We start from the raw sequence: 144,179 nt of genomic DNA on the forward strand, positions 1-144,179 counted from the left end.
TTTTTTAAAAATATTTTTTCAACCCATATATGTCAAAGTTGCACATTTTAAAGCTGTAATTACAATACCGTGATATTTTGGTTTGAGGTTATCATACGTCAGAATATCATACCGGCACATGCCTAGTGACAATAAACACAACTTGAAGCACACAGAAGGTTCAGCTGACGCTTTGCAATATTTCAAAGTTACCCCAAAAATATAATTTGAGACCATTTGAAGCGCAGAGAAGAAATACAAAAATAATACACTTCAAACTATTACTACAGTAACTATTCAAAGTAAAACAAACTAAAACTTAAAATCAAATTAATGAAAAAAAAAATGTCCCCCCCCCTTTTTTTTTTAACTAATAGGTTCAGATACAAACAAAACAAACAAAAAACAACAACAATGGAGGCGATGTTTTTTTTTAAAAGTCGGAATTAACGCATTGGATTTTTGTTCCATCCGGATACTTTACACCGCACACCGTGAGCGAACCGGATGTTGACATCAAGCTCACATGTTCGAGCGTTCTTAATTTTTAACGAGTAAAAAAAATAAGCAAAACGACCAAGATAGGCCAAAATGTCCGCGTCATTGATTAGGAGAGGACTGGAGCTGCTAAGCAACGACATTAAAAGTAAGTGTTGAGGCTACAGGCTATAGCAGACGAACGTTTTTCAGCCAAAGTTCGTAAAAAGGGTAGCGCGTTACTTCGGGTGACCATATTTTGATTTTCATAAAAGGGGACACTCGGCCCGGCTTCGAGATACATAAATGATATTAGAAGTTCACTCAAAGATGCCGTGTCACTCTAATATATTTCAAGTTTGCCACTTTGCCTCCTCCGTATGCATAGGAAATCATATTTTATAACAAAATAATAGCTATATAACCAAAGACACCAATTCAAATTATAAAAGATTACTCAACAGGTTTTGCTATTCTTAAAATAACGTTAAAAAAAATGCCTCATCTGTATTAGCGAATCATCCTTGAACAAAGTAATAGTTATCTTTTCAATTCTTACTGTACAAATAAATAATCTGAAGCAATGTTATAAATAATACCTTTTCTGTTCAAAGTCCAGCTTTAATAAATAGTTCTTTTCAGTGGAAAAAATGTAAATCAACCAATAGTCTTACAACAGTGGTCGGGAACCTTTTTGGCTGAGAGAATCATGAACACCTCATTTTTAAAAATGTAATTCAGTGAGAGCCATACAATATGTTGAAAACTAAAAATACAAGTAATGTGTGTATTTTCTCTCATTTCAACACTTTTAAAGTACAAGGGTTTGGGTTAGTCTCCGAATTATTTTTAATAACATTGTTATGCTGTTGCTAATCAATGATGAGTATTTCCTACCATTATTGCGACTTCTGGTGCTGCATGGTTTTGCTGATTGCTCTGTCGTCTGGTTGATACCTGGTGGGGTTAAGCTTCATGCAGGGGTTGAGAAACTTATGCAAGGAGCACCATCAGTGCACACCGAAACAAGTTTATCCATCGGTAGAATTTTTTCTTTACCGAACTCAGTGAAGGACTTGAATAAATCCTCTCCTCTTGTTGTCCCTTTCATAGTCAAAACCTTGCAATCACGCTGAATTGGGATAAATGGCTTACGTCTGTTGACTCATCCAAAGCGAGAGAAAAAAACGGTGCTGTATTTATGTACTTCACTTGCGTTGCCTGATTTTGATTTGACATCATGATGGTCTTTGTCCAAAAAGTTGACAAAAACTCTTCACAAAGGCAAATTCCTCTTTCAGTTCCCGCTGAAAAGTACGACACACCTCGTCTTTTTTCTTTTTCCCATCTTCTCAAAAGGGTTTCTAAAATTAGCTGACAAATGCAGAAAACTCAACTAAAAACGAGGGAAGTTTACTTCACGCTCATGCGTACATCGGCCGCTATTTTCGACAGCAAAATACAGCGACCCCACTTGAACAGTGTCTCTGCCTCATCTGCATTTCCAATGCGATTGATAGATAAATGAAAATATAGACACGACATTTACCGTATTGGCCCGAATATAAGACGGCCCTGATTAGAAGACGACCCCCTCTTTTTCAAGAGTCAAGTTTGAAAAAAGACTTTTTGAACACCAAATTAATTTTTATACTGAAAATAATTACAGTACATCTGAAACAAATGATTATAACAATATATTTGAGAGAAAAAGCATGTTATTTTGCCACATTCTTAATATCTGAACACTTAAATATGTAAACTAAAGTGCAATCACATTCGTAAATGAATGGCTTCTGGTTTTTGAAATGTAAATAAACCATCTACTGTGATAAGACAACAAAGTTGCAATAGCTGCATTAACCATCAAAGTGAGGTCTAACTGTGACTGTAGTCTTGAAACAAATCTGAATAAGGAAAAACACTGCAATAAAATAATGCAAACTGGTTAAACTTGAGAGTGGCTGAGATCTGTCATTACAGAACATTACTCCTCAAGTTCAGCATTCGCTTCAATGATATTTGGCGCCATCTTGCGTCGTGAATGGGTATAATGTCTAGACCCCGAATATAAGATGACTCCCACTTTTTCAGTCTTTATTTCAATGCAAAAAAACGCCATTTTATATTTGGGCCAATACGGAATGTTTGCCACCTTCCCACTAAAATCACTGCGAAAGTCGCCGGTTGTAGTATACGGACTACGTGTCTCATGAACACCCTGGGCTCACGCAGCCAATGGCATGGGATTTGGGGGGGGGGGCTCCAACGTAGCACATCTAGGTTGTTATTTGATGATATCTAGTGCGAACTGTGCGAGTGCTGTCGGAGCATTAAAAAAGTTAACATATGCCGCAAAAGTCACGTCTGCTCATTACTGCACAACACCAGCATATGACTGGTGACTGTCGCAGTTTCACGCAATGCGCAAAGGAGTATAATGAAACTTTTTTTTTTTTTTTCTTAATAGTAGGAGATTTGTCTGCAAGCCAGATGCAGCCGTCAAAAGAGCCAGATCTGGCTTGCGAGCCATAGGTTCCTGACCCCTGCCTTACAACAATACTAATTTAACATACAAAAAATGTCATTTTAGTCCTTAGTTTTCTCCTTCATCCTTGTTTTATTCTCCTCCATGCTTTTCTTCTTCCTTGTCTGCCCATGCATACTTTGCTGTAGAGCTAAAGTTTCCCAGCAGTTTTTGGTTGCCCAACAAATAAGTATGAAAGCCTTTGCAAGAAGTGTCTTTGAAATTGTATTGCACCGACCGAGACGGTAATGGGGAATTTTTGCAGTTCATCTGTGAAGATGCACTTGCACAATGGAACACTGCTCTAAATTCTGTCAGGGAGCCATAACTGGGCAGGCTCTCTGGGAACGCGCCACAGGCAGCACAGTACCGTAGTATTCTGTGCAAAGTGTCAGTCAATTTGAACACACGCTAATTGGTCACGCGAAATGTAATGAAAACCGGACATTTTCATGAATTTATAAAACCCCGCCAGACGCCCCAGACAGGATGTAAAAAGTGGACATGTCCAGGCATTGGTCACGCTAGCATTCCTCATATTCGATAAACGCTTCGTGTCTAAACTGCATTAATTGCAAAGATGGAGAAACAAAGGGGTTACCCTTAAAATTGCTGAAACATTGCTAATGTTCTCGATTATGGTCGAGAATGGTGTCTGAGGAAGTGGGAAAGCTGAGGGCTTTGGTGCCAACTTGAGTGATATAAGTGCTGTTTCCTGCCAGGTGAAAATAAGGCTAAGAAGAAGGTGACGACGCCCAGCTCCGCTGCAGCGATGGCGATGGTGAGCACCAACCGCCAGGGCGTCACCCGCCAGGTCAAACGGTTGCAGGGTCGACTCGGGCAATCCAAGAGCAAAGCAACGGTCAAGGACAAGCGAGTCAAATGTGCCCTCGGTCAGTATTATCCAATCCATGAATATACGGCTAGGCAATTTATATTTAAAATATAATCCTAATGTTTGCTTCTCACAGAAATTAAAATTTTGATCTGAACTCATTCAGTGACTAAGTTCATACTACAGGTCTTAATGCACAAGTCCGATTTTTTGTCATATCTGCTTTTTTGGCGTGCCCGTTTAGACTGCCTTTGTCCATTGAGACCTTTAAGTACTACGCATGCGCACTAATTCGCAGTCCAACACGCGCTGAGCAAGACGACCCGCATGCGCAGAAGCATCAAAACAAAAGACCACACATGCTGGCTGTCATCCATCATTCCAGGGATATCATATTTTTCTTTTTAAAAAGAGGACACAAATAACAGACATAAATAATCCCAGTTTAGGCTTATATTCAAAGTGTATGGATCGATAGCATGCACGCACTGTCCGTGCATGTCTCACACACATACGGGCAGTTTGCCCCGACTCTCGGCCGTGTAAGCGATGTTGAAATATTGCTTATATGGAGCAGACGGAAAACCGATCATTCTCAGGCTTATCCTCAACCCATTTTTATTTTTTTAATGACTGTTGTCAAGTCCGACCCTTCTGAGAAAGCCGTGTTCAAGGCAAGCTAGGCGCTGATAATGCACAGCTGCACCGCTACCGTAGCGTCTCTCTCGCTTTTTGATGGCGTAATTGCTGCATGAATTCCGATTTGCGAGACTAGTCAGTACAGACCGCCGCAACAGTCTGGAAAAACGTGGCCCAGATCGGATTTGAGCCACATACCAAAGTGACCCAGATCGGATTTGAAATGGTCCAGTTCTATGCGACTTGTCACGTTCAGACCGTCAAGTTAATGCCTCACTCGAAGCGGAAAAACATGAAAAAATCAGATTCGTGCATTAAGACCTGTAGTATGAACGTAGCCTAAGACAAATAAATCAATCAATTTGAATCCAAAGCTTTCATGCCAAAGAGAAGTCGGCACGCCAGTGATGCTTTATTTCCCCCAAAGGCTCAGGTGGAGTAGGGTCTGATGTGGCTCCACATGGTCGAGAATATTTTAGTGCTGCTCAAAAGCCAGGAGATGGCAGCGATTCATCATATTAGCCTATTTGTGCAAAAACCTTTTCATTTTTGACCTGGGATGTCCCCGACCCGATCACTAATCAGAAATCAAGTCCGATCACATCATTTTCCAAGTGTCAGAATCGAGTAAAAAATACTATGTTTTATAAAAATGTACATACAGTTATGACATACCCAACTTATGTGATTCTGACTTTACGACGCTGGAGTCTCGTCTGCCTTTTTGTCTCTATTCTGTTCTGAGCAGGTAGTACTTCCACATGCGAGTAAGAGCGCACACAAAGAAGTACATATTTGGACACATGAGGAAGAGCGCAGCTGAGTGAGTGGGGGGGGGGGATAAAGCCTGCGCGCACATTTGTTGCTTGTGAAGCATCCACAGAGGCAACACCTTTTGGACTCTTTATTGTGTATTTTCAATTGTGGTCAAATACTTGGGGCGAGTTTATGTGATTATTTTTGATGATGTGCGGACGCTAACTGATATGTACATGCTAATCGTTTGTGTGGATTGTTATTGCTGTATCCGCAGCTAGTTTTAAACACACATTTGAATTGCTGTTATTGAAGATGAAACGATTTAATTTTTTTTTTTAGTTTCATTTTGCAAGTTTGATGTCATGAGCAGCTGAATGAAGTCAGCAAACCACACAGACACCTGACATTGTCATTTCGGAGCTTAACTCGCTGCCTAGCAAGGACTTAGTTCAAAAGTCTTGGCGAGGACATTACAATGACCTATAATACATGTTTTGGTACAATTATTTTGAGATTTTGAGGGTATTTAGGTGTATTTAAAGGGTCAATTCCGATTTACATGGAAATTCGGGTTAGGTCGGGGACTACCTGTATTTATTTTTGAAATATTAACTCAGTCAAATAGGATTGGATGTGTATCGCCGTCAATGGCAGTGAAACATGACCAGTCTTCCCAATGGAATGGGTTTGATGTCTTGATCCTCTGTTGTTTTGTGTTATGATTTCTTCCCTACTATTTTGATATACCCTGACTTTGCTTTTAATCAGTGTTTTTGTTTACTTTATTTTCATCTCTTGTATGTTCAGTTGTAGAGTTTCATGGAAGGGACTTTCAAATAAAATCTATTATTATTGATAGATCTTTGCGTGTGGCACTTCATCAACATTTTGTTCAAACATTATTTCATTTATTGGTTCTAATTTCATATTTATTTTTGGGTTTGCGTGACTTATTCTAGAGGAGTTCAAGAAGAAAAAGGGAGAAAGTCAGATGAAGGTCAACCTCAAATACTTCATGAGAACTAGCATCAAGGCGACAGATTCGGACACGAAGAAAGTGAGATGTCCTTTTTGATAATAATATTTTGTATAGGTTTTCCATCTGCTTAGATATTCTAATAACAGAAAATGCATGCATGCATAAAGGAATGACCAGGTACTCTTTCCCACTTCAGATCCAGAACTACAATACAGGAAGACAGTCCCGCGATCGTCCCAAGAACCTTGTTGCTCAAAAGCCCAAAGAGACCAAGTCGGTGTTCACGGAGGAGGAGTTTCAGCAGTTTCAGAAGGAATATTTTGGCAGGACCGTGGAACTGAACAAAAATAATTCCTCCCAAAAACACTGAACTCTCAGAATGAAAACATATGATTTGGGACCCCAAATTGTTCAGTTAACGTTAACTCACCTGTATTAAAATTTATTATTCGTTGGCATTCAAAGCGATTTAGTCCGCTATTAATTTGCCAACATGCAAGATGTGGATATATTAGAATTTTTGTTAGTCTGCTCCATTGTGATATCACAATCGTTTTGAAATTCAGATTTGTTCATTAACAAGCACATTCTCAGAAACAGGCAGGTAACTTAACATTTACGTTGTTGTTTAACTTGATAGTTTTATTCATGGGTGGGCATCATGGATAGAAGAAGTCATCAAAATGTTAATGTTCTATCGTACACGTCCCTTTTGATGCTTGTAAAAAATGCCTTGTAGTAGCAGCAATCGGACACCAGGGCGTGGTGTAGTCAAGCTCCACTTGTCACGCTCCTTACCTCCCCTGACTCCGCCTAAAACAAGAATTTCTGGTTTATTCCAAGTATTATTTTAATTCAGTGGACACATATTTGTGGTATTCACTAACGCAGAAACAGAAATTATTCCATTTATTGGACACAAGTGTCCAAATTCGTCGTCTTGGGTCATCGAAGACGCTCTTAGTGCTTAGAAGCACTTGGCACTATTTTGTTTACTATCCGGATCTAATAGAGTTCGCTAATTATTCGCACACATTCCTTTCGGTATGTCAAGTGGGTGAGGAAATTTATCATTATGAAGCAGACAAAGCAATAAAGTACCATGTATGCACACGTACATGTGTTGTTAATAACGTAAAATGAACTACTTTTTACATTTTGGAGCTACACCTCGCTATGATGTGGTTTCTTTTAAGTTTCAACCAATGTTGACGTTTTATACTTGACCTACATTTAATGTATACACTTCACATATGACCTATCATTGGAACGTACAATGCGTCTTTAACCAATGAAAACACTGCAACAGTTGAAATACGCCTGTTTTGTCGTCCAGTACAGCCCGGCGGTAAAGCTAAGACGGGTGTGACCGGGAAGACAAACTAGCACCGCTCGCTCGCGCTGAAATTCTTTAAACATACACACATGGCGGAGGGATATGCTTCATGGTGCTTCGGTGATATATAAGCTGCTCCTACACTTCTAACACACAAGTCTGCGTCCTCTTCTTCGTGTTGCACTTTGTTGTTGTTGCCGTTGGCAGCTAGCTATCAAACATCAACATGGCAGTTTAAAGGCAGGTGGCGGCAACTCTCGCAGCGGCATCAAACGGGCAGGGCATCGGCGAAGTGCACTGGCAATTTCTGGCAAAATGGCGTAAGTAAATATTTTTTTCCTTGGCTTTGAGTGACGCTCTTGTCGTTTGAGGAAACAAACGACGGTTTTAAAATCCATCAAAACTGAAAATAACGCATTCTATGCCTTTTTTTTTTTTTTTTAAATTCAATTGGCTTGTACCATTTGGGGAGTTGTAGGAAGTCGCGCCGAGGCGATCGAATTATAATCTGTAAACTGCTTCGTATGCCTAGTGTGTTCACATAAATGTAGCTTGTCAGACATGGCAGCCAAACGAACTGTCTGCCGTCGTCGAACTCTGCTTTTATTTCGACGCCTATTTTCGTGTTTGTATACATTAAACACTTGACAACGTGGCGTTGTCAAAATGGCGTGCAAGCCGTTGGCGCTCCCGCGGAGTACTTGACAGGAAAATGGCGGGCTGAACAGTTCCGGGGGGCGTGGTCACCGGGTGTTCTACATGACCAAATTAGGAAATGTACTCCGGGGAACGTGGGCGGGCTCTTACTCTTGACGTCACGTGGTTGTAGAATTGGCCCTGGATTGGCTAAAATTAACCTCCCATCCCCCACCGTTATTCTGAGAACGTTTCAACTACACTCTCCAGACGTGAAACATGAAAGTTACAATTTTTTAAAAAATATTTAGCTAATTTATGTCGGTAGTGGGGGGGAGGGGGGCAGTTTTTTTTCAAAATTAGATGTTTTCAGATGTTGGGATTCTTCATTCATCCAGCAACTCAACCTCCATTAACATAAATGCAAAGAGGCACTTTGATGAAGTTAGTTTTACATGTGAAATAAATGGCACAATATGGGAACATATTAAGATGTTACGTGGTAGGTAATACTTATTTATTGGTTTGATTTACACTTCAGAAATAGGTGTACAATTTCAAAAAGTGGTAGCTGTAATGACGACAGCGATAGTCGCCGCTAATGTTGTTGTTGTTGTTGTTAGGGTTGTATGCTCGGTGCTTCACACACTAGTGCTTGTTTAAATATATAAGACGGTGAGTTGTATTTTCATTGGAAAAAATGTCTCTATTATAAAAAGTAATCTCAGTAAACCTCCTACTGTAGATACAACGGTGAGTTGTAGGAGTGATGTATGACATTTTTCATTTCAAAATGTCTCTATTACAAAAAGTAATCTCAATAACCATCCTACTGTAGATACAAAATATATTACATGTTCATTTATTCATAGAATTTAAAATTTAGCAATATTAACTTGGCATTTAAGTGGATAAAGTATTACATTGGAGGAGGACTGAAATGACGGTGGCATGCAAGCAAGAAAACAAAAATATTTAAACTTTGCATAAATGTGATTGTTTGTGCATATTTTTTTCCACAAGACAACCCCAATCACGCTTGAGGGCAGTTTTACTTACAAAATATGAACATTTTTGTGAGAATGTTGCAAAATAAGACAAATTTGTCTTGGCGAACAATTCGAGCAAACTATTTGTGTGTTGTTGGGTTTTGAGCATGATTTGTATAGAAGTATTAAAAAGAAAATGTTTTCTACTTGTTAAGACTGGCCATTTTTTATGTATCTCTACAGGTCTCTCTTGGCAATTCCCCTCAGCTTTGCTGCAGCCGACAGCAGTACGAAACGTCTCGATTTACAAACACCTGTCCACACTATTTTACCCTACCTATCACTGACCACACGCAGCAGCCATGATGCTCGCATTGGAGGCCGTGGAGGCCCTGTGCTCAGGTGAGTGGCACCGTAGATTAAAACGTCTTTACATCGAAATGCAGAGTCGACATCTCTAAACGATGCATACACAAACACCCCCACCCCTTCCAAAAGTGGAAAACAATGAGGGTGTTTTTGCCTTTTCCCTGCAATTTTACAGACCCAACCAAAACGGTAACTCAAATCAGAAGTGATTTATGTTTGAGCATTTTCTGTACTTTTAGACTTTAAGTTCTGTAAACATCATGCTCTTTGTGGTCTTTAAATTAAATGTTATTTTTCCACTTGATTAATTAGGAAAAATAACATTAACCGACTATTAAAACTGTTGTTAGTGGCAACTTTAAGTGAAACACTTGACTATTCCACAGGGCCCTCGTTTCTGATGGCTGACCCAATGGGGCCCCTTCTGGACCAAGATGAAGAGGAAGCGCTTTCACCCTCCTCCTCGCTCAGTGGCGAGGTCCCTGCTTCGCCCCCGCTCTCCCTATCCTTGTCCCCTTATCACACCTTTCTGCCGCCCTCCTCCCCACCTTCTGGTCACCCCTCCACCTCCTCCTTCCTGGAAGCAAAGGCAGTCTCCGACGGGAGTCCTCTGCCCTGGCTGACGGCTGGCGGCCTGCTACACGACCATGTGGGAATGGACCACGCCCAAGGTGAGCTTGGAATGTTAAAGATGGCTTGAGGTAAAAAAAATGAATGTAGCATTTTTTGCCTTCTTGCATTTTTTTTTCTCAAGTTTTGAATAACAAACATTCAATGGGTATATTTTTGAGTCATGAATAAAACCTAATGGATGTTAAAAAGCAGTCCGAACATAATTAATATTATATATTGGATTTTGCTTTTTAGTGCATCAGTGTTGTTAATCCTCCTTTAAAAAAGTAATTAGTTAAAAATTACCTCTCGCAAAATGTAATTTAGTAACTCAATTACCTCAATGTTAGACTAATTAGTTACTTGGCAAAGTAACTGGTTTTACTTTTCATTTTTTACACGTTAATACTTAATACATGATCCATTCTGTAACGTCTTTCACATCAAATATGTTTATATTAATTGAACTGTTTTTATAACATAGGTCACACTGTGAAGTTCGTTGTGAATCAACCGTTAAAGTTGTTAAAATTGCTCCTGTTATTGCATTAGGTCCCTTCTGTCTACTTTAGACATGAGAAAGTTTTAAAACTGTTTCATCATTTAAAGATAGATTCAAGTCAAGATTTTGCTGAATTAGGAGTGTTTTAGATAAAAAAGTTACTTAGGTTTGCTGCAACAGAGCCTTCCTGAGAAGTGTGCTTTAAAATGGTGGTAGTTTACTAACGCCGCCGAGTCAATCATTTCGCATCTAGTTCTATATACATGTGATAGCTACTGTAGCATCATGTGGGCATAGTTTGTAGGCTGTTGGTGTCTGCTGCAGTCTGGTATAATTGGAGCCACCTAGCATCGTGTTTGCAACGGCGTCACAACTCCCTTTCCCCCCCGCCCCACTCCCGCTCTGCTTTCTGCTTGTCTCTTAGACATTTCTCACGTCATTCAACCAACTTAGTAACGCATGGTAACACATGCCTTTACATCCTCAGTAACGGTAACTGTGTTGCAAAGCTGAGAAAAGTAATGAATTAGATTACTCACTACTGGGGAAAAAAACGCCGTTAGTAACGCTGCTATACTCTTAACGCGGTTATTAACAACACTGGTATCAAAAACATAAATGTCCTCATGTAAATTGTAGGAGTTCTAAACCGCATTGAAGGTTATGAAATTTTACAAGGCATCACATTAGAAAGGTTTTTTCCATACTTGACTGTTCAGATCTTGACTGGTTTTATGTTTGTGAAAAGTAGCGCATGATCCAAAACGTTTGTCATTATTGAATGAAAATAATCAAAATGTATAGTATAATGTTTAAAGATGGTGTTTTTCTGTTTGGATTTAAGTTTTTGGGATATCAAGTTGTATGTAAAGATTTTTGATTTTATAACCTGATTCTCTGTTGAGCTGTTTAAATAGAGTAGGTTTTGAAATTCCAATCAGGCCTCCTGACATGAGGAAGGCATAAGCAACATGGCTTAAACAGTCTGCTCAGACCAGCAAATCCAGTTTTAACTGACTCTCACACTGATTTTGAAACTTAATTGGATGTGAGCGGCTGCTGTAGTAGAAACGGAATGTGAGTCATTAGCTTCCTGGAGACTGGCTGACGTAATTTTCCATACTTGCTGAACCATTAATAACAATGATCAAAAATCACGAATGTTGATGCACGGAGCTATGAAGTGTGTTTAAGCGGCCATACATACCACACTAATTCTCTGCTAGCACCAGGGCATGTGGTGTTTAGTGCGTGAACATAGCTATGACGCAGTAGTTGAGTGAGTCTTCCTTTCGCTATGACATTTCCGCTAGCGACCCGGGCCCCTAATCCTGGCGGATAGCCATGTTTAACAAAAGCAATGTCGTGTCTCCAGACGACGCCTTCGCGGGCATGGACTGGATGTCGGAGAAGATCGATCTCGGCGACTTTGACCTAGAGTCGCTCATTGGCTCCTGCTCGTCGGACGAGTCCCCCGCCTCACCTGAGGAGCTCCTGGCGTGCCTCCACTCCCACGTGGATCTGGATCCAGAGCCTTTCCAGGCTGCTCCCACTGAAGAAGAGCCAGAGCCCCTCGCCAGCTCTGTGGAAGTGGTCATGAAGTCTGAACCCTGCTCTCCAGCTCCGCCTCCCTCACCGGGGTTCTCTGAGAGTGAGACCGACACAAAGTCACCCCTCACCGCCATTATTGAACCCCTGCCAGAGGTCTCTCTGGAGACCCCGACTTCGCCGCCCAGCGATTGTGACAGCGACTCTGGCATTGAGTCGTCCGCTGGCTCCCCCCGCGCCAAACCATATGCCAGGCCCGATGCTTTGTCCACATCTTTCTCCCAGTCCCTGAAAGCCAAGGTTAAGTCGTCATCTGGTGCGCCCAAGTTGGTTGAGAAGAAGCTGAAGAAGATGGAGCAGAACAAGACGGCGGCCACACGCTACCGTCAGAAGAAGCGTGTTGAGCAGGAGCAGCTAACCGTGGAACGTGAGGCGCTGGAGACCAGGAACAGAGAGTTGGCCGAGCGAGCAGATGCCATCAGCCGTGAAATCCAGTACCTCAAAGATCTGATGGAGGAGGTCCGCAAGCACCATCGCGGAAAGATGAACACCGCAGGGGCCAAATGATACGACTGGGAGGTGGTCAGGCGAAGCATCTGTACATGCTGATGTCTCCCAGTCTGTTGTCGGATCCCTATTTATGTTACAAAACGTTGGGGCTTTCAGGATGAATTTCAGGATGAGACGAGAGATGGAGGGTTGGCCTCATCCTGAAATTCTACTCAAAAGCCCATTACGCCGAATTTGTTGCAAGTCGAGAAATGAAGATAATCCCGGAGTAGAACCCAGAAATTTGTCTAGTCGTGATAGCAACCTTCCTCTGGTCCAGAAAAGGGCCTCAAGTGCATTTGACAATTCTTATGGCTCGCGTGTGTGTACATACATTTTAGCTTCGAAACGCAATTTAGGTGGTCTTATAGTTTTAATTTAAAAAGATGTGTTCATGGCCTCGTTAGTCTCTGCATTTACTCTTTGTACAAATGCTTTCAGATGACTTTTCATGCTTTATTCTCTTTTTCTAATAAACTTCCTTTCTCAAATCTGAGTATTGTCTTGATGCTGTTATTTTTGTGTCTGAGTGTACCTGTGATGTCTTGGACGTCAAAAGCTAAACCTCCCAAGTAGGTTCTTTTGGATTGACAGAGGGAACCGGAGAAAATGCAGACACTAGGAAAAACCTCGTTAACTGCTAAATACAGACACTACTAAATAAATCCACAAAGGTGGGTCAGAGACTGATTTGAACCCACCAGTCACCTTTCTGCCAAATTCCACATAATTGACCATACAATCCTCCACAACAAAACTGTTGCTAGTAAGAAATGCTTGTTTTGTGAATGATCAGTACCTGAATTTTAAAATGCACCTCATGTTGAAATACCCACATTTTTACATTCTCACATAGCCTAATCCTGTCGTTGAACAGCACCCAATATGTGAATAAAATATCAATATTTCAAAATACAGTATAATCCAAATGTCAATTTTTATTTACCAGTTGAAACCACTCAAAGTCCAAACAATCTGCATGTCTGTCGAGTCATGAAAGTTAAAAAAAAAAAATGTAATTCCCACATAACTTGTCTTCCTTGACAATGACTGATTCAGATCTTTCCAAACTGAAAATGTACTATTCACAACAATTTGGGAACAATTTTCAAATTAAAAAGATTTTTCCAGTCACTATTTGTTGACCTGTTCTAACCAAGTATCAAAGTCTGATTTTTACCATTCACATGCTGTTTCTAAGAACATTCATTTATTAATTTTGTATGTTTCTACAACAGCTCTAAATCTTTTATTTTTCTAATTGTCAAGGCATTGCAGTCCACTTATTCCAATCCTCAAACTTAACACCTAGAGGGCAAAGCCAAGTAAAGAACCAAGTGATTAGTTTAGCTCTTTTGAAATGTAAAAAAAAAGTTATCACCAACACTTAAAGATAATTAAAAGTTTTTTTTCTTTTAATGGTCAGATATTTGCAGATTTTTCTGTCAAATATCAAAATCAGTAATAACCAAGGGCGTAGGTTTGCATAGGCTTTGCATAGGGACATAACTAACTTTTCAGGATGCCCAAATTGTCCCCTCCAACTTTTAGCAACCTTATTTGCATAATAGAGGTTGATTAAAAAAGGATGTGGCAAAACCACTGCGGTATATCTTTAAAAAATTAGCTGGATACAAGTATTCTATAACCAAGTTTTTATTTCATGCGGACAATATTAAGCCGATATGAGTTTTAATTTGCTAAAATTACTTGTCAAAACAACTTTTTAATTTAGTAATTTAGATGGTCTTCCCATATGTTGTAAGGATAGAATTAACTCTACCGTTATTAAGGGAATTACAGTACTTTCATTATGTTCAGACTTACATTGACCCCTTTTCACTTGCTGAATGTGCCAGTCCCATTTTTCCCCCTCAAACGTACGTTTGATTGGCTGATGACTTGATCACACACACGCACCCCCCCCCCCCCCCCCCACACACACACACATAGTAAATCACAGCCCTGACACAAATACAATAATGCAGCCTCCTCCGCCTCCTTTGAAGATAAGGAATATTGGAGTTTTAAGTTTTTTTCCCCCACCAGCAGCAGCCACTGTAAGCAATGTAAAAAGACATCAATGTTGTGGAGGTGGGGAACACACCACTAATTTTGCTACCGAAAGTCCGACCTGCATCAGAGTTAGTATAACATTAATCTGTGAATATCTCGAACTCGAGTAGGAAGCTGCTTTTAGAGAAATATTCTGGTGTATGTGTTTTCTACTGTTACGTTAATTAAACTGTGATAAATGTAGTGAATCGAGGTTTACCCCCCATCTTCCCGATTTTCATTTTTATTTTATTAATGCAGTTAAAGCAGCTCAAAGAAACTTTCATTTTTTGTTGCGTTGGGCTGTGCTTGTGGACTAAAGCAGTTATGTTTTGCCTGAAGGACGGCTCCATTTTTAGTTATTTTTGTTATTCCCTGACTAAGGCATTTTTTCAGTTATATTTAAATTCCTTTATTTCAATGTTGAGTTGTCTTAAATGTTTATTTCGTGCTATATTTCTTGCTTCCTGAATAATTAAGAGATTATTAACAAGTTTCTATATTTATTGTGTATGTTAATATCATTTATGTTCAAATATTGCTTTTTAAATTTGCTAATAAAATCCAGACATTGATTGTGGAAGTTTTCAAAATGTTTTAGTAGTTTTTACCTGAACCAATACACATGCACTGCAAAAACACACCTTATTAAAACTAGTTAAATTCCCTTGTTTTTTAGTATAAATCCAGAAGAAATAAGTGAAATGACCTGCCAGTGCTTCAACTGAATTTCACTCACTTAGATTTCTTGAACTAAGAAAAATAACTAGCGGAAAATACTTATTTGATGCAAAAAATACTGCATAATTTAAAAAAAAAAAAAAAAAAAGCTTGTCAGAAATGTTCTTAATTCAAAAATAGGTATCGTTCAAAACATTATTTGAAAGCAGATTTTTCTGGATTTTGGTGAAAAATGACCAACTTTCAGATGTATGGGTTTAATAAGAACAAATAGTAATAGTAATATTTAAGTGAAATAATCTGACATATTAATTAAGGGTGTAACGGTACATGTACAGTATTTGTATTGAACCATTTCGGCACGGGGTGCTCGGTTTGGAACGGAGGCGTACCGAACGAGTTTCTGACGTAATGTAACCCTTACTTTTCGAGGCTGTGAGTCGATCGGGTTACAGTTTCTTTGTGTAGATTAGATTTACTCCATTTTCTCCACTATAATGAGGACCAGCATGGTAGGGCAGTATATAACCCAGAAACTTCAACAGCGCGACAACGTGGCTGCCGTGAGAACGCAGTGAAACGCGGGCGTTTAAAGTCAATCAGCCAATGTACAGCAGTCCCAGAAGCTGCGCAACACGACGCACGCGTAAAGAACGGCAGAGTTTATTATTTGACACGAGACGCGACCCTCCTGCGTCAATACTACTACCGGTAGCTAGGATTGGGCCGGAAGTCGTGTAAAAATACGGTGGATCCGGTCAATTTTCAAACTAATATGCAATCGTAACCCACTTTTTGAGTCCATCAGATCTCTTGAGTGGTAGATCGGGGCACAGTTGACTTCTTTGTTGATTTACTGCGGTCTTTTCTGCTATAATAATAACCAACATGGCCCCGTGTTCAATACAAAACCCTCCTACCACAACAAAATAAGTAGGAACTAATACTCACATAGGAACTAAATTTATACAACATAAAATATACAATATAAATGACTACTACATCACATTTGTAAAATATAAACACATACTACAGTAAATAATAAACCTGTAATTAAATAATAAGAATACACAGATCCTGCTTACACAATTAAATTTATTAATTTCTGTGTGGCGCTTTAACTTGAGAAAATCCAATAAAACTTTTGAAAACTGTTCATAAGAAAAAGATTCATTGAGGCATTTCATTTGTAAAATACATGTTAAAATCTTTGTCATTGGGACAGCTTTTCTCCTTAGCACAGGACTTCTTTTTTCTTCTTTCTTTCAGAAAGAAAGCTGACCAATATGTGGCGTCTGAAAGGCAAATTGTTGTTGGATTATTATGTTTAAATACCCGCTACCTTTTGAGCAGAATTCTAGCTTTGTATAGGCTAATGTTCCGATTGTTGAAAGCACAAAAGTGTAATAAACAACTAGCACATTTATATTCTGCATTTTGTTTTCTTACTGTACGTACTGGACCGAGATTTTTGTGTACCGTTAGACACTTAATATTAATCTGTTAACTAGTATTTGACTCTCAAAACAAGATGGAGAAAATTATTCGACCAGATTTAAGAAATGTTATCAGATTAAGACGTTATAAATTTGCAGTGTGAAAGTTCGTATAACTCAATACAGATTTATTTTGCATTTGTCATATAGCGTATCAATTAATTACATTCATATTCGTGAGAAATATAGCCCTGACCCCCTTTCACCCAATCTGTTTGGTTTTATTAATCTCCCATCCCCAGGAAAAGTGTACATGCAAGTTATGCTGTTATATCGTCACTACCAATATTGAGACCAAACCAACACCCTTGGGAACAACGCCCCAAAAATTCCATATCCATATGGCCCTAAATAAAATGTAATGAATAAATCAAGATATCAGCGAGTTTCATTAAATGTCTACATTCTTTTAGAAAATGGGACTTCACTAGTATTTGCCTTGCCTGCCCTTGAAACTGGGTGGTCACAAGTTTACAAATGTGGATGGCACCTGACGAACACATGCTTGCTTCACGAGTTAAACAAATGTCACCAACATGTCCTCGTGTCCTACTTGATGTCCTTCTTTAGTGCTTAAGTTAATTATCCTGGCAGCCCGCCTGCTCCTCAGCTGACATTCAGCACAGATTAGCGTCTTAGGCCTCTGTATGACCACAAGGTGAGGCAAAGAAGTATATGGATAGCCAACGATTGATTGTGCAATTGAGTGGGATGCATAATTTTCATCATAGATAGTTACTTAGAAAATATAATCCATGAAATCATCTTTTATGATTTGTAGTTTTTGTCTTCGTCAAAGACGACGATAACGAAAATATTTCGTGACGACGAGCTAAAAACGTGTCTTGAGAGACAAACATAAAGAGGCGGATGCCAGCTTTCGCCTGGCAAGACGAGAACGAGATGAAAATTCGCCATAGTTCCGTCATAAGTTGGCAATGTGTGACATTTTGTTATCGCCTGTGTAGTTGGCACGATCGTAGCAGTGTTTGGTCGTGTCACTCATGTCACGTGCTTATACCCCACGCCCCCGCCCACACGCTTACCCACCGGTCCTCTCCAGGCTCCAGATTTGCCTTTTGTGAAACATATCTCAGGGGCTGCTTGGTAAGTTTTGTGTTATCTTTGCTAGATATGCCATGTTGCTTTAGCCTTTAACAGTCTGCGCTGAGTGACCAACATACACAAAATGTAACTTGTAACGTTAGCATAGCGTTGCCGTTTGCATTTAGAATGGTGCGTGTTGTCTTAAACGCTTGGAAAACTTTTTTCATACAGTTCGTGGTGTCCAGGTGAGTTTAACTAATTGGAAATAATGTACAGTTTTCCTGGTGAGTGTATATTATCATCACAAAGATGGTGATGTCCTTGTAGCCTCTACAATTATGTGCTTGTCTGTCAATGTTAGGGTGACCAAACATCGTCTTTTGTCCGGACAAGTCCAGTTTTCAAGTCCTCTCCGTAGCGTCCAGCCCGGTTTTATAAATTCATGAAAATGTCCTGTTTTCATGATTTTTCACGGGACCAATTTGAAGAGAATCCTGCCGCTGGGGGGCAGCACCTGCCTGCGTTGACGTGGCTCCTAAAAGTAAGGGGAGAAGTTGTTATTCTTGTTTTGTGTTGGCAGCTTACCCCTTGTATCATGGGGCATTACCACCATCTAATGGGTTGAAGGTTTGGCAAGAGATCAGGCAGTTACAGACTATTATAAGGAGTAGTTCTAAGAGACGTTTATACTGTTGTAATTTATAAAAATGTTTAGTTGGCACATAGCCTACTGTGTGTGTGTATTGACTGGACTACATTTCCATGAGTCTACATTATACTATTTTGTTTTTAAATCATTAATATTATTGTTTTTGCATTTTTATGGTTTGATTATTTTTAGAAAGAATAAAGCCTGTTGAGTAACCTGTAACCTGTTGAATAAAAAAAATATTTCCATATAGTATAACATTTATACTATAACTTATACTATATATATATATTTTTTTATAAAACTGAATTTTTCTATCCAGACGGAGGAGGCACACTTTAAATATACAGTGCCCTCCATAATTATAATAATTGGCACCCCTGAAAAAGATGTGTTTTTTAGCTTCTAATATTTTTTTTAATTCAAATAATATGGGACCTTAATGGAAAAAAAGAGAAAAATCCAACCTTCAATACAAGTGCATTCATTCAGTCGGGAAAAAATCCCACATAAAGAAAAAAATATTTGACATCAAATAATGTGTGTCACAATTATTAGCACCCCTGGTGTTAATACTTTGTACAACCCCCTTTTGCCAACAAAACAAGGTCTGGGGACTGAGATGGCCATGGGAGGAGCTTGATTTTGTGTCTGGTGAACCATTTCTGTTTAGATTTGGCCATATGTTTAGGGTCATTGTTTTGCTGAAAGACCCAGTGACGACCCATCTTCAGCTTTCGGGCAGAGGGCAACAGATTTTGATTTAAAATGTCCTGGTATTTCAAAGCATTCATGATGCCATGCACCCTAACAAGGTTCCCAGGGCCTTTGGAAGCGAAACAGCCCCACAGCATCACTGACCCACCCCCATACTTCACAGTGGGTATGAGGTGCTTTTTAGCATGCACATCTTTCGTGGCACACCAGACCCACTTAGTGTTTGTTGCCAAAAAGCTCAATCTTGGTCTCATCTCACCAAAGCACACGGTCCCAGATGAAGCCTGGGACCGTGTGTATTTTTGTGTGTTATTTGACATTATTTGATGTCAAGTAATTTTTTCTTTATGTGGGATTTTTTCCCCACTGAATGAATGCACTTGTATTGAAGGTTGGATTTTTTTCTTTTTTTTTTCCATTAAGGTCCCATATTATTTGAATAAAAAATATTAGAAGCTAAAAAACACATCTTTTTCAGGGGTGCCAATAATTATGGAGGGCACTGTATTAAAGTGATATAGGTATCTTTGAGTGAACTTCGAGTAAAATTCAAGTATCTCGAGGCCGGGCTGAGTGTCCTCTTTTTTGGAAATCAATATATGGTCATTGAAAATTGTTGGAAACCTTTATTTATTCATGGAGTAAAACTTATTAAGTTTACAGACGAAAACGTTTTGTTGTCGACTTAAACTAGACGAAATTAGTTTTCAATCAGTTTTCAATGACTAAAACTAGACGAAGATGAACACAATTTGAAATGACTAAAATATTACTATAAGACTAATAAGTATTTTCGTCCGAAAGACTAAGACAAAAATTAAAAGGGCTGCCAAAAGCAACACTGACTTAATCTGATCTTTTTTTTGGAAAAAGAAATCTTCCAGAATACTTAATTATAAATTCATAATTTACCTTAAATAAAATGTTAATAATAATTAAAAAAAAAAAAAAAAAAAAAAAAGCACAATATGATAATCGTTTCAGCACCTATCAGTTGAAATGGATTAGACATCCATTGCTGTCAATACTGGTCCTTATCAAAATATTAGCATATTGTGATAAAGTTCATTATTTTCTGTAATGTACTGATAAACATTAGACTTTCATATATTTTAGATTCATTACACACAACTGAAGTAGTTCAAGCCTTTTATTGTTTTAACATTGATGATTTTGGCAAAAAAGTCAAGAAAAAACAAAAATCCCGATCACAAAAAATTAGCATAGCATAAAAAGGGACTCTAAAGAAGCTACTAACCTAATTATCTGAATCTAGAATTAACTCAAAACCCCGCGAAAGGTTCTTGAGGCTTTTAAAAACTCAGCCTGGTTCATTACTCAAAACCGCAATCATGGACAAGACTGCCGACCTGACTGCTGTCCAAAAGGCCATCATTGACACCCTGAAGCAAGAGGCTAAGACACAGAAAGAAATTTCTAGGGGAATAGGCTGTTCCCAGAGTGCTGTATCAAGGCACTTCAGTGGGAAGTCTGTGGGAAGGAAAGTGTGGCAGGAAACGCTGTACAACCAGAAGAGGTGATCGCACCCTGAGAAAGATTGTGGAGAAGGGCCGATTCCAGACCTTCAGGGGACCTGCAGAAACAGTAGACTGAGTCTGGAGTAGAAACATCCAGAGCCAGCATGCACAAGCGTGTGCTGGAAATGGGCTACAGGTGCCGCATTCCCCAGGTCAAGCCACTTTTGAACCTGAAACAGCGACACAAGCGCCTGACCTGGGCTACAGAGAAGCAGCACTGGACTGTTGCTCAGTGGTCCTAAGTACTTTTTTCAGATGAAAACAAATTTAGCATGTCATTCGGAAATCAAGGTGCCAGAGTTTGGAGGAAGACTGGGGAAAAGGAAATGCCAAAAAACATGAAGTCCAGTGTCACGTACCCACAGTCAATGATGGTCTGGGGTGCCATGTCCCTGCTGGTGTTGGTTTTATCAAGGGCAGGGTCAATGCAGCTAGCGATCAGGACATTTTGGAGCACTTCATGCTTCCATCTGTTGAAAAGATTTATGGAGATGAAGATTTCATTTTTCAGCATGACCTTGCACCTGCTAACAGTGCCAAAACCACTGGTAAATGGTTTAGTGACCATGGCATTACTGTGCTCAATTGCACTGCCAACTCTCCTGACCTGAACCCCATAGAGAATCTGTGGGATATTGTGAAGAGGAAGTTGAGAGACAGCAGACCCAACACTGTGGATGAGCTTAAGGCCGCTATCGAAGCATCCTGGGCCTCCATAACACCTCAAAAGTGCCACAGGCTGATTGCCTATATGCCAAGCTGCACTGAAGCAGTCATTTCTGCAAAAGGATTCCCGACCAAGTATTGAGTGCATAGCAGATATAATTAATTGAAGGTTGACTTTTTTTGTATTGGTTGGATGAAATATGCTAATTTTTTGAGATAGGGATTTTTGTTTTTTCTTGACTTTTTTTTTTTTTTTTGCCAAAATCATCAATATAATTAACAATAAAAGTCTTGAACTACTTCAGTTGTGTGTAATAAATCTTAAATATGTGAAAGTCTAATGTTTATCAGTACATTACAGAAAATAATGAACTTCATCACAATATGCTAATTTTTTGAGAAGGACTAGTAGGTGTTTGCAATATCAATTTCGCTCTTTTACTACTACGACAAACTGACCTGGGCTGGCGGTGAATGAGTTAAGCTACTATTAGTCCCATTTTTTGTTAATCCTTGATGCAGCCTGACCACTGTCCCTGAAAAGGTGAAAAGAAAAAGCCATTTTCTCTTCCACGTTTTCCTCATAGGTGTCCTGTCCTGGTGCTATAATTATATTTGATAAAACAGCATAACCTAGTGGCCACGAGCGTAAATTACGTCAAAGTGACATTGCTTCAAAATCTTTCATTCTCATTCTTGTTGCTGGATGCTGCAATAATCCATGTGAAAACAATAACATACTTACCAATGTAAGATTTTGGAGGTCCCCTCTTAGTTCTTCATAAAAATGCGTTTTAACCTAAATTTTAAATGCATTTGTACATTTTCTGGTGGCATTTTTATTTTAATCAAAATAAAACCTCTGAACTTTGAGAATAAAATTCAAATGTTTTTTTTTTAATTTTGAGTTTTATCATGCAAAACTTCTCTAAAAAGGCAACCAAGGAAAGCACAAGGTAAAAATACGATGAATAGTCTTGCAATGTCACTAAAACTTTCACGCCTCATCACAAATTAAAAAAAAAAAAAAGAGCATTGTGAACATTTTAAAATTTATTATATCATTGCCATAGAGCTTTATTTGTTGTTGATGGTTAGCATACATCCAGTCATGTGACTAAACACATGAGTTAAGTTCATTCCCAAATGCTTGATTTTCTTGACGTTTTTTTTTTGACCCATCACCAAAAGTCCATGTTTTTTTTTTTTTTTTTTTAAGAAAAAATTGTTTTGTTTTACCCCCATGCCTCTTATTTTTTGGTTGGGGGTGTGGAGTGGTGGTCGACTGCCTCCACCGAGTTCTCCTCTTGGAACACCAAGCCACTGGACCGCACGCACACACATGCACACACTCCTCCAAAATCAACGGGACAAAAAATATCTAAAAAAATAAAACTATGTAAGTTTGTACAATCAGTGCAGGGACAGAGGGGTTCACGTGTTCTACTCTTGTCAAAATAAAATACTGTTCACACTTGTTTTTGCATGTGCTTTCAACATAAAGCTGTCATTATTTGGATCTTTTCATTGGACATCAACAAACAGTAGCCCCTTTCAAACTAACTCTTGCAAAAATCAACCCATCGGATTTTCACACCGCCGAACTGATTGCGATTTGGCTGATACTGTACTACCTCAAAAGGTTAAATCCGTGTGAAATGGTTTGTTAACGGATGCCAGGAAGACTTCCATCGCAGAAGCTGTAAATTTATGGGTGTGCATTACAGTGTGAAAGGGGCTAATAGGTGTGTGTTGTGTCAATGCTACCACACTTTGGCTTGAACACATTTTACTTAACACAAAAATGATGGAGAAGGACACATTTCAAACATTTTTTTTTAACAAAAATTAAGCAAAAACATTAACAACAACCCTGTTAGAAACCTAATATTTATAATGACTTGTGTTACACAATGACAACACATCAGTAAGGTGCATTCATACTGTTAAAATGCTTCAGAAAACAACACAAAACACAAGCACTCAGTGATGACCAATCTCAGGTAGAGACACAGGAAATGTCATACTTAACACAAAAAACAATCACAAAAAAGCCTCAGTGATTGGTTAAACCAACTTAATGTCCTTGGAGGATGTAAAATGTGTGAGTGGACGTCGATCCTAACAGTAGGCTGAGACGCACGCAAGAAACACATGCGACGCCTCAAAAGATATTAAATATCAAGCTGCCAAAATTTAAATAGAAAACACACAAACACGCACGCAGTCTTTTTCATCTTAAGGGAACATTTCATCAAATCTCAAAACAAGACAGAAAGTGCAACAACGACAAAAAATATACATGATTGTGTGGAATTTCCTCCCATGCAAAGCCCTCTGCTCCCTGGCCTTTTCTCCCAACTTCACCTGGCTGGTCGCCATGGAGACCGACCCCACGCCGCCTTATTTTGTGGTAAAAATATGATTGTGTCTTTAAAAGGTGACCGTAAGGATAGAGAGAATGGTCATTTACAGGCACACAAACATGCACACAGACACACAACCTATTCCAGTAACCTCCTCCCCCCACTTTCACGCTCTATAGCAATTTTCTTTGTACACTTTGTTTTGCCTCACATTTATTTTGGATGTGATTCCGCTGTCCGCCACTAGATTGCAGCACACTATTGTGTAATGACTGAAATTAAATTTGTCCAAAGAAGAAGAATGAAAAGAAGTACTTCCCTGGTTTTTGCTTTAGATTATTCATTCATTTATCTTCTGAACTGCTTATCCTCACGAGGGTTGCGGGGTTGCTGGAGTCTATCCCAGCTAACAACGGGCAGGAGGACGGGTACACTCTCAAATGGTTGCCAGCCAGACATGGAGACAGACAATCATTTGCGCACACACACCTACGGACAATTTGGGAGTGTTTAACCAGCCTATCATGCCGGTTCAAACATCACACAGGGAGCTCATAGCCGGGACCAACAATCTCAGAACTGTGAGGGGGATGTACTAACAGCTTTTTCCACGAGACCGCATGATTTAGATTGTTAAACTAGACAATCATCTTCAAGGGATCCACGGATAAAAGACTTGTACTTCTTAAAAGATAAACATCATTATGAGTTAAAATAATTTGATATTGAAACCCCTCTTGATGTTTTTGGTTTTATACAATTTGTAAAATTAGTTTAACTAGTAGGACGTCAGTGTTGTTTACGTCACATGGTCACGCTGCTGGGCTTCCAGAGATGCCTCTCATGACATAAACATGTCATGTTTTCAACCCTTTCAATTTGAAACCGAGAGGAACATTAATGAGCATGACAGCACTGATTATATTTCACAAAACGAGCAGCAAAAGCAAAGTGAACAGGTAAGATGGGATGAGATTAGAGTAGGGGGAAAGAAAACGGTGTTCTGCTAAAATGTGCTACACCGGCAAAACATCTACAAGAGGCAAATTTGACACCCAAAGTACTACAAAGCCCTTTCAGCTTTGACATCTCGCCGTATAGAAGGAATTGCAGTAACCCGGTAATATTCGTCGAGTGACAGTGAGAATCTACGTCATCATCCCGAGTGTCCATTGTAGGTATAAAAACACAGTGCCCTCCGTAGGTCAAAACGTGTACTAAATATTACAGATTTTTAAATCAATGGCAACATTTTATAGTAAAAGAGAACAGTTGTGGCTTATTAGAGCCTACAAGTCTTTAAGTTCGATGTTCCCTTTAAGAATCACTTTTTACACCACGGCTGTAGCAACATTTTATAATGGTCATACATGGGTAAGAATATTGATGTAGATTCTCAAATAAATTAGTTTGAGAAAAATGTGCTTGATGGTCATCTATGTTCAAAACTTTGGGGAAATTAACAGAGGGATCAATACACTGCGGGGGATCACTGTATCCGATCTCATTGATATGGTCCAAAAATTCCTATTTTTGACAAAATTTGTTATATTTTTATATCTGCCTTTGAAGTATATAAAGTGACGGATGGAACAATTCAATGCTTTTTCACGACACAGCAGAAGGAGCAATAAAACTGCCGAAAAAAATCGATTGCCATTCCTACAATGAAAGAATGAAAAATTTAAAGAAAAAGAAAAGTCCGGCATAAATGACCTTCATGTGAAATATGGTTTCTTAAAGAATTCAAATATGCACATCGCCAATTTTTAAAATTGCGATAACGGAGAAAATAATGTTTAAACAAAATGACACCACTTGTGAGCACAGCCATTGTGTGTGTGCATATAGCACTTAAACACTGATATATTCGAAACAGTTAAAAAATTGGCAAGAAAATAGGCACCTTTGTTATCATTTCTGTACCTGTTCAATCTGTCTCCAATAGACACACATACTACAGTGGGTAGCCAATACGTTATGACAGGACAATCTGAAAAACTGGTACCTCGACATTCGATCCTTTCGACATCCAACGTAAAATTTGACTCGTTATTTGTCTCAAAATATGACAACATGCTCGAAATATGACAATTTACGACAATGTCGCAATTTCATTCTTTTCCCACAATACGGCAGCACAGCTGATTTTCTTGCAAAAGAAATCAACATGAGTTCAAGAATGTTAGTGCACGTGGAGAAAAAAAATGAAAAAAGGTGACAGTTACTATTGAAATTAAGATAGAAATGATTGAAAAATATGAGCATGGTGTGCATGTCAATGAACTGGCTTGGTATATGTCTACGATCTCGAAAGTCCTCCTCCAACTTCCATTCGCCAGTCTTTATAAGTTGACAATTATTATTATCATGACATCAGCAGGGAAGTTGCCAGCTTCGTCAGGTTTTTAATCATTTATTTCAGAATTTGTGCAACACTACTGTCCGCCGTAGCCGACACCAACAACATTAAAAGAGAAAATAAAAACTTCTCTCTTCCGCACCTATCTCACTCTCGAGTCAGCCACATGGTTCAGCATGCAAAACACAACCGCCAAATCAGAACCCGATTTGTTACACTATTACTATTATCGTTCGTATTGTGATTTGTATTTATAATTTACTTGTTCTGCTATGTGTAATTGATTTGTAATCAGACCAGGTATTTAGCAAAGGGTTTTGGGGTGTGGAACAAATTAATGTAATATATGTATTATAATGTATTGTTATGGGAAAATCCTGTCCCATTTTGACTTAGAAAGCAGGTCCTGGAACAAATTAAATTCGTATGTAGAGGTACCACTGTACTTGTATTTGATTGGCTAAAGTAGTGCTGTTATTTAAAAAAATTCTGACAACAGCTATTTTGCCTACTTACTGGAGATATGGGCTACTATTGATGTTTTCTATTACACATCATACAAATGAAATTCGGTTTTTATTTCGAATTGGTAAAGTGATTATTTCCACTGAGATGCATTTGATCAAAACCTTGTCTTGCACTTTTACTAACTAATTTAACTGTAAGTCTTTACAAAATGAAAACAGTGGTGACTGGATGAAAATGTGAAATGGTTGACCATGTGGAGCTTTTTAAAAAAGGCAAAGAGTGATTGAGAGCAAGGACCAATTGATTTTGATGTTTGCGCAACATTTGCGCTCCATTAGCATCACTTGATTCTTGCAACCCCATTTCCACTTTGAGCGTCTCATCGATTTCCTGTTTGTCAGCCGGAAAAAAAAAAAAAAAAAAAAAAATCAAGCTAGAGATCTTAGCCACACCCACAAAGGATTTAAAACTCTCTACATAACCTTTCACAAATAAAAAATATAAAAAAAATAAAAACAAGAGCCAAGTTGCCTCAATTCATTCTCATCAGAGGTTTTTGCTGCAGTGAAAGTAGATTAAGAATGATTTTGGAAACTATGCTGCAAGGCTAATGTTTTTTTTTTCCAAGCAAGTTTTCTAATGTATTTAAGCTAACTTAATGTGGTGTTAATTAGTGGATATGAATGTGATTTAAATTATTTAAAATTTTGATGAATACATAAATAAAACCTTTCATTTACTTTTAACAGAGTAGTAATTAAAAAATACATATTAGATTTCAGGTGGATGAACGATTTAATTCTACTTGATTTTGAATTGAGAAAATAAAAGTTCATGATCGCAACAGTATACTTTAATTTCACTTGTTAATTAAATAAACATTACAGATTTAGTTACTGTGAGCTATTTTGTAATTAATATGAAACCATTGAATTTTTAGATTTAATATTTTGCTTTAATATTTTATCAAAATGTATTTTTTATCTGACTAAAAAGTGCTACTAAGGCAAATTTTAGATATTTAAAAAAAAAAAAAAAAAAATCATTTTAACCCTTTAATGCCTGCAAAATGAAGCAATTGTCAAAGAATCACACAATTTGGAAAATAAGGTCTTAATGAAACCTTTTTTTCAAATTTGTAAAAAAGAAAAAAAAATATGTGTAGTAAATGCTCTAATATTTATAACCCTTGCTAAATCCTGTTTTTTTTTCTCATGGAACTTGCAGATGCATGAGTTGACTTGCATCCATTTTTTTTGTTTTTTTTTTGAGGAAAGATATTTCAAAATTCTGAATTAGTCTGAAAATCATGAAATTCTAAGTGTATCAAACGTGATACATTTGGCAAGAATGGGGTTAATCTTACATTTAAAACTGGGATGCTAAATTTACAATTTAAAAAATTGAATTTATTATTTTAATTGATAAAATCTACACGTTAAATTAAATTAAGATAAATAAAATTCCCATAATTCAAATTAATCGACTGACTCAGTTCTTTGATGGGAACATTTTCTCAGAATTAGCTGTCATACTTCCTTCCCAAGTTAAATACCGACATAATGACATCACAATGTCAGCCTGCTGAAAACTCAAGGAGATGAGGCCGTACGAGGCCATGAGGGTCATTTTGTTAACGCCCAAAGCTTTGGAGGTCTGATTTATGGCTGTGACTGCATTTCCACTGAAACTGTGTTGCTCATTATCTCATCAATGTCATACTTTCCCAACAATTACGGCTGAATACAGACAAAAGTTTTGGGTTGCAATGGTAAGCACACTTTCAGTCACCATGATAACTAACCTCTCCTTTTACCTGTTGTCATAGTAACTCAACACATACCTCCTGTTATCTATCATTATCGTGGTTAACTAATCACATTTCTGTCAGCGCTCTAAATGAATTTTTTCAGGCAGTAAATTAAAAAAATATATTCTTTTTTTTTTATTTTTTTTTTTACTTGTCCGTGGCAGTTTGCCCTCTTGCAGCATCTCACCCGAAAATCATTTTTAGAAAAATAAAATGAAAGGATTTCTCTCTCTCTGTACATATATGTAAAATAAATATAAATCAAAATGTAAATAAACAATTTAAACTACCTAGTCATCAATCGGAATGAGGGCTAAACAATTAGGAAAAATATTCTAATTGCCTTTATTTTTATACAAACAAATATTTGGAATCTGATTTAGTGTTATTTTTCTGGGGCAGGGAAGTGGGGAATTATTTTCTAAACAAAGAAATAAATTATTCAACAGTATGACCGACACAAAACTGGATACAGCCCACGTAAGAAGCAGATATTTCTGTAGGCCAGGCCTAAATGTTATGATGAATATAAAGAATAACTACCATAATTTTCGGACTATAAACCGCACCTGACTATAAGCCGCCACCTACCAAATTTGACACGAAAACGGCATTTGTTCATAGATAGGCCGCACTGGACTATAAGCCGAGGCTGTCCTCACTGTATTATGCGATATTTATACCAAAAGATATGAATCGCTAACACTATATTTTACAGCAGCATCATAAGACTGTTATAAGACCAAATGAACCACCACGAAGCTTTGAACCATTGTCTGCCAAGCTTCATTGCTTCAAGAAACGTCATTTGGCCATCACTGCTGCTTTGGGGGAGACAGTCAACCTCTACTGCCACCTGCTGTCAACTCTGTTGTGGTCCAACATGGCTCCTAGCATGCATTGCAGCGCTACAGATGTAAATAACAACATAACATTTATGATCTGCACGAATTTATTTCTTTATTTACTGTTCTAGTTGTTTCTTTAATTGTTAGTTATGGTACTTATTAACACTTTATTTGACAGTGGTGTAATAAGCCTGTCATAAGACCATCATAATTATGACGTGACACTAAGCCTGTTGCAATATGCAATAATTCCATTTATCGCACGATAAATAAAAATGAAGGCAGTAATTTTTCCCCTTCTATTTATCGCCTCGCGTTCACGTGCGTGCGCGCGTGCGTGCGGCAGACATGCCGTTTAAAGTTCGGATTCCTTGTTACCAACTGCGCAAAATGCATCTTCGTCCCAGGTCCGGCAAAAACTAGCGGCGCACCGGTGTTGTTGACGTGTGGGCGCTCCCGTCAGGAGTGACATTTCACGCGGGGCGGCTATTTTGCGGCACAACGCCGGATATTTACAACGAAGTCCGCCAAAACATTGTTACCGACTTGGCAGCTACGAACAACCTCGCTTTGACAATGAACAGCTGAATGAATATTGAGTGTCAGATTAAGAGCGCTGTGCTTCAAACTCGTCCTGTTTATGAAAGTCGATTGTTATATGCTGGTGTTGTGTAGTAATGAGCAGACGTGACTTCAGCGACTTTTTTAATGCGCGCACACACTAGATATCATGAACTAGATGTGCTACGTCCCATGCCATTGGCCACGTGAACCCAGAGTGATTATGGGACAAGTTGTCCATATACTACATTGATGAATTCTAAACTGTCATGACTGAATGGAAGTTAAGAAGGCCAAATCAACCCATACCAGTGACTATAGATAATGTTGCAAATATTGTTAATTCAGTACGTGACACAGATGGATTTGGACCACAAATAGGATGTCTTGCTCATGTAGTAAACCTAGCTGCTAAGAGAGCTGTAGCAATCAATAGTGTGCCCCACCTCACTTTACAAACAGTAAAGATTGTTCTCAGTACTTTTATACAATTTTTTTTTCAGATCAGTAAGAAGCACATAAATATTATGCACTAAAATGCATGTTTGTATGATGGCAATTTAATTTTTGCTCGTTAGCAAAAAAAAAAAAAACGAAACAAAAAAAATATATTTTTTCACAACATTAAATGTATTGTATCAAATGGAAAATCATGTCCCCTGTATCAAAAATCGTACCGAACCGTGACTTAACTGTATCGTTGCCTCCCTATGGAACACCATTGCAGAAGCTCTGAGAGGAAAAGTTTTCATTTGCCGATATGCTTAAGTTATTAACTGCAATTGTATATTTTTTTTCTTGAAAAACACATTTATTCTGTGTTTCTGCGCGGTATTAATATTGTTGTCTTATACTTAAGAGACATGGTCTTTTGTTTTTAGTTGTGATTTCTTAAAAAGTATTTTTGAATTTAAGAGTAAATATTTATCGCTTCTAAATGGGTGTACTTGATCTACTAATATATACTATATTCTGACTGTGTTATTGTAAATTGGTTTTTAAAAAAATGGGGGGGAGTGCAATAATATCGCATACCACAATAATTTATGAGATAGATTATCGCACACTAAAATTTGTTATCGCGACAGGACTACATGACACTGCCATGAGCATGAATGAATACTTATGACAGATGTCATTTTGTGTCATCCGGCAAATTATCTCACTTTTGAATGGATGTAAAGATCCCAGCTGGACATAAATGGTGTTAGTGTCATTATAAGATGCAGGAAACAAGATGAGGAAAAAAAGTAGCGGCTTATAGTCCGAAAATTACGGTATGCTGATTTTACTTAGGAATTCTAATAAAAAAGTATTCCATCACAGTAGCACATTTGAGTGGTGGATTGAACTTCAAGCCTTGTAAACATGTAGCATAATGATGTTTTTACCAGTATCAGAGTTCACGTGGATGTGGAGGGCCCCGTAACTTCTTCCCTTGAGCTCCCGATTGACTAGCTACGACTTTGGACCGACCCATTGATGCTGCTGTTGGTCTTCCAGGGGCTAGGATTAGTAGCTCAACTGATGAACAAGAACTATTGCAAATTGCAATACACATTGACCATTGACATCTATGTTGCGGTAATTGCTTTAATTCTGCACTAATCGTCTCGGCATTGGAACTTGTCTTCCGCAGCTACTGACTTTGCGAGATATGCTCTTTGCCCCTGATCCTTCCATGTATGGTCATCACCGCTTCCTTACTCGGCGTCCACTTTAAGCATTTTACAAAGCGGAGGAAAATCGAAACTACTCGGTAGAACTGGCATGCTCCGTTGGGTAGGACTTTTAATCTGGACAACTTTCAAGTTGCCATTGGCGATGCTGCGAGTGGACAGCTCAAACACTGTATTTCGTACAATAAATCACTAATTATGTTAACGTCTAATGTTTTATTACTTTGCCTGTGAGATATTATTAGCTGGCCCGGGCAATCAGGAAGCAGTTAATTTCTAGCTCTGTCGTGCTGTCCTGCCTTCTGTCCGATTAACCATTATTCTATCCTTGCCATGGGGGTTTTGCCACAAAGTGTATCTGTGCTTATATCTTTGTGTACATCCGACAGTGTGTGATATTGACTGTCTATGTGTTTTTCAGTATTATGTCATTCAGTGTGTTTCGTGTGTCCATCTTTGTGCATTTTGTCCTGTGACTAACAAGATATACAACTTGAACTTGAGTGACTAACGTAGCTTTAAGGAGCCGTGACCTGACTTGAACCAAACAAATACAAGCATGCACACACACACGCACAAAACTGCCCACTCATCTTCCTGTTATATACTTTTTGTTTCCAAGGAGACAAGAGTCTAACCAACTGCACATGCTCACACCTGCAATTCAGATGGAGGAAATAAAGCAACGGAATCACTGTAGAACTCCCTATAAGACGCAGGCCCACACACTCAAGACTTTGACTGATTGGACACCCTGACACATAATTTACATATGGAAAGACAAAATCACAGCAAAACTTCCCTTTGAATCACAAGCACACACCCAATACCGTTGTATTGGCACAAACACACAAGTTCACACATCTATCTCTCTACCTGCACGCTCACACACAGAAAGGTGCACGTGGGTTGAGTGTGTGTCAGTGTCTTCATTCAGCAGGGTGTGTGTGGGAAATCTCCAAAGGTGACAAGAAGACAACTTAAATACGTCATACACACCCAGAAAAAGGGCTGCGGTGATAGGTCGCGGCAGGAAATGAGCACTCGCGTAAATCCAGTGGTTGCATCCAGTCTGTACGACGATCTTAGCGCTTGTCTCAACGCTGTCCGGCGTAGGGGTTTTCCAGGAGGTAGCGGTATCGTGGGTAGTGGTCCAGCATGTACTTGGGGGCGTACATGATCTCCTTGGGGTCCACAGGCGGGTACTCCTGCAGCGAGCCGTCAAACCAGCCGCCGGTTCGGATCAGCTGGCGGATGTAACCCAGGTCGCGTTTGTCCTCGTAGTCGCCCCAGCGCGGGAAATCACCGTTCTGGGCCGACACCAGCTTATAGAGGATGCCCTCAGGTGAGAAGCACCAGGAGCAGTGCCAACCGGCGAAGTGAAAAGGGCTGCCCAATGACCACTGCACCAGGATGTGGCCCGTGTCATTCTCGTACTTGCGGAAGCCCGCCATGGTGTAGTACTCGCGTCGTCGCAGCTTGATGCCGTCGCCATCGTAGACGGCACGCAGCATGCCCATCGTGCAGCCCGATACCACCTCCAGGGAGCCAAGCTGCTTCCAGAAGAAGCCGTACAGAGACTGCGCAAAAACACACATGGTTGACCTTTTAAACGAAAAAGTCAAGACATCAAGAAATGTTTATTATACAAAAAATAAGGGTGATTTTCTTTCAAATAATAATAACCATGATTTTGGAATGTGAAGAAAATAATGAATGACTGTTTTTCCTAAAAATGTATTCAAGTTTGAACAAGACTCTTTAAAAATCTTTCCTGAAAAACTCCTCTGCCATGCCAAGTCCTGTCATCACCATCTCCACAAATCTAAGAAAAATGAATCTCTGCAATCCACTTATCAATATCATGTCAGAACCATGAATATGGGACTTTTAAATATCAGGAGCCTTACTTATCAAAGAGTGGGTAAGAATCTCACTAAAGGTTTTAGCAAGCACAAAATCTGATGTACGACGTGATGCAGCTATCAATCCGTGCATACGCACTCTATACAGCAGTCGGACACAGTCCTACTCAGAAAAGCACTTGGGAATCCCAATCTCTCCACACCCAATTAAACCATGTATGGTCAATACAAAGAACCACGCCCACCCACATTTACGTAGAATGTTGAACCTATTTGTTTCTGATTGTTATACATGCTACACGCAAGGATCTACTATTTAATAGTGTTTTGCAATAACACTGCTATAAACACAAGGATAATTTAAAGTGGCGAGGCGAACCTATAGACAATTTTCTGAGGTACTTGTGCATTTCTGCTCGCGACTTCCGTTTTACACTTTCTCCATCCAAAACAACAGTGGAGCTGGAGTCACACAGTCTGTGAGACATGGAGAGGGAAGAGCGGGAGTGGGATAGAGGGAGTTGTGACACCGTTGCAAACGCGATGCTAGGCTAGGTGGCTCCAATAATGTCTGACTGTAGCCGACAAACTACGCCCACATGATGCTACGCCAGATATCACATGAATATGAACTAGATGCGAAATGACAGACTTGCCGGCGTTGGTAAACAGCCACCATCTTAAAGCAGTAGACTTCTCAGAAAGGCTCTGTTGTAGAGAACCTTCCTAGTGAACCTAAGTAACGTTTATCTAAAATACTCAATCGGCAAAATCTTGACATGAATCTATCTTTAAATGATGAAACAGTTTTAAAACTTTCACATGTCGAAAGTAGACAGAAGGAAACTAATGCAATAACGAGAGCAATTTTAACAACTTTAACGGTTGATTCACAACATTAAATGACTTCCAAACATAGCAAAGGTTACTATTTGGTTATCGCAATATCCACAATACCCCTGTGTCTAGTTAAGTTTAGGGTAAAGAATTGAGCTAGGGCGACTGTCCCAAAAACCCTTTGAACTTCACATAGTGTGACCTATTTTTTATTTTTTTTGAATGGAAAAAAAACATGAAAAATAAAACCAGTTACTTTGCCAAAATAACTAATTACTCTTACATTCAGGTAATGGAGTTACTACCTCAATTACTTTTTGGGAGAAGTAATTTGTAACTGTAATTAATTACTTTTTTAAAGGAAGATTAACAACACTGATAGCCATGTAGAAACAGAGTTTTGACACTCTCCGATCTCGCATCGGGTGGTCACGTGGTTCACGTTGGCCTGAATAGTTCGAAGCAAAAGCAGCACTGTAATGGTTTTCGATGGAAATGACCGCGGTAATTGCAACATTTATGGTCGTCAAAGCGATGTTTGGAACTATTGGAAACGCCATTACTCGAAGTACCCGAAAGTAAAATCATATAATGGATCCCTACGGGAGTGTCGCAACTCTCTTTCTAGAGTACATGGCTCTGACCACACCTAAATATACAGTATATTATCGATGATTGTCACCGTTTTGCTAGGTGTAAATCATAGTATTGATAAAAGCAATGTGAATGAAAAATTTCTCAGAGAATGAGATAGAGTGGCCCAGCTAAGCACAGCAGGGTTCTCACAGAGTTCATCCTGCAATTAAATATTTATAGGAATACCTGTTGGAGAGTTCCCTCTGGCTAGTGCCAGTTACCAGGGAGGCCAAAGTGGTCAAATGCTGGTTTTATTAGACTTGACAACAATATTTGATCCACAAAATAAAATATTTAAAACAGACTTCAAGGTATTCCTTTTTTTGGTCACATTTCTTTCCACGACTTCCACACCCCCTCTGCCATTCGCCTTTTAATCGGGCTGGGAGCGACTTTGCTCGGCCTCGTTGCCGTTAGAACTCGGCCCACTCGCCTGGCTCTCGACTGATTCTACTTGTTGCACAAGAAAACAGCGCGTCTTATTTTTACTGCGTAGTAGAGATTGTGATAGTCTTGTAAAGAGCTTTTCTAGTTTTGACGAGAACGTTTTTTGAACTGTTAAGGTCCACACAAACATACTACACGGTTGCTTTTATTTCTAATGCCCCTTTCCCACTGAAACTAGTGGGTCAACGCGTGTTTTTTCCAAGCCGATGCAACCCACTAGCAATCGGCATTTGGCACCTTTCCTATTGACAAAAAAAAGCCGTGTCTTTTTTTATTTCACCCGTCTAACCCCCCACCCCTCCTCAGCCATGCGTAAGGTTACGTGACGTCACCCAGCTAAAATGCGCATCGACAATTCATTCAGATCAAGGAAGTAAACAATTCAGAGCAACATGGAAGCTTCCTTTCCGTTTGTGTTCTCCGTTTTCATGCTTTTTACTGCCCTCAAAATGATCGAAATGCAGCAAAGGATCAACACTGCTTGTGCTGAGGCAACGTAGGCGACGTGAATTCTTCTTCTTCTACTAGCTTTGTTATGAGCATCGACGTAACTACGGTTTTGGGGCGTGTTAAATGGGAGGCGACGTTGTTATGACGCATCACGTAAGAGCCTACGTCACCACGTAGATTAGGGTGTTGACTGTTGACCCGGGGATTTGCTTTTACACTGCATGACGATCAGAGCCGAGGTGATTTTAACACGGGTCGCTTGGTGGGTGGATTGACACGGGGCGAGGCGGGTCGCTGCACCTTTCCCACTGCCACCAAAAGCCGATTGTTAGTGGGTTGACACGGGTTTTTTGGCCAGTGGGAAAGGGGTATAATACAAAAATTCCAACACACACTCCAGGTGAAATAGAACGCTGTCTTTGTAGTAGCCTAGTAGTAGTAGTAGTGCTTAAATGATCCAGCATGCGTGTGTACTGCCATTGTGCACGCCTTAAATGGCGAAAATGCGCTAGCGTGACAAATTTGGCCCGAAACGGCTGTTTTTGGATGGGGAAAAACTAAAAAAGATCCTCAGCACCCCCTGCTGCGAGTGACTTCCAGGGCCCCTGAACCTTCGGATAATATTGAGAGTCCAACTGAATGAATAAGAGTATGTATTCACAGCCACAAAAGCTTCGGGAGCAAAATATTATAAGGGTGAAAAATTTGACAGAACAGCAGGTTTGATTGCCCCACCAACATCAAAGACACACTTACCCTGCGCATGTGAATGGCGAAGGGCTCTGTCCAGCCATCAAAGAGTTTGAGGAAGAGGAGGCCCTCATGGGCTGGAATCTCATCGGCGTCATTAATGACGAAGACGTCGTCCGGCCGGCCGCCCTCTACCCGTGACATACCATTGCGCGTCAGGAAGGTGCGAAGGTAGTCATCTGCTATCCAGCCATCCTGCCGACCGCCTTCAGGGAAATGATCCAGGAAAACGTACAGGATCTTGTGGCGCACATAGTCGTAAGTACCGTTCAGGAGCAGATGCAAAAAACTGCAAAGCATACGCAGGTCATACAAACAACACTTTTCAACTTCAACTTTTCAACTTACCTCAAAGAATACTATAACAATACTTGAAATGTAACTCACTGACCAGAGAATGTCATGAGTTCCATTGTGGGAGTGGTTGGAAGTTTAAAGGTTGGCAGTGAGGCAAAGAGCATTGTATTTTTCAGCGAGAAGGATGTTAGTGGTGCTATTTTGCGTGAAACATGAGTTACAAAGGTGAATAGAATGTAGAGAACTAAGTCCAAAAATGAAACTCGCACAGCTATTGTGTGAACTTATATATAACATTTCACTTACTAACATATTATGTTAGTAAGTGAAATGTTATATTTTTTGTATGAGACGCTTTTTGTTTATGTTTAGTGAACCTGTATAGCGTGCTAAGCTAAAGTTGTTGCTAATGCAATGCTTGTGTACTTTTTTTTGTAGTTTCACTACAGTCTAAAGAGGACAGTGGTTTGAGGCCATTTTAATAAATCAGATGAAAAAGGAAGAAGTCTGATTATAAAGGCGTCGTTCACTAGCTGTCTAGCTTTGGAAAAAGTAGACGCTTCGGAGTGAGGACAGCATAGACAGATTTAAATGACAGTAGAGTGAAATGCCCACTACAGTCCTTATGTACCGTATGTTGACTGTATATATCCATCTTGTGTCTTATCTTTCCATTCCAACAAATTATTTTACAGAATTTATATATAATTTACAGAAAAATATGGCATATTTTATAGATGGTTTGAATTGCGATTAATTGCGATTAATTACGATTAATTAATTTTTAAGCTGTAATTAACACGATTAAAAATTTTAATCGTTTGACAGCCCTAATTTGTTGCTTTTATTGCTGTTAATTTTTTTCCCTCCATTTCTTATGGAGTCTTTAGTGTTATGTACCTGTTCTTTTGCTAACTTATGCATTTACTGCCATTTGTCAGAAAAGATGCTTAATGTTGTTTCTTTTATTGTAATGTCGCATTTTGTTGTGATTTATAACTGGAAAGGATACCACAACCACTGCAGTGGAAGCTAATGGGGATCCACAATAAACAAACAATAAACACAACCTTTGCAGTTCATGTTCATTCATGTTTCAGCACACTTTTCATGCCCCCCCCAAAGAAATCGCCGAAAAATGCAATGTTCCCCACCATACTGCTAACATTCCTACCAAAAGATGGTTCCACAATGCAATGTGTTTCAATTTAATATTGTTTAAAAAAAAAAAATCAATACTAGAGGTGTACATAACAATTTCTATTAAGCTAAGATACTGTTTTGAACGATTTTGATTAGATTGTGCCTAACAAATCGATGTATCGAAACAGATTTAATGATATGATTCAATGTAACACCCTTAATAGGTACAAGCAGGGTTCCCGCGGGGTCTTAAAAAATCTTAAAAGCATTGAATTTATGAATTTGGAAATAATACCTTAAAAACTCTTGACAAAGTATTGAATTTTCATATGTGGTCTTAAAGTTTTTTATGATGTACAGTGTATCAGAAAAGTGAGTGCACCCTCGCATTTCTGCAGATATTTAAGTTAGGGCTGTCAAAATTATCGCGTTAATGGGCGTTAATTAATTTTTTAAATTAATCACGTTAAAATATTTGACGCAATTAATGCAGGTGCCCCACTCAGACAGATTTAAATGACGGTACAGTGAAACGCTCACTTATTAATTGTGTTTTATGGACTTTAGCCACCCTCTGCTGGCGCTTGGGTGCGACTGATTTTATAGGCTTCAGCACCCATGAGTATTGTGTCAGTAATTATTGACATCAACAATGGCGGGCTACTAGTTTATTTTTTGATTGAAAATTTTACAAATTTTATTAAAACGAAAACATTAAGAGGGGTTTTAATATGAAATTTCTATAACTTGTACTAACATTTTTCTTTTAAGAACTACAAGTCTTTCTATCCATGGATCGCTTTAACAGAATGTTAATGTTAATGCCATCTAGATGATTTATTGTTATAATAAACAAATACAGTCCTTATGTACCGTATGTTGAATGTATATATCCATCTTGTGTCTTATCTTTCCATTCCAACAATAATTTACAGAAAAATATGGCATATTTTATAGATGGTTTGAATTGCGATTAATTGCGATTAATTACGATGAATTAATTTTTAAGCTGTAATTAACTCGATTAAAAATTTTAATCATTTGACAGCCCTAATTTAAGTATATCTTTTCATGGGACAACACTGACAAAATTACACTTTGACACAATGAAAAGTAGTCTGTGTGCAGCTTATATAATAGAGTTAATTTATTTTCCCCTCAAAACAACTCAAAATATAGCCATTAATATCTAAAATCCTGGCAACAAAAGTGAGTACACCGCATGGGAAAAACGTACATCCCTAACATCCCTCACTTTTGTTGCCAAAGGTTTAGATATTAATGGCTATATTTTGAGTTATTTTGAGGGGAAAATAAATTAACTTTTATTATATAAGCTGCACACAGACTACGTTTCATTGTGTCAAAGTGTCATTTTTTTCAGTGTTGTCCCATGAAAAGATATACTTAAATATCTGCAGAAATGTGAGGGGTGTACTCACTTTTGTGATACACTGTATTAAAGCTGCAGCTATCGAATATTTTAGTAGTCAATTAATCGATTAACTAGTTTGTTCGAATAATTGAGTAATCGGATAAGGAACAATAAAAAATTAAAATACCTAAGCTGAGCTATACTTATAAACTACTTTATGAATGCATTACAAAAACATAAGCTCAAACAAAAACTTAGCTTATGTTGGTCTTAACAGGGAGCAGCTGGATTCAGCCATGTGAAAAGAGGCGGAATAGAGGGCAGTGTATCCACCCAAATCAATACAACTAAATGCAAACACTTTCAAAACAAACCATTACAACACCACTTTAATTAAACGAATACTCGAATCAGCAAAATTAAATTTGAATCTTTATTTCTAATCGAATACTTCAGTTGATCGATTAATCGTTGCAGCACTACACTGTATCTAACTTCTGTAAGTCCCATGCTAAACCGTCCAAGCACATAACCACCATGAGAGGAAAGAAACAAACTCCCTCCGTTGCCGGCATTTTTCAATCTGCCTGTTTGAGCCAGCCAGTATCTCATGAGCCTGAAGAGACAGAAGCTAAAGTCAGCCAGCAAGCTGCTAGTGCTGCAGCCCCTTGCATCTCAGCCCAACTACGATTGCTAGTGGATTTGCGAGAGTGGATCTACGCACATCGTTTGGGTCCACAGCAACCATTAAAGTTGCGGACTCTGCACACGATTGCTAAACACAATTCCTACAGTGGCAATGAAGGCATTTCTGAGCTTTTCAGGTACATGTTCCCAGACTCAGACATTGCCAACACTTTTACTTGTGGTGCCGACAAAACGGCTTATGTAGCCAAATTGGTGGTGTCGCGTGAGTTGCCTATTCAATATACGTACTGCATTCTTACATCCTGCACACATTCCACATTTTCACTTTCGAAAAATAAATTAACACAAATACACAGATTTAGTTTTTGTTGTCGATATGGCTGTGAAATAAGTATTACGTTTTTAGAAAATTGTCTTAATTAGGGCTTAAAATGTCTTAAATTTAACTTGAGGAAACCCTTACGAACCCTGTACAAGGATCTGTTCCTCTCCTCCCCAATAGTTACGTTATCAACAAACTGGGTAACAATATGAAGCCATTTCCTGTCGCTGCACAACTAAACATGTTATTGACGCCCTTTCGAACGGTAATTTTGTGTTCCTGGCTTTGATGTCTAACTTCAGCTCTTATTGTGTTCCTGGCTTTGATGTCCACTTCAGCTCTTATTCATTCCATACAGCTAGTATTAAATTACATTTTGTAAATAACTTGGCGGCGAGGTGGTCACCTGAGAGGTCTTTTTTCCCCATAGGCGGTGAAGTTGGATTCGCACACAATGAAAAGGTCTACAGCCTGTGCCAGCTCGTGAAAGCGTACGTGCAGCAGGTCAAACTCATGGTTGACATTGATGGCGTTAATGACGCGGCGAGGCGTCTCTCTGGGCGTTAGCCGCTCCTTGGTTGGCAGGTTGGAGTGGTACACCATGGTGGGCACTCCGCAGTAGGGTCCGTGCCAGCCGGGCCGGCACACGCACTTCACCAGCCGCTTGCCACCCCGAATGACCCTGGTTTTGGATGTGATCGAGGCCTGCTGTTGGACCTCCAGAGGTTTTCGCTGGGCGGTGTTGCGGCCACCCTCCTTGGCGACGCCCGCTTTCTCCCTGGGGCTGGCCACTTCAGTGCCCTGCCGGAAGCACAGTGCTCCAGCTCGGGTTCGAGCGAAGAACGAGGTCTTGTCATCTCGCAGCTGGTAAGTGCGAGTGTGCAGGTCGCCCATGGATTCCAACAAGTCCGGGGGCGGTTTGACCTTACGGAACGGTGCCGGGTGGGCCGGGTCTTGTGGCGCGTGAGTGTGCACAGGTGGGTTGGGATGGTTTTCCTGCTGTGTCTAGATGGGACAAAAACAAGGCAGTCATCCTTTTGTTGCTTGATGGAAAAAATGTTCCTAATTCATCCAACAATGCTGCTGTCCACATTTACCAGTATATCTTAAGTATCTTATCTATTTAGTGTTAGGTATCTATAAATGGTCAATTTGTGTATACATGTACAGTGGGGGAAATAAGTATTTAGTCAACCACTAATTGTGCAAGTTCTCCCACTAATATAATTGTCAACATGGGTAAACCTCAACCATCAGAGACAGAATGTGGACAAAAAACCCAGAAAATCACATTGTTTGATTTTTAAAGAATTTATTTGCAAATCATGGTGGAAAATAAGTATTTGGTCACCTACAAACAAGCAAGATTTCTGGCTGTCAAAGAGGTCTAACTTCTTCTAACGAGGTCTAACGAGGCTCCACTCGTTACCTGTATTAATGGCACCTGTTTTAACTCATTATCAGTATAAAAGACACCTGTCCACAACCTCACTCAGTCATACTCCAAACTCCACTATGGCCAAGACCAAAGAGCTGTCGAAGGACACCAGAGACAAAATTGTAAACCTGCACCAGGCTGGGAGGACTGAATCTGCAATAGGTAAAACACTTGTTGTAAAGAAATCAGCTGTGGGAGCAATTATTAGAAAATGGAAGACATACAAGACCACTGATAATCTCCCTTGATCTGGGGCTCCATGCAAGATCTCAGCCCGTGGCATCAAAGCGATAACAAGAACGGTGAGCAAAAATCCTAGAACCACACTGGGGTACCTAGTGAATGACCTACAGAGAGCTGGGCCACAGTAAGAAAGGCTACTATCAGTAACACTAAGCACCGCCAGGGACTCCTACTCTGCCAGACGTGTCCCCCTGCTGAAGCCAGTACACGTCCAGGCCCGTCTGCGGTTCGCTAGAGAGCATTTGGATGATCCAGAAGAGGACTGGGAGAATGTGTTATGGTCAGATGAAACCAAAATAGAACTTTTTGGTAGAAACACAGGTTCTCGTGTTTGGAGGAGAAAGAATACTGAATTGCATCCGAAGAACACCATACCCACTGTGAAGCATGGGGGTGGAAACATCATGCTTTGTTTTTTCTGCAAAGGGACCAGGACGACTGATTTGTGTAAAGGAAAAAAATGAATGGGGCCATGTATCGAGAGATTTTGAGTGAAAATCTCCTTCCATCAGCAAGGGCATTGAAGATGAGACGTGGCTGGGTCTTTCAGCATGACAATTATCCCAAACACACAGCCAGGTCAACGCAGGAGTGGCTTCGTAAGAAGCATTTCAAGGTCCTGGAGTGGCCTAGCCAGTTTCCAGATCTCAACCCCATAGAAAATCTGTGGAGGGAGTTGAAAGTCTGTGTTGCCCAACGACAGCCCCAAAACATCACTGCTCTAGAGGAGATCTGAATGGAGGAATGGGCCAAAATACCAGCAACAGTGCGTGAAAAGCTTGTGAAGAGTTACAGAAAACGTTTGGCCTTCGTTATTGCCATTAAAGGTTACATAACAAAGTATTGAGATTAACTTTTGGTATTGACCAAATACTTATTTTCCACCATGATTTGCAAATAAATTCTTTAAAAATCAAACAATATGATTTTCTGTTTTTTTTTTCTTCCACATTCTGTCTCTCATGGTTGAGGTTTACCCATGTTGACAATTAGAGGCCTCTCTAATATTTTCAAGTGGGAGAACTTGCACAATTAGTGGTTGACTAAACACTTATTTGTCCCACTGTATATTTCTAATGTAACAGTTTATTGCTTTTCTTTTCGTCTTACCTGAATGTCAACTTTCAGTCCATCATCTGGTTTCTCCCAAGGATGAGGAGGCGCCGGCACCTCCATGGCCCTCATCTCCAGTCCCCCATTGCCCAACATGTTAGATCCCACTGCTACCTCAATCTCGTCTGTCGCCATTCCCACCAAAGCGCCCCCTCTGGCTTTGGTGTCCGACGGGTAGACGACCGGGAGTGGGGGCGCCTCCTCGGGGTAAGCGGGGCTGAGCTGCGTACCGGTTTCAGTTCTTTTCTCTTGCCAGAAGAATCCGGTAACCATAATGATGGACTTGATGTTAGGGTACGGTGCGGACAGCTCACGCAGTAGGGACACATAATGGAGGGCCTTGTAGTAGTGCAGGAAGGAGATGACACACAGCCCAACCGTGCACAGCAAGAACACCCTGTGGCGCCGCATTCTCATCCTGCAAGAAAAAAACAAGTGAGTATGACCGCATATGTTAACATTAACAAGTTTCATAGATTATTACATCGAATTTTTAGAATGTACAGTGCAGTAAAATGCAAATCACTTTTTTTACTTTTATGAAACAGAATCTTATGCCCCTTTGCCGATGAAACTAGTGGGTCAACGCGCGTTTTTTCCAAGCCGATGCAACCCAGTAGCAACTGGCATTTGGCACCTTTCCCATTGACAAAAAAAGCCGTGTCTTTTTTTTCTTCACCCGTCTAACCCCCCACCCCTCCTCAGCTGTGAGTAAGGTTACGTGACGTCACCACGCTAAAATGCACGTTGACAAGTGCGACCGAATTCATTCAGTTCAAGGAAGTAAACAATGCAGAGCAACATGGAGTCCTCCTTTCCGTTTGTGTTGTCTGTTTTCATTGTCAACCCACTAACAATCGGCTTTTGGTGGCAGTGGGAAAGGTGCTGCGACCCGCCTCGACCCGTGTCAGTCAACCCGCCAAGCGACTCGCGTTAAAATCACCTCGGCTCTGATCGTCATGCAGTGTGAAAGCAAAACCCCGGGTCAACAGTCAACACGCTAATCTACGTGGTGACGTAGGCTCTTACGTGATGCGTCATAACAACGTGCCAGTCGCCTCCCATTTAACACGCCCCACAACCGTAGTTACGTCGATGCTCATAACAAAGCTAGTAGAAGAAGAATTCACATCGCCTACGTTGCCTCAGCACAAGCAGAGTGTTGATCCTTTGCTGCATTTCGATCATTTTGAGGGCAGTAAAAAGCATGAAAACGGAGGACACAAACGGAAAGGAAGCTTCCATGTTGCTCTGCATTGTTTACTTCCTTGATCTGTCGACGCGCATTTTAACATGGTGACGTCACGTAACCTTACGCACGGCTGAGGAGGGGTGGGGGGTTAGACGGGTGGGAAAAAAAAAAAAGACACGGCTTTTTTTGTCAATGGGAAAGGTGCCAAATGCCAATTGGTAGTGGGTTGCATCGGCTTGGAAAAAACGCGCGTTGACCCACTAGTTTCTTTGGGAAAGGGGCAGAAAACTCACAAATGATAGTCATGATACCACAGTTAACCACATCATTTAAAAAAAAAAAAAAAAAACATGAAAATCGTGGACATATTTTCTGGATCTCAAAAATATGAACAGTTCATCGATGTATTTGTGGATCTGACAAACATGAAAATAACAAATGTATTTGGGATAATCACTGACATACAGTATTTGTGAATCTGAAAAACACGTGTAAATCACGAATGTGCTTGTTTGTGCATATCTGACCTAAATGCATGATATTTGTCTCAAAAATAGATGCGTGCTGCCTCTTAGCCATAAACACACTTTCGACAATTCACGAGCAGAATCAAATGTTTACAAATAAGTGATGATAAATGCACGCATGACATAAAAAAAGAACCTGTGAATTTCGCGAATATAGTTATGGATTTCATTAACATCTGTGAACATAGCTATACTAGTGGATCCCAAAAACTTGAAAATCATGCGTACATTGGTGGATCTATAACACACATGAAAATAGCCTATAAAATTGTTGATCTTGAAAACGTGTGAATCGCGGATGTATTTCTGTAAATATTTTTAGACAAATCGCTCCCCATGGAGGTAGGCATGTAAGCTGAGCAAAGTGCCTCTCGGCTGGTTAGAAGGCAAACAGTGTCGTGAGGTTGAGGTCACGGGGAAAAAAAGTGCCAATGACAGGAAATGGTCGTCTGACAAAAATATTGAAACTCTCTGCAAGTTTCAACAAGCCAAATTTAAGACTTTTTAAGCCCAAAATGAATACAATTTAAGACCCTTTTCACATCAATACGGGATAAAAGTACAAAAGACAAAGGAAAATTGGAGGCACAAAATTAATTGCAAAGTATATGTATTTATTTTTCTTTATTGCTCTATTTTATCTGTTGTGAATCAAGACTTGTAAACTCTACAGCCAATGTCCATTGGCCACTTACCCATGGATGCAAGTACTGGACTGTCTCAGGAAATTAGAATACACAATATTCTAATTTCCTGAGACAGTCAGGAAATTAGAATATTGTGTATTCTAATTTTCTGAGACAGTCCAGTATACTATAATTATGTTCTGCTTAAAAGTTTTTTTTGCTGCTATGCTAACTAAGCTCTCAACACACAACTGCGCATGGACAATAATAGCTGTTATTTTCCTTTCAGCTTTTCCCTTCAGAGGTCGCCACAACGGATCAGTTGTCTCTATCTAATTCTGCCCTCTGCATCTTCTGTTCTCACACCAACTGCCTTAGTATCCTCTTTAACTACATCAATAAACCTCCTCTTTGGTCGTCCTCTAGACCTCCCGCCTGGCATATGGAATTCAACATCCTTTTTCCAATATACTCACTATTTGTTCTCTGGACATGCCCAAACCATTTCAGTCTGGCCTCTCTGACTGTATCTCCAAATCCTCTAACAGGTGCTGTCCCTCTGATATGCTCATTCCTGATCACTCCCAAAGAGAACTTTAGCATCTTCATCTCTGCCAGCTCCAGCTCTGCCTGGTGTTTGATAAATTCTGACCGGGCAGCAAAAGGTAGCTCCACTTTGCAGTTATGTTATAGCTTCCCTAAAAATCGAAACATTTAAAAGCGACATTGAAGTTTATTCATGTTCTCAATAAAAGTAAAGCCAATAGATTTTAGGACCTGTCACGGTCGCATTTTTGACCTTTTATGAGATCTTAGGAGAATTTTATATATTTTAAGGCACTAATTTGAAATTATTGGACTTAAAACATTTTAGACTTTTTAAGACCCCGCGAAAACACTATGCTAAGTTAAGAACAAGGAAGTGACAACATCAAGATGGCTTTAGTGCTCAGCGCTCCCACTATTAGTTGGCGTGGAGGAAGAATGACGAGGGCAAGTACAGTACTTGTATTCTCGTGTAATAAGACACGATGTGATGTTGCATCGCGACTAATTTCAAAACAAACATACCCATTTGCATAAAAAATTAACTTGCAACCGCGATTGCAAAAAATAATACTGTACACAGATAACTAGTGGTGTCAACAATAATTGATGCGGCGATGCATCCCGATGCGGGGCATGGACGATTCGATTCGATGCGGGCAACAAGCCGAATTGATTCAGCACATTTTAAAATATATAAGTGCGTTCAAAAATCTTCCCTGCGCAATTCCGGTGATGCAACGGATTTGGTTTCCCCATTTGTATTATTATTCTCATTTTCATTTTTTACACACTGCATAACTCTGGTCAAGTTTCCCACCAACCTCGTAGAAGCCAAAATGTCTCCAGATGTCTGCTTTCAATGTCTTAGGTGCATCAATAATCTTTCTCGCTCCCTCTTTCTCCGCTTCAGCCATTATGTTATGTTATGTCCTATCTCTTAGAGGTTAGATTTTTGTGCCCGAACCCGAACGGGTCGGGCCCAAAATGTTAAGCATTCACATTCGGGTCAGGTCGGGCTGCCGCGCCGGACTAATAAATTATTTTTTAAAAATGGGATAAAATCAGCGTTATTTCGTCGTGTAAATGCTTCTATAATGATCATAAAAATATGTAGACTATTTAAACATTAAGAAAACGTGCGTTTTTTTTCTGCCAACTGAGAATTCGTTAGGAAAGACACTTTTTTATGCACACAAAGGCAACAAAAATGTGATCCTTTTGAATCTTCTCCTCTGTGTGTCTGCAAAATCGCATGCTTTTTTTTTATATTAAAGTTTCCCAGCGTTATTTCGTTGTGTAAATGCTTTTATAATGATCATAAAAATATGTAGACTATTTAAACATTAAGAAAACTTGCGTTTTTTTTCTGCCAACTGAGAATTCGTTACGAAAGACACTTTTTTATGCACACAAAGGCAACAAAAATGTGATCCTTTTGAATCTTCTCCTCTGTGTGTCTGCAAGATCGCATGTTTTTTTATATTAAACTTTCCCAGTGTTATTTTGTTGTGTAAATGCTTTTATAATGATCATAAAAATATGTAGACTATTCAAACATTAAGAAAACTTGCGTTTTTTTCTGCCAACTTGAAGAAATGAAAATAAATTGCTGCTGTTGCGTTTTTTTTTTCTCGCATCACTCCAAGCCCGGTCGGGCTTCAATACCAGCGGGCCCTGTCGGGTCGGGCTGGATTTTTTAGGCCCGATCTAACCTCTACTATCTCTCTGCTCTCTCGATTGCAAAAAACTGATATTTCCTCATGTTGAAACAGATTGTTATGGCTGCTAAAATGCTGCTGCACTTCATTTTAATTCATTATTTTTTATTGTTATGTGGTAGTTACTGATTGCATTTCTAAGTTGATTGCACATATATAGTGGGCTAAGCCTACATTTTACTTTTGTTCTACATTGCAATTTAGTTGTCTTGTTTGCAACTGAACTGATCCCTGGTTTGATATTGCGATAAAGATGCTGCGGCACTACAATATTTTCTTTGTCGTTTTCTTTAATATTTACTTGAATATTTTTATTGATGGGTCATTGTGACTAAAATACAGTGACTGTTATTACTGATTTTGCACAGGAGTTCAGATGTTGCACTGTGTGAAAGGCTGTTACTGTGTGTAAAAAAAAAAGAGAAAGCCCTGGTCTCATTCAAAGCACCAATTAAATGCTGCGATCTTTTTTTTTTTTTTTTTAATATATATATCAGAAAGTATTTTCATTTGACTTCAACCAGGAGTGACACAAGAGCCAATAAAAAGTTGTTTAATGTCTGACCGCTTGTGTTGCCTCAGGATTCACGAAAAATATGCTTTTAGAATTTTAATGCATCCCAGGCTTTAAGGCATCGCGATGCATTGCCGAATTGAACCGAATCGTGACCCTCTGAATCAAATCGAATCGTGACCCTCTCAATCGAATCGAATTGTGGCCCTCCGAATCGTAATCGAATCGAATCGTGAGGGCAGTGCCGATGCACACCTCTACAGATAACACACTCAACCACGACACAGTCCAATTTCAACACATCTCATGCATGAAAAAGGTTAAAATATGGGAAAATAACTTAAGCGCATCTATCTTTAAGTCTTACGATTCACGTCACTGGTGTCGTGTCACCATTTGCCGACCGTCTCTGCAAAGGCATCCTCCATTTGCAAAAGTTTAAAACTGGAAACTTCCCCATTCCCGCTTCCTTTTTTTCAGCGCGATATAGGAACTCTTTTTAGCTTGAGATTGAGCAAGACAAAGTTTATCAAGTGCTTCTTGCTGTTGTACTTATTTGTATTGAAAGCAGAGAAAATAAATGTAGACCATGCAAAGTATCTAATATGAAAATGTTTGTGTCATTTTTTTGTCAAGTTGTCTCTGCCTTCGATCAATCATAAATCAGCATTTCAAACTCTTGTCTTGGGATAATGACTATGGGTGGAACTTCTGGTTACTACCTAATACAATACTATTTGCAATACAATGCTCACGACAATGATTTTCTCACAATATGGTAATACAACAATCATCGACACATGGGTCAGAAATCAATCTACAATATTCTACGATCCACCTACCAAAGACAAAAACAAGCTATTTCTAAATGGCAAAAAAAACAAATGTTTAATGTTACTGTCGCGGACAATCTGCCAAAAACTTTTGTCTTCCTCACAGCCTATGAGAATATATTTTAGTGCAATATAACTGTAAATAAATAAAGCAACAGTATAATATTGCAACATTCTTGTAAACAAATGAGTATCTTTCTTAAATAATTGCCTGCCATTAACAACGATGACTGGGATGGAGGGGGCGAATGAACATTCATGAATTGGTCGTCTAGAGCCGTCAATGGCAGTTAATGACTTAAATTAAATTCTAGTGAAAGGTTTAAGTGACATCTTTTAAAAGAGATATTTAATTTCTTGGCAAGAAAATATCGATACCCTATTAAAGTATTATATATGGTCACACCTAAGCTTGTGCCGGTATGAGATTTTGACGGTACGATAACCTTGGGGAAAAATACTGCTGTTTCATGGTATCACAGTATTGCCATTATAGCTCCAAAATGTGTTACTTTGAGATGTGTGGGTTAAAAAAAAATTCTGGGATTTTTTTTTTTTTTTTCAGAACATATTTGGAAATTGGAACATGAATATAATGTCAAAATAAATAAACAAAAAAATAATAAATATTTTAAATAAAATTTAACTCAATAGAATTTATAGACTACCCACAGCCACAGCTCAGGTTGCTCAAGATTAGAGCAAGAACAAAAATTATTGCTATAAAAAAGTAAAAACCACGTTTAGATAAAATTAAAATATATCTGAGGGGGCAAGAAGCTCAAGTGAAGTTTCGCCATTTTCAGCCATTGTGTCAACTCTAGTCTACATGTCATGCCTTTGTGTTAAAAAGACAAAGATTTCATAAGTTTTTAAGTTAAAAATGTATAAATTAGTTAAAATGTAAATATTGTTGTGTAAAGGTTTCATCTAAAAAAACATTGGGAGTGAGACCTCTCCTTGTCCAGCGAACGTGCATTTGTGCTTAGAGCAAGATCATCTGTCACAATTAGCGATTTTTGATGTTATCCTTTTTCCTTCATTCAAGCTTGTTTCTTATGGATATTGTACAACGTTTTAAATGTTATTCGTTTTTTTTTATTTCAGTTACCATGATTTGAGACGTCCATCAATTCAAGAAAAGTACGACTTGTGTTTGGAGTGTTTCTTTTTTGGTTCGCTGGCTGTATAGCAGCAACAACCGGAGAGGGAGGGGTGAGCGCTGCCGCTCCCAAGACACTTCTGGCTGCATTTTTGTGAAATGTATAATAGCGAACACCGTACTACGGTATGATGGAATGGATGCTTTCATACCACGGTAAACCTTGAAACCGGTAACCGGCACATGCCTAGTCACACCCCTAGTAGTGACACATCAAACCATCATGTCAGAGTACAAGCCATTTTTATTGTTTTTATTTAACTTCTGCTGTCCCTCTTTCTTCTTCCCTCCACTTGTGATCTCACGGGTCAGCGGCAGGCTAAGGGAAAACATGCAGGGAAAGGCCTGCGTGCTAAGTGACTCTTGAATAATGCACATGTGTTGCGTGTGTGTGTTTGTTCTTTTCTTGTTATCTTGATGGAGCTCCTGTCCTGTACCCTGGCAGGATACTTTAAACATAGGAAAGCAAAGGCAAGGCGCAGGCCACCACATGTCACAGTCAGTCATCTTTAAAGCCAAGAGACCCCACTGCAACCACTGCAAGAAACAGTTAAGTAAAGTTCCGGACATATCCTTAGAAGGGATGTCCCGATGCTGATTTTTTTTTACTTCCGATTCGATTTTGTTTGTTTGTTGTTTCAAGATATGTTTTGCCGAAACCGATCCGATACCAATTCGATGCCTATATACAGTATTTAGACCAGTAAAAATGAAAAATGAAAAAAAAAAAACGTTTATTGTATTAACCCTTTATAATCTGACGTGTCGGCAGCGACAGGACGCATTCCGCGCGAATATCGTCTCTGAAGCCTCGTCAGGCTGTAATTACGTCACCCACGTGCCGCTGGTTGTTCTGGTTTGAAAGAGCTGAAGTTGAGGTCCGCGTTCTTTTTTGCTTGAAGTCAATCGACCAAGTAAAACAGGAGATAATGTCATTTGAGTTCTAGAGTTTTATTGACCTCATAAATAAACATTAAAACACTGCATGGACCATGTGTGTATGTCCATATTTCCATAAATTTCTTGTCCTTTTTCAAAACGGAAAAGCACAATGAAAAACTACATATCCCAGGAGCCATTGTTAGGTCACAAAGGAAGGACTTCATCCCAAAACTTTTAATATATTGCAGAGTGTGGCGCCGTCTAACAAGAGGGAGGCGAGGTAGCGAGCAACGGCCGGTTGGATTGAGCGAGCCACTTTGTGACAAAAGTCCGGAATGAATCGAAAACTAAACTTAGCGCAAGCAATTGTGTTATTTCATCAACTCGAGGAAGAGGATGGGCCAGTTTTGTCATTGTTTTCTTTGGATGAGTGGGCGAGTGAGAAGAGTGACAGCAGTGCACAAAGGGCGAAAGGTGGAGGACACCCCCTGGAAGTGTGGGCTGTGTGATGCAGCCCTGTGTTTTGTTCCAGGACGAAACTGAGTGGCATGCCTGAAGGAATTGAGCTGAGCTGGTTTATTGTAAATATTTATTGAAATACTTTTTTTCAATGTTATATTTTTTTCACAATCTTTTCAATTCGTATATAGATGTGTGTATTCAATAAACTTGATTGTATGTACAGTATAATACTCTGATAAGGAGAGATATCCCCAAACCCTTTTTGTGTTAGATGTTATATATATATATATATATATATATATATATATATATATATATATATATATATATATATATATATATATATATGTATATATATTTACTATTTTTCACTGTTGTTTTACAGTATATATTATATAACCTCTTTTGACCATAGTATGTAGAAAGGACAAAAACACCTATGACCAAACCTGCTGTTTCTATTCAGTCTCATATTTTTCTGTTTAATGTTTATTCTAACAAGTTGAATATTTTTAAGTTTCAAAACGGTTCGTTGAGCATGTTTGGTTGTCAATGGGACATCAATATTACAAATTTTGACAAAAACCTTTGGGATTTTTTTTTGTCTTTTTAGGTCCAAAATGTTGATTATAATTGGTCAGTGAAGAAAACAACAGTTTAGACAAGAAGGTTATGGTGCCCTGAAAAAAGGGACCCAACCAGGCCATTGTGAACATTTTTTGCAAAGGCATGCAAAATCGGACAAAATAGGCCCAGGCCTTAAAGGGTAAAACCGAGCTCTCCTCAAGAACATTACATGATGGGCTGTTACTATCATTAGTTTCTAAATAGCAACAATCTCACTCAGTTTACATATTTGCCGAGTGGTTTGATTTACAGCTGGCAAAAAGCATGATGGTATTGAAAACATGCGACTACTTGATCGGATCCGATCTTGTGACCAAATCCCGACACAGTCCGATACTCCAAAAATAGCTGTCACTAGTTCTCAGTACTGTACCCCAAGATCACTCGGTGTTTCAGCAATTACCACTAAACATCCTATATAATTTGATCCTAATCTAATCGTATCTCTAACAAAAAGTTGTCAATATAGAATTTTAGCTCTAATATATCCAAAGAGTAAAGCTCCAGTATCTTTCAAGAGATCAACATCAAATATGGAAGCTTCTAAGTTGTTGATAATACTAATAATTATAATAAAAAATCTTGTTGAAATATTGTTTCTTTGCTACAGTTTTTTATTGTTTTGGCAGCATCATTTTCAATTCTTGGCTGGAGTGTGTGCGCACAAAGCATAAGCAAGCCGGAAAACAACTCTATCTTGTCCGTTGTTTCTCCTTCTGTCAACATTGACTCTCTCTTTGTGCTCCTCTGTAATTTCGCTTTAACATGCAACAAATATGCGAGTGTAATTACACAACGTGTCAGTGAACGCATCATTGAGCTTCCCTCCCCCACTCTCTCTGATAAAATGCTGCATTATGTCGCCAAAAAAGAGAAGCTTGCAGAGAGCGTTCCCCGACAAAAGTGCTCTTCTCCTTCCTCCATTCATGAACAATCCTGCAAAATAATATGCCAACCAATAAGGGGCCTTCAGTTACACAACTGCAGACAGGGCGGGGTATGGAACATCCTGGCATTGCCTTAAGTGTTCAATTGTATAGGCACTGATACTGTATACTGGCATTGCCTTAACCCTCCTGTAGGATTGCTTCAATCATACTGCTCGTCTACTGGCCAAACTCCATTGGCGCCGCCAATTTTTACTTACTGTACTTCTTTTGAAATTCGTGATACCATATCTGACAATCTCACGCATGCCAGTGATTAAAGCAAGAGAGAGAGAGATCCCTGCTGCAACTGTTGGGTTGTTAAATCAATAATATTACTCAGTGTCAAGACTTAGATTGTGTTTTGTGTTGTTAGATCCAGTGTGCTTCCATCAGACGTAGGTATATGAAGCCAATTGTATTGTTTGTATTCTTTGTTGATGACACGTTATCACTTAGCATGGAGCACAAAGCTAGTTAGCGATTTTGCTAATTAGTGTCTTAAGTGTCCGTTGTATTGTGTTTTGGAGAAGCATATTAGCACTGGAGTTTCTTTTCATGACGAAACCACACAAATAACCACTTTATATAACAGCTTAGAGTCGCCTTTCAACACATACTAGAACCTTTTTCTATTTGAATGAACATGACTTTTGTCTGATTTGTGTTCAGAGTTCTTTTATGTTTTGATACGCAAAACCTTTTTTAAAAAATTGAATGGGTTTTATGTACTTAAAACAGTACAATTGTAGACCGTTAAGTCAGGAGGCTGTAAAAGATTATTTTTGAAGGAAATAGTCATCCATTTAGTCTTCATTGTTACTTACAACTAAGGGTGTGACAAAATATTGAAATGGTGATATATCGTGATACTTTGTATCCCAGAAGGTTATGGAAGCAACAAGTTACCACCAAAATAGCGTCTCTGTTAACTCTGGCTGGCATTGACGGCGCTAGACGCCCAATCCATTTAGACAGGAAGAGCTGAATAAACGTTCGTTCATTTGAAACCATAGCATTTGCAGCCAGTCTTTCCGATTTTTGGGGTGATTATAGGTCACTTTTTGTTTACTTTAGGGCATTTACAGGTAACTCCTTGTTAAGTTTGAGTCACTGCCTATTCATATTCAACATTACCCAAGTATTAGGGCCAATCAATGACTTTTGGGTAGAAAATTCATGTGAAGACAAAAAAAAAAAAAAAAAAAAAGCTGCTCATGTAACGCAATGTACAATGCCTACTCTACCATGTATTGATTGTGCGTCCTTGGTTAAAGGGAACGGGACTTGATAAGCATATGCTTCTCCCGTCAGCCCTTGTCTTTTTTCTTCGTGTTTTTTTTTTTTTTTTTCCCGGGTTAATCATATCACATCTTGGAACTGTCAATGATACCGATGATGACGACAATAAATAAATTAATATGGAAAGATTCCTGGGTGAGTTTCTGTTCTGTAACCCAAAATCATAAGAAGTGAACCATAAATAGCCCAAAAACAACAGCAAATGACCTGAAATGCCTTCAGATTAAACTTATTGTTTGCCATTAACCGCCATAGACGTCTGATCCGTTTGAAGTGGAAGGGTTGTCAGCGAATGAACGAATGTTCCCAATTCAAACGGATCAGACGTCTACTAATGATAAACTCACAGCAGAAGGATGGAAATAGATTTTTTTTCCTGTTTATTAGTTGTTTTGTCCTGACCAATGTAACGATAGTCGTTCTATCGCCTTATCGTGAGATCATTATCGTGAGCTTTGTACCGTAAATCGTATCGTATCGTGAGGTACCAAGAGGTTCCCACCCCTACATACAACATGCCTAAAACAACTTCAAGTTAAATCGTGAAGGTAATTGAAAAAAGTGACATTTATCTGATTGATCGATTAATTGTTTAATCGTTTATCGTCCGATTAATCGATTATGAAAATAATTGTAGTTGCAGCCCTACCTACCAACAAAAATTAGCACGGCTACCTCAGTAAGATTACTAAAATCTTGATTTAATATACATTTTAACAGTGCGGCATCTAGTTGGGGTGGGGTTCTTTTCAGACTTTTGCCCCCCAAAAATTAATAGGCAATATCAAAGAACCAAAATGACATCTCGGCGTTGCCGCTAATCAGGTTTTCTCTGGCGACAACCTTCTGCTACTCAAGACCACCAAGGGATATATTTGTATGTGATTTCAAAATTCAAATATTAAATCAATCTGAAATATCAAGGACAAAATGTGAGGCTATTGCCTATAGCAGTGGTTTCCAAACTATTCCACATAGGGCCGCAGTGGGCGCAGGATTTAATTCCAACAAGACAAGACAATACCTTTGCACCAATCTGGTGTCTTACAAGTGTAATCAGTTGATTGCTGCTGCTTGTTTTAGTAGAAACTTCATTGGTTAAACTGTCAGTACTCGATAGGTTGGAACAAAAACTAGGACCAACAGCGGCCCTTGAGGACCGGTTGGGAGACCCCTGGCCTATAGCATCCGGTAAATGCCCTGACGTCACTTCAATGCTGCTCAAAGGCACTAGGGGGCCTATTATCAAATATAATGTTTTGATTACTATGATGTAGGAACTCCAAAAAGAAAGAAAAACACCAACTGCCATTTGGGACTTAATTTGTATTCACACAGCCCTCCACTCAACATTCACATAGTTTGTGTGTTTAAGTTCTACTGTAGCACAGTACACAACAGTGCCTGTGTGTACTGCCAAACACACATACACACACAAACAATGAGGGCCACTGTACCGGAATCAACAGCAGTCTTGTTCCTGCGCACGCACACACACATAAAAATACACATCCAACTCACCAAACATGTCAACACAGGAAACAGACATAGTATTCCAACAGTGTAGCTAATCCAGCATGTTGAGAAAGGACCTTTGTTTGTCTTTTTGTTGGCAAAAGTGGAATTCTCCGTGGTAAAGTCATTAAGAAACACATAACAGACAAGTCTGTGTGTGTGTATGCTTGTGAGTGCGGAAGATCAAGCCTGAACTCAGTCACTCAACACTGACTTCTATCTACTGACTTCTTCAACATGACTTCTATCTATTTTATATTCAATCATCTTAATCCCATACATACATACATATCGAAACCAGTCAACAAACCGCAGTCTTCAGGGACTTTCTGAAACCACCATTGGAAATATGACCCAAATTTCCTTAAAGTGCCTGTGACACACAAAAAAAAGCATGTTTATTTCATATTACACACGGTATTTTATGCTCCTGAAAGAAATGGAGCACTTGGATGTATGCAGGAGCAATCGAAATATTAATTCAATTTGTTTTTTTAATCCCGCGCAACGGAAAAGAGAGACTTCCGGCCACGGTCTCGGTTTGAGGACGACGGCGGATGTAACGTTAACGGGGGACATCGTCTTCACTATACAGCCATACTATTGTATGCAAAAGGACTGCGGATCCAGCTGATTTTGCGGATTATTCTGTTTATTTTTTGCGTCACCCCAGTCCAATGTGCTGCAGGCTTTTGTTGCTACACCATGGTGAGTGCTGTGAGCCTATCTGGGTTTCAAAAAGATCGTGTTCACCGCGAAGAATGGGCAAAACAAGTACAACGATGGAGCGACCATTGGATGGAGGAGGAAGTGAGTAAGCCACATGTTTTATATTATGTCAAATACTGGGATCATGGCACACGTTTTAACAGGGAGGTGGCTTGCATTTGTGGGTGACAATGCTCCCAAAACTTGTTCACCGCCAGGGGCTGGCCGATCGGTGAAGCAATCCCCCCAGCTGTCGTGTGTGACATGAGTCGGGATAGTTTTGTGTGATTTTTCGTTTTCGAAAAGGCAAGGAAGAGACTTGGACCAGACTCTCGGTTCGGGTTAGTGTAGCCTAGCTCTCACACTCCTCTTTTGTTTACAGTCTTTCTGCCATCTCCGAGCCACCCCGGAGAAATGACAAGAACCAGATTAACTCCGGTGGCATAAAATACCGTTCGGGAGGTTTAAGAAATCGGCAGTTTTGACCATTAGGCAGTAATTTAGCCCTGTCGTACTGAATAAATGCATTTTTAATCTTTCGTATTCCATTTAGCACAAGACTGTTATTTGCCATGACAATATTTATTTATTATTTAGCAATTGGGGGAAAATACTTAGATACAAAGAATGTCCTGTAAAAATAAATAAAAACGATGACATTTTGCAGTCTGCTCTCTGTCGCCTTTATCTCGTTCTGAATCTTCCTCCTCCATTAGGCTGAATTCTAAATCCGCTGAAATCGCTACTCTACTCACATCAACAACCAGATGGAGGCCCCAGAGCGCTATAATGACAGGAGGAGCTAAATGGCAGATTTAAAGACTAATTTCTCGTCATCTGCGCTTGGCCAAATTGTTGTGTATAGTCGAATCGTCCCAAAATATGATTTTAATTCACATAATAATGCTATTCATGATTTTTTTTATGGTGTGACGTGTACTCTAAGTAAATCAAGCAAATATTAGACCACATTACCACCGCCCCTTTATTGCTCAGGTATTAGGGCCTGAGTTGGGGATCGTTACCTCCTGCTGCAGGGCTGCCGTAACCTGTTCAGTCACTGGACACTAGCTCGGGGTGGTCTTCCTAAGGTGGGTGTGCAGTTAAAAATTTGTTGCAGAGGAACACTTTCTTAATCGTTTTATGCGCGTTATTTTTTTTAACAGTTGATGGGTGATATAACTTGTTTTGGCTGTCAACAAAGATCATATGGCTGTGAGTGAGTGTTGTTATATTTCTTGTTGATAACAAGAAATGTGTTTGCGTTTGTTAGGGCTGAAAAAACACTGCGACTTTTGGAGGGTTTGCGATATATTGCTATATATACTGCAACATTAAACCTAGGAGTGAGAGCAAATATTGAAATTGTGATATATCGTGATACTTTGCATCCCAAAAGGTTATTGAAACGCTCATGCTATGAATTGAGATATCGTTTTAAAAATTAATTAAAATACATATATAGAAAAAGGAACCAGCAAATTGCTACCAAAATCTTCCACCATAATAGTGTCTCAGTTTACTCTATGGCTGACATTGACGGCGCTAAACACCCAATCCACTGGGACTGGGAAGGGCAAATGAACGTGAAACTAGAGCATTCACAGTCATTCCTTTCAATTTTCGGGACATTTACAGGTCACTTCCTGTTCTGTTACCCAGAATCATCAGGATGTTTCCAGTAAAAGGCCCCAAAATCAAAAGGAAGTGACTGAAAATCAACAGGTAATGACCTGAAATGGCCCAAAATTACCTCGTTGCCTGGCATTGGCTGCCGCTGATGGCCATAGAAGTGGGAGGGGCCCATTTGAAGAGGAAGGGGGTTCATTAGTTGCCATCCTCCCAGTTCAAATGGATTGGACATCAACCAGTGATAAACTTGCAGCAGAAGGATGTTATTTTTCTGTTTATTAGTTGTCTTGTAGAATATCCTAGAATGATTACCTGACCAATGTATCAATAATCGTTGTAAATCATGAGATCATCGTTATCGTGAGCTTTGTATCGCAAATCGTATCATATCGAGACGTACCAAGAGGTTCCCACCTCTAATTAAAACGAAGAATTTTCACCCGATGAATTGAATGGGTCTGTTTGAAAAGACTGGTTGAATCACAATGTTTTTGTAGTAGTGTAATTCAGTATTTCATTAGATTGTTTTTCCTGAGTTCCCCCCTTGTTTTTCCTCATTTATCCTTAAATTACTATGTCTCGGCACACTTTCTCCTTTTATGAAGCAAACCAAAGTTTATGTGTTCAAAAAAATAATAATGATCATCTGTACTACTGTACTATAATCAAGCTCGCAGTAGTGTTTGGAAAACATTTTATATTAATAATAGTTTTAATTTTTTTCTAGTTACGTGTTACAGTTTACGTCAATTGACCAAACTAGTCAGTTTCCATCACCACCATGCTATGCTCGATTAGGAAACTTCTGATTACCAAGTTTGAACTCAATTTTTTAAAAATCAATTTATGATCTCGGTCATAATAATTACCCAGCCCTACAATTACCTACACTTTCCTTATTTAATGATGGGATTTTTTTTTTTTTTATGATACAGTGGTACCTCAACATACAAATGCATTGACATACGATCCTTTCGACTTCCGACTTAAAATCTGACTCGTCATTTGTCTCGACATATGACAACATGCTTGAAATACAATGATTTACGACAGCGTCGCGATTTCATTGTTTTCCCGGAAGACGGCACATTTTCTTGTGAGAGAAATCAACATGGATCCCAAGAAGGTTAGTGCAGGTGATGGAAAAAGGTGACACTTACCATTGAAATTGAGAAGGAAATTATAGAAAAATATGAGCATGGTGTGCGCATCAGTGAATTGGCTCAACAATACGGCCGGAATATGTCTACAATCTTGACGGTCTTCAAGCAGATGGAAGCCATCAAAATGGTCAAAGCCTCCAAGGAGACTACTATCCTCTCTAAACGTCGTAGCGGAATTTCGGAGGAGATGGAATGCCTTTTTCTGATATGGATTAAGGATAAAGAGACCTCCACTGGCCGTCTCCTTCGACCTCCGTTTGCCAGTTTAGTTAAGGTGACAATAAAAACATGTTTATTTTTCGGATTTATTATTATTCTTCAGATTTGTAATTACAATTTGTTTGTTTTGCTACAGTGTATCACAAAAGTGAGTACATCCCTCGCATTTCTGCAGATATTTAAGTGTATCTTTTCATGGGACAACACTGACAAAATGACACTTTCACATAATGAAAAGTAGTCTGTGTGCAGCTTATATAAGAGTTAATTTATTTTCCCTTCAAAATAACTCAAAATATACCCATTATTATCTAAACCCCTGGCAACAAAAGTGAGTACACCCCTTAGAAACTACGTACATCCCTAAATGTCCAAATTGTGTACTGCTTGTCATTTTCCCTCCAAAATGTCATGTGACACGTTACAGGAGTGCTGTCAGCATTGCTGCAGAGATTGAAGAGGTGGGGTTCAGCCTGTTAGTGCTCAGGCCATACGCCACACGCTACATCAAATTGGTGTGCATGGCTGTCACCCCAGGAGGAAGCCTCTTCTGGAGACGGTACACAAGAAAGCCCGCAAACAGTTTGCTGAAGACATGTCAACAAAGCACATGGATTACTGGAACCATGTCCTATGGTCTGATGAAACGGGCGGCCTTTATTGTTTTTCTCTTATATAAGCTGCACACAGACTACTTGTCATTGTTCCAAAGTGTCATTTTGTCAGTGTTGTCCCACGAAAAGATATACGTAAATATCTGCAGAAATGCAAGGGGTGTACTCACTTTTGTGATACACTGTATGTATAATTGTTCCTGTAGTATTTATTAAGGATTTAGTTAAGGATTTTTGGGCTGTGGAACAATTTAATCAAATTATAATGTTTTCTTATGAGAAAATCACACTCAACACACGACCATTTCGAGTTACAAAACATGTCCTGGAACGAATTGAATTCATATGTAGAGGTATAAATGTACTGGTATTCATGATTACTGTTCATTGGGATTTCAAGGCACGACAAAATCTGGAAAAAATTCTATATTCCACTGCGAAACTTGTTTCCTTAACCCGAAAATTCTTGCATCAAAGACAAGGCCTTATATACTGTAGTGGGAGTCTCTGACAGTGGCTGGCAAAATGTGATTAGCTAACAAATTTGCAAGCTTTGATTGGCCGTCACGACGTCCGTCAAGATGGATTGTGACAGCCCCCGCTGGTGTGTGTGTGTTTTTTACTGTGTGGGTGTTGCTCAGCCAAGCAGTCTCAGAGATAGGGCAGTGAGGAAACACAATGGCATCCATTCAGTTGATGTTTCAGGGAATAGTGCTGAATCACTCCTGCCTCCTTGTGTATTGTGTACACAAACACACTCAATCTTTTATAAAGGCATTTTAGAGACTCCATGACAGAGAAACAAAGTTGTGTTTTGATGGGTACGGCTGCTCGAGACATTTTTGTCAGTATACTCATGATTGACATTTAATGTTGCGAGGTTGGTATTGTTGTCTTTAAGGGCTGAATTTTCAAAAATGTACATTACGCTCAAGAAAACTGATGACAACCAAAACTGAATCAAACTAGATTAAATCGCCACAAAGTTTCGCGGACTTCTGAATTACGGAAAGTCCTCATAATGGTTACTAAGAATCAAAACAAAAATAAAAGGTAATTTGGCCAAATGTCATTATGGTTATGTCAATGGTAAAAATAATAACTCCTGTCTTTTCGGTATGATACTTATTTTGCTGGTCTACTCATGGCAGAATTATTGGGTGGATTTAATTTTCCCGAGTGAAATTTACTTTTGGGGATGAGTTTGAAAGAAAAAAAAAAAAAAAACAGGTGTGCAATTGAGATGATTTTGAGATATACAGTTATAATTAGGCTGCATCAAACCAAAATGGAAGACTTCCTGTGTTTCTTCAGTCAGCTTCCTGACAGGTTTTATGAAAAATATGCCGGTCAAATTTAATGTCATTGAGTGTGACTGAATTTGGGACCTGAACTTCCCCAAAATCTCCCTGAGGAACCTGTTATCCAATTTTGGGAATAGCGAATGCTTCTAAAAATTCATCTTAAAGTGGCTGACTTCCTGTTTCTTTTCAGGAATAGTTTCATTTTACTTTTCCATGGTTGGCATGTTTACCAAATTTCATTTTCCAAAGGGAAAATTTGAGCTGAATTAATTAAAAACATGGGTCACTCCCATGATCTTGTGATCTAACAATGTAGGTGGTCAAATTTGATGTAATTGAATGTGACTGAATTTGGGACCTGAACTTCCCAAAAATCTCCCTAAGGAAGCTGTTATCCAATTTTGGGAATAGCAAACGCGTCTAAAAATTCATCTTAAAGTGGCTGATTTCCTGTTTCTTTTCAGGAATGGTTTCATTTTTCTTTTCCATGGTTGGCATGTTTACCAAATTTCATTTTCCAAAGGGAAACTTGAGCTGAATTAATTAAAAACATGGGTCACTCCCAAGATCTTGTGATCTAACAATGTAGTTGCACCAAGCTGCTTGAATCAAAAGTCGGATGCAGAAAGGTGGTCAGGTGTTTCCTTACAGCTCAATGTTGAATGCTCAGTGACCATGATAGAATGACACACGAGCCCTCCGCATGCCGGAAACTGAGGCGAACTATTTATTGATAGTAATCTCCAAGAAGAATTGCGGCACTGAGTCCAAATTCCTGGAATGTCTGTAATACAACAGAACCAGACGTGCGGGCCATATGTTTCCGCATAATTGAAAAAAGTCTAGCACATGCTTCTAATTTAGGAAGAATCTCAATCTTTGTCAAAGCATTTATGGGCCAAAGATCATTAGAAGTTGTCTGCACATTTGACTGAAACAGTGGGCTGCAGGTCTCCTTACACTATTGCTTTGGCACTGTTTCAAAGGGCTGGAATGACATCCTAAAGTCAGGCCTGAGCGGCATGAACAACATTGGAAAAATGAATATTAATCAACTTTGTGGAACAAAATACCAGACTGCATGTTGTTCAAAGGAGCACTAAAACCATCAACCAGGAGCTGTTTTTTAGGACACAAAACAATTTGGCTAGGTACTGCATGTCTTTATGCAAAATTTCAATTTTTTTTGTCATGTCTGTTTTTTGGTGTGCCCGTTTAGACGGCTTTTGTCCAGTGAACCCGTTCAAGTATTACGGCATGTATGGGCACTAATTCGCAGTCCGACACGCACTGAGCAAACTGACCCGCATGCGCAGAACCATCAAAACAAATGACTACACATGCTGGCTGTACGTCATTCCAGGGTAGTATTTTGATTTCCAAAAAGAGGACACAAATAACAGACATTAATAATCCCTGTTTAGTCTTATATTCAAAGTTTATATGGACTGATGCATGCACTGCATGCGTGACGCACACACATAAGCATTATGGGAGTGCGTCAATTTGCCTCGACTCGACCATGTAAGCAATACTGAAATATTGCTTATTTGGCGCACAGAAAGAAAACAAGCATTATCAGGCTTATCCTTTTCTTCATTTTATCTTTTTTTAGGACAGTGGTGTGGGAAACACCGAATGGTTTGTTTTGCATTTCTTTTCGTGAAGCTGATACACCGTGACCGCAAAATAAAGTAATGTATAGAATAATTATCATTTATTGTGCTATCATAGGTTTTCGCTCTGCCAACAGACACAAATATGAATGGGATTAAAGGATTTGTTGTATATATTTTACGAGCGATAATTTATACATGTTTCCAGTCCAATATCCAATGCATGATATGTTTTTTATTATAAAAGAGAACTCACTCTGGCCATTTCGAGCTTGGCTGCTCCCCTCCATTGCTTTGCCTGGAGTGGTGGGGTGGTCTCATCAGTGCCAGTCATCGTCCTCTTTCTTGATATCTCGGGACATTTAGGTGGCTGCGCGTGTATGGTGGGCACCGCATCTGCTCTCAGCAGCAATTTCTTAGCAAAACCTCATTTCATTTGTCCATAGTTCGAATAGCTTTCAGGTGTAAAATGCGCACCACACAAAACCGTGCCGGAGGCTGGGTCTACAAAATTAGCCCTCTTTGCACGGACGAACTTTACTGATTGTCTGCGTAGTCCAGCTCTTTTTCACGTGTTCGGGAACTCATTGGTACTACATTGCGACAAATGGCTATTTGTACACCACATAGCACGACAGGTTTGAACCATTTAAGCGATTTTTTGGTTAAACACGAACGCAACTCTCGTCGATAAACAACGATGGCACCTGCCTCGACCTTTTGTTTCCTGGCTGTGACGTCACAGCCCCATTCGGCTGTTTCCGGGCTACATTCGGAAATGTTTGTAATTTTCATCTATTTTCGACAATTGCTCATGAATGTGATTTATTTTTTTGTTAACTTTATTAATATTTGTTATCTTGCCACATAACGGTCCTATTGATATCTCACAGCCCCTTAGTATTAGAATTCTCTTTCAGTAGTCTTATCAAAAAAAAAAAAAAAAAAAACCTAAATATATTGGACTTCCGTTAAAGTAAATGTATAATAAGTTAGTCTAAGCGGGAATCCAAACCGGGCCACCACAATGGCAGCGGATTGCAAAGACAACTGAGCTAAACATCCTAGCTGACTATATGATACCCTATAGTATACACTATACTATAGAAATTTAAGGCATCCATTTTCTACGTCACTTATTTGCTCATTCAGGTTGTAGGTTAGCTGTAGCCTATTCCAACAGACTTATTGCTGATAGAGGAGGGATGCACCCTAGACTGGTCCCCAGTCAATCAATCACATTTACAGTATAATTATTCCACTGTGATTTGATTTCCAATGCATCCATCCATTTTCTTTACCACTTGTCCATTAGAGTCAGAGGAGAGCTTGAGTCTCTGGCAGCTGAACTTTTGAGGGCAGAAAGTAGGATACACTTTGACTCTGGAGTTGTTGGACGATAAATTTTGTATAGAGGTACCCCTGGGTGATAATATATCTTATCTTTATTTTTCCAGATTATGGTCGTGGTTGAAGCCTACTCAGCTGACCTTTTGAAAGAGCAGCGAAATAAACCATTGATTGGTTGGTAGGCGATTGCGCACAAGCTACTTCAGTTTCACACTACTTACTAACAATAATCGTTCTTCGCTGCATTTATAGTCACAGGTGGGTAAGAGGCAAATGTTGGAATGGTCACCACTATATCACACCTTAGAAATGAGATGTGATAACTAACCACTACCCAAAAAATCCATTGCAGCAAATTGGAAACGTTTGTAGCCTTTCACAGTCACAATCAATAAGTGAACAATCACAACAATGATTACAATGAAAGCGCACATTAATATCAGCACTGTTAATGCTTATTGATTTGAGTAATAGAATGATAGTAGAGCTATGTGCTATCTTTAGGAGACTTTGAAGGACCTGAATACTGAACAAATGACCCTAAAATTGCTGCTTTTAACCAAAATGATAGTGGCCTTACAAGCATAGCTTCTTGAGAGCAGTTTGGGCTGCTCAATTTACAAATGAACAAACCCTGGAAATGTAAAAAATTTCAACAATTTAGATGTGAATCTCTATCACATCAAGGATGGGATGATGCGGAGATGATGAAGGATTTTTTTTAATGTATTTATGGGGGACATTTTGTGAGACTACCACAAAACACAGGACTTTAGATGGGACTAAATGCACACTGCCAGAATAGCATCATAATACTGTTTCCTAGAATGGGAAGTAGTAACTGCGCTTTTAAAAACAAGAAAGAAAAAAGGTCGTGTGTATGACGTTAAGAACATATTCCGTCGCAGACAGTGACATTTCTTCTCTTTGGTTGGAGTTGTTATTGTTGTTGTTTTTTTAATCAAACCAACAACAACAACAACGGTTTTCAATGGCATAAATTTGTATTTCCAGGGCTCCAGACTAACATTTTTTAGTAGGAGCACAGTGGACCCCAACTTAAAATTTTAGGGGTCACGCAGAAGGTTCAGGGTCACACACTGTAAATTTACATGCAAAGATTTCCTCTAATCATTGTTTAACCGATAAATAATTTCATAATGAACACATAAAACTACAAACTTATGAATTTATATTTTATTCACTATCAGTTTTGACAATCAGTATACTGATTAAGCAATTCGGTTAACATGGGAATTTTGTTCTATTTCTGTCACTGTCACTACAACCAATCAGTAACAGATTTAGTGATCGACAAATCACCTGCGAGGATACACGCCACACTTTGTCAACATGGTCGAGCGTATCATTATAGCAGTGTTCAACCAGCACATAATTTATGTAGAATTGTATATATATATTTTTTTGTGTTGGGGGGGCATAATTTTTGGGACCAAAATAAAAAAGCAGCAGTATAAGAAGTTGTTTGCACTCAAAAATGACTGGAAATATTAAAAAGCCTTCCAAATTCATAGCTAATCAGAGACAAGGCACAGGCAAAAGGGGGGTTTTGTGTCATTGTCGATTGCCGCTGCAGTTGCATTGCGCCTCGTGTGTTAGCTTTCAGCTCAATGACAATGACTTTCACATTTGGCCATCGCTCATCGCCTCCCTTTGTGTTGAGCCCCTGAGTCGGACTCATTCCCCGTCGGCCTCCTTTGAAACATTGCCGGCGAGTTTGTTGAAAAGTAGTCACTCAGGCTAGGTTCATACCGTAGGTCTTAATGCAAAATTCTGGGTTTTTTTTTTTTTTTGTCATATCTGTTTTTTGGCGTGCTCGTTCAGGCAGCCTTTGTATATTTAGCTCGTTCAAGTATTACGCGTTCGTACTAATTCGCAGTCCATCAAGCGCTGAGCAAACTGACCCGCATGCGCAGAAGTATCAAAACAAATAACTACACATGCTGGCTGTATGTCACTACAGGGTAATTGTATCTTGATTATTACATTATTAATCCCCATTTTGTCTTATAGTCAAAGTTTATATGGAACTGATAGAACGCATACACACACTGTGTGTGCATGACGCATGCAGATAAGCCTTACTTGTGTGCGTCAAATCTCCCAGACTCGGCCATGTAACAAATACTGAAATATTGCTCATTTGGTACACAGAAAGAAAATCGAGCATTATCAGGCTCATCCTTTTCTTCATTCTATTTATTTTACGACTGTGGTCAAGCCCGCCTCCTGCGTAAAAGCCGATTTCAAGCAAGGCGCTAACACTAATGCACAGCTACATCGCTACAGCCCTGCAACCCGCTCTCGCTCTTTGCTGACGTAATTGCTGCATCAATTCCGATTTGGGAGACTTCACAGTTCAGACCACCGCCACATTCTGGAAAAATGTGGCCCAGATTGGATTTAAACCACACACGAAAGTGACCCAGATTGGATTTGAAATGGTCCCCTTCTATGTACATGTAACGTTCAGACTGGCAAGTTAATGCCTTCCTTGAGTTGGAAAAACATGAATAAAAATCGGATTTCTGCATTAAGACCTGCGGTATGAACCTAGGCTTATTGTCCTTTTCGCCATTGTTCACAAGTGCTGTCAAGTTTTTCTGCCTCCCCAGTTATAACCTGCTTCACACATTATCCACCTGCACTCTCTTTTTCTTCAGTTTTTTTCCTTTTGCAAACGAGCTCGTTACATTACTGCTAACTAGTGGCAACAACAACAACAACAACAGACTGTGTTTTTCAAACAAGCACTGTCGATATTTCACAAAACGAGCAGCAAAAGGAAAATGAACAGGAAAGACGGGATGAGACGAGAGTATGACAAAACCTGTGTTCTGCCAAAATGTGCTACACCTGTGAAACGTCTACAAGAGTGAATTTGACACCCAAATTACTACCGTGTGCTTACAGCTTGCTTTGTTTAGATGCCAGACAGAACATACTAATGATGCCTTAAGAAAATACTTAAACGTAGTATTATCAAATAAGGGTGGTTTAAATATGCCAGGTGACTAACGCAACACACATCAACACATCAACTGTCTGCTTTAAAGCTAAAAGAAGAAAACACAATGCTTAACAGTATGAGCGGGACAGATGCAAAAAGTATTTTGAGGCAATGAAAAGGTAATCAAAGACTCAATAAAAACACAAATAGTAAGTACCGCTTTTAACCATTGAGCGCATGTGTTGGACATCTCGCTGCGTAAAAGGAATTGCAGTAACCCGGCAGTATTCGTCGAGTGACTGTGATAAACTACGTCATCATCCCGAGCCTCCATTTCAGGTATAAAAACATGGCGCCCTCCGTAAGTCAAAATGTATTAAATATTATAGATTTTTAAATCAATGGCAATATTTTATGTGTTTCTAACAACATATTTATGTGAAAGAAAACAATTGTGACTTATCAGAGCCTACAAGTCTTTAAGTCCGAGGTTCCCTTTAAATAGTTGAGACTGTGCATGACACAACATGATTGATAGCGAGTACATAAAGAATGGGACTGGATCTCTTTGCAAGCCAGAAAACACAACAAATGGCTCTCATTCTAAACCCTGGCTTTTTTGCTGACTAGAAAATGACACTGCAAGGAAAGGAGTTAGGTATTTTCGGGGGGCAGCCGAGAAGAGCGAGGACATGGCGGCGACGTTGTCAAGGAGAGAGCCTTTCTAATTTGGCCCCGGTTGGCGGTTAAACTGGGGCGAGCTGTCTGACAGCGTTGGTGTAGGGTGGGAGTAAGAGGGTGGCTAGTGGTGGTATAAGGCAGGGTTGAAGGGGGGAAGGCCTTATTTAGAAAAGTGGAGCTCGACGAAAGGGCTGGGGTGGGGTGAATGGGGGGTTAGGAAGGAGGTGGGTTGAATGCCCAAGGGGCAAGGCAATGACTGGAAGGAAAGGTTGCAAGGCAGTCCTGTTTTGGTTTTTTGTTATACTAACAAATGTCAAATATTTCCTTTTCAGATGACAGCTTGATCTTAACACAGATAAGCAATGTGCAAATTAAAACACAGACGTTAACAATAATTTTTGCACTAGTTTTAGTGTAGCATGCAAAAAAAATGTTAGCAGAACTTGAAATTTCAAGTCAAGTTATTTCAATTGAATTTTCAAGTTTTGATGGAAAAATTACAAAGTCATTACTGAAAACTCAGAATTTTAGGTAAACTGGACTTAGTATGCTAGGAAAACTGAATTCAAAATTTGAAGTAAACTGGGCTTGCTTCACATAGTCTAAACTCAAAATTTGAAGTAATAATAAGCCGGTTATTTCAAAGACAGTTCAACACATAGACAATTAGCTATTGCCAGCGCACACTTTTGAAGGCATTGGGAGTCAGGATAGGGCTAAGTTCATGAAACTTAACATTTCAAATCGACACATTTTAACATTTAAAGTTCACACAACTATCTTTTATAGTTCTGTTTACTCAGAAATTTAAGTTTTGCCCCAAAACTTGATAATTCAAGTTAAGACAACCTATTTAAATCACGTAAACAGTTTTAATGTGATATGTTGGGTTAACCCTAGAAAGTTACTGACGAACACTTGAAAATTTGAGTTAACTGAAATAATCACATAGCTTATTGGAAGTTAGTTTTTTTTAATTTTATGTTTTTATTTACAGTGTAGAGAGCTATAATAGAATTGCCATTTTGAAGGAGGGGGATAACCCCTTGAAAGTATTAAATCTTTGGTACAGGCTATGAAGCAGGAAGTAAACAAGGTGGTGGAAAGCCAAGTTTGCGGCAGGAAATTAAAGAAACAAGGTCATTACCTTTGAAGTAGCATGGTATAAGCAGCATAGTGCTTTAGTATGACATAAAGGTGCTTCGGGGACTGAATGTGTCGCCTACTTCCCCAATGCAAATTTTACAACCACTTTCCATGGCTTGCCAGTTGACGCGAACCCCCTATCTCTCTTCCGGGACCTGAGCGTCTCAGGCGAGTATCTAATTAAATCAGTCAATTATGTGGCTCGTTGCTCGTGGCAATAATACCTCCATTTAAAACAAATCTTATCAGCGCGGGTGCGACGACGACCCTGCATAAGCTGCTCTTCTTTCCTCTCATGAGGCCCATTGGCTACACCATGAGTTCAAGCTCATGACACCCCAGCAACGTAACAAGAAGGCCAACTTTCACGTGTTTAGAAGCTCCGGCTGAGCACTAACGTGTGAGTAGGAGGTCAAAATAACAGGAAGTACATGTGTAACACACACACACTACTAAAAATGTGTGCGTCTGTGAATGTGTTATAGTAAAATCTGCACGAATACTGCTTAGGAAACACCACAAAAATAGGAAAGCAATGTCTTTTATTCTCTCCAGGAACACTGTAAGCAGAGCCAGCATCCTGGTGTGTGCGTGTGTGTTGAAGCCAGATCAGAGGTGAAACACAGTTTTATTGCCACAGCAACAATGGCATAAGCAGAAGCAGGATGTGATGTGAAACTAGGATTGTCACAATACCAAAATTAGGGTTTCAGTACAGTATGTGCAAAAAGAACCTTGATACCAGAAATGAAACATTGCCACAGGGAAAAAAAAAGGCAGCACAAAAAACTATAAAAAATTCTAATATCTTTTATTGATTAACTGCTAATTCAAAGTACAGTGGTACCTCTACATACGAATAATTTGTTCCAAGACCTGGTTTGTAGGTCAAAATGGTCGTATGTACAATGGTATGAATAAGTATCTGAACCTTTTGGAATTTCATACATTTCTGAATAAAATCACCATCAAATGTGATCTGATCTTTGTCAAAATCACACAGATGAAAAGTGTCTGCTTTAACTAAAACCACCCAAGCATTTTTAGGTTTTCATGTTTTAATAAGGATAGCATGCAAACAATGATAAAAGGGGGAAAAATTAGTAAGTGAACCCTCTGCCTAAGGAGACTTAAAGTTCAATTGAAACCAATTTTTACCAAACATTTTAAGTCAGGTGTGTGCCTAATCACTGATGACTGGTTTAAAGCTGCCCTGCCCATTATAAAAAACACACCGGGTAAGAATAGTCTTGATGAGAAACATTGTCTGATGTGCTTCATGGCTCGGTCAAAAGAGCTGTCTGAAGACCTGCGATCAAGGATTGTTGATTAGTATCAAGCTGGGAAAGGATACAAAAACCATCTCTAAAAGTCTGGATGTTCATCAATTGACAGAGAAGTTGTCTACAAATGGAGAGAGTTTGGCACTGTTGCATCTCTCCCAATGAGTGGCCGTCCACCAAAGATGACGCCAAGAGTTCAGCGCAGAATACTCACAAAGAACAAAAAAACGAACAAAAAAAAAAGAACCCTACAGTGTCTGCTAAAGATTTACAGAAATCACTGGCACAGTCCAATATATCTGTGTACACATCAACCATATGTAAAACTATGGCCAAGAATGGTGTTCATGGGAGAACTCCATGGAGGAAGCCACTGCTGTCTAAAAAAAAAAAAAAAAAACATTGTTGCTCGTTTAATGTTCGCAAAAACACTCCACACAAGGTTTGGCAAAATATTTTGTGGAGTGATGAAACCAAAAATAAATTCTTTGGGAGTAACACACAATGTCATATGTGGAGGAAAAATGGAACTGCCCACCAACATCAACACCTCATCCCCACCGGGACGCATGGTGGAGGGAGCATCATGATTTGGGGCTGTTTTACTGCCTCAGGGCCTGGACAACTTGCAATCTTAATGGAATAATGAATTCAAACATCTATGAGGATGTTTTGCAGAAAAACCTGAGGCCGTCTGGCAGACAGTTGCAGCTAAAAAGGCGATGGATGCTGCAACAAGACAATCATCCAAAACACAGAAGTAAATCAACTTCAGAATGGTTTCAGAAGAACAAGATACACGTTCTGAAGTGGCCAAGTCAAAGTTCAGACTAGAACCCTATTGAGATGCTGTGGCATGACCTAAAGACAGCGATTCATGCCAGGAAGAATGGGCCAAAATTAGTCCTGATCGATGTGCCAGACTGATCTGCAGCTACAGGAAGCGTCTGGTTGAAGTTATTGCTGCCAAAGGGGGTGGGGGGTGGGCACAAAATATTAAATGTGATGGTTCACTTACTTAAATCACTCCCTTCTGTCATTGTTTTCATACTATGCTCATTAAAATACGAAAACCTATTAATATTTGGGTGGTTTTAGTTAAAACAGACACTGTTTTTTCATCTGTGTGATTTTGACAAAAATCAGACGATGGTGATTTTATGCAGAAATGTGAGAAATTTAGCTCCTGTGTGGGGTTTGCATGTTCTCCCCGTACCTGCGTGGGTTTTCTCCGGGAACTCCGGTTTCCTTCCACATCCCAAAAAGGCTGATTGAACGCTCTAAATCAGGGGTCCCCAAACTTTTTCCTGTGAGGGCCACATAACTTTTCCTTTCTCGAATGAGGGTGACGATTGCAGGAGTGCCTAAATGTAAAAATTTATTGTTTTTCAGAAAGCCACAATCAAATAACCCTTTTTGGATTCTTCACAGAACAAAAGTAAATTGAAAAAAAAAAAAAAAAAAAAATTTTTTTTAAATATATATATATACTGGACTGTCTCAGGAAATTAGAATACACAATATTCTAATTTTTTGAGACAGTCCTGTGTATATATACAGGACTGTCTCAGGAAATTAGAATACACAATATTCTAATTTCCTGACTGTCTCAGGAAATTAGAATATTGTGTATTCTAATTTCCTGAGACAGTCCTGTATATATACACAGGACTGTCTCAAAAAATTAGAATATTGTGTATTCTAATTTCCTGAGACAGTCCAGTATATATATATATATATATATATATATATATATATTATAATATAATAAAATATAATAATAAATAATAATAACACTATTAATTAAATAGATAATAAACAAATAACCCTCTCTGGGTTCTTCACAGAAAGAAGCCAGGAAATAAATAACACTATTGAGAAAAAAAAAAAAATTGTTCAAGGGGCCGGACCAACATCCGGCCCGCGGGCCGTAGTTTGGGAACCCTTGCTTTAAATTGTCTGTAGGTATGAGTGTGTGCATGAATGGTTGTATGTCCCCTTGTGCCCTACGATTGGCTGGCAACCAGTTCAGGGTGTACCCTGCCTACTGCCCGTAGTTAGCTGGGCAGTTACCTCTGCGACCCTCGTGAGGAAACGCGGCATGGAAAATGAATGAATGTGAGAAATTCCGAAAGGTTCAGATACTTTAACATATCCTTGTATATGTCGAGGGATTTTCCCTTAAGAATAAATCAGAATTGGATTAATTCGCTCCACAGCCCAAAACGCTATCCTTAATAAATACTGCAGCTATATTTACAAATAGCAATTACATATTAATAATAATAATAATAATGTAATGAATCTGGTTTTAATGTGGCGGTTGTTTTGCATGCTGTTCCTGAACTTACTGTGTGACTGGTGAGAGACAGAGGTGCGGAGAGGTGGGACAGTAGCCGTGTTGTGTTGCACAACTTCTGAAATAAATGATTACAAACCTGACGAAGCTGGTAACTTCCTTGTCGATGTTACAATAATAATAATAATTATTATTATAATGAGAGTCGTTCTCGAGATCGTAGACATTTTCCGGCCGTATTGTCGAGCCAGTTCACTGACGCGCGCAAGCCACACTCGAATTTTTCTCTAATTTCATTTTTAACTTCAATGGTAAGCGTCACGTTTTTCCTTTTTTCACCACCTGTACAAACCTTCGTGGGACCCATGTTGATTTCTCTCACAAGAAAATCCACCATGCGTCAGTGTTGCCCGAAACCAATGAAATTGCGATGCTATTATAAATTGTCGTATTTCGAGCATGTCGTCATATGTCTAGACAAATGCGAGTCAAATTTTATGTTGGATGTCAAAAGGATCTTACGTCGAGGGACCACTGTATTAGGAAGGTCTTTATAAGAAAATGACAACCAAGTGCATCAGGCAAATGTCTATTTTATTACTATTGACACAATATAGTGTTTTTTGAGGCTGCTGTGTTGTGTTCTACTTCGCCACTAACAGGCAAAGGGTCGTCCATTCTTACCAGTTAAGAACAAAACAGCTTATCACAAAATAATTCACACACGACTTCTATTTAAAAGTGTCTGAAACGCGTCGCAACCTGCCGCTCTTTTGTATTGGCGAATTCTGGATGCCTGTCTCTGAGATGCATTGCTATGTTGGAAGTATTTCCACCCCCCGTCACAGTTGTCTTATAACAAGCCTTGCATAAAATCTTTGCTTTGTCTAATCACACGGGTGGGCAACCCAGTCCTCGAGGGCCGCAGTGGGTCCTGGTCTTTGTTCCAACTGATTCAGCACAGACAGTTTAACCAATGAGGGGTCAGGGCAAACAAGAAGCACCTGACCGCAATCAACTGATTGCACTTGTAAGAAACAAGATTGGTGAAAGGCTTTCCTCATGATGGGTTTGAACAAAAACATCCACCCACTGCAGCCCTTTATGGAATAGTTTGCCCACCACTGTTTGCTATCAAATATTTCCAAATCATGCTTGTCACGACCCGATCCACAGGATACCAGATGAGTCCTGCATATGTGTAAGATCTGACACTACCTCTTGAGCCGCAAGAGTACTATAGATGTTTATGTACGTTATAGTCAGACATAGAAATACATTATTCTTCAATCCGTGCCTGGTACGAACAAGCACGTGTGTCCAAACTGAACTTAAGCAGTTCATTATACTTTCATTCTTAAAGTCTTTTTCGGGTGAATTTATTATTATTATTTTATTTCATTTTCATTAGGGGCCACGTTTTATTGGTCAGACTACTTATTTTATTCCTATTCTTTTATGCAAACAACTATTGATTTGAAAATGTTTGGCTGTTTTTGGCAAAAAAGCAAAATGCACATTGCAAGGCATTGCAAAATGCACATTGTTTTTTAATCATCCCGAGCTGACTAATAGCAAAAAATGAGTCAAAAATCAAAATAATCTTTTGTGGCAGGAGAAACATACATACTTTTGAGAGTTGAGCCTTGCGTGAGGCATTATTCATTCATCTTCCATTCAGCTAACTGGGGTTAGTTGACGGTAGACATGTGCCGATTACAGGTTTCAAGGTATATCGTGGTATGAAAAGTATGAAAAGTTTCAAAATCGCAAAAATCTTCTGTCATACAGTCCCTAAGGTATTAGCTATGTTTTATGGCCCAAAAAATATATGGAGAAATCCCTCGCTTGCAGCTGCAAGGCTCAACCCTCCCCCACCGGTTGTTGCTCAATGTCTGAGAGTCAGCTGTGCTACACGATGGCTGGAGGAGGTGAAACTCCTGAACTTTTTTTCCCATTCAAAGAAAATGAAATCGCTGGTATGGAAATACTTCAGCTACAGAAAAGTTACAGATGGCTGCGGCTTAGAGGAGGAGGGCCAACAGACATGTAAAACATGTTTGCGGAAGGTGGCTGCTGAGGAGGCAATACCTCCAATATGATTTTGCAGATTAAATTAAAGGTTAGTAAAAATTATCGTGAACATTTCCCACCAGCTACGAGAGTTAACTCCAGCGTGTCTAGTGTGTCTAGCGGTGGTAAAACATGTATTTTTTTTCTCTCTGGCAACTGTGTTGAGAAAAGAGTGTGTGCATAATGTAAAAAAGATACGTCATAAGTCATACACACATGCTTTTTATGGAAACGAATTCAATTTTTTTTTGTTCTGATGTTAATAATATTGAGCTGTGGCTATGAGTTTACGCTCACCTAAAGACTGCATTTATTTCATTGAGAATATTTCAGTTATTTTTTGTTTTTTTTATGGTTTATTTAACTTTATATTTACAGTATGTTCCAATTTGCTAATATGTTTTGAAAAATTAAAATCCTGTTCAATGGAAAAAAGTTTGGTTTTTTTTACTCAGATATGTCAAAGTAACACATTTTAGAGCTTTAATTGCAATGCCATGATCCTTGAAACAGCGATATTTTTGCTTAAGGTTATCATACCGTCAGAATCTCAGAGCGGCACATGCCTAATTGGCGGGGTACACTCTGAATTGTTTGCCAATCAATCGGAGGACACAAGGACACAAACAACCAATAAGGCACACACTCATAGTAGGGAAAATTTAGAATTGGTCAATTAGCCTACCATGTATGTTTTCAAGATGTGGGAGAAACTGGAGTAGCTGGAGAAAATGCACGCAGGAAGGGGGAGATAATGCTAACTCCACACAGGAAGGCTAGAGCCTGGGAGTGAACCCACAATCTGAGAACTGTGAGACGGACATGCTAACAACCCAAACAACGTGCCGCCCGTCTTGACCAAGACAAGATTGGATCTTTAAAATGTGGTCTTAAGACCAAAGCCAGCCAGGGAAAGTTCATGGTCTCCCATTTTATGTCAGGAAAACATGGCATTTTGAGAGGAGTGTAGACTTTTTGTATTGAAAGTATGATTCCACTTCTTTTATCACTAATACTGTATTTTGGCCTTGGTATAGCTTCATTATCAGCACATTGAGGTACTTTATGCAGCTATACTTAGTTTGGAAGGCAGAATTTTGATACTGTGACAAAATGACTGCAGCACTTGACTTGATATTCAGACTTTTGTAACAGTTAAAAAAAACAAAAAAACTAGACATATTATTTTTTTATGATTCGATAGTGGCTAATTTCTTGACCCTATGAGACAATGAATATTTTTATTGTTTTTAACTCTAGCAGTTCATGCTTCAATGCGGCTATACTGTAAAAGTAAACATTAAACAATTTAATTAGATCTAGTCAGCTACATAATATTGAGAATCTGGTTGTTTGAGGAGGCAAGAAAAACTGCCTGATACGTGAATACACCTTGCGGTGCAACCTGAACCCATCATCAATGATGGGTGGGTGTAATTGTTATAGGGTGTTTTGGGTTTTACATCAGACACCCCACCCGGGAGACCCAGCCAGGGTTGATCAAGACTCGACTTGTGTCCAGGTAGCGCACTTCGCCACGTGTCCCCTCTCCTTAGCCAGAGCCACCGTGAAGCCTTCTTTGCAGCCTCCAAGATGAACTAATATAGCTTGAAAAAAAGATGTAATGGGCATTGTCTTGCAAACCTGATAAAATTACATCAAAAATAATGAAAAATTCAGTCTCTGTCACCAGAATAATAGAGATACAGTATTATAATGCCCTCACATTTGGGCCAGAGGTGCCATATCTTTTACAAGGCCACGCCCCTTAAAGTCACTCATCCATCACACAAAAACACTACAATCTATACAACTACAAGTACTAATGTATTTCATTTAAATTGTTTTTCCGCAATAGAGGACTACTTTTCTTTATTTCAAATGTTTTTGGGGGATGGAAAAGATTAATGTTTTTTAAATTTAATACTATAGGGAAACATTGATTCATGAGCAAATAAGAGTTATGTTTGTGTGACAATTGCTTGCTTCATGTTGCCTGCCAAAATCTGAATTGAGCACATTTCAGATATACTGACACTCAATGGTGGGGGGCGATGAGATGATTATTAAGATGTTTATTATATATGTCCTCAGAGTAAAGATATGCTTTGCTCTTAATAAAACTGCCTTTGTTCCACATGTCAATTTAGCGCCAAGCCGCAGATATTGGGAAATTACACAGCTAACTGAATATTGCAAAGTTGAATTGGATTGCTAAATGCATTGCCAAATGGAAATGTTTTGACACACATGCATTAATTCCACCAACATGCACACACATAGCAAAACAAGTTCACTGGGTGTCGCCCTCGCTCTGCCCCCAATTTCTTTTAAGGTAAGACACCCCTTTTGTTGCTAGGCTCATCCCAAATAAAAAGGGGATGGAGGGCTTAGGTTTAGAACGATTGTGGATACTGTATTTTGTAGTCATGTATTGTATTGTACTGTTCTCCTTGCAAGCTGTTCAAACAAGTTGAGTGCATTTGCTCCTTATTTTCTGTAATGTTTTTAAAATGTTATCCTAAGGATTATATATGAACTTGACGGGGTACTGGGGAACTTTCAGCTGTCATGGTGTCAGTCACAAGGCCATAGATCAACATGAAAATATTGTAGAGTGACTTATAAAAACAAGTGTTTTTTTATTATTATTTTTTTTTACATTGTCTTTTGGTATCGTTTTGCTTCAGGTTTAAAATTCAGCAGTTTTTCAAATTGTGCTTTTGGGGGGTGATTCCGGAACTGCTTAGTGACCAAAAATAATTTCAATCAATAATCTTAGCCATGAAAGAAATTGTGCCACTATAATTTTTTAAAAACTATTTTTACTACCCCAGAAACTACAGTGTACAGTCATCCTACTGTATATGGGAACCAATCAGGAAGGTAGAGAAGGCCATCTGTGCTTCTTGTTATGATCAACTTCATCCAGCATCAAACGTGCGCGCACACACACACGTACACGCAAACACACGACACACTATCTCCTCTTACCCATCTGTGCTTGTGTCAGATGTCTTTCATGGGTCCACTGCGGATGAGAGCCCGACTGGTCGTCCGACTCTAGCCCGCCCAAGGCGCCGCATCCCCGGCTAGAAGGACCACTCAGCGGCCGGGCGAAACGCTGAAAGTCCGGGGCTCGGATGATCTGCAATCGACGGCAGCGTTGACTGTAATCCTTTATATCCTAGTTCGTGAGGATGGAGGGATGTGGAGGGATGAGGCGGTACGTTGTGCTGCTGGTGGTAGGGGGGGCGGCTTTCGCGGGGGTGTCGACCGCCGATGTCCTCTGTCCTCTTGGCCCGATTTGGGTACGAGTTTACCGGCCTCCGCAATCCTTCCCTCGGTCCTTCCTCTCCGTCTTCTCCGCCCACCGTGCAAAAAAGAGAATATATACCTCCGCGTCTTTTTCTTTAGTGGCGATAGACCATCTTCACTGCAGGTTGGAAGGAGGAATGAAGGCAGCTAAACGAGAAGAGAGCTCCGCCTTCCCCCGTCACGCCGCCGCGGACAAGGGGCGGAGGGGCTGGATCGAGGTGGTGGTGGGGGTGGGCAACCACAGGAGAGGTGGGGGGCAGAAATATGAGAGGGGGTTTGCGGATAAAAAGGAGGAGGAGGTTTGGCAATGAACGTGCATGTTTTTTATTCTGTGATAATAGGAAAGACCCCCTCCCTTAACCCACCAATACGGATAGTAGCTCATGCAGCCACACATCAGGATTCCAACACAAGATTGGGAACATGAGCAGCCCACAGCTATTTTTAGCATTTTTACCTCCAGTTGGGGAGTCGGGGGTTACTTGGTGGGGTGTATGAGCCAAGAGGCACCAATGGAGGTGGACTACGACTCCGGACCAACATAATGGACATTGGAACTTTGCTTAACTAGTATATAAGTTCTGAGGCCACATTAGTGACCCATGTACCTCATATGTCAAATATGTAGGCTTTCCCGTTGAAATGAACGGAAATACAGTGGTACCTCTACATACGAAGTTCTTTCAGGACCTTGTTTGTAATTCGAAACGGCCGTATGTCAAGCAGGATTTTCCCATAATACATTATAATTCCATAATTCGTTCCACAGCCCAAAAACCTGCACTAAATCCTTAATAAATATTGCTGCTACTATTACACATGGCAATTACACATAGCAAAACATATACATTATAAATAAAAATCAGAATAATAACAATAATAATAATTCCTGTAATAATGTAACGAATCGGGTTTTAATGTGAACACACCGCGTGGCTGACGTGATGGAGAGAGGGAGTGGTGGGTTTAGAGTTACCTGTACTTTCACTTTCAATTTTTTCTTGAGAACATCAACTATGGCCAAGAGTAGGCATTTTGTGTTGGCTAAGTTCTGAAATAAATGATAAAAACCTGACAAAGCTGGCGATTTCTTTGGCGATGTTACCACAATAATAATTGTCAGCTTAACTTATAAAGACTGGTGAACGGTGGTCGTAGGAGGACCGTGGAGATGCGTGCGCACCCCACGCTCATATTTTTCTATGATTTGCAAATTTATTGCAAAGGTAAGCATCACCTTTTTCCTTGTTTCACCACCTGTATCAACCTTTTTGAAACCTGTGTTGATTTCTTACACAAGAAAATCCGCCGTGCGTTCCTCTGCGGTGCTGTCATGTCGTCGTATTTCGAGCATGTCGTTGAATGTAGAAACAAATAGCGAGTCATTTTTACATTGGATGTCAAAAAGATCGTGTGTCGAAGCGATCGTATGTCGAGGTACCACTGTACCACTAATCCATTTACGATTACCTCCATTTAAAAAAATAACATCTGGCCAGTTTAAATCTCTTAATTTTGGTCTTTAGAGTACAGGAAGTACTTTATGTCAAATACATGGTGTCCTTTTTGAGACATATGAGCCCCTTTCGCACACTCCGAAACACTGGGAATATCGCGGGATTTAACCGTGCAGCAGTTGTATGTCAAAACAATTTCCCAGGTCGACTGAGACGGAGATTACGCGTTTACCCGATTTCACGGGTCGGGTCTTAGAATCATGTCCAGGACTTTCCCGGGAAGCGGGAAAGCAGGCGTTAAATTCCCGGGTCACAGCACGATGGCTGATGACGTAAATATCATGGCGAACCGATCGTCACTTCCTCTTCTACTCTACTTTCGCTATTGCGGAAACAAGGTTGGACTTCAAAGCAGAAAATAACGGAGGGAAGCGTTCAAGGGTTTATTAAATATATATTTGCTACTACCACCAAGATCTGCACCCACGGCGGCTCCACCCGGGCCAGCACCTGAGACCTCCATGCGCACCGTGGCTGCCTTCCTACTCGGCGGGGCCTGAGGCGAAAGGAGAGAGCGGCCCTCTCCCTGTCGCTGCCCCGCAAACAAAAATACACGCGATCGCTGGCTGCAAAGGGGGAATTACACAATGCGTCCGTGACAGTACAACCGAGGAAGAGAGTCCAACGTCCATCTTTGGAACTGTGTGGTTTATTTTGTTCCTCACGTTAGGGTCCGCTACTGCGGAAACATGCTTGTACTTGTACAATGGGATTCTTCTTTCCATCCTTTTCTCGGACACCCTGGGCTTAACTACAGTCTTGACAAGCTTGAATTGGCTGCAGTTACGACGTGAATAAACTCTCCTCCGGAAAAAAACACTATTTGACCAACATTGTGACGGCTGATGCGACCAAAAATGACGTAATGGCCAGGTTATAAAATCGGGCCATCAGCCTTCAAAAAGCGCCAGTGGGCAACACAGGACAAGTGTGTGAAAGTGTCCAACCCCCGTCATTCTCAGGACATTTCTACATGCCTGAAAGCAATGACGCGAGTAAACCCCGCGTCACCTTACGCGGGAATTTCCCTGGATATGTGTGTGAAAAGGGCTATGCCTTCATAACACCATGTCTTGTAATTAAGCAAAGTGACAGTTGGGAACGACAAAAAAAAAAAAAAAAAAAAACAATCATATAGTCCAAGTTTGGCATAAGCAATTTTTCCACAGTTTATAAAGATGACTTGCCAGTGAGCATTGTAGTGTCCTCTGTCTACATGTGTTGCTACAATTTGTGTTCAAATGTACATTATTTTGAGCTTTATAAGTAGTGATTTATCATAGTAAGTGGCCAGAGTGCATGACACAAGTAATACATGATTGTATAAACAATGTCCCTTATTGTCTTTTTATGTTTAGTTTCACAGTGAGCTTTTGGCAATAAACAAGTTAAAAGCAAGTACGTGGTCTCTTTTTCGAAGAATTGTTAGCTATTTGCCAAACTCCACACAGCACATTTAAATAAGGCAGAAGAGATTTCATTGTAGGGAGAAAAAGGGAAAGCCCTTCACAAAAACCAAGTGACGGCTTCTGTTTAAAAAAAAAAAAGTTTTAAAAATGAACAATTTAGGAAACCAGAAAACCATTATTAATGATTTATAACTGCTTTTTCAAGAATATTTGTGGGTTTCATTTTTTCCCCTGCCATACGACACTACTTCCTATCAACCAGTTACTGCCCGTTGGTGTAGAAAGTGTGCCAAAGGTGTGGCGCTCTCTGTTGGTGCTGAATGGATCTTTTACCTGGTTTAAACAAGCAAGCCAGGTATGGTGTTGTACGGTGTTGTCTATCCTATAAGTTTTTTTCTTGAAAGATTTGCCTTACACATATTTTTTTTCAAACAATGTCCAACATTCATACTCCAGTCACCCATTGCAAATGAAAATGTCACAATAAGCCTTCGCTAAGGCAAAGACATAGACATCTGACTTATTAAAAACAAAGAGCACTGCAAATGGTGTTGAGTGAGCACTCCTAATTTTGAAGGCCCTGAGCAGATTACATTAACAGAGATAAATACAGAAGAGGAAATCTGATTGGACAAAAAAAAAAAAAGTGAAATTGTTGTTGATGGTTTAGAAATAATGTATACTGAAGACCGAACTGGCTGCCAGCTAACCGTTGTCCATAACATGATGAAGATTTCATGCACACATTCATACCAAAAGACAATTTAGAGTATTTGTTGGCTGCTGGAAGAAACGACCACCCGCAGAAAATCAACGCAGGATCAGGGAGAACTTGCATCGATCACAGAACTGTGAGGTCATGCTAACCGGTCAGCCACTGTGCTGGCCTAAATTGTTTATATTTTAGATATTTTAGTTGGTATAGGGGAAAAAATGATGTTATGTCCACATATTTTATGACTTATTATATGCATTTTCCCACACCCACATTTGACAGGCAAACAGTTTCGGGTCTACCCCACCAGTCGCCCGAAATCAAATGGCATAGGCTCCAGCACATCCAAAACCCAACAACTATAAAAAGAAAAAAAGAAAACTCCCAGTAAGTTGCTAAGCACAACTCAAAATGTCAAGTTTGTCTGAGTAACTACTAGTAAACTATTAAAAGTATTTGTGACAGATCTTATCAAGTTAACATTGTTAACTTGGTAAGATCATTTGCACTAACTTGAATTATCAAGTTTTGGGGCTAATTTACATTTATGAGCAAACAGAACTTGAAAAGTTGTGCTAACTTGATACTTTAAGTTGTTCTAACGTTAAATGTTAAATTTAGGGCTGTCAAATTTATCGCGATAACGGGCGGTAATTAATTTTTTAAATTAAATGCGTTAAATATTTGACGCAATTCACGCATGCACGGAATGACCCGTTAGTGCGTTGCCTCAAACAGCTTACATTGACGCCATTTCAACACATTGAGAGCAAAAAGCCAGAGAAATGCGACTGGACACAGGTGTTCATTGGATCGCGCCTTTTATTGGCCTAAGCTTTGGCAGCTACTACTAACAGTCATGGTTGCCCAACTTCCATTCATGCATTTCTGCAGAGCAAGAATCGATCTTTTTCTTAACACACTTAAATGAACACAACGCAGAACATATTTTATACCATTTGCAGCCAATACTGACAGTCATGGTTGCTCAACTTCCCATCATGCATTTGGGCAGAGCAGGAGGTGTTCTTTTTCTTAACACGCTTAATTGAACACAACGCAAAACATACTGTATACCATTTGAAGCCACCACTGACAGTCATGGTTGCCCAACTTCCCATAATGCATTTGGGCGGAACAGTTAAGTCGCTACAATATCATTTAGAGAAAGCACAACAAAAATAATATTCCTATCTCTCAAAAAAATATAAAATTACTATAACTTGTACTCAAATTTATCTTTTAAGAACTACAAGTCTTTCTATTCGTGGATCCCTTTAAAACATGGGTGTCCAAACTTGTCCTTAAAGCAGTAATGTGAAGTAATTTCATAACATGCCAAATAGGGTCACAATTAAAGTAATAAAACATTGTCCAACAAATAAAGTATGAAAAAATAATTTATATGCTGTATATTTGACAAAATACTCGTCTTTCCGAAGTTCGAGCCTGAAAGGGGACGAACCCAGAAGTGCTACGTCACACCGGGAACAGCGATTGCAGCTCCATACATACGGCCGCCATACAAAGCCCTTCAAACAATGATTCAAACAGCGATATAACCGATAGATCGAACGCAATGGAGGAGATCCAAGTTTTTGAAGAGTTGGAGGAAGAAGAGGAGGTTGGAATTTTATGTTGGACCTAACATGTATTAGCCAGACGCTCATCAGGATGCAAACAATGTGCCTAGACTACCTGACATGGAATGGAGACAAGACCCATCGGGATTACAACATTGGTAAAATATAGGCTGTTATTATTTTCATGATTTGAAGATGCAGGCATTTGCACATAATTTTATGTTTTTGTCTATCTGATGACATTATTAAAAAAAATAATAGTCAGACTTCATGTTAATTTTGGCAGATCCGGCAGCTCTAAATAATAATATAAAAACATTGGGAGGAAAGAAGGAGATGAGTCGTTGATGGCTTTCTCCACTTTATTGTGGCAACAATAAGAAAACAAAATAATAGCGGACTGCCGCCACATTCGACCGCAAAGTTTTGCTTCTCGCTGATCTCCTCCTCGCCTCCTACTACTCCAGCGTCTCTTAAACAGATCGTGCATAGTGTCTTGTTATGAGCTTTTTGTTTACAAATGTATCGAACATACGACGTGCTGACAACTTTGTTTCTTTATTAACACATGGAGCTAAAAGTACAACACGGCTCGGGGCTCTCGGGAGGAAGTGGCGTCTAATGGTGTGAGGAAATGTAGTTTTTTCACACATGCGAACAGATTGCAAAGCACCACTTCAGTGTTGTCCCAAGACTACATTTCCCATGATTCACTGCGTGACTTGAGCCGCTTGCTGATTCGCTGCGAGATTGACTCAATGCCAACACGCTTGTTCGTCAGCTGTCAGCGGCTCTCGTAAAACACAAACTAGAGGCCTATCAAGCGATCACCGTGAAAGAAACGCCGAACTGTACAAATTAAATGCAATGCTTGAAGCATGAAGGTGGAAATACATAATACAAATACAAATAAATGTGCACAAACTCACCGGCGGTGTGTGACTCTTACTGCAACGTGACCATGAATTACCACGATGCCGACCCGTTTATATGCACATCCACACCCCTTTCCCGATTGACAGTGGATTAACCCTTTCGGACAAGATCGTAGATGACGCTCAATTTAAACACGCTTAACCTAGTGAACGCAACAACAACTATGATCGGGGATTGCCACGAGTTAACTTTCGGCTAACGTCGCTAACTTATACTGTTCATTCCACAACAGTTGGCAGCTCTGCTTTGACAAAGTCATCAGTCATCTATCCAAAAATCACACTTACTTTTTGGCAAATCCTTGATCATAAGCAGAACGGTTAAGGAAGCAGGCATCTTCGAAGTGTTTGCAGCAGAGAACACTACTTGATGATGGCGTGAAATTCATTCGCTTCGTGCGAACGAAAGATGTCCATTTATGTGCCCTGCTATCCTTTGGCCACTCATACAACTTTTCGTTTTGAGTGAGAACAAAACATCGCCACACACCGCTGTGGCATCTTACCGAGAAGCAATGCAACAAACAATACTGTTCTATGGCGCACTTCCCTCGCACTTCCCGGTGTGACGTAATTTCTGAAGATTTCCGAATATTGCCGAAGAAAAGTATTTTTGTTGTCAAGGGCGTTGCTATGGGTTAAACAAAGAATCAGGAAGGGTTGCGTTAAAAAAAAAAAAATGCTTATAACTGTTTAGCCATTGATATTATTCAAAAACATGGTTGGCCAACCTTACTTCACATTACTGCTTTAAGGGCCGCTGTGGGTGCTGGTTTTTGTCCCTACCAATCGAGCACAGACAGTTTAACCAATGAAGTTTGTGCTAAAACAAGCAGCACCTGACTGCAATCAACTGATTACACTTGTGAGACACCAGATTGGTGAAAAAGATGTCGTTTTTTGGTAGGAATGAAATCCAGCACCCACTGCGGCCCTATGTGGAATAGTTTGGACACCACTGCTTTAAAAGAATGTTAATAATTTTAATGCCATCTTGTGGATTTATTGTTATAATAAACAAATACAGTACTTATGTACAGAATGTTGATTGTTTATGTCCGTCTTGTGTCTTATAACAATAACAATCCCTGATAACAAAAATAATTTACAGGAAAAAAATGGCAGATTTTACAGATGGTTTGAATTGCGATTAATTAATTTTTAAGATGTGATTAACTCAATTAAAAATTTTCATCGTTTGACAGCCCTAGTTAAATTGTGTGAACTTAGCCTTCGTCTAACTCCAGATGTGTTTAAAAGAGTGCGCTGGCAACAGTATACAGTAGTCAGTCAGACCTTTTAGTCCAGTTGTCTGCACATTACACATTCTCCATCAAAACTTGCAAATGCAAGTGAAACAGGCTGACTATAAATTTCATTTTTTTGTGTGTGTGTGTAGTAGTATAGGTAGGCATGAAAACAGATTTTTCAGTTTTTCTCATAACTTTATGTTTTTAAAAGATACCCATTGACAATATTGCACCATTTCTATTATATGTTTCTACAAACACTTTCCTTAAAATGCAGAAAATAATCAAAAATATTTACAGTACCTTTTATGTAAACCAGCCTTATCTTCGGCTAAACGCTTTGTCTTCCTGACTTGCTGTTGCTCCCAGGTGACTTTCATGACCTGTGTTATTAAAGGCAAGAGGGTGTGTGTATATGTGCATACAGTGATTTGGAAAGCAAAATTGTGCTGTTTGCCCTACTGAACACACCCATCTGAAAGCTTGTAAAAAGTGAACTTGAGGCCAAATGTACAGATAACAAACCCGTACAGTCAGTACAAAAGTCATACTCACCAGTCACCGACAAGGAGCACCACATCCTGAAAAGGAAAAATGCTTAGAGGGCGAAAAATGGAAAGAGATGGTTATGATAAATAAATAATGGAGAGAGTGATGCAAGGTGGACTTGTCTCAGCTTGCTGCACAAGTATAAATGTTCTTGTGTCATGTGTTATTTTTTGATGATGTTAAAACCGGCACATATTTGGGAGCATGCAATAACATTGCATCAAAGTTTTGTTTACCAAATTTCATTTTACTGAGTAAAACTGGTTTCAGGGGCAGGATTTTCAGAAAATTCTGAGCAATTCCACCAAGTTAAAGGGCTTCAAACCAATGTGGCAGATATCCCTTATTTTTGGGCATGGCTAATTGAGATCTTTTTGTGGCTGGATTAATGACACCCGTCTACCAAATTTCATGTTGCTAAGTGAGACAGGCTTTGGGGGCTAAATATTCGTAAAATTGGGTGAGGCACTTCTTAGTCCGATTTGGTGGATGCTACAGATGCAAACAGATGGGTTTTTAAGCATGGCTTTTAAATAATTTTTTGGTCCACTCATGATATACTGTACAGTACATACCGTATATACCACATTTTAATTTGCAAAAAAAAAAAAAAAAAAAAAAAAAAAAAAATTACCTCTTTGGGTTCTTCAGTCATTTTTTTGCACAAAAATGGAAAGGTTCAACATAGTTAAATTAAAAATATTACAAAAACAGTAAACTAAAGCCGACGTTCCGCCACATTTGCTGTTTTTAATGTTTATTAGCACGGCTGCCCACGCTCAATGTGAGGTGTGCGACTGTTGACATTATGGGCGTGGGAGCTTTCCATTGATATGGATGTGGAGCAAGCCCCCCCCAATTGAATCCTTCCACTTTGGAACCCGGGTTCAGTGGTTTGCATCTTCACCTTCCGTTTTTTCCGACACCATATCAAGGCGAGGCCATTCAACACAGCAACACAACACAGTGCAACACAGTCATTGAGTCTTGGTGTCGCAGAGTCACCATGTAAACTGCCCCTAAGACTGGTCTAGTACCTCTAAAATGCTGAAATGACACTAAAGGGCCGTTTACATGACAACAGCAACAGGGGCGACAACACAAAAATCCTTTCAGGGAGCCCTATCGTTAACACGCGAGGGCGTTGGGGGGAACGCAAAAATTTGAAAACGCCTTCCAGAGTGGAAATCTTGACAAAGTTCCTCCCTGTTGTCGCTGTCTAAACAGTTGAGAATGCAAAAGTGAGTATTGGGTGACAATTGACTTCTGTACACCGGTGTTCTGCCAAAATCTGCTACATTGGCGAAACGTCCTACATTAGTCGAATTTGACACCCAAAGTACTACCGTGCGCTCTAAACTTGTTTTGTTTAGATGCATACAGGCATAACATACTAAAAAAATGCCTGAAGAAAATACTTAAATGTAGTTATATCAAATAAGGGTGGTTTAAATTTGCTACGTGACTAATGTGGTCAACTGCTTCAAAGCTAACACATAAAAAAACAATGGTTAAAAGTATTAGAGGGTAATACATGCAAAAAGTATCTTTGAGGCAGTAAAAAGGTTCTAAAAACCTAAATAAAAACAAAAATAGTGAGTTCTCGCCGCTTCTAACCAATGTGCGCATGCGTGCGGATGCTTGCGCAAGCGCGCTGAGCATTGTGTAGGACGTTTCGCCGCGTAGTAAGGAATGGCCGAACACCGGAACAGTAGGTGATGATAATGCTCTCTATATACTGTATCTTTATCTATATATTTGTCAGTGAAGGGGGTCAAGATACTGATTACGTCAGTGCACGCAGACAGTTCGACAGTGTATGTGTATGTGTGTGTCTTCAAGTAGCAACCATGTCCACGGCCTACCTGCGTTGAACATTATTCAAGAATTATCAGTGTATCATTCGTTCATCCCATACAATATCTGTTTTAGAATCCAAAAAGCGGAAAACTGATAATAACTTGTTATTTTATTTCAATTCTCATTTTCTCTTGGAAGTTGTTGACTTTTTTTTTTCAGGAAGGTCAGTCAGTTTCTACCAGTTGAACTGAACCACACGATAGCTACCGATTTAGTTATTATTACTTAACGTTTTGTCAAGGATGGCGGACTACCTCTGTGAACAGGTTTCAAGATCCGTGCAGTTATAGACTGACCTCACTGGGAAAAAAATCAACAACATCCGAGTCACAACAAATTGAAAATGATACATTAAAAATAAATTTTAAAAAAAACAAAGGTTAAGAATTGTTCGGCTCATTATTTTTAAGGTTATTTTCTGCTGGTTAAATAGTTTTAATAAATTAATATCAAAATATTGTACCAACTGATATTAAAGCATTAGTGTACGAAGACATTTCAAGACAAATTCAACCTTTATCATGATTGCAAGACATGGGTTGCGTTGAAAATGTCCCATTTTCAGCTTCAGTATGTTATTTGGCGCCTTTGTCTCTTATTTGTGGCTAACTGGATCCAACTTGGATCTTTGTTGTTTAAATTTAAACACTTTGCTTGGATCCAACAAGGGAGATTGGGCATGTATGAAGCACAAATTAGAATTCCATGCAAGATTATCTGTAATTAATACAGGGTCCCCCCAGGATTGATAAATCTAAATTCAAGACTTTTAAGACCTTTTTTAATGCCATTTCAACTGAAAATTAATACTTTTCTCGCACCCATTATTTAGACCATATTGAATCATATTAAATAAATAAATCACTGAACAACAAATTTAACCTCAATTACTGTGTTTGACAAAAGAATGCACATATACTGAAGATACAATTAAAACATATTTAAAGTAACATTACAAAGTCTGTCAGAATTCTTTTAAACACACACGCACACAATAATTATGGACAAAAAGAGGAGGAGGACAGGACTCAGACCAGTCATTTTCTGTAACAGGCTAGCCGCTAGTGCACCTGCCAAGACCCAAGTGAACATGGCTAACTCTTGAGTTAAAACGGCGAAATTCACATTAATTCGAAAGGCAAACCGAAATGTTTAAGCAGGTCCACTGCCTTCGCATGACCCATAAACTGCAACCTAAAGTATCTGGATGTAACTTGAGCCCCTATCACATACTCCAAAACAACGGGAATATCGTGGGACTTAACCGTGCAGCAGTTGTGTGTGAAAACAATTTCCCGTTTGGCTGACATGGGAAGCAGTGTGCGTGAAAGCAGGCGTAAAATTCCCGGGTCACAACAGATGGCTGATGACTTAAAGATCATAGCGGCGGCCGATGTAACTTCCTCCCTCTTCGCAGTAAGAGGGAAAAGCGGTAAACAAACATCACAATTATAGACATAGCAAGCTGGAAACAGCTAAATTAAACTGAAAACATGACCAAAATTAAAATGTCAATTATTACGCCAGGCCGGGCCAGGGTTGTTTCTCGCTAACTTTTTGAAATAATTATATATTAACGATGTATGAATGATGAACTAAGGAATACTTGCTATAAAATAAATAATTTGGATTAAAAAAATAAAATAAAAAATAAAAAAAGGCGCTGTATGGTCATTGCAGAGCCAGAGCATGCCTATACGCCTTTTTTAATCTTCCCCTCTGCGAGTCCGCAAAACTGCACCTGTTTATTTATATTTAACAAACTTTTCCAGCGTTATTTCGTTGTGTAAATAAATTTATAATGATCATAAATATATGTAGTCTATTTAAAAATTAAGAAAATGTGCGTTTTTCTTCTGCCAACTGAGAATTCGTTATAAAAGGCAGGCTTTTATGCAGACATCGTCACAAATGTTATCACACAAAACGCGGGTCGGGCTTTAATACCCGCGGACCAGTTCGGGTCCGGCTGGACTTTTTAGGCCCGATTTTACCTCTATCTTAAAGTCTTGATGAGCTTAAATTGGCGGCAGTTACGAAGTCGGGAGTGCTCCCTCCGGGTAAAAAAAACACGATTTGAGCAAAATTATGTTTAACAAACTTTTCTAGCGTTATTTCATTGTGTAAATGCACTTATAATGGTCATAAAAATATGCAGACTATTTAAACATTACGAAAATGTGCGTTTTTTTTCTGCTAACTGAAAATTCGTTACAAAAGACAGTTAAGACATCGGGAGCGCTCCCTCTGGAACAAAAGGCAATATGGCCAACATTGTGACAGCCGATGCCGACCAAAAATGACGTAATATCCGAAACAGATCACCAATGGACTCATTTGAAGTATATGACTGGTGGTCTGTTTTGGTGTTCAGAATCCACAATACTTCTGCCTGCAGGGTTTTCGTTCCACCGACAAACGGACGCATTCCCGATGCAGAGGTGGATGGATTCTCCGTTTTGCCGGTTGTGGTGGTTTGGCACGCACGAGTTGGATTTCGATTTGTAGTGCCGTGCATCGTAAAAATTCTATGCGTCATCTTCGTTATGGAATCGTCACGGATATAAATTAGGTTACACTGATATGTTCTTGAAAATAAAGACCACGGTGAAAAAATTCCAGACTTACAACAGCTAATTTAATACTTTTAATACCTTTAATAATGGAAAACTAAATTCAATGCTTTTTTAATACTTTTAATAACCCGCGGGTACCCTGTAATACTAGTTATGTAGTTGCACTGCATGCATTTTCAGCATGTTCAATGTAATAACAAAACCATCGGTTGGTTTGTGCACATTTGGTTCTAACACAGATACAAGTTTAAGGCATTCCACGTGATGGACATAAAATACTGAAACTAGTGTCAATTCCATGTCTGCCTCTTTGCAAGCTTTCTCATCTCACGCCAGTTCAGGCACCCCGAGCAGAGCGATCTATGCCAGTCTTGTTCTCTCTCGTTTGGTCGCCAATAAATATTACTTATCGCAACCCTAGCTTGTCTGTTCTGGGATCTCCTCCTCCTCACGCACCCCTAACACACATCTTCAATAAACAAAATAAAAATAAAAAAACAAAATGGCAGAAAAAAAAAAGATACAAATCGAAAATGAATAGAATGAAAATACCATGATTCCATTCTCTTACATTCCTTTTTTTAATTTCAAAATACATCAAAACAGCAAAAAACAGGCCGTTATTTGTTTTCCGATTTTTGATTTGAAAACAAGAAATGAAATAAGTCATCAGTTTTCCGGATTCTAAAACATATTTAAAGAATGATACACTTATAAAGAATCTAGTCAACTATTCACTACTCTAATTACAGAAACTCATTTAGAGCAGAGAAGAACATTATTTGACCAGGAAAAAAAGAGGATATAGCAGAAGGGAATGGTTACATGCAGGAACAAAGTTTTGGTGGTGCTGCACCCTACAGTGCTGTCCAAAAGTAGTGGCACCCCTGCAATTCTTTCAGATAATGCTCAATTTCTCCCAGAAAATTACTGCAATTACAAATGCTTTGGTAGTAATATCTTCATTTATTTTGTTTGCAATGAAAAAACACAAAAGAGAATGAAAAAATCATTATCATTTAACACAAAACTCCAAAAATGGGCCGGACAAAAGTATTGGCACCCTCAGCCTAATAAATGGTAAATGGTGTTATACTTATATACTTGGTAGCACAACCTATAGACAAAATAACTGCGAACAACCGCTCCCGGTATCCATCAATGAATTTCTTACAATGCTCTGCTGGAATTTTAGACCATTCTTCTTTGGCCAATTGCTCCAGGTCTCTGAGATTTGAAGGGTGCCTTCTCCAAATTGCCATTTTCAACTCTGTCCACAGGTGTTCTATGACAGGGGTCCCCAACCGCCGGGCCGCAGACCGGTACCGGTCCGTGGCGCATTTGGTACCGGGCCGCAAAAGAAAAAATTTATTAATGACTGCTTAATGGCCAAATTAACTTTGGCCTGTGCTCCTGAACACACAAGTATCCCTGTCTACTCTAGATATAAATCTACAGGATGGAATGTCGTCATTGAAATCCATTGATTGGACTGCTAGCAGTTCATCTTGTTTTGTACATCTATGTGCGTTTGTCCTTGATAATAAGGTCTGACGTAGGACAAGGGAATCACATTTGTTCCCTGAAATAATTAGCCCCCACACTAGAATGACTGAAAAACAGTTTTTGGAAAGATTTTTTAAGGGGAAAAGGGCACCTGACGAGTCAGAAGATGAGCCAACAACCTCGAAGAAAACAAAATCTACGCTACTTCCCAATCACTAAAGGCCCACGTACTGCCAAGGAGTAGATTCGTGACCCGTTTGTGAATAAACAGAGTGATTCAAGCATGTCTGTGCAACAGAAGGCTCAATTTGTAGAGATCACAAATGACGCCGATCTTAAACGTACATTTGAGACAACAACTCTACCAAGGTTCTGGATTAAAGTCATTCCGGAATATCCTGACATCGCTAGGAGAGCATTGAAAACCGTGCTACAATTTCCAACATCGTATCTTTGTGAAGCGGGCTTCTCTCCCTCTCCCATCACACATGGATGGCACCATCTCATCTCAACGAAACAAGCTCAGGCCTCCCACTGATTCAGAGGGTGAGTTATTATTTTCCCCACGCTTAACACGATGGGGCTAAAAACAAATGTTATTTTATGTTTGCTGTATTTTTCTGCCGCACACTGACAGTGTTCTGACAAATTTTGCATGTGCGTAACGTTAAAAATAGCCGCGAATGCAGCGATTCCAAAATAAACACTACAAACTTTCTTTAAAGTAAGGAATATTAACTTACGTTTGCCATGTTAGCTGCACACAACAACTGCACGCAGCTCTCTCACTTAACGACTTGGCAGTGTCGTTAAGCATTAATTTACGTCATTTTCGTGTGGCACTAGGAGTGCAACGGTTTTCGGTTCAAAGCCGAACCGTACGGTTCGCCCTGTACGATTCAATATGCCTTTATGAACCGCGCCTTTTCGGTTTTGCAATTAATTTATTCCGAACGCTTGTGGAATGAATTGGTCGAGCTCTGTGTGCGACGCGAAGCACAGCTGTGGAGAAATTCCCGCCCCGCCGTAAGTAAATGTCCGATCGCTGTCAAGCACCTGTGTAATAGAAGCCGAATAACGCCCTCTCTCGCTTACGAGCGAAGTGAAAGTGAACAAGAAAGAAAACAAAAAGCTATGGCGAGCGGAGGAGTGGAGAGACCGAATTTTGAGGAAGCACCGGCTCAGCGCTTGTTCCCTATGCTAATGGCAACACTTATAACATGATTCCAGCACTTCAGCCGGAATCACCCACAGATATCACTTTCTCAGAACAGGACAACCCCGGAGATGACACCAGTGAAAACACACGGCGGGCTTCGTTAATTTATTTGCAACGATTGACCCGTGTTTCATTGTTCCCTCGCGGACATATTTCTCCAACAACGTATTCCCCGACATTTATGAAATGGCACGCAAAGCCATCGAAGATGACTTCACTAAAGCACACAGTTTTGCCGTGACCACTGATAGTTGGACATCCCGTGCTACAGAGTGCTACTACCTAACTGTGACGGTCCACTATAATTCATACCTGTCAAGTTGTACGGTCTCGGCTTAATTTGTACAAGTGAGCACTGATTTTTAAATGTGTACGCAGTACATTACGTTCAAATTCTGTACGTTTTTCGTGCATTACGTTTTTTTTCCCTCCGTTCGTTAATACATTGGTTGAATGACGCGAGAAAAGTCAGAGGCACGGAGAGGGAAGAGTGTTTGTTGTGACGCTGTAGCAAACACGATGCTAGGCTAGGTGGCTCCAATATTTCCTGACTGTAGCCGACAGCCTACAACCTACGCCAAGATATCTCATGCATATAGAACTACATGCGAAATGACAGACTCGGTAGCGTTAGTAAACAGCCGCCATTTTAGAGCAGTAAACTTCTCAGACAGGCTCTGTTGTAGTAAACCTTCCTCGTGAACCTAAGTAACTTTTTATCTAAAATACTCCTAAATCGGCAAAATCTTAAATTGAGTCTATCTTTAAATGATGAAACAGTTTTACAATTTTCACATGTCAAAAGTAGACAGAAGGGAACTAATGCAAAAACCGGAGCAATTTTATCAACTTTAACGGTTGATTCAGAACATTAAATGACCTACAAGCATAGCAAAGGTTACTATGGTGTTTTTTTGTTTGTTTGTTTAAAAAAAAAAAAAAAAACATGAAAGGTAACACGAGTTACTTTGCCAAATAACTTTTTTACTACTGTGTGTGTATTTCAGTAGTCAGTCACTAAACTACCCAAAGAGTTAAGAGGCATTTTAGCAGTCGAACATGTTTACATTTTAAGTGTTTATTTCATTTTCTTAAAAGCAAAATAAAGGCAGTTAAAAAAAAAAAAAAGGGGAAAAAAGCAAACCGAAACCGAGGTCCCAAAACCGAGGTTCAAACTGAACCGTGGGCTAACTGAACCGTTGCACCCCTATGTGGCACATGTATGTTTATGATGTAAATAGTTTTTTTAGCACCGTTGGATAACATTGAGAGTCCAAGTGAATATAAAAGAGGGCTTTTTCACCGCCACAAAATTTGGTGCAAAATTTGACAGATCACCGGTCAGTGAAAAAAAAAAAAAAAGACCCAAATCACATCGGTCCGTAGTGCAAAAAAGGTTGGGGACCCCTGTTCTATGGGATTCAGGTCTGGACTCATTGCTGGCCAATTTAGAAGTCTCCAGTGCTTTCTCTCAAGCCATTTTCTCGTGCTTTTTGAAGTGTGTTTTGGGTCATTGTCCTGCTGGAAGACCCTTGAGGGAGACCCAGCTTTCTAACACTCACACACATTATGCTGTAATATTTGCTGGTAGTCTTTAGACCTCATAATGCCATGCACACGGTCAAGCAGTCCAGTGCCAGAGGCAGCACAGCAACCCCAAAGCATCAGGAAACCTCCGCCATGTTTGACTGTGGGGACCGTGTTCTTTTCTTTGTTGATGCCTTTTCCCAAAAAGCTCTAACATTCTTCCAGAACTTTTTTTGCTTTTTCAGGTAAGTTTTGGCAAACTCCAGCCTGGCTTTTTTATGTCTCTGAGTCCAAAGTGGGGTCTTCAGCTTGAACTTGTTTGGATGTCAGTCAAAGTTCTTTATCCACCATCCGCACAATCTTTCATTGAATTCTCATCAATTTTTCTTTTTCGTCCACATGTAGGGAGGTTAGCCACAGTGCCATGGGCTCTCCACTTATTGATGACAATGCGCACTGTAGACACAGGAACATTTAGGTCTTTGGAGATTAACTTGTAGCCTTAAGATTGCCCATGCTTCCTCACAATTTTGCTTTTCGAGTCTTCAGACAGTTCTTTGGTCTTTCTTTTCCCCATGCTCAATGTGATACATACAAGGACACAAGACAGCGGCTGAGTCAACTTTAATCCATTTTAACTGGCTGCAAGTGTGATTTAGTTATTGCCACCACCTGTTATGTGCCACAGGTAAGTAACCAGTGCTGTTAATTACACAAAATACACAAAGAAGCATCACACGATTTTTCAAAGGGTGTCAATTCTTTTGTCCGGTCCATTATTGGAGTTTTGTGTAAAATGATAATGATTTAATTTTTTTCCCCATTCTATTTTGTGTTTTTTCATTGCAAGCTAAATAAATGAAGATATTACTACCAAAGCATTTGTAACTGCAATCATTTTCTGGGAGAAATTGAGCATTATGTGATCGAATTGCAGTGGTGCCAATACTTTTGGCACGCACTATACACACATAGACCTCAATGTATTGAAGGGACACGGGGCCGATTTATAGGGGGCCTATCTCCGTCAAAGCTGACCGAGTTGAAACACAAACAGCTTTTTCTGTTGAAAATTCTGTAAATAAATGCTTAAATCCCTGAATTTTTTATAGGTATGAACGTAAAACAGTCTCGATTCTTAGTGAAAAGCAAAAAAAAAAAAAAAAAAAACGTGCAGGTACCATTTATTTTACGTAAATATTTCAAACTATGAGGCTAGTCAGGAAGGAAATTAGCGGCCGCCATATGTAAACAAAGAGCTTTTTCCAATGAAAATTCTTGTGAATAAATGCTTAAATCCCTGAATTCTTTATAGAAATGGACATAAACCAGTCTCGATCCTTGGTTACAAGCAAAAAGACGTGCAGGTAGCATTAATTTTACGTATATATTGCGAACTATGAGGCTAGTCAGTAAGGAAATTGGCGACCGCCATAAGTAAACGAAGAGCTTTTTCCGTTGAAATTTATTGTGAATAAATGCTTAAATCCCTGAATTCTTTTTAGATATGGACGTAAAACAGTCACGATTCTTGGTTAAAAGCAAAAAAGGTGCAGTTAGCAGTTATTTTATGTAAATATTGCGAAGAATAATGACAATGCTGTAGCGGCTAATTTCTCCCATTGATTTCGTTTCACAATGTTTCAAAATGCATGCATGGAACGAAAAATATAATAATTGCCCTGACTCCTCGAATAAATCATTCCTTCGACAATACTTACTGTTTGTATGCGGTACAGCTTTCATACTTTTTCAACCTAAATCCGGCGTTGGATCACTGCATGTGTTGACTTATTTCGAATAACTTCGAAGCTGACGGATGAGACCCGTCAATACAATTAGGAAGTCTATGCTTCACATTGGGAATGTATACTACATCAGCAAATTGGAGGTTTCATGCAATGTGGCGCTTCCGTTTTCCCCTACGTCTCTAATTTTCTTGGTCATCAAGCACAAAAACAAAACACGGAAGCAAACCAAAACCAAAGCTGTGCTAAGATAGATTGTGGCTTAAATGAAGTTACAAATGTAATGAGAGAAACAGTTAAAACACAATTAGGCTTGTAAGTGGGAAGACCGACCAAGTGCAATAACTAAGACTTGACCTCCTCACAACAAATCCCGCTGGAGTTTTTCAACATTTTCTCCTTTTCCCCCTTCCAGCGGCAATTACACTAATTAAAGCCACTTTTCAAGAATTGGGTTATGGCCTGAGTGGAAAGAAAACACCAATTACATCTAAATGGAGCAATTAACAACATGCGTGGCCTCTGAGTCCAACAACAACCAAAGCTGCTGATTAGAGGTTTTGTGTGAAATGATTCATATTCTCTAATGTTGTGTTTGTTATTGCCGTTTTTAAATCAGGTTTAATGATTATGCCAGTTAATCATAATGGTGTCAATTTATTTGTGGGAGTAGGAGTAGAAATGAACATCTTTACAAATAACAGGTTATTGTTGTATGTTATTAGCACTCAAATGTTGAATTTGGATTTTAAAAAATTAAGAACATTTCTGTGTTGAAGAGGTAGCACTTTTGTGTTTCAAATTGCCAGCCTGTGCAATGTTCCTTTATCCCAATTCTCTGCCACCCCCTTTTCCACTTCCTGCCAGCACCGATGGAAAACAGGAAGCAGTAGGTCTACAGCAAGAACAGCTGGCACTTCTAACCATGTAGTAACTTGATTGTTTAACCATTTTCAGTACTTTAAAAAAGTATTTCCAATATCATCAATTGATTTTGGAGCAATCTGTAAATACTAAATCTCCCTCAAATGCCTACTTTTCATTGACATAGTTGACACGCTACGTTTGGTCTTGCGATCAGGTCGTATGACATCAGAGTTCTAACAGGAGACTTTTCTTTAGGTCTAAGCATAACAAACATACCTACCAAATGTCATGTGAAACTAGCTTGGGGGTCAGAACCTTCTAACCATGATTGAAATTTTTCATGTCTCATTGATTTTTGCCACTATGCTATGCCTAATTTCAACAATAAAAAGTCAAAACGGTCCAGAATGAACAATCATTTTTCTTATTATACGGTAAGCCTAATTTTTCTAATGAATAGTGACATTTCCAACAGTCCGTATGTAAAAGAACCCTGATAATGAAGCTGAAAGGTCCACTTTAAACCAAAATTGGGTGCAACTGCAAAGTCTTTGCCCAAAAGGAATGTACTCTACACTACAGTACATATATACTTTTATTATAGCACTTAAAAAAAATAAAATTACACCCCCCCCCCAAAAAAAAACAGTACATTGCGAGCCATCATGATACTCAAAGATTTCTGAGACTTAACGCAACATACATCCAGATGTAGATGGTATATACTGGTCACATCATTCGGTACACCCATTCAAGACATCCAGTACAAAGAAGTATTCAGCTGATACAATGCAGGGAATCTAGCCTCAAGGGAGCCAAATTCAAGACATTTTAAGACCACAGCAAATCAGTTTAACACTTCACATTCAATACATAAAATCAGTATGAGTGGAGCGTATCTTTCATTTTATGAATTATTCAAATATCCTTGATTATTAAAAGCAACATTACTGAATTTCAGTGGCAAATGAAAAGACTGCAAGCTATCATTTTATCGGCAGAAGTCACAATGCAGCCCATGCTTGTCCTAAATAGGCCTGCATTAATATGTGAATAAAATTCTAGTTCTTTCACTTATAACAGTTGCAGATTGTTTTTTAACAGGCTGAAGGCTTGATGAGTTGCCACTAAAGTAGTAGTACTGTAATTGCTGTTTTTGTTCTTCTTGTCTCGTCCTACTCCTCTGTCATTTGATAATCGATTGTCTTGACACTTGGGTCAGTGTCTATTGATCCACACAACCCGATAAAAAAAAAAAAAAAAAGTGTGTATATATATATATATATATATTAGGGCTGTCAATATTATCGCGTTAACGGGCGGTCATTAATTTTTTAAATTAATCACGTTAAAATATTTGACGCAATTAACTCACATGCCCCGCCCATACAGATTAAAATGACAGCACAGTGGCATGTCCACTTGTTACTTGTGTTTTTTGGTGTTTTGTTGCCCTCTGCTGGCGCTTGGGTGCGACTGATTTTATGGGTTTCAGCACCATGAGCATTGTGCAATTATTGACGTCACCAATGGCGAGCTACTAGTTTATTTTTTGATTGAAAATTTTACAAATTTTATTAAAACAAAAACATTCGGAGGGGTTTTAATATAAAATTTCTATAACTTGTACTAACATTTATCTTTTAAGAACTACAAGTCTTTCTATCCATGGATCGCTTGAACAGAATGTTAATGTTAGTGCCATCTTGTTGATTTATTGTTATAATAAACAAATACAGTACTTATGTACAGTATGTTGAATGTATATATCCGTCTTGTGTCTTATCTTTCCATTTCAACAATAATTTACAGAAAAATATGGCATATTTTGTAGATGGTTTGAATGGCGATTAATTACGATTAATTAGTTTTTAAGCTGTGATTAACTCGATTAAAAATTTTAATCGTTTGACAGCCCTAATATATGTGTATATATATATATATATATATATATATATATATATATATATATATACACACATATACATACAGCGATCCCTCGTTATTCGCGGTTAATGGGGACCAGAAACCGTCGCGATAAGTGAAAAACCGCGAAGCAGCGCAACCCCCCAATTTTTTTTTTTTTGCTGGATTTATTTATTCAGATCTATCTATCTATGTATCAGGAAAGACATGTTTTTACCTTTTTCTCCAAAGTATAATAAAAAAAAAAACTTATGTGTATATAGTACATTATAATGAATGCTTTTTAAAGCACTTTAAGTGTAATAATTATGAATTATAAGTTTTAAAAACGTTACTGCCCCACAGAATTATTTTTAAGCAAGAAAAAAAGTAGACGCCCAATCCATTTTAAAAACAGTAAAAAAAAAAAAAAAATCCTTGTCTTTATGATATACTTCATTGAGTTTCCACTGGTCACTTACACACAATGAGTTGGCACAGCAACTGTTTGACAAATTAAACGATGACTGACGCATGTGGCGCTTTGATGGTAGAGTTTCTGGGAAGATCAAAGCTTACCCGTCTGTCAATCATCGTTTAAGAAGCAACTCTAGCTCACTCTCTGACGAACAAAGAGCAGAGAGAGGGAGGGAGGGAGCAATTGTGAGACTATGCAATCGGCTCAGGACATCTTTTTTTTTTTTTTTCCCCCCAATTGAAAAAAATCTGTGATGGACTGAGGGTGCGAAGTTTGAAGTGCGAAGTAGCAAGGGATCTGTATATATTTATGTATATCAGGGCTTATTAATTATTGGTGAACTTTTTGTTGCTGTAGCTTACGAGTTAGCCAGTAGATGGCATCCTTCTGCCTGTAGTAGCACACTAGTGCTCATTTCTAGGCAAATGTTCTAATAACTTTTGTTCAGGAACAAAGAATCGCTCTGAAAAGATAAAATTATCAATAATTGATTACTACCATGGTGTCAATAGTGGGTCAAAACATTTGAATTGCCTCAAAATATTGTCTTTTTTTTAAAAATAGTGTAAATGAAAAGTAAACATTATTTCCTGTGTGGATTTTTGAAACTCCTTTGGACGTTGTACCTAATGAAGTGACGAGTAAATAATTTCCGAAACCGGAAGAGATGAGCAAGTCCTTGAAACTCTTGGGTCCCAGGGAGCAATGGCACAAACCATTTGTCCTCATTTGTAATGGAATCCAAACATGGCACCAAAATTCCATGCAGCGGGTATTTGAAGGACTGCTCAGGCTTTTCCATCATTGTGTCCTGATGTCTCGTGTACATCATAAAAGCCAAATAAAAGTTCATTGCACAACATTCTCATTGTGTTCCAATGTCGCATTGAGGCATCTGTCCGTCGCTGTGGTCATTGCCCCACAGGCGATAAAACTGTGTGAAGTCCACATAGGGCGGCACACGTCCCGTCTCATCAGGTTGTGCTGCCTGGCTACCGCACGGGCGGAACAGGCTGCCGTCTCCTGAGCTGGAGCTGGAGCTCTGTGTCTGCGTGATGGTGGACTGCAGCGTGGCTGTGGGGCTCTGGCTTCTGGCGAGGGGATGAAAGGTAGGGTTGGGAGCACAGGCGGGAGTTCAATTTTAATGAGAGGGAGTAGTAAAGGATGTGGGATGAATGTTGATAAGGATGGGTAGGAGGAATATGATGGGGAGATGAGTGAGTGGTTGTTTCCATTGTTCAACTCGGACGACTAGCTACCATCTTTTTATTTATTCATCTTTTTTTTGGAGTATGCAAAGGTCAATTAAATCCAAAGATTAATATTCATGCTTTTTTTGTGTGTGACAGCTGTGGCTACAAATGAATATCAGGTCATTTTTATGTAAACACAATGGAAATGAAGTTGTAATCTTCTGAGAATTAGGTGGTTTTGAGGGTGGTGGGGGATAGTAATTTGATCAGTCAGAATTCAAGAGAAAAAAAAAGTTTGCTATTCTCTCTCTTTAGACAGTCACCATAGAGAAAAAGCGTATCGTGAACCAGTGTGAAATTGACACCAAAATTCATGAGGAACATTTGAATATTTTAAGACAAGACCATTTTTTGGCTGTTTCACTGGCTCACAAGCACCAATCCCACTCACCAGAATGATGCATTTAAATGCTTGAAAATTACAGCATTAACCCAGTATGAGGACACTCCACCAAATGCTACTCAAAAAATGTATACTGTAACGCCTAAGTACAGAGGGGGAAAAAAAAGATCATTTGAGGGTTGCATGTTACCCGGTTTAAAAAAAAAAAAAATTATAAGTGAAAACATTTCACATTAGCTATTTGGACAATAATATTTAATTATAATTATTATTTACGTTTTGTTTGATGAAAAGTTGTGAAATGCTACAGCAATTGTACTATAATCTGTCTGGTGGTGAAGGAAAAAGAAGAGGAAGGGTAAGCTTGTGTATAAAAATAAACACACCAGTGGAGGAACACCAGGAAACAAAAAGACGGCTGACCCAGAATGAATAATAAAAAAAAAAAAAGAAGGGGGGGGTTGATACTATCTAAATCAGCAGCGGGGGAGGGAGCTAGCACAGGAAACCAGGCAAAATGATGTTGAGCCAATCTAAACAGACACAATGGGGTAAATAATAGCAAGAAAGTACAGCTGTACTTCGAGATGCCAGGTTCATGCTTTCTGTCGCCACCATTCTATACACTCACTTTCTTTGGACCCATTGTTAAAAATGTAAAGGTACCATTCAGTGTTGTTTTCGCCAACGATGACGACAACGAAAATATTTCGTCAACGAACAATTTTTTCATGACGATGACGAGCTCAAAACGTGTTTTGGGGGACAAACATTAGACGGGTGCCTGCTGTCGTCTGACGAGACGAGAACAAGATGAAATTAGTCCTAAGTTCACAATGTGTGATATTTTTTTATTGTATGTGCAGTTAGCACGCAGTGTTTGGTCGTGTCATGAATGTGACGTGCTGCGCCTCCTCCAACCCCCCGCCCCACACACAGGCTTAGGGATCTGCCCATTGCAGGCTCCTTTTGTGAAACATCTGTCAGGTGCTGCTTGGTAAGTCTTGTTGTCTTATCTTGGCCACACCGTGTTGTTTTAGCCTTTAAAGGTCTGTGCTAAGTGATCCTTACATACTCAACTAACTTGTAGCGTTAGCATAGCGTTCAGGTTAGCATTAGTATTTAGCGCTCTTCTTAAACTCTTGGAAAACTTTTTACATACAGTTCATAGCGTCCAGGTGAGTTTAATTACAGTTTTCCTGCTGAGTTTGTATTATCATCATGAGGATGGTGATTAGGGGTGGGAACTAAGCCTGTCGCAATATGCAATAATCCCATTTATCGCGCGGTATATAAAAATGATGACGGTAATTTTCCTGCTGCGATTTATTGCCTCGCGTGCACGTGCACGTGCGCGCGTGCGCCGTGAAGCACGCTGTTGCCGCTGATGTGTGGCAGACGTGCTTGATAGCGCTGTTTAAAGTTCAGCTTCCTTGTGCCACTCTGTTTTATTAACTTCTGGGTATGTTCGTTTTATACATTTGAGTTTGAGTGACCATCATTTAATGGATGGAGGCAGGGCCGAGTGCACTGTCGGCGCACAGCAATGAGCGAGTGGAATGAGGAAGAGGACGAACCAGTCTGCAAAATGTTTTTGGAGGTTGTTTCAACAAAGATGACCAACAGAATAAATCTACATGATCATTTGAAACACTATCATCCTCTCCAGTTTTCACTGCTTAGTTTGAAAACTGCATCGTAACAAGCAGAGCCTCCTCCTCGCGTTAATTGACAATTAGAGGTATTCGCTTGATGTGAGAAATACAGACGACACTGCGCAAAATAGCGTTCCCTCACGGAAAGTGAAGTCAGCTTCATTGCTGAAGAAGTGAGACAGTTTTACCTCTGTTTAATGATATTTGATACCTTTGGGAGACAAATTTTTGGTTATTGCTACTTAGTCTAATTTTCTCTGTTGTTGTTGAAGTGCAATTACAGTGACTGCAACTTTATACCTATGTGCCTAAATGCTTGTTACTGAGTGCAATTTTATCTTTTCTTGAAAAAAGACATTTTATTCATTATGTGTTTCTGTGTGGTATTAATATTGTTGTCTTTTACTTGAAAGAGGCATGGTCTATTGTTTTTAGTTGTGATTTCTTAAAAGGTATTTTTTTAATTTAAAAGTAAACATTTATTATTTATTTAAATGGGTGTAATTGATCTATTAATATATACTGTATTCTCTGTATTCTATATTCTGTTATTGTAAATCAGTTAAAAGGGGACGGGACTTGACAAGCATATGCTTCTCTCGTCAGCCCTTGTCTTTTCTTCGTTTTTATGGGGTTACTCATATCACATCTTGCAACTGTCAATGATACCGATGATGATGACAATAAATAAATAAACGCTCAAAAAAATTTATTTTTTTTTTTAGGGGGGCACCGCAATAATATCGCATATCGCAATAATTTATGAGATAATTTATCGCCCACTAAAATGTGTTATCGCTACAGGCCAAGTGGGAACCTCTTGGTACATCACAATACGATAAGATTTGCGATACAAAACTCACGCTAATGATGATCTCACGATATGGCGATACAAAATTTATTGATACATTGGTGAGGAAATCATTCAAAGATATTCTACAAAACAACTAATAAACAGAAAAACAAGCTTCTGCTCTCAAGTGGAATGAGTTAATCACTAGCAGACGTCTAATCCATTTTAACTGGGAGGGTGGCAGCGAAGGAACATGCGTTCCTTCGTCGCCATCCCTCCCGCTTCAAATGGATTGAACGTCTATGGCCGTCAGTGGCAGCCAATGCCAGGCAACAAGGTAATTTTGGGACATTTCAGGTCATTACCTGTAGATTTTAAGTCACTTCTTGTTGATTTTGGGTTACAGAACAGAAAGTGACCTGGGAATGAATAGGCAGGGACGCAAACTCAACAGGAAGTGACTCGTAAATGCCCTAAAATGAACAGAAAGTGACCTGTAAATGCCCCAAATATCGGAAAGAGTGACTGTGAAAGCTCTGGTTTTGAACGAACGAACAAACGTTCATTCACCCCTCCCAGTACAAATGGATTGGGTGTCGAGCGCTGTCAACGGCAGTCATAGAGCTAATTGAGACATTATTGTGGTGGAGAATTTTGGGAGCAACTTTCCTTTGTTTTTTTTTTTGTTTGTTTGTTTTTTGTGTTTTTGAACACTGACACCTTTTTAAAACGGTATCTCTATTCTTTGCAGGAGCATATAAATAACCTTTTGGAATACAATGTATCACGATATATCACCATTTCGTTATGTGGTCGTCTGTCAATGTTCATAAGAAATTGTTGGAAACATTTATTTATCTATCTATTTATTTATAGACTGAAACGTTTTAAGTTTATAGATGAAAACATTTTGAGAATTACCAACTGAAAGAGATTTCATAGACTAAAACCAGAGGAAGACGAACACATTTTGAAATAACTATGCTATAACTATACTAATAGTATGACTAAGACTATTAAGTATTTTCGTCCAAAAGACGAAAATTGAAAGGGCTGACAAAAACAACACTGGTACCATTGTAGAAAGTAGGGTGTGACAAGAGAGGTAGACAGCGCTCTTACCCGGGAGTGGGTGTGCCCTCTTCCAGGGTCGAGGCCGTGTTGGTCCCATTGGTCAGAGTGCTCTGTGAGGGCATCACCAGCGAGAGAGTGACACTGGTTTTACTGGTGCTTTGGCTGTTGGAGTAGGGCACCGACACAGGGTAGATGCGGCCACCTAGCAAGGTCACATAGGAGTAAATGAGTCGTGAGGAGTTTTTTAAAAGAATGCATTTTTATTAGGACAAAACATAGAAAGACTGCACCTCAGCATGGAAATTGCAAAGCATGAAATTTCCATCAGATGGGTTCTTATTGTAGGGAAACAACATTTATTGTTGTAAGCAGAGATGAGAGCAAGTCTCAAGCAAGGCCTCAGTAATTTTGTCTTTGGCAAGTCAAGTGTTGTGTTAAGTGAAGACCTTAGTCACAGGTCCCCTCAACTCATACAATCAGGCCACCACAACGATCTTACACAATAACGCAAAAGTGGCGTTTTGCCGTTATTCTAATTCCGCATTTGCACAACAATTATGTGTGGGGATAACTGTGCACACGGAAGCGCAAAATTGCATGAAACCTCCAATTTGCCGATGTAGTATGCATTCCCAATGTGTAGGTGGCATCACCAAAAAACCCCCAAAAACAAACGTGTCTTGACTCCCGCAATTGACAGAGCGTACCAACACTTTCAATAACAAAGGGGTGTCCCAACACCTTCCAGTCTGCAGTTGTTTCTTCTTTAATCCTTGTTATCCGTAATTACAGTAGTGAATAGTTGACTGGATTCTTGAATAATTGTGAACGCAGTAAAGTCGTGTACAAGGTTGCTACTTGAAGACATGTTTTCATACACTGTCGGACTGTCCCTGTACTCTGACGTAATCAGTATCTTCACCCCCTACACTGACTGATTGTAAGATACATCCTAGGATGCACTGGGACACATCATCAGTGATGTTCCTGAGATCATTGGGGTTTTGGGTCTTTCAACATCATACCCCCTCCCTCAGGTGACCCAGCGAGGGTTGATCAGATCCCAGCTTATGTTCCAGTAGCATTTGCCCACAGATCACTTCTCCTGATCAAGAGCCATCGAGAGGCTCTCTCTGCTGCCTCCATGGTGGTCTTGAAGGCCTTCCTTTTCTCAGCACCTGTGATGCCCAGAAGTGCGAGCACCTTGCATAGTGAGCGGCCCGCAAAGCCTCTACACCCCACTTAAATGGGCTCACAGCGTGTCTTCCAGCCTCCTCTCTGGCATTGCTCGACAAGCTCCTGGTACATTGACTGCTTCTGCTCATTCGCCTCCTCTATGCGGTCCTCCAAGGGAACTGTCCATTCAATCAGTAGCACCTGCCTTGATAATACTGACTTAAGCACAATATCTGGTCTCAATGACGTTGTTGTAATGTGGTCAGGAAACTTTAATTGCTTGCCTAAGTCCACTTAGAACCCAGTCCAATGCTGAGGTGAGGAGCCCGGCAGCTGGTTTGGGCTGTAACTGAGGCTGCTCTCCAGACCTGACAAATACGATTCTCCTCTTGTCAGGTTGTCGTTTGCTGCTGTTCTTTTTAGCCACGGCTTTAGCTATGGCTTCAGCAATGGTCTTCAGCATCTGGTCGTGCAGCCAACGGTAACGACCCTCCCCCAGAGCTTTATGGTTTATGCTAGCGAGCCATTTTGAAAAATATAATGGACCATTAATTGCTGTCGCTACCCAATCGCGACAGGCTACTGGATCGTGACGGATTGCTACTGCCCATCTTGCTACGGCATGGCCATTTAAAGAGTATACGACATGAGAAAAAAAGTCTTAAATGGCATTATTATGTGAATTAGAATCATATTTTGAGACGATTCAACTATATACAACAATTTAGCAAAGCGCAGATGACGAGAAATTAGTCTTTTAATCTGCTGATTAGCCACGCCTACCATTATAGGGCTTTAGCGTCCCCAACAGGTGGATGACGTCAGCGGTAGACTGGGCTCATCGGTTTTACTATTCAGCCCATTGAGGGGGAATTATTCAGAACGAGGAAAACGCGACGAGGAGAGCCGCAAAACGTCATTGTTTCAGTCTCTCTACTCCAAAATTTTTACAGGATATTCTTTTTATCCAAGTATTTATCCCCAATAGCTATATAAATGGCTTGAGAAGGACCAGTCAGCCTGTCGAGGGGGAACTATTCAGAACGAGGAAAACGCGACGAAGAGAGCTGCAAAATGTCATTGTTTCTGTCTCTTTACTTCAATTTTTTTTTTACAAGATATTCTTTTTATCCAAGTATTTTCCCCAATTGCTAAATAAACGGCATGGTCATGACACAAATAACAGTCTTGTGCTAAATGGAATATGAAATAATAAAAATGCATTTATTCAGGACGACATGGCAAAATTACTATTAATGGTCAAAACTGTCGACTTCACCTTTACTGTCGCACCTCCCGAACGATATTTTATGACACCCAAATCGGACATACTGTATGTCATTTCCCTTCCCCGGCTTCGGAGAATGTAAACAAACCAAAAGGCGTGACAGCTAGCCGACATGCTAACCCGAACCGAGTGATGTTTCAAAGTCTTCGAAGCAGAAAATCACACATAACTCGCCTGGATTATTTGACATGATGACTGAGTTGTCGAATGTCTTCGTGGATCGGCAAACCGCCCGGCGGAGAGCAATTTACAGTTTGTTCCCCGGAGGAGAGTGGCTGCAGTTGTTGTGCAGCTAACGTGCTAATGTGCATGAGGAGAGCTTTTTACATGCCTATCAATGATCAAACGTAAATAGTCCTTTGTTTAAAGAAAGTTTGTAGTGTTAACTTTGTAATAGCTGTATTAATATTTGACATAATACTAAACAAGATGTTTACTCACTTCCTCCTAAATCCAATGGTCCCACTGTAGTCGGGCTTGTTTTGACCAATATCCATGGTGAATGGGAACCTTTTGAAACTCCAAAAAGGCGCATACGCGTCTCCCTCATACAGAATGATTTTTCTGCAGCTGTTTGGCTGGCGTGATGTGAAAAATAAACGTATTAATCCACAAAATCAGCTGAATCCTTCGTCCTCATACACAACAGTACGCTGTATAGTGAAGAGGACGTCTTCTACCGTACACGTCACAGCGCCCTCCTCCTTAATGCAAGACCGAAGCCGGAAGTCACTCATTTTCATGGTGCGGTATTCAAAAAACTAAATAAATGTAGCGATCGCTTCCACACACATCCAAGCGGTCCATATCATTCAGGAGCATAAAATACAGCGTGTATTATGAAATAAACATGCTTTTTCGTGTCACATGCACTTTAAATACCAGCAAACCTTTTCAAACAATGGAATTTGCTCATATTCTGGGTTTTAAAAACTAAAGTTCTCCCCCTGGGTAACTCGTTTTATAGTTCAAATACCTGGCCATGTATACTGCCAATGGGGTATCCATTTTGAAAGCAATCTTCATTCATGTTCTGTGCAAGTTCCATTTGCAGAGTTGTCTGTTGAGTTGGAAGTCGTTTTTAGCTACATAATCTTTGGTGACACTTTTGGCGTAAGGATTAAAGTCATTACCTACTCTATTAGTGTAGTGAAAAACGTCAACATTATATATTTTATTAGTGGTAGGAAGTAATGAGATAGTGACATTTACAAGATGAATACAAATTGGGAGAAGTGGGGTTACATTGAAATGAGGCGATTTGCACTATGATGTTCTCTGCCATCTGAGGATGTTGTCCGTGTGTCGCAGTTAGGATCGGTATCTTGTGATGATTGGCGGCCCTCTATTATTCAGAATGTTAATTTTTTTTTTTTTTTTTTTTTTTTTTTTTTTTTAAACCTTGACCTGAATTATGACTGCATGTTGACGAAGCCAGTGACTTTCCAATTAAAAAAAGGCACATTTACTCGCCGGTAATATTATGAGGGTTGTTTTTTTTGTGTGTTTTTTTTTTGGGTGGGGGGGTGGGGGGCACAACGTTCTTCGTTGGGGGTGACAACGTTTTTCGTTTACACAAAGTAGTGTGTTGAATGTAAGGATTTTATCTCTATATTTACAAGCAAGCAACCCACCTTGTGTGGGCGTGAGAACACCATCCGCCAACGGGTAGTTGAGGGTGCGGATGAGCAATGTCATATCCTCATGGCGGGAGCAGAAGGTGGCCCTTTGGCGCCCTGATGTGTAGACGTCGTGGTGCAGACGCTTGACGCGGTCCACCACCGACTGCGCTGCTGCTTCCAGAGTTGTCTGCTGCGCGAGCTCGGCCGCCACCATGGCAACAATTTCCTAGAATGGCACAGAAAAGGCTATGATGGTATTGCTGGGGTAATCAGGGTTAATTTCTTGTTTTTATTGCAAGTCATCAATCTTTACCACTATGCCTCGCTCAAAATGTTTTGGAATTGGACAAATTCTCATGGACAAGTTTCTCTGGAAACACTGCATGTAAAGTGGTCAATTCAAACTGAAACGACAGATTTCCTATGTCAAACAGTCTTGAGACTTTTTTTCTGGGTCTACTTAAGACTGACATGTCTACTAAATGTGAGATTTCTTTATGAAATGGGCTTCAGGGCTTGAATATTTCTAGGACAAGTTTGTCTCTGAAAGAAAAGTCCACAATGAGCCAAAAAAAGCTGCTTGGAACACGAATGTTCCTGTGTCTCTTCGGGCATGTCTTTTTCATAGACATATCTAACATAACTTTAAATGAAATGTAAACTGGTTTTTAAGACTGAAGTCTATAATAAATAAAAACAAACAAAAAAAAAAACAACTTAAAATTGCAATTTTGCCTACGGAAGAAATGGTAATTATTTTAAGATGGCTAATCATACTGATGCATGCTCCCAGCTACCTTATTGACATGTTCAGGCCCATGCGCACACTCCAGGGCGTCGATCAGTCCCTCTGACATGAGAAGCAGAAAGCCTGTAACGCTGTCCAATGACTGGCTGCCGTGGATCTCCGGCTCAGCAATGATGGGCCTTGTTTTGGCCACGCTGAACACCCAAATATGAAAATGTGTATTACTAAACAGTACGGTAATTAAAAATAAAATCTCTTTAGAAAGGCATGTATCATTTCAGCAGTTGGAAACCTTTAAAAAAGAAGAACGGAAGAAAGTGTCAGACTATGGGATTTATAATAATGAGGAAATTGTGTTGCTATGGACACAAACTGTTTAGCCACTCGGATCTCATTTAAAGAAAAAGACAACAACTATTATAAATGACTAGAGTGGAAACGATGACTCGAATAACTCCAGTAACTCGTTTAAAAATTGATCGAGGAATTTTATTCTCCTCGAGGAATCCTTTAATTTTGCTAGCTCTAACCATCACGTTTTGCCCGGCCCCGAACTACTTCGTACGTACGTACCGAAAAGAAAACAGCGGCGGCAGATATATTCGATTTCAACCATGCATGGATATAGAGATAACGACGAAGCAGCCGACGAAGGCCAAGAGAAAGGCACCAAGGAAGGGCGGAAAATGTCAAAAGTGTGGGAGCATTTCAAGCTGGAGACCAAGGCGAACACAGTTTCATGTATTCCTATAGGACAACATTTGCATAACACTAACCCTGCCCGGGCTCGGCTACCTACAGCCCCGCCGCTTCCACACTCCCGGCTGGACCCCGCGACCGATGACCGCCTCTGAAACCTGGGCCGGGCCTCACCACGCAACCCGCCCGCATAGCCCCCGCTCCACCGAAGGGACCACGGAGCAGCGATACTCGGGACAAGGTAAAAATAAGTTAACGTAGCTCTATTAAATACGATTAATGTACCTTGTTTACATAACATCAGCCCTGCGGAGGGCTAGGTTTCTATTAATTATGACTACTGTCGATGCGTGGCTAACATGTCTTTCATACAGGCTGTATTTAATCTGTAAAAACAGTTGTAGAGTGATGAGGGCGTAAAATAAAAACATAATACAGCTACAGCTGGTGCCTAATGTGCTCCAATACAGCAGGTATCATACATTTATTTTAAACACTGCAAAAACTCAAAATTGGGACTTACAATTTAGACTTAAACTTAAAACGTAACTAGAACTTAAAAATAGCTTGTGGAAATGGTAATTCAATTGAAACACCTGGGGTAAAACACCTAATAACCTTTATGTGTGTTACCAAGCGTAATGACATTTTTAGGTAGGAAATATATATTTTTTTAAAGTTAAGTTCTTAGGTTTTTTTGAGTGAAAGCAGTGAATTTGTCATTTCATTTTTCTAGTCACATCTGAGATTCAATTGTTGGCAGTTTTTGAACAATGTACATTTAAAATAAAGACATTGTCAAAAAACGGTTCAATATTAGGGGAAATGTCTTGTTTTCTCATGTATATTTTAAATGGCTCTTTTCCTAAAAACAAAAATGTTTTATCCGATTACTCGATTAATCGATGACAATTTCAGTAGTATACTCGATTACTAAAACATTCGATAGCTGCAGCCCTTTAAATGACCATGTGAAAGATGGTTGGTCAAAAAATGTAATATGCAAATCAGGAATATCTTATTATTATCTTTCTTGCTAATTATGACAATTGAGGAAACAGAAAAACTGATACATTTGAAACAGGTAAAAATCGGCTAAGAAAATATGCATACACAAGTTTATCTACCTGCGCAATATGTCTGTCTTTTTGACTGTACACAGCACAGTGTTGATGAGTCCTACCCACTGTTCCAGTCTGCTGAGTATTGCAGTATGTTATAATCAACTTTGTCAAATGCAGCACTAAAATTCAGAATCAGAATATGTATTTTACGATTGGGTAAATTCAGTTTACAGTGAGCGGGTCACCGCATTTTATGAAAAAAATCATAGAAAAACAAACACAAAGCAAGACAAAGTGAGTACCTGTGTTATATTGAAGTTTTGTTCATAGCCATAAAGGTTTTTGTTGATACAAAGCTGTTTAAGTAATGACTGGTTTTACAAGATGGACCATGAACCTTTGACTTGATAACAGCAGCCAGAACCAACTATTCAAATCCAGTAATACCATAACAGAGAATCTGCCCACATCCATTCTCTGATGAATGTCTGCGAAAGCACAGTTTCATTGCTACTGAAATGAGTTACCGTAAATATTGGTTTGCATGGCAAACTCGTGAATGTACGCAAAAACAATCCCTTTCAATGTGTTTAAACGGGAATGGCAGGATTAGTACTAGCCTATAGTTACTAATTATTGTTTCATCCAAATTAGACTATTTTAAAAGCGGTGTTATTACTGCAGTTTCCAAGTCCATCGTGGTTTTAGAGAAGGAATTGTTATCTGTAGCACGCCTGGAATTAATCAGCTGAAAGCAGTTTTTAAAAAGTTGAGAAGGCAAAATATCAAGGCAGCAGGTTGTAGGCTTTTATTTTGACATCAAATGCTGCAAAGTTTCTGCATGACTTATTACACAGCAGTTTAGTCTGTTTAGATACTGTGGGGTTTGTTGTTCTGTTTACTACAAAAAAAGTACATGTATTATTTCGGCTTGTATTCATCTTTAAAAATACGACTGCCTTGAATCCTTCAGTTCTTGGTTATAGTTGCGAAGACACGCTTTATAAATGTCAAAATATACTTTGAGTTTGCTTTTTTACCACTTCTATTCAACTTGTTTGCATTCTTTTATCTGTGCTTTAAGAAATTTGCTTTAACCAATTTATACAGGGTAAGTTCATTCTTCCTGACAGAATTTTATATATTTTCAAATAGTACAAAAAATAAAAATACATTTTTGTCCAACTTAAATTCCGATAGTTGTATACAAATCATTGCATTCCGAATTTATGTTGAACACAACATCCAAAAATTGGAATTGGAGTTGTAACACAATACAATATTATAAATAGGGAAAAGATTTTTTTTTTATTTCGCAGGAATAGCAGAGTTATGGTTAAACATTGAACGGGCACACCAATTTGCCCGGAAATGTCCGATAAAATCTACAGACGGAATAAATGGTGAAAAGGAGTAATCTTTGTAGTTAAAAATGCACATTTAAATTATGTGCATGTAATTTCTTTTACCTGAGCAGGTCGATTTCATTGTAGTTGATTTTGACGCGGTAGTCTCCAAGCCTCCTGGTGCTGCGTTGCCCAGCGATGTGGCCCGCAAGCTTCACACGGGCAGCATCCAATCCTAGAAAAAGGGCAGTTAGGAAAATAATAACATCAGAGAGATGGAAATAAAATTTGAACAGACACTATGGAAAAAGGAAGTCTGAACGTACCCAGCGCGGCGAGTCTCTGAAGCTCGTCGTCGTTATCGGTGCTGTGAGGTCGTCCTAGCTGAAAGAATTGGTTCTGGCCATCGGTTGTTGTTTTGCACAGCAGAGCCCGGTTGGTCCCTGAGAAATATTAACTTGATTATTTTCCACAAAATGACCAACATCATTGAAAAACAATTAGGAAGGGCTCACATTTTTAGAAAGAGGCGTCTAACAAAACATTTACTTGGTTGTATAATTTTGTTTGAGAAGAAAGGATGGTGAGAAGATGTATTTTTGATTTTATTCAAGAGTATTGGACATTTACTGCATTAACTTGAGTACAAATTAAAATTACCGGTACTATACTTATGCACATTTCATCAAGTGCATGCCTTCATTAGTTTGCTTTTTTTCTCAACAGTTAATTGCATATCCATGTCAGCAACCTGATGCATTTTGTCCCACTGTAGCTACCATATGTTGTGCATGTGCATGACAGGTAGTGCGGGTGCAACAGATGGGGTGGTGACAAGTGCAATGAGGTGCAGCTACACCGAGGGCTAATTATTTTTAGCACCAAATTAAATAAATATTTTGGAAATTGAATTATTCCGTGAAAGTTTTAAAACCAGTTCCACTCAATCGACCTGATTGCAAACATGTTGAAAACATGACACCTGCTGGTGGTGCACAGTGCAAGCAGTTGAGAAAGTCAAATTAACTGTCAGTGTGTGTGTGTGCATATTTTCATTTCATACCAACGTTAGCGATGTAAAGGTTGTTGTTGAGGATGAGTGCCACAATTGCCATGGCTCCTCCCGACACCTCTTGCTCCAACTCCTTTAGACGCTCTTGCACCTTCTGTTAGGCCGCAGGGGAAGAGAGAAAGAAAAAAAAAATCAGGCCAATATAAGCAAGTCAAGCCCTTACATTTTTATTTGATAGCGTGATGGGCTCTGTCACAATGAAGCTCTGAAAGATAGCCGTGGGGAACACAATCTTTGTTGTTTTAGGTCTTGCTTTTAACCATTTTTTTTGGGTGCAGAATCCAAAGCGAACTTAATTTTTTCCTTTATCATGTCAAGTTTGTTTTTAACTATAGAATCGTGTTGTATTAAAAAATAAGAAAAAAAACAACTTACGTAAGCATTTTTTTCAGTAAAATTTAAAAAAATATCGACATATTTCAACGACATATGAAAGAAACAGGCATGACTGCGATTTATATATATATATATATATATATATATATATATATATATATATATATATTTTTTTTTTACATTTTTCTGTTTTTACAAAGGATATGGCTTGTTGTGTGCATGTAATAAGTTGTGGAAGAAAAAAAAACCTAATATAGAAAAACTGATCAGTTTAGGATTTCACGCTCAAAAAGTAGTTACAAAACAGCCGTCAGACTCAAAGTAAAAGCTATAAAAGCTAATATTTCTCAGGAGTTCCCAGGCACATCACAGAGCCTCTCCTCTCAGTAACTAAGCCTCACCTTCGAGGAGGCAAAAAAAGCTACACTTTTGACAAGTTTTATTACTTCAGGAGGAAAAGGAGTTGCGAAGCAAGACTGTAAACATGAGAAGACAGTACACTTCTCTCATAAATTTGGAAAGACCCACATTATAGCGGAGCATAACCAATTATGACTGGCAAATAAAATGGTGAATTACCGTAATGTGTCTAAGAAGAATGTAATAGAAGAATAAAAGCTACAGTATTCACACACAAGTCCTCAGAAGCAAAAGTGTATTTGAGTGACCTCTTACGTCAGAGAGGACTCATATTATTATCAACTTTGCAATTAGCTACTATGTTTGAATCAAAAATGGAATGTTAGAGAGAAAAAAATGCTATTGGATTTTTATTTCTCAAATTATTCAGCTCTACCAATGGTAAATATCATGAATAAATCTGGCATGAATATAAAGTTATGAAATTTTGTTAATATTGCCCAGCCCTGGTGCATGTGTGTGAGTATACACGTGCCTCGCTGTGGGGTAGCATGTAGCCGGACAGGTTAGCTTTCTCAGCCAATGCGTCATCAATAGTATGCAAGTAACTCTTCTCTACTGCTTCAAAAGCCTGTACAAACACAACACAGAAAAAAAGCATGTTGTCATGGCAATGCACAATACATTAAGCAAGGCACAACAATAATTAGCTTTTGTTGTAATAACGTAATGTAATATTGTTTAGTTTTTCCCCCTTGACAATAATAAACCATTTAAATCAAAGCTGGGGAAGCAAATGGAAAATGAGAAAGTCCTTAATTTTTTGATGGGTAAGAAACTCATTTACATGATTCAAAATTTAATTCATTTACTGTCAGTCCAGTTATACGTATTGTAATTATGTAGCCTGCTGAATGTAACTTAAATATTAACACGTAATCTAACTTACTTTCAAGACCAATTTTCCATGTTTTCTAATTTTAAACATTATCCTAATGGTTATTATTATTATTTTTTTTTTTTACAATGAGGCAGAAATGAAATATTGTACTTCCTTCAAATGTCTTCCAAAATGTACTACAGCCCCGGACGCTCGAGAAATTTAGTTTGAAAGGTGCCGAATCTGAATCTCACTCGGAACAGTGTGTTCCTGTCGGCAGCGAGTGTTTTGTGGCAAACTGAGCACGCCCACTAGCAGAGGTGAAGGCGTAGAGATAGCATGCTGTTTGGTGGACACATAAGTCACGGCCGAGGAAACTTTGATGAATGCGCTTTCTTGACATATGGGACACTCAAAAAATGGCTCTCACTCCTCCAATTTCTAAGCTAAATGATATGTCAACGTATGTTTGCGTGGAACTGTACTTGAGAACAACACAAGAAAAAGCTTCAATTCTGGCCGAAACTAGTAAAGCACTTTCTAAGGTAATTACACTTTACTACTCCTTAAAATAAGTGGCTGATTTCAAGGGAAGTCGATCGAGAGCCAGGTAAGTAGGCCGAGTCGTAGCAGCGACGAAGCAAAGCAGAATTAAACGGCGACTGGCAGAGGCGGTGTGGAGTTTGCGGGGGAAAAAAGTGACAAAAAGTGGTCGTGCAATATAATTATTGTACTAAACCACAGCAAACGTATACGTACCCATTTAAATACCACTCCATAGGTATACTGTTCGCTTGATTAAACTACTCACGCACGGACTCAAAAGCACTGTATTCTTGGAGCGATGAGGGGAATCAGGATATCATCCTAAGGCAAAGCTAGAAGGAGCGTGTAGCAGCAATGAAGCAAATTTAGTTCATTTTCCTTCATTTAAAATTTTATATTTTTAGTCAGAGTGCTGAGAAATATTGTGTGCCTAACACTTTCAAGCATTTTCAAGGACTTTCTGCAAAATTCAAGCATTTTTTAAACGTTGAAAACGCGCCAGTATCCATCCAAGCATTTTCAACGATTTCAAGGACGCATACGATTAAGAACCCTGCATCAAAAGTAACTGTAGCAACACTGGATTCAAGTTAACATAGTGCACTCCAGACAGCTGCTGCTGATGTTCGTAAAATCATGTGAAGTCTTTAGCTTAGCTAGTTGGGGAGAATAGGAAGGGATTTGTCTAAAAAAATATTCACACAAATACATCCTAGATTTACACATATGTTTGCAAGATCCACAAATATGTCCATGATTTTCACATTATTTTTGAGATCCTCAAATATATTCATAGTTTGTGTGACACAACAGTGGAAAAAGACAAGCCAGAATAAGAGGGAAACGCGATCAGCTCGAGCGCCATGCTGAATGTTCCTTGTTGCACGGAGGGCTCATTTTCAGGTAAAATCATGCCAGCATGGTTAAACATGAGCATGTACACCCGCGGTAAAATGTTTTGAGCCACTTTGTCAGCCTACTTAATGATTGAACTTGACCCAGCAATGTCGCTGTGACGTCCACGCATTGACGGTCGTGCGAGTGGGCTGGGAGACTGGCGTCACATTAGAAATGTCGGGCTTGGAGTTGAGCTGGCAGTGGTGGCTTCTTTTCTACACCTAATTTTGAGCTAGTTCATCATTCATTAAGGTGGGGAACTGTCTCAAAACTTTTGACTCCAGGTGTAGATGCTTTGCCTGGCACAGCCATACTGTTCTCCCTGTATTTTTCCAAACACAGAGAAAAGTCTGGGACCCAGCCCATTAACGGCCTCTCGAGCAGGTACAAAATCAATTGACAAATCAGATTTGTTTATTTGCGTGACGTGTTCTTAACGAGCAACGTCACTCTTGCGTGTCGAAAGTTGTCTCCACAACAACACAGATGGTGAACAGGAGAGCCGAGAATATGTTCCAATCCACGGTAAAATCAGTTTTAAATTACCAAAAACACATCGACACGAGTCATTGACAACAGTCTGTCTCGCGCTAGCCATGTTGAATAAACTCCGCTCTCCTCGCATGTTTACTTCCGCGCGCAAGTCCCTCGTCCTGCACTCGTTGTTTCACTAACGTCACGTCTGCCCGTCGCTGATTGGTCCACTCCGCTGTCTGCTTGCTGTGGCTTGCTCCGCCCTGGAAATTGTATCCGCTGAATGGTGGCCAGACTCAATAGTTGGAACAGCGGTGAGTCTGGTGTACCAGGCAAGCAGATGCTTACGTTTGCCTGTGGTGACTCCCTGGGTTTTACCCTGAAAAAAAGGAGCCCGCCAAGCGTGCAAAGAGGAGCATTGAGGAGAGAGAAGTCATCCCCTTTTCTCGGTTTGTTGTGTTCCACAGTTTTGTCACACAAATCAAGAAAATATTTGTGGCTCTTGAAAACATGCGTTAATTGCAGATGTATGTGTGTGAATATTTTTGAGAAAATCCCTCCCCATAGCCATCTGGGCTTTTTGCAGCTGTAAGTATAAAGACAATTTTGGGCCAATAATAGTCAACATTAACACGTTTCAGACAGTGGTGCTAGAGAAAGAGCAGCAGCAGGAACACTCTGGCTAATAATGGCTTGAAATATTAATAATAACCTCACACACCCAGGCACGTGTCTCATGCACCGGAATGGATAGGAGCCCACTGGCACTGACATTGGTTAGTGTAAACCAGTGGCTCCCAACCTATTACACAAAGGCCCGCTGTAGGTGCGGGATTTCATTTCAACCAAACAAGATGACACTTTTTCACCAATCCGGTGTTTTACAAGTGCAATCAGGTGCTGCTTGTTTAAGCAGAAACTTGATTGGTTCAATTGTCTGTGCTGGATCGGTTGGAACAAAAACCAAGATCCACAGCGGGCCTTGAGAAACAGTTTGGAGATCCCTGGTGCGCACGGCATGGAATTTGGTGCTATGCCCGTGCTGTTGTGGTTGGCAACAAACATCAAAATGGCACTTAGTTAAAATGACATTTTTTCCTTATCTATTCGATATCGCACTCACCTGTGTGAGAATCCTACGGATGTCTGAGTCCGTGTGGTCCGCACTCAGCTGCTCCAGCAAGAGTTCGGCCGTAAGACATTGTGAAGCGAAGCTGGCTACTCTACTGCCGTCATAGCCATTGAAGACTCCATACAGGGAACAGCCATCCTCACTCCTGGAAGGAAAATAATTTGGGTTGAAGGACTACCCAGTTGGCTTCCTTCACTTTGTATCACGATAAAATCCAGGTCCACTTACCTGAAGCGCAGGTGTGTGTCCTCATTAGGGTGGGTCTGCGTCCCTTTGCCATCTGTACCATACACGCAGTTGGGTGCAGTTCCAACGCCGCAGAGTTGGCACAGAGGAAGGTCGTCCGTCCAACTCTGATGCTATAAAAATGTCAGTCTCATATCAAGAGCTATTCCTTACATTATGACCCTTTCGTTTAACCTAATAATGTTTAAACTACCAGTCGTCTGGGAAAAGAGCTAATTTGTTTGCCCCATAACTCAGGCTGAAGCTAGCGTAAGCTAACATCGCGGAACTACACAAAACACCGCAAAAATAAGCAAAACATCAACATCATCTCTCTGAGTAGAGAAAGTATATTAAAAATAAATTCGGTATTGACTTTGCGTTTCATACATTTAAAAAGTGGAGGCAGGGTGAAGTTTATACTTACACTTTGCATCAAATGCCTGCGTTGGGCTGCCATGTTGAAAGTAAGCAAGCCAAGTTGCATTCAGGTACTTCTTGGAATCGACGATTTCGCTATTGCTATTCTTCTTTTCCTTGTTTTTTTTTTTTTTTTTTTTTTTTTTGCCCCGTGGATAAACAACATTGAGTCGACAGTAAAATGCACAGTTTAAAATCGATTACGAGTGATTTGCAATTGGTATTGACAACTTCTACTGCGGTGTTAAAATAATTTTAAGTATGAACTAATAATTTCCGCGTGCACCTGAAGTTTACACAAAGGCATCTGTTTTTCACGTGAAAATTGGAATCAAAATGAAGTTAAATTATCCATATGTTTTTTTAATCTTCTTGAATAAAAAACATAAAAATAAGAATCACATCACTTTCGCGCAGCGAGTCAGTGTTTAGTCCAATGACGCCCCAGCATGGCTAGAGTGAGAATTGCAATTGCTCTGCTAGTTCCGGGAGTTTTTTTGTGAGTTATCCAACATGTCCACCGCATGTCCTCACAAGGTTCACTGCTCTAAATGGTTTCCAGCAGATTCTTTGGAACAAACAGACACTCACCGACACATCTACGAACTATTTTAGAATTAATGAACGTAGTTAATTAATTAACTAAGTAAATCAATTAACGTAGGCTACCATTGACATACACGGAGTTTAAGGGGGGCCAGGCGGCATGCCCTCCCCGGTGGCCGAAAACTGTCATTGCATGTAATTGACTTCCTCTATATGATTTTAAATTTAAAAAAAAAAAGTTTTCCAGTAAAATATTGTCTATAAAAGTTGTAAAGCAATAAAACAAAAAAACAATGAAAAAAAAAATTATAATGGGTCAAAATTATTTTTCAAACAGATCATGTGACGAGCACCTTAGAAAGTCATTCGTTTTGCTTAGCCAAAACTACCTAAGGACTGAAGAGGCAAGATAGATATATACGTAATTTTTTCAAACCTAAGCTTTAAAAAGCGACAACAACTACTGAGCAAGAACCAAGGATTGAAAATGTGGACCATGAAACGCCAGAGAGCACCACCAAAATGGTCAGTGGGGTTTCAATTTGCCCCACTTAAGACGCTAATTGTACAACAGAGCCAGCGGGCGTACCATATTCAAAGGATGACGATCTTGGCGAAAATTGTAGCTGTCCCAAGCAGCCTGATTTAGAATTCCCCCTCAAAAATGATGAGAAACAAAAAAACGCTCATTTTCATCGACTATAATTATTATATTCTTGTAAGTTAATTTTATTGCTACCACTGTGTTTCAGAGTCATCAACATATTGTGCTCCCTCTGCCCCAAAAGACTCCGCCCACATTTGAATCCTTTAGGTCACTACTGTGGAGTGGACGTCCTATGCAACCATCAAAATAATTCATTTGATGTAAAAAGCACTGAGAAAAAAATAGGATTTTATTAAACATTCCAAATTGAAAAGCTAGAATATCCAGATAAAAATCAAACACTAACCTCTGTTATATCTTTATTCTCATTGGTTGAAAGTTCCCAAAAACATCCAAAACATACATGTAGACCTTTTCAAATACATACATTTTCTTAACATATTTGACAGGCAACATCACGCATGTCTACAGCTACACAGTTGCACGGTATAAAGTATATGTATGTACAGTATATATATATCATCTTTGATGGTTTGATCACATATGTTTACTCTTTTAATCCTAAAACAAAACATCTCACGCAACAAAAATGATTGAGACATACAGACCATCAAATAAATTATCAATCTTCATTCTATTGTTTTATTCTTAGTTATTTCCCCATGATCATAATTCCCTCAAATAAAGTTTAATTTCCAACACTAATATACTAAACTGTTTATTTACACTATTCATATATTTATAATAAAATGCAGAAATGCAGTTTCATACTTAGGCTGTTCATATTTAAGTTGGTTAGTGTTGAGAGAGCTATGTACTGTATGTATGTTTCTGTATGTATGTATGAATGTACAGTATGTATTTATTAACACTAACAGTAACTGAGGTTTTGTTTGTTTTGGCTGACCCTAGTATTCTATGTATTTTGATTCCATATGATCTTCTGAATAAACTTACTCGGCTTGGTGAAACATAAGTAAACTATATTTAGATCAGTTTCTGTTCATATTGTGAATTTGAAAATTGATCTAGTTTTCTAATGAGGCCTCAAATCAATACAATGGCAATACAAGGTAACAATTTGTCCCACTTTGTCTTCAAATGCAAATTGGTTTGAAAAAGGACACATAATATCTGGTGTCAGGTTAAATGAGGCCTCAAGTCAAACTAATTGGAGGAAAAGGCAAAGTGAACCCTCAAAAGTTTGTGTTCAGATAGGAAAATGTTATAGATGCAATGAGGCCTGATTGAGCATCAAGCCAATCCAGTGGCTATCATAGCAATGGGAATCTGGATCCCTTACTGTTTACCGTAAGTCGCAAATTGGGTGTAAAAGAAAAAAATAAAAAAAAAATCTAATTCCATTTACCATTTTCCATGCTTTAAGTCATGATACTAGAAATGTGAATCTTGACCAGTTTGTGTCCTCACTTAAAATGTCATGAAATAGGACAAATTTCCTTTACCAGTCCAAGATTTTACGGTTCCTGTATTTTGACTTGATGCTTCATCAGACCTAAAATAGACAATTTAAAAAAGATTACTTTCAAATCAGTTCACTGCATAAATACAGTGGTCCAGATTATTTGCCTTCAAAAGACATTGGATTGGCCTAAGGCACTGTCAGAGGTGAAAAGTGCCAGGAAAAAAAACATTCTTTAAAACCAGCATTTTCTTGAGGGCCCATCAGAACTCACGAGAAAAAAATTATTTGAAGAGGACACTCTTTCAAACTATGTTTAAAATTTGAACAGAAAGTGATACTAAATTGAAAACTCCTACTCTCTCCACCATGTATTCCTTAGTAGTCCTGACGCTGATATCCAGTGGTACCGTCGAAAACGCTGTCCACCGCCTGCCCACTGCCTCCTCCGCCGCTCTCCAAGTCATCACTGCCAAAGGAGGTGTAGGGTCCACTTCCGGCCACCGCATCCTGACTGGGGTCAGTGTACTCCTGTGAGAAAAGGGCCGAATCGGACCCCAGCTTGTACCTCTGGAAGCCCAGGAAGGCCTGTCCCGCCTTGGGGCGACCAAGTGGTGGTTGGCGGGTTGATGCAAGAGAAGATGCAAAGCAGAAGCGACAGAAGGTGAAGATGTGTTAAAAGAAGAGAGATAAGAAAACATTGATTAGTTGGCCAGAAAAGCTGGAAAAGGTGATTAGTTGTTAGTCAGTGGCAGTAGGTGAGTTACTACAGAGAAGCTTTTTGACTAGCTCAGCAATTCTAAGCTGCAGGGTCACACCATGAATTATTGAACAGCCACAGCGCCGCAGTGCATAAAATGTTACTAATTGTCTCCTGAAAAAAAACTTTACTTTTTGTTCACAAGAAAATTTAGCACACCACTGTCAATCATACCTGGTACGGAACATTGGTATAGGGACACCGAACTAAGTGAAAAGTGAAGGAAATATGGCAGTTGTATTCAGCTAGTATGAGTACTAAACCAAATATTCACTGTAAACTATCAGTCCTTGCCAGTACAATGTACCTTGCACAGTCGAAATAAACACAACAACTAGAGATCATAAACACCCTCAAAATGTCCATTATTAGGATTAATCAATTATTATACAATCATTTCTCTAGCCAGCTATTCACAACCACTAGCTATTACATTAGAAAACAATAGAACAACTAAAAATAATCCATAATCTAGTAAAATTAAAAATCCACCGTTAACACGGGCACAAGTAACCATGCTACATGCATATGGTTAATTTCCCATTTATTTGTGATATTGATAACCTCCATCTTGCTCAATATAAATTAAAAGCAGCATGCACATTGTACACTCATGCAAAGTGATTGTTTTATAATGAATGTGATGGCTGCACTTGCCATATATTTACCTAAAAATGTCATGTTGTCCCATAGAAATACACAAAAATGAGCACAGCCGGAATAAGCAAAATCTAGCAGCATGCGTTGGTCTGCAATATAAATTTCTTATGCCTGGTATCCATGTCAAATGTGACGTTGCACAATAGAAATAGACAATAATTAATAATCTCGCATACTACAGTACTTCATATCCAAAGCACACACAATGTACACATGGCCGATTTATGTGTCATATAATGAATGTACTGTATTGGCTCCTTAATCACTATAAAATCAGCTTTCGCAATAGGAATCTACTGTACGCGACTGCAAATAATACACACTCAAAACGTTTCAAAGTGCACTTATATTTTACTTCATAAATAAGTTTCACTCACTAATTATTATTACCACTGCCACATGCATTTACAAGAGAAATCAATGACCTAAATAACAACTTGGTTGAATAAGATGTGTGTCCCAATACTTTCGTCGAAGATATGCATTCATGAATAACAATATTGTGACGTAAGCGAAATACAAATTAGAAGCCAAGCTTGTTTTGGATTATTGTAATTCACATTAAACCTCAAGTACTCATCAGATCACAAAAGGGAAATACCGTAGTATAAAGCGTCACATAATCATTTTATTGCTAATAAAAATATTATATAACATATAATAATAATATACAGTATATGTTATATAAGTTTTAAAGGGACACTCCAGTGAAAGTCAATATAAATAAATTATTTGACTGGGTCAAAGGAAAGAGTTGTTAACAAGCCCAACAAATTTGAATGAATAAAAAAAGTGCTAAATATATTGAATACAGCTTCAAAATGAATGAATGAATGAATGAATGAATGAATGAAAATGTGGAAAAACAAGGCAGGCCCATCAGGTCTCAGATGCTGGAGGCATGTCCACTGTGGCAAATGTCTACTTGTTACCAAAGCACTACAACGTGGATACTTTGTTTAGATGTCTCCCATGTTTATAGAACACGTCTACCATGCCAGCTTGGTTTTGTGAACACGAGGAGAAGCCTCTCTTTTCTCAGCAGGGCTTAGCAAGAACGAACCAGCCGGCCAGCAGTGAACAGTGACCCAATACAGGATGCTAGCAAGCCGTAACAGTGCCTCATGTAGCACTTTCTGTCAGTAAATATGTATAAACAATACAGTAGAAATTTAGCATGAACCCGACAGAAGATGTATTTTGGTGACAGAGATCCTCATTTTTTTCGCTGCTGGCCCCAGAAGTAACATAACAAATTCAGCAGACCCTTGGCAAAATTGGAGCTGACCACAATGCATACAATGTTGGCCGCTGCTGCATGAGACACCGCTCACTGCCAGTCACGCTGTATTTTTACCCACGACCTGCAATTTGTTTCACCTTGAGAAAGCCCAAATAACATAAAACAACTATACATGAGAAAAATTATGTATTTGGAGGATTGGTGTTGTAAAAACTTGATGGCAAAGTAAATGAGGAAGCTGCAATTGTGCTGGGCGGAAAGCAACTGACTACATGGTGTGCTCAGTTGTTATTTAGTGGTGGTGGTAATGGGGTGGGGGGGGGGGGGGAGAAACTAAGAATACTAGCTGATGTCCTTAACCCCATTTTAGGCCTTCCCAAAAATCCTGGGAGCTGAGACAAAGAAAATTAGTTTGTTGCTATAAATCTGAGATTTAGCACATAACTGTTCTCAGCCACTGCACACATTATCACCGCTGATCTTCAAACACATTTCATGTATTTAGAAAAAAAAAATGACTGGAGTGTCTCTTTAAGCTTTTGAAAATGCTAAAATCATCTGACAAAAAAATGTAGCATTAAACAAGCGGTTGATGAGGCTGTGGTGGGAATAACTTTGTGTATTCCTCTTCAAAGGACACGTTCTTAAACTTCTCCATGGAAAACAGAGCCTGGGCACCCTGTCGGAACAACATGCATATCGCACGCAGACATGAATCACACTAAATCAATCACTACAGTCAACAGCAAGATTTGATGTGAAAACTGCATATTAGTTACAAAATTGGATGGCCATATAAAAGCTTTGTCGTTCTACATAAGTTATAACTTCTACAGCAACAAGTTAACTTTGCTATACCTACAATTAATTTTTTGCTACAACTAACAAATATATTTTCAACAAATACAAGTTATCTTTTATACAACTGCAAATTACTCGTAACATTAACATTTATATTCGACTATGGAAAGTCATCTCCGCACTAACTTTACCTCTGGAGGCAGCAATTGAAAGGCTTGTTTTCTCTAAACGTTTTGATTTCAAAATTGTGCACCATTCACTACAGTGGAAAGTTTTCTGAGGCTGTTGTACAATCAGGAGCAATTTTAAAACTGCTATATTTTTTGCGTCCGATTCTTAATTTTAAAGTATGTCGCACATTAGTCAAAACAGTGACAGTCTGCATAAAAGCTATCGTTTCTGCACGTGATTCTGGATGTCAAAGTATCTCATCATTCCCTGCAGCAGACTACACTACAAAAAAGCCAATTGAAGCTTGGGATGCATACCCAAGTAAAGATGGAGAAGAAGGCGAAGGTAATGGCAGCTCGGGCGGCGTCTCCACGCTCCCTCAGTGGGTCTTCATTCTGGTCAGTTGCCTGCCACTGATTGGCCAGGAAGCAGAAGCCCACAAACCACATGAACGACCAAAAGGCTGCAGGCAGGAAGTAAGTGGAGTCACAAAACAGCAGTTGTTTGAAATTTGCATATGACCAATGTATTTGCTGATCAAACACAATAAGGAGAGGATTAAAATTGTATTTTAACTAACTGCTTTGACCATGGCATGTTTATATTTGTTAGTAGGATGTCAGATGTACTAGTAATTGCTACATAAACAGGCTGATGATGTAGAGTACAGGTGTCAAACCGATTCCAAAAAGGGACAAGTGGGTGCAGGTTTGCTTTCCAACCAACGAAGAGGACACCTTTTCACCAATCAGATCTTTTACATATGTAATCAGTTAAACTTTGTCAGGTGCTGCTTGTTTCAGCAGGAAGTTCATTGGTTAAACTCTCTTCACAGAATCGGTTGGAACAAAATCCAGCAACCACTTCGCCCTTTCTGGAATCGATTTGACACCTGTGATGTAGAGGTTGAACAGACACTAATGAGTACTGAATACTTTACATCAGGGTTCACCAAATCTGGACCTCGATGCCATATCCTGTCGTGTTTTCCACGTCTCTCTCCCCTAACACACCTGAATCAAATGATTATGTCATCAGCAAACTCTCCAGAAGCCTGATAATGATCCTGATTATTTGATTCAGGTGTGTTGGAGGAGGGAGACATGGAAAACACGACAGGAAAAGTGCTGCGGGGTCCGGATTTAGTGAACCCTGCTTTACACGTTTTCATTTGTGGGGCTTATTTTTATGTGATCATATTAGTCAGTAAAGTTTCCATTTTTTGGGGGGTACCTGAAGAGGCTTCATCAGAAATGTAAAATAAATGTCAAGGGTGAAAATAAAAACATAGGATACATTACAAGCAGCAAGATACAATTAAAAAAAAAACAAAAAAAAACATCCAATTAAAATAGGCAGTATAAATAAAAATAATAAAATGATAAAAAGCATAATTCATAAATTTGGAAGTGATGTAGTACAGATGTACAAAAACACATGACTAAAATTCAAGTTGCTTTCACATGAAATTCTCATTTGACAGTAGGCTGCCCAATTAATTTTATGTTTTAAAAAATGCTGCAGTTGTACAATTTTAAAAGTAGAACTTGATAATGTCTTCAGATGGAGAAATTGGCGCCGCAATGTTGGTTTCAAAATGATGATATGCTCAATGGTGAACATAACATTTTTGGAGTGGTTCTCAAAAGAGAATCACAAGTTGTTGCATGGTACTCACATTTTGTTGTTTGTGCTCATTATTTTCCAGACCCACACACTTCTTAGCGGAACTTACAGTACAAGTGGGCAAAGTATGCGCTACTTTTATCATTATGTATCCATGTGTCTGCAGTGCAGGAAAAAGAGCAGCACTATGTGTCTTCATTTTGCAAACTTAGAGATATCGCTGTATTTAGTGACTTTATGACTATCTTAAGAACTGTTCTACAACAAATAGTGCCAAGACTAACTATTGTCCTCATGTTACCCACATTCTTATTTCCTCCACGGAGCAGCAAAGTGTAAAAATTGTCCTGGGAATGATTTGCGAGTACTCAAACAGTGACTAGGCGTTAACAAATATTTCTTGTGAATGTTGCTTCAATCGAGTTTCAATTTAAATATATGTTGATAATGCAATTTTAATGGGATTGAATTTAATGTTTTGCCCAGTTTTTATTGTATTTTTTTCACCTAATTATAACCAAATCTACCACTTAGAAACAAATAATTGGCCTGATATGCCATGTTTGGAACAGGATTAAGCTTTTCAGCGGTGCCTTAACAGTCCATGTACCTGAAACGCCAATGTCGGCCATTACTGCCTTCTTGCGGTCCTTGACGCTGCTAATCTGCGGGAAGTAGACATCCAGGGCCAGGAAGGCCACGCAGCACAGAAACGCCATGGAGCCCATGAACACTCCATAGTTGCATGCGTTCTGGTTCTGGTTGAAAATGCAGTACTCCTGTACTTCATTGGGCCTGTTTATGTAGCCCTCGTTGGCGATGCACCCAAAGATGACGATGGAGAAGAGCTGTGATGAGAGGAAGAGAAATGGGTACTGAGATACAGCCTCACCTGGAACAAGAATGGGGTGCAAAAGCTCATTTTGTAAAACATTAGTTCATGGTTGTATTCTTTTTGTGCTGTGCAGCAGCTTTTCTAATCAAGCAGGGTAAATGTTTAAAACCAGGGTTTTAAAACTAGGTTAGCCACAAATCCCAAAAATATAGTCCAGGGGTGACCAAAGTCCAGCCTGGGGGCATTGACACATTGGGTTATCAGGTGTTCAAATACTAAATCAAGAACATGGCACAGATGGTTATGGTAAAAGTTCAAAATTTGAAAAACATCCAACTATTTAATGTAGTTTTTTCATTTAAAATACTTTTTTCTTGACAAACTGCTGCACCACACTTTAGCTAATGATAAAGGACACATGAGCTGTAAAGTATTTATCAGAAATACAGTGAAAATGAAACAAACACATTTAAATATTTACTTCAATAGTTCAATAGTTAATTTATATGGCGTGTGAGCCACTGCGCTCGAATTAAAAAACATTATTCTGGAGCTCTGCACTTTGTGTATGTGGCACTCAGCTAAAAAAAAGTTTAAACATCTCTGCTTGTCTTTGTTTGTGTGGTTTACCCAGCTGCTCCTCGTGTGTGAATGGCACCACCACATCCTGCTTATGTAGGTGTGTGTGGGGTGTATGTGTGAGCATGCGTGCATCGATAATGAATAACAGACAAAAAAGGAAGACAGTTTGTGTTGAGGATGTGTGTCATTTAACAACAAAAATAATGTTACTACAGAAGTGTATTGCTGCCACACCATGAGGAAAAAGGTCAGTATCATGTCTTAAAGTGACAAATTTCCTGTTTCATGCAATTCATTTCACATTTTTTCCCCACTCGTCTGTGGGACTATCATGTTAGATGGAACTCACGCATGACTAGGTGAAATTAGCCACACTCAAGTAGGAAACCTCGGTGTCAAGATTAGCGATGAAACAGCATAGAATAGGATGCCAACATACTCCCACTCGCAAAGGATTCACACAAATACTGGGTTCTAGACCACATGGCTGATTTACACTTCACCCCTCCCAATCACTTATCTCTCAGACCCTCCCCCACCCTCTTTCCTTGGTTATCAGCCCCCCCACATGGTGTCAACCGGAAATACAACAAGCTAACGATAGCTCCAAAATATTCATAGTTAGTTAGAGTAGGCGTTGAATGTATTTCTTGTTGTTGTTTGTGCTTTTTCTGTCTCTCTCGCCCTCTTTTCTTTTGTTCCCCCATAACCCATTTCCTGTTCGCTGCTTTCTCCTAATGAACAAGGTATGTTGAATGATCACAATGTATGTATGTCATACTTCCATGTGAAACATTAAAACTGTTCAGATCGATCGGACACACAGATCTCCATTCTCCGTGCCAAGCAGCTGAACAGGACAGGTTTAAAAAAAATTAAAAAAAAAAAAAAAAAAGGAAAAATATCATTTAATGTTTTGACACAATAAAAAAAAACTTAGGAGTTTAAAGCAAGGTTTGGGGTTTCAGAAAATAGGCAGACGTAAGTGGGCCGTAACGGTCTGGAACGCTGTACTGGTATAAGATTCGGGGTCAGAACACCGTTCCGGTATAAGAAGGTAACTGTCAAAACCCTATGTAGGAAAAAAAATCCTGCCAGGCTGCCACACACGCATTTCATCTCCAAGAAGAAAACAATCTACCAACTTCAGATTTACATACCTAAGTGTTAACAACAAGCATAATAAAGTGATTGTGTAGTGTAATCCGTTTCCACCGATATTTATTATTTATTAATTCCACGGACGGCTAGTTATCAGAGTCTGGCGAGTCGCGTCAATGTGTGCATGCGCGCACCAAACCAATCCGCCCTGGACTTAGTTGTCCGTTCATTTGGCTGACATACTGACATGTGATCAGCAGAGAGTTTGCTCTGATTGATTCAAATGCACATGTTTTCTGTAACAGCCAAAAAAACAAAAAAGAAGAAATAAAAAGCTTGTTGAATTGATGCGATAAGAAAGGGCAATTCAACAGAAAATTGTCAGATCTTTAAGAGAGAGGAAAGACTTGAAGAGGCTTATTTATTTTATTTGCTCTGATGAGGCGGTTCAGGCTACTTATTCATTTTCTTATAATTTAAAAAAGTCAATGTTTGCGCGATCTTCAGAATATATTCCATTTCACTGTCCATACTATAAGTCATTTGTACTTATTTTTGTGAATCTATGTTAATTATTTCTTTATTATTTAAAAAAACAAAAAATAAATGTTATTTCTTTATTATTAAAAAAAAAAAAAAAAAATCTTTATATTAACTTCAATTTGAATCTACATCCTATGTTCGTAAGTAGTTAAAATGGAGATTTTGCATTTAGAAGTGAGGAAATGAGGGAAAATAAAAATTATGAGATGGAGGTTGGGGCTACTGTTGTCATTGAAAAATACAATTTGAATGAAAATCATTTTTAAAAAATGTGTTACAGAAATAACTGTGGCGAAAGAGTTTTCTTTGCATTTCAGTTGTTTTAGGAGGTTTGGCTCTGTGGCAACCTTCATGTTAGGGAGTTCCGGCAAGAGATTCTAGCCACTTTCACCCCTGAAAATAACGAATATAATTTAAAATCATTGTTACAACTGGAGGCAAAGTTAAGGTTCCAAACCAGTTGCTGTTCCAGTTTCAAACCTGGGTAGGTATCAATTTTTGGTAGGTTCCAATTTAATTCCAAGGCAGAGTAAACATTTTTAAAGCATGGTTTCGAATCAGGGTTAAAGTTTGTAAAAAGGTTCAGGGTTTGAAATTACAAGGTTATGCTTTGAAATATGGCTTTTCAGAAAGAGATAGTGTTTCAAGCCAGGGTAAGGGTAAGTGGTAATAAAAAATTGTTTATAGTTTCAAATAAAGGTTTGGAGCTTCAATTAACAGTTCAAGTAAGGCCTAATGTTCTAAAAGTATTGTTGGAAACTCTAGCCAGGGTTAGGGTTAGCATTTCAAAATTAAGAGGGTAGGGGTCAAAGTGTGTGTGAAAAATACACATAGTGTATGACTTCCTCATCTCCATCTTATCCTTTCCTCATCTCCTCACTAAAGGACGTGAACAGGCAACCTTTTCCACGAAGAAGAGGCGATTGGCTGAGGAAAAGTGGAGGCGGAGAGGCGACGCTATTTATAGAGCATTGCCTGCATCATCACTGCCATCATCGTCTCCCTTGTTACTGGACAGACGCACACGCGTCAAGACACAATCACAAACGTTGAGAAGGTTTATAAGAGTCAAGAGGACAAGTGATTCTGGGCAGGCATCTTTCCTCCAAACACAGCACTTGTCGTCTGCGAGCCCTGGCTCTTTCCATTATGCTCGCCACCCTAATTTCAGAACCAAATTTGTTACCTTAACCTTTGCTTAAAACTCTAATTTAAAACACTGTTGGTTAGATTCTATGAACCTGTCTTGAACCACTACTGTAATTTAAAACTGGATACCTCTATTGAAACCCCAATTTAAACCTTAAAGTGCCTGTGACACGAAAAAGCATGTTTATTTCATAATACACGCGGTATTTTATGCTCCTGAATGATATGGACCGCTTGGATGTGTGTGGAAGCGATCGCTATATTTATTTAGTTTTTTGAATCCCGCGCCAGGAAAATGAGTGACTTCCGGCTTCGGTCTTGCATTGAGGAGGAGGGCGCTGTGACGTGTACGGTAGAAGACGTCCTCTTCACGCTACAGTGTACTGTTGTGTATGAGGACGAAGGATTCAGCTGATTTTGCGGATTAATACGTTTATTTTTCGCATCACGCCAGCCAAACGGCTGCAGAAAAATCATTCTGTATGAGGGAGAGGCGTATGCGCCTTTTTGGAGTTTCAAAAGGTTCCCATTCACCGTGGATATTTACTGTGGGACCATTGGATTTACGAGGAAGTGAGTAAACATCTTGTTTTGTATTATGTCAAATACGAATACAGTGATTACAAAGTAAACACTACAAACTTCCTTTAAATGAAGGACTACTTACGTTTGATCATTGATAGGCATGTAAAAAGCTCTCCTAATGCATTAGCGGCAGCACGTTAGCTGCACAACAACTCCAGCCACCCTCCTCCGGGGAACGAACTGTAAATTGCTCTCCGCCGGGCGGTTTGCCGATCCGCTAAGACATTCGACAACCGGGTCGTCATGTCAAATAATCCAGGATAGCTATGTGGGATTTTCCGCTTTGAAGACTTTGAAACATCACTCGGTTCGGGTTAGCACGTCGGCTAGCTGTCACGCCTTCTGGTTTGTTTACATTCTCCGAAGCCGGGCAAGGGAAATGACATACAGTATGTCCGATTTAGGTGTCATAAAATATCGTTCGGGAGGTGCGACAGTAAAGGTGAAGTCGACAGTTTTGACCATTATGGAGTAATTTTGCCATGTCGTCCTGAATAAATGCATTTTTATTATTTCATATTCCATTCAGCACAAGACAGTTATTTGTCATGACCATGCCATTTATTTAGCAATTGGGGAAAATACTTGGATAAAAAGAGTATCCTGTAAAAATATTGAAGTAAAGAGACAGAAACAATGACATTTTGCCGCTCTCTTCGTCGCGTTTTCCTCGTTGTGAATAGTTCCCCCTCAACGGGCTGACAGGTCCTTCTCAAGCCATTTATATAGCTATTGGGGAAAAATACTTGGGTAAAAAGAATATCCTGTAAAAATATTGGAGTAGAGAGACTGAAACAATGACATTTTGCGGCTTTCTTCGTCGCGTTTTCCTCGTTCTGAATAATTTCCCCTCAGTGGGCTGAATAGTAAAATCGATGAGCCAAGTCTACCGCTGACGTCATCCACCTGTTGGGGACGCTAAAGCCCTATAGACCCTACCCACCGACGTCACAAAATCACGTGCTCGATGTATGGTTCCGCCCCCTTGTCCGTCATTTTGTGTCTGTATTATCAATGGTCTCAATTGATCGAGCAATTTATAATGCATTTCATGGAAGACCCGGTGCTTTCGGATGCCGTAAACTCACTTGATGCGTTGCATAAAAGGCGTTATGTGGAAAAGCTTCAGTTTATCCATTCAGAGAGATAGCACTCTCACTACATACATACGTGTATGTTGTCGGCGATTAGCCTAGCGATGATCTTAATTGTGGTTGTCAGCCCAAAACCCTCTAAATATATATTAAATGCATCTTACCAGATATAAAATGACTACTACATAATCTGTGGTAATCGTTTGGAGCCCAGTTTTCTCGTCGAATTGCAGCAGCCCATCTCGCTCTCTTCTCTCTGGGTCTCTCGGAATCCGGTAGAACTTCAAGTCTCTCCGTCTTCTCAGTCTATCTTCTCTGTTATTGCAACCGACCGCGACACACGCCTTCACCATTTTGATGATTAATGTTAACAAGCAGAAAAACACGTCGTAAATAGGAGGAATGTACGTAGCCGTAACAGGTAACATGATGTGTTGACGGACAATTGGGCGGCACCAGTCAGGAGGAAGGAGTTGTGACGTCACATGGGTAGGGTCTATAATGGTAGGCGTGGCTAACCGGCAGATTAAAAGACTAATTCTCGTCATCTGTGCTTTGCTAAATTGTTGTATATAGTCGAATCGTCTCAAATTATGATTCTAATTCACATAATAATGCCATTTAAGACTTTTTTTCTCGTGTCATATGCTCTTTAACCAACTTTTTGAAACCCTAACTAAATGACAAAAGCCTGATTTACAACCTAAACATTACTAGAAACTAGGAGTAAAAGTGGCTAGCAGAAGATGTTCTGAACCTCTCCATTAGAGCAAATAAAATAAAATAAGCCTCTTCAACTCTCTCCTTTCTTTTAAAGATCTGATAGTTTTCTGTTGCATTGTCCTTTTTAATTGCATTAATTCAACAAGTTGTTTGTTACTTCTCTGGTTTGTTCTTTGTTCTGTTGTTCCAGAAAACTTGCAATTGAACTAATCAGAGCTAACGATCCATGGTTATCACATGTCAATCTGTCAGCCAGCCAGGGACGTTTGCATCGCATATGCGCACATCGACGCGACTCGTCAGACTGATACACTGAGATGGAGCCGCTGGGCAGAACTCTGTGGATTAAATAAATAATACATATTGGTGGAGACTGCTTATGCTACACAAGCACTTTATTAGGCTTGTTGTTAACACTTGTGTATGTAAATGCGTGAAAATTGCCATCATATTGTCAGGATCAAAGCACTGTTCCAGCCCCAAATCTTTTACTGGTACAGCGCACTGGACCATTCCAGCCCGCTTTCACCCCTGCTAGAAACCCTAACACTCAATGGGGTAACTCACTTAAATCCCAAATTTGAAACACAGAGCAAACCCTAACGTAGACTGTAAACACTGAGCCTGGTTTGTAACCCCTTATTTAAAACCTGAACCAACTTTTGAAACACGAATTTAACCTAAACAGTGACAGAATCTCTAACACTGTCTTGAATCAATTTGAAATTCTAATCAAGGTTTGAAACCCTTTCAAAAGACGAAAGAAGAAATTCGAACCGAATTGAAACCCTAATTTGAAACCTAAACATACAGTGTATCACAAAAGTGAATACACAACTCGCATTTCTGTAGATATTTAAGTATATCTAAGACGGTACACAAGAAAGCCCGCCCGTCTCATCAGACCATAGGACATGGTTCCAGTAATCCATGTGCTTTGTTGACATGTCTTCAGCAAACTGTTTGCTGGCTTTCTTATGTACCGTCTTCAGAAGAGGCTTCCTCATGGGGTGACAGCCATGCACACCAATTTGATGTAGAGTGCGGCATATGGTCTGAGCACTAACAGGCGGACCCCCCACCTCTTCAATCTCTGCAGCAATGCAGACAACACTCCTGTAAAGAGTCACATGACATTTTGGAAGGAAAATGACAAGCAGTACTCAATTTGGACATTTAAGGGTGTACGTTTTTTTCAAAGGGGTGTACTCACTTCTGTTGCCAGGGGTTTAGATATTAATGGCTATATTTTGAGTTATTTTGAGGGGAAAATAAATAAACTCTATTATATAAGCTGCACACAGACTACTTTTCATTGTGTCAAAGTGTCATTTTGTCATTGTTGTCCCATGAAAAGATATACTTAAATATCTGCAGAAATGCAAGGGGTGTACTCACTTTTGTGAAACACTGTAGCTCAAAACTCTTAACACGGTTGAAACACGCTGACCACCATTTGAAACACTCTAAAACAGGGGTCTCCAACCCAGTCCTCAAGGCCCACTGTGGGTCCTGGTTTTTGTTCCAGCTGATCCAGCAGAGACAGTTGAACCAATGAGGCTTCTGCTAAAACAAGCCACACCTGACTGCACTCAACTGATATCACTTGTAAAACACCAGATTGGGAAAAAATTGTTGTCATCTTGTTTGGTAGGAATGAAATCCTGCACCCACAGTGGGCCTTTGTGGAATAGGTTGGGGACCCCAGCTCTAAAACGACTCGAAACCTTCCCCACTAATTTGAAAGCTTAGCTTTATTAGATAAAAAATCCGAACAATTGAAAACACAATTTGAAGGAGTTAACCTGCCTTGACATCCGAATTTGAAAGCCTAAATGATAAATCTAACCTTTTCTTTAAACCCAAATTAGAAATCCTAACCTTTGCTTGAACGCTTATCCCAATTTTGAACACCTAACCTTTGTTTTAAACTAAGGCTGGAGCCCAAATGTTCAAACCCTGCGGGTTTTATTTACCACATCTGCAATATTGATGGTATTCGGACAAACATACAGTATTTGTAACCCTAGACTCTTTTTGCGGCCCCCGATCAGGCTTGACCACCTAATTTAAAACACTAACTAATGTAACGTGGATTTCATTGCATGGTCTGTGACGTTGTCGTTTCTCGTCGGAGACGGCACACTCGCTCATGTTGAGTGGGAAATAAATCAAATAAAACGCGGAGATGACCTTCTACTTCTCGTACAATGACACAGCGCACAAAGGAGGACAACCACTGGCGTGACCTACTTGATGAAGTTCCACCATTTCCTCACCCACCAGTATTTGGAGTCCATGGTCACGAGTGCATATTGACTTACTTGCTTTCTTCCCTTGTATAACGCCAGCAGATATCCTCGACGCACCCTCCTTCATGCGCCTAATTTAAAACACTGTAAACCCTAAACCTGTCATAAAATGCTCATTTGAAACCCTAATTTAGGCTTACATAAAGTTAATTCTCTTAAGCAGGCTCTAAGGCATAACTTGAAACCCTAACAATTTCAAATTATAAACCTAGGTTTTAAATCCTAATCCAAAATCCAAATGCATATTCAAAATGTTCCTTTAAAATCCCAACTGGGATTTGAAAACCAACTTTGAAAACCTAACACTGGCTTGAAACTCTCATTTGATACCCTACCCATTGTTTAAAATCCTTATTTGAAACCTGATGCATGGCTTTAACACCTACCTTTTCTTGAAACACTTAATTAAAACCTATCCCTTGTTTAAAATCTTACATGAAACCAATTTAAAAACCTAACCTTGGCTGTAAATCTCACTTTGAGGCCTCATTTGAGAATGTTATTTGAAATACTAAGTCAGGCTTGAATCACTACTTTGAAAACGTAGCCCTGGCTGGAAACCCTAACACTGAATGAATTAAGGATTAGCAGGCCAGTTCCTGGTGCCCAAAAGATGACTGGAGACAAAACATTTTACCCTCTTTTACCCTTGCATTGGAAACACGCCATTCTATACATATAACACTCAACATAATACAATTAATAAAAGGAAAATTCCTGACTTCCTTGAACTAAAGCAGGCTGACACATTCCTGGTTTGCGTTAAGCCGCGCATGTGATGTTTTGGTCACATTGGTCCTTTTACTTCCTTCATGCTATCCCAAGTACACACACATCCCAAATAAAAGAAAGAAAATCACAAGACTCCCACCAGGGATGAAAGGAAGCCCTGTTGAGGACCGCATGTAGACATCTTGTCTTGTGACAATCAGAGGGATGGATTCTCATTTCTGTGACTTTTAAAAAAAACTTGTGTCTTTCTCTTGAAATTTTTATTGGAAGCAATAACATACAATCTTAATCTGTGCTTGATACCCTAACCAAGGCCTGACAAACTCATTTGAAGGTCTAACTATGGAGTTGAACCTTAATTTGAAACATAATCTTTGACAGAAACCCAAATTTGTAACTGTAATTCTGCATTCAAACCCAAATTGGTGATCCAAACCAAGAATTAAAGAGTAATTCTGTTTTAAAAACCTGACCATTTATTTGAGGTAAACCCTAATCCTTTTTTATGAAAAACTAATTTGCAGTTAGAGAAGTTAGAGATCTAACCTTTGCTTCCAAAACTGATGTACTGTAAACTTTTTATTTCTTTGTACGATACAATGGTATGTGTGTCCGTGTGTGTGGGTGTGTGTGTGTAGATGTACATTGTTGTCATTAACTGTCTTGCTTTTTTGTTGCCTGATTTATTAGCAACGCACACACATACACACACAATCGTGATTAGTAGTAGAGGATTTGTCAGACAAAAGTGTTGGGGCCTCATGTTGTTGTGCCATTGACACATTCTGTCCTCTCTTGTCCCCTATTACAGCACGAGCAAACAATGGACGCACACGGCATGAAAGGGTTTTTGTGACAATGTGAAGACCACACAGAACTTGTATGGCACATATTGTATTTACAATAGGAAAAACAAGATAAATATTTTAGGGTGAAATTGCCATCACATCACCAACACCTTTATTAACTCTATAAACCTAACTACTGAATAAAATTCTAAGAATGAATAAAAATAATCTTAACTCGGCAGCAAACCCAAATTTGAAACCCTAACCCTGGATTTAAAGGCTAATTCTAAAGACCGAACAAGAGTTCAATCCAATTTTAAAACTTGAACCTTATATGAAATTCTGATTTGAAATTGAAAATCCATGGCTTCAGACGTTAGTGTGACACTAACTTCAAACCCTGGGGTGAAACCTTATAGGGAATGTGCAGTCATGTTGTTGATTTGTTTTTAAATACATGAAAAATGTTTGAATACAAGTGCTGCAAACACAGGCTAAGAGCAATTTAGCTATGAATTGCTGAGTTATAGCAAGAAACTCTTTATACCCCCAGCCACCAGGATTTTTGGGCAGGCCTAAATTGGGTTCCGAGTAGGCCTGTCGCGATAACAAATTTTAGTGTGCGATAATTTATCTAATAAATTATTGCGATATGCAATATTATTGCCCCCCCCCCAATTTTTTTTTTTAAACCAATTGACAATAACAGTGAGAATACAGTATATACTTAATAGATCAAGTACACAGACAACAATATTAATACGCAAGGCAACACAGAATGAATTAACTGTGTTTTTCAAAAAAAAAAAAAAAAAAATTGCACTTAATAACTTAAGCATTTAGGCAAATGAAAACTTTTCCCCTTATAGCTTCTGCTATGGTGTTCCATACGGATGCAACGATAAGATTTTCGATTCGGGGACACGATTTTCGATTCGATTCAAAATATTTAATGCTCTGAAAAAAAAAATAACACGCATTTTTTTGTTTCGTTTTTTTTTTTTTTTTTTTTTTCTAACGAGCAAAAATTAAATTGCCATCATATAAACATGCATTTTAGTGCATAAAAGTGCTGAGAACAATCTTTACTGTTTGTAAAGTGAGGCGGGGCACACTGTTGATTGCTATTGCTCGCTTAGCAGGTGACTAGAGGTCTTACCACGTGTGAAAAACATCCTATTTGTGGTCCAAGTCCATCTGTGTTACGTAGTGAATTAATAATATTTGCAGCATTATCTATAGTCACTGGTATGGATTGATTTGGCCTTCTTAACTTCCATTTAGTCATGGCGGTTTATAATTCATCGATGTAGTATATGGACTACGTGTCCCATAATCACTCTGGGCTCACGTAGCCAATGGCATGGGACGTAGCACATCTAGTTTGCTATTTGATGATATCTAGTGTGTGCGCGCATTAAAAAAAAGTTAGCAAACGTCACGTCTGCTCATTACTGCACAACACCAGCGACTTTCATAAACAGGACGGGTTTGAAGCACAGCGCTCTTAATTTGCCACTCAATGTTCATCATGTCCGTTGTCAAAGCGAGGTTGTTCGTAGCATCCAAGTCGGTAACAATGTTTTGGCGGACTTCGTTGCAAATATCCGGTGGTGTGCCGAAAAATAGCCGCTCCGCGTGAAATGTCACCCCTGACGGGAGCGCCCACACGTCAACAACACCGGCACGCTGGAGATGGTCCGCAGGCAATCCGGAGCACTGACGCGGCCGGTATACGTTGAACAATAGGATATAATGGGAGCGATTGGCTCCGGCGCTATTTTTTGTCAGACCTGGAACGAAGATGCATGTTGCGTAGTTGGTAACAAGGAATCCGAACTTTTAACAGCATGTCTGCCGCGCGCGCACGCACGTGCATGCACGTGCACGCAAGGCGATAAATCGCAGCGGAAAAATTACCGCCTTCATTTTCATTTATCGTGCAATAAATGGAATTATTGCATATTGCGACAGGCTTAGTTCCGAGGTGATATCACCTAGAACTGCTTTCTGGCCCGCCCCTACTGCTAAAGTCTAATCACTGTCATGGGTTTTTCGGCACAATTGTAAGTTTGCCATTCCATCATATACTCCTCCATCAAACTGTGCCATTATGTATTTGGGGGGATCCCCGGCTGCAAAGTTACAGCTGGGGATCCCCCCAAATACATAATCTTTTGCGTGTTTATGTGTTTTATGTTATTTGGGCTTTGTATAGGCGAAACAAATTGCTGGCCGTGAGCAATGACACAGCATGGATGGCAAACTGCAGGCAGTGGTGTTTGGTGCAGCAGCGGCAACAGTGGATGCATCATGGTTTGCCACAGTTCTGAGGAGGGTCCACTGAATTTGTAGTTAATTCCAGTCAATCAATGAGGAGTGGCTCCAGGCTGATGACACTGCAGCGGGCCCACTGGCACCGAAGGAGGTGCAACAAGCATGTATTTAAAGTAATGAGAAGAGCAAAAGGAGCTAACTCTTGTTAAAACTAGGGTTTTACAAAATCCGTAAAACTTTAACTTTGTACATAATGTGTAAGGCAGGGGGCGAGGAGAAGCTACAACCTCCTCTCATTAAAAAGAAACAACAACAAAAAAAACAGTTAAATGTTTTTAACAGGTCATATGACTCAGTAAGCCACACTAGTACTGGCTCCAAACATGCAAACATTAGTGTCTGGTGAAATTCCGATATGCCTGCGCTAACTAACGTTAGCACGCAGATGACAGAATGTTGCTGCACGATGCCACACTTTGCTTTTGTGTTGCTACAGTCACCTGCCTTTTCCAGCCAAACTCCCAAGCTATCAGTCACTATAGCCTTAACGCTAGTATACTGTTCACTATACAATATATACTTCAGCCCACAACACATTCGAAGGGGCCTGGGTAAGCAGCTGAAACAGGTTTTAATTTTTTCTAAGATAGACAAACAGTTCGGAATGTGTGATGTCATTTTTGTTATACAGTGGCAAATTTAGGGATACAACATCTGTAAATTACTATGTTCATCACACACAAACACACACATTATGCCACCATGCCAATATTTCAGGCTTGGGATGTTGCTATGGCTACTATTGTTGCTCTACTCATATTCGAGGGGTGTTGTGGCATACATGGATGCAGGTTTTCTTCACAGAATTTCTAGGCTATTCCCTTCTGTTGTGTAGCCTCATACGTCTGTTATTGTTTTTGCTGCTCTTGTATATCCTGAAAGTATATCCTATGTACAGTATATCCTTGCCACGTCTTTTCTCACTGAACAATATATTATTATAATTAATGAAATATTCAAAGTACATAATTACGAAATAAAAATAACAGTTGAAAAATGGAAAGCAAGATTTAAAAAATGCAATAATAGTAGAGAAAAAATATGAAAACATTTAAAAAAAATAATGGATAAAAATAATGCCAAAGATACGACGTCATTTAAAATACAATCAAATGCGTGACAAAAAGTACAAAAAATATTCAAATGAAACATGATAAATATTTTTCCTGAAAATACATCGAGCCTTTTCATTTAAATATATATCTGAGAACAAGTTTACCTTATCAACTAAGTACTGCTTGGTTTGGTGATCAATGTGTGGGGCTAAAAAAAGATAAAACACCAGCTGCCTAAAAGAGACAAGGCTAAACTAGGGTACATAACTCACAAACACAAATCCACATCACACTCATAATCCTTCACACTTCATTGAGCACTCACATGACCAAAGCATTGACTCAAAATACACTGAATCTGGTTTAAGACAAGAAAAGTTGCTGTAATCTTTTCATAACACTGGCCACATGGTTTGACTACCACAATAAATGAACAAAGTAAAGTTTGTAAACAGCAAAATTAAAACAAACAAACAAACAAACAAAATCTAATACCCAAGAGACATTTTTTTAGTATCGGACTGTTAGCGAGGCAGCAATATAAAACATAGCATTCCATTGTAACTAAAACAAAGAATGGATAACTAAATCACAGAACTACCTTGAGTGACTGATGTAAGATATTTATTTATTTTATTTTATTTTTTTATTTTTTTACAGACTTAAAAAAATATATATTTTGATGCGGTGGTGGAAACATGTTCATTGTGACAACAAACAGACAAATCATATTTTTTCTAAAGATAGTGGCAAAAATAAAGAAAATGCAAAGTGAAACATTTTGTTAATTTTTAGCGGGCAGACAATGTTTTGCTTTGTGAAAAAGTATGCACGACCTCGGAATTTCACCACTTTGACTCTGAAACAGTGCAATGATTCCAAAGTTTTGCATTCACACAAGAAAAAAAGTTCACAAGCACATTATTTACTGACAAAGTTCACAGTGTAATGGCTTATGTTATCACCTTAACATGTATTGATTTTCACTTCCGAAATTAACAATTCAAAAGCAAAAGCAATTCTTTCTGGTTCAGGTTCACCTTATTGCATCTAATAAAACTAAATTACTGTAGTAGTTTACTGTGTTACGCTTCAATATTAATAATACTAGAAAAACTAGTACAAGTGTTTAAAAGATGTAGGTTTTACAAATATGGCAGATCCTCTGTATCTCTAGTCTAGAGGGCTCTGCTAGCTACCTGAACCAGAAGGACTTACTAGTATTTTATAGGGCTGTCAAAATTATCGCGTTAACGCGCGGTAATTAATTTTTAAAATTAATCACGTTAAAATATTTGACGCAATTAACGCACATGTCCCGCTCAGACAGTATTCTGCCTTTTGGTATGTTTTACAGCAAGGTTTTTTGTGCTGTCTAACAGCGAACTCTTGTGGTCGCTTTGCGACATGGTTTATTGCTTTCTTGCCAGTTCAATATGGCTGCACGACGTCTCGGGCTGACGCCTATGTTGTAATGTTGTGCTTATATGATCCTTGGACAAGATTTGTCCGTAAGTATGGTTGTTGTAAAGAATGTACATATTATGTTAGTAAGCGAAATGTTATATTTTTTGTATGAGACGCTTTTTGTTTATGTTTAGTGAACCTGTATAGCGTGCTAAGCTAACGTTGTTGCTAATGCAGTGCTTGTGTACTTTTTTTGTTGTTGTTTTACTACGGTCTAAAGAGGACAATGTTTTGAGGCCATTTTATTAATAAATCAGATGAAAAAGGAAGAAGTCTGATTATTAAGGCGTCGTTAGCTAGCTGTCTAGCTTTGGAAAAAGTAGACGCTTCGGAGTGAGGACAGCATAGACAGATTTAAATGACAGTAGAGTGAAATGCCCACTACAGTCCTTATGTACCGTATGTTGAATGTACAGGTATATATCCATCTTGTGTCTTATCTTTCCATTCCAACAATTTATTTTACAGAATATATATATAATTTACAGAAAAATATGGCATATTTTATAGATGGTTTGAATTGCGATTAATTGCGATTAATTATGATTAATTAATTTTTAAGCTGTAATTAACTCGATTAAAAATTTTAATCGTTTGACAGCCCTAGACTATTTTATCTTTTTTACCTAAACGAAAATAACTACTGTAGTCATGGGAATGTTTCCATTATGACTCAACTTGCCAAAATAAATTTTAAAGTGACATATATGTGTGCAATTGTCAGCCTGGAAGTAGCATTGCTGGTTGCTTTTTGGTTTATGTAACATTTCACTATTTTGGATATTGCCATAACCTTGTCTAATATATATTTAAAAAATTAAATAAAATAAAATAATAAAAATGCTTTTGCACAATCTTGTGGCATCATGGTTCCAAGGAACTATGTCAAGTGAGAGAAGCTTTAGTCAGGCCATAGAGTGTTTGGCTGCCATCTTTTAAGATCTATAAGCAAATAGTTGCAGTCTTTAATTTTTTCTAAAGTACAAAATATTAATAAAAAACAAATATGTGTATACTATAGTGTTGAATATCCCATACAGTCTCCACTTCAACGATCCCATTCTGCCATGTTTGTTTATTGCTGCCCTTGACTGTCATAGCACAGTGATTTATAATGAAATTGCCACTTATGGGGAGAAATTACTACGTAAAAAGTCTTTACGTTTACATGGACCTTACCCACGACACGATGCGTAGTATTGTCTGAGGTTGCTGGAAAAAGGTGACCGGGTCGAAAGCTCCTCCGGCTTTCCCGGCTCCATACGCTTGCATCCCCTCCATGGCACCCCCCGCCTGGGTTGATCCTCTCCTCCCCGGGCTTCCTGCTGGATCAAGCCCCGGACAAATCCTACAAACTCGGGACCTCGTCTGTTGTTGTTTATTGTGGTGATATGTAGTTACTTGAACCTCTAAAAATGCCTGCTTTGGACGAAAGGTGCGCGTGATGGAAATCGCCCTCTTGAAAGAATGCGTGGACGCGCAAGCCGGTGTCACGCCTCGGACGCGCAAAACGGCCACGCGCACGTTCGCACATGAA

General features: G+C 39.2%; 5 protein-coding genes across 7 annotated transcripts; 2 read left to right on the plus strand and 3 right to left on the minus strand.

Annotated features, from left to right (window-relative positions):
- The first annotated feature begins 463 nt into the window (after positions 1-463).
- rps19bp1 (ribosomal protein S19 binding protein 1) lies at positions 464-6,567 on the plus strand. The gene is made up of 4 exons (XM_057844477.1): positions 464-625; positions 3,706-3,876; positions 6,176-6,273; positions 6,392-6,567. The coding sequence occupies exons 1-4, from the start codon at positions 571-573 to the stop codon at positions 6,563-6,565; spliced, it is 498 nt and encodes a 165-aa protein (XP_057700460.1). The 5' UTR covers positions 464-570; the 3' UTR covers positions 6,566-6,567.
- A 1,022-nt stretch (positions 6,568-7,589) lies between these two features.
- Positions 7,590-13,232, plus strand: atf4a (activating transcription factor 4a). The gene is made up of 4 exons (XM_057844475.1): positions 7,590-7,851; positions 9,400-9,558; positions 9,912-10,196; positions 12,015-13,232. The coding sequence occupies exons 2-4, from the start codon at positions 9,519-9,521 to the stop codon at positions 12,752-12,754; spliced, it is 1,065 nt and encodes a 354-aa protein (XP_057700458.1). The 5' UTR covers positions 7,590-7,851; positions 9,400-9,518; the 3' UTR covers positions 12,755-13,232.
- A 7,459-nt stretch (positions 13,233-20,691) lies between these two features.
- mgat3b (beta-1,4-mannosyl-glycoprotein 4-beta-N-acetylglucosaminyltransferase b) lies at positions 20,692-86,451 on the minus strand. 2 transcript variants are annotated; one of them, XM_057842421.1, is made up of 6 exons: positions 86,420-86,451; positions 86,168-86,247; positions 43,241-43,661; positions 40,856-41,454; positions 36,671-36,953; positions 20,692-33,259 (listed from the first exon to the last, which is right to left on the minus strand). In XM_057842421.1, the coding sequence occupies exons 2-6, from the start codon at positions 86,242-86,244 to the stop codon at positions 32,777-32,779; spliced, it is 1,863 nt and encodes a 620-aa protein (XP_057698404.1). In that variant the 5' UTR covers positions 86,245-86,247; positions 86,420-86,451; the 3' UTR covers positions 20,692-32,776. The 2 variants fall into 2 exon arrangements, with proteins under 2 accessions (XP_057698404.1, XP_057698405.1); XM_057842422.1 differs by lacking the exons at positions 86,168-86,247; positions 86,420-86,451 and adding an exon at positions 78,132-78,651.
- An 8,278-nt stretch (positions 86,452-94,729) lies between these two features.
- On the minus strand, positions 94,730-119,599 carry tab1 (TGF-beta activated kinase 1/MAP3K7 binding protein 1). Its single transcript, XM_057842424.1, has 11 exons — positions 119,510-119,599; positions 119,086-119,216; positions 118,849-119,002; positions 115,464-115,559; positions 114,224-114,326; positions 113,487-113,603; positions 113,284-113,395; positions 110,101-110,245; positions 109,316-109,529; positions 105,266-105,419; positions 94,730-101,190 (listed from the first exon to the last, which is right to left on the minus strand). Exons 1-11 carry the CDS (start codon positions 119,567-119,569, stop codon positions 100,965-100,967), a joined length of 1,512 nt encoding a protein of 503 aa, XP_057698407.1. The 5' UTR covers positions 119,570-119,599; the 3' UTR covers positions 94,730-100,964.
- Positions 119,600-120,506: 907 nt separating this feature from the next.
- LOC130919838 (synaptogyrin-1-like) lies at positions 120,507-144,158 on the minus strand. 2 transcript variants are annotated; one of them, XM_057842425.1, is made up of 4 exons: positions 143,822-144,158; positions 127,950-128,187; positions 126,031-126,176; positions 120,507-122,675 (listed from the first exon to the last, which is right to left on the minus strand). In XM_057842425.1, the coding sequence occupies exons 1-4, from the start codon at positions 143,921-143,923 to the stop codon at positions 122,457-122,459; spliced, it is 705 nt and encodes a 234-aa protein (XP_057698408.1). In that variant the 5' UTR covers positions 143,924-144,158; the 3' UTR covers positions 120,507-122,456. The 2 variants fall into 2 exon arrangements, with proteins under 2 accessions (XP_057698408.1, XP_057698409.1); XM_057842426.1 differs by lacking the exon at positions 120,507-122,675 and adding an exon at positions 122,682-125,420 and having other exon boundaries at positions 143,822-144,156.
- Positions 144,159-144,179: the final 21 nt, after the last annotated feature.

This window comes from Corythoichthys intestinalis, chromosome 8 (assembly GCF_030265065.1).
Source record: "Corythoichthys intestinalis isolate RoL2023-P3 chromosome 8, ASM3026506v1, whole genome shotgun sequence".
NCBI classification, from domain to species: domain Eukaryota; kingdom Metazoa; phylum Chordata; class Actinopteri; order Syngnathiformes; family Syngnathidae; genus Corythoichthys; species Corythoichthys intestinalis.

What these genes read in the sequence shown, in the direction of transcription:
- rps19bp1 (XM_057844477.1), top strand. Translation starts at nt 571, where the DNA reads ATGTCCGCGTCATTGATTAGGAGAGGACTGGAGCTGCTAAGCAACGAC. An exon ending in GCTAAGCAACGACATTAAAA is followed by an intron (nt 626 to 3,705) that starts GTAAGTGTTGAG and finishes GTTTCCTGCCAG; the next exon opens with GTGAAAATAAGGCTAAGAAG. An exon ending in CAGATTCGGACACGAAGAAA is followed by an intron (nt 6,274 to 6,391) that starts GTGAGATGTCCT and finishes TTCCCACTTCAG; the next exon opens with ATCCAGAACTACAATACAGG.
- mgat3b (XM_057842421.1), bottom strand. Translation starts at nt 86,244, where the DNA reads ATGAAAGTCACCTGGGAGCAACAGCAAGTCAGGAAGACAAAGCGTTTA. An exon ending in GACTGAAAGTTGACATTCAG is followed by an intron (nt 41,455 to 43,240) that starts GTAAGACGAAAA and finishes TGTCCCATCTAG; the next exon opens with ACACAGCAGGAAAACCATCC. An exon ending in GGGGAAAAAAGACCTCTCAG is followed by an intron (nt 36,954 to 40,855) that starts GTGACCACCTCG and finishes TATGCTTTGCAG; the next exon opens with TTTTTTGCATCTGCTCCTGA.
- atf4a (XM_057844475.1), top strand. Translation starts at nt 9,519, where the DNA reads ATGATGCTCGCATTGGAGGCCGTGGAGGCCCTGTGCTCAG. An exon ending in CGTGGAGGCCCTGTGCTCAG is followed by an intron (nt 9,559 to 9,911) that starts GTGAGTGGCACC and finishes ACTATTCCACAG; the next exon opens with GGCCCTCGTTTCTGATGGCT. An exon ending in GGGAATGGACCACGCCCAAG is followed by an intron (nt 10,197 to 12,014) that starts GTGAGCTTGGAA and finishes TCGTGTCTCCAG; the next exon opens with ACGACGCCTTCGCGGGCATG.
- tab1 (XM_057842424.1), bottom strand. Translation starts at nt 119,569, where the DNA reads ATGCAACTTGGCTTGCTTACTTTCAACATGGCAGCCCAACGCAGGCAT. An exon ending in CCTTTACATCGCTAACGTTG is followed by an intron (nt 113,604 to 114,223) that starts GTATGAAATGAA and finishes AATATTTCTCAG; the next exon opens with GGACCAACCGGGCTCTGCTG. An exon ending in GAGGGCACACCCACTCCCGG is followed by an intron (nt 101,191 to 105,265) that starts GTAAGAGCGCTG and finishes TCCCCTCGCCAG; the next exon opens with AAGCCAGAGCCCCACAGCCA.
- LOC130919838 (XM_057842425.1), bottom strand. Translation starts at nt 143,923, where the DNA reads ATGGAGGGGATGCAAGCGTATGGAGCCGGGAAAGCCGGAGGAGCTTTC. An exon ending in TACTACGCATCGTGTCGTGG is followed by an intron (nt 128,188 to 143,821) that starts GTAAGGTCCATG and finishes CTCTCATCACAG; the next exon opens with CTCTTCTCCATCGTCATCTT. An exon ending in TCTTCTCCATCTTTACTTGG is followed by an intron (nt 122,676 to 126,030) that starts GTATGCATCCCA and finishes GGTCGCCCCAAG; the next exon opens with GCGGGACAGGCCTTCCTGGG.